This window comes from Salmo salar, chromosome 07 (genome assembly GCF_965601325.2).
Source record: "Salmo salar chromosome 07, fSalSal1, whole genome shotgun sequence".
Classification (NCBI taxonomy): Eukaryota; Metazoa; Chordata; class Actinopteri; order Salmoniformes; family Salmonidae; genus Salmo; species Salmo salar.
The window spans coordinates 26,895,270-27,021,984 of record NC_138297.1 but is presented as its reverse complement, the minus strand read 5'-3'; the positions used below and the strand labels follow the sequence as shown (position 1 = coordinate 27,021,984).

The 126,715-nt window shown below is 41.9% G+C and overlaps 3 protein-coding genes and 11 non-coding genes across 14 annotated transcripts; 5 read left to right on the top strand and 9 right to left on the bottom strand.

Moving 5' to 3' along the window:
- Window positions 1-14,395: 14,395 nt before the first annotated feature.
- vax2 (ventral anterior homeobox 2) lies at window positions 14,396-47,206 on the bottom strand. The gene is made up of 3 exons (XM_014207058.3): window positions 46,102-47,206; window positions 42,197-42,384; window positions 14,396-25,472 (listed from the first exon to the last, which is right to left on the bottom strand). Exons 1-3 carry the CDS (start codon window positions 46,349-46,351, stop codon window positions 24,999-25,001), a joined length of 912 nt encoding a protein of 303 aa, XP_014062533.1. The 5' UTR covers window positions 46,352-47,206; the 3' UTR covers window positions 14,396-24,998.
- A 7,703-nt stretch (window positions 47,207-54,909) lies between these two features.
- On the bottom strand, window positions 54,910-79,253 carry LOC106608870 (adipose-secreted signaling protein). Its single transcript, XM_014207057.3, has 6 exons — window positions 79,047-79,253; window positions 69,480-69,570; window positions 66,369-66,523; window positions 64,570-64,708; window positions 63,742-63,867; window positions 54,910-56,586 (listed from the first exon to the last, which is right to left on the bottom strand). Exons 2-6 carry the CDS (start codon window positions 69,496-69,498, stop codon window positions 56,486-56,488), a joined length of 540 nt encoding a protein of 179 aa, XP_014062532.1. The 5' UTR covers window positions 69,499-69,570; window positions 79,047-79,253; the 3' UTR covers window positions 54,910-56,485.
- A 3,978-nt stretch (window positions 79,254-83,231) lies between these two features.
- LOC106608897 (uncharacterized) lies at window positions 83,232-85,553 on the bottom strand. Its single transcript, XM_014207101.3, has 5 exons — window positions 85,360-85,553; window positions 84,999-85,054; window positions 84,295-84,364; window positions 83,894-84,059; window positions 83,232-83,637 (listed from the first exon to the last, which is right to left on the bottom strand). The coding sequence occupies exons 1-5, from the start codon at window positions 85,390-85,392 to the stop codon at window positions 83,558-83,560; spliced, it is 405 nt and encodes a 134-aa protein (XP_014062576.1). The 5' UTR covers window positions 85,393-85,553; the 3' UTR covers window positions 83,232-83,557.
- Window positions 85,554-96,173: 10,620 nt separating this feature from the next.
- Window positions 96,174-96,246, top strand: trnak-cuu (transfer RNA lysine (anticodon CUU)). Its single transcript has one exon. It is a non-coding gene; the product is annotated as a tRNA-Lys (tRNA).
- Window positions 96,247-96,602: 356 nt separating this feature from the next.
- Window positions 96,603-96,675, bottom strand: trnak-cuu (transfer RNA lysine (anticodon CUU)). Its single transcript has one exon. It is a non-coding gene; the product is annotated as a tRNA-Lys (tRNA).
- Window positions 96,676-98,441: 1,766 nt separating this feature from the next.
- trnak-cuu (transfer RNA lysine (anticodon CUU)) lies at window positions 98,442-98,514 on the bottom strand. Its single transcript has one exon. It is a non-coding gene; the product is annotated as a tRNA-Lys (tRNA).
- An 807-nt stretch (window positions 98,515-99,321) lies between these two features.
- On the bottom strand, window positions 99,322-99,394 carry trnak-cuu (transfer RNA lysine (anticodon CUU)). Its single transcript has one exon. It is a non-coding gene; the product is annotated as a tRNA-Lys (tRNA).
- Window positions 99,395-99,503: 109 nt separating this feature from the next.
- trnan-guu (transfer RNA asparagine (anticodon GUU)) lies at window positions 99,504-99,577 on the top strand. Its single transcript has one exon. It is a non-coding gene; the product is annotated as a tRNA-Asn (tRNA).
- Window positions 99,578-100,584: 1,007 nt separating this feature from the next.
- Window positions 100,585-100,658, bottom strand: trnan-guu (transfer RNA asparagine (anticodon GUU)). Its single transcript has one exon. It is a non-coding gene; the product is annotated as a tRNA-Asn (tRNA).
- Window positions 100,659-101,445: 787 nt separating this feature from the next.
- On the top strand, window positions 101,446-101,517 carry trnad-guc (transfer RNA aspartic acid (anticodon GUC)). Its single transcript has one exon. It is a non-coding gene; the product is annotated as a tRNA-Asp (tRNA).
- Window positions 101,518-104,374: 2,857 nt separating this feature from the next.
- Window positions 104,375-104,446, top strand: trnad-guc (transfer RNA aspartic acid (anticodon GUC)). The gene has a single exon. It is a non-coding gene; the product is annotated as a tRNA-Asp (tRNA).
- Window positions 104,447-114,804: 10,358 nt separating this feature from the next.
- Window positions 114,805-114,876, top strand: trnad-guc (transfer RNA aspartic acid (anticodon GUC)). The gene has a single exon. It is a non-coding gene; the product is annotated as a tRNA-Asp (tRNA).
- A 7,678-nt stretch (window positions 114,877-122,554) lies between these two features.
- Window positions 122,555-122,626, bottom strand: trnad-guc (transfer RNA aspartic acid (anticodon GUC)). Its single transcript has one exon. It is a non-coding gene; the product is annotated as a tRNA-Asp (tRNA).
- A 956-nt stretch (window positions 122,627-123,582) lies between these two features.
- trnav-aac (transfer RNA valine (anticodon AAC)) lies at window positions 123,583-123,655 on the bottom strand. Its single transcript has one exon. It is a non-coding gene; the product is annotated as a tRNA-Val (tRNA).
- Window positions 123,656-126,715: the final 3,060 nt, after the last annotated feature.

The window sequence follows — 126,715 nt, the reverse complement described above, 5'->3', positions numbered from 1 at the left end:
CTATTTTGTAGTGGTGCAACACAACAATTGTTGGCATTCGGCTCTGCCACCAGACCACTCCATCAGGCCCTGTTGACCCCTACACCCCTGAGGTCACAGTGGCCAGCGGGTTGCCCTCATTAGTGCCGGGGGGTACTCACCTCTGCCTGGCTGGCTGTCACCATGCACCCCCTGTACCTCCTGGCCCTATAGTCTCCTGTAGAGAACCACAACCAGAGGAGCAGTGTCTACTTATCCAGCACCACCATGGACCCCAAGAATAGTAGCTGCTGCATGTACTAATGAGGAAAATAATAAACTAAACTAAACTCACATAAACACCCACCTTATAAGTCTACTCTGGTTCTACATCATTAAAGATCATTAATCAATATTCATTTCCAGGTCCACCTTCAATACATCAACACACACACCTCTTTGTCCCACCAGTTCTCTTTTCCTGGTGAAAGAAACTGGGAGATTGGGAGAGGGAGGGAGGGAGGGAGGGAGGGAGGGAGGGAGGGAGGGAGGGAGGGAGGGAGGGAGGGAGGGAGGGAGGGAGGGAGGGAGGGAGGGAGGGAGGGAGGGAGGGAGGGCCCTCATTCCCTTTTGAATAGACGTGTGAACAAAAGCCTGTAGGGGCGGAGAGCCTTGGGTGTTTACTGCTCTTGTATCTATAACCAACAAATCAAGACTTTGGCCCCCTTCTCCGCTTCCCCTCACCCCCGTGCCCTTCCATGGCCTCCTCCATCGCTGTATTGGGAACAGCAAATGAAGGACCGGTCCATCTGGGTGTTATGACCAATTAGGGGGGAAGCTGTCAGCCCAGATTAGAGCCTGATGAGGAAGGAGGGCGTATGAGGGGGTATTCTATTAGAGAGATACCAGGAGAAGGGATAGAAAGGGATGGGGGAGAGAGATGTGATGGGATGGGAGAGAAGGAGAGGGATAGAGAGAGGCTCTCTCTCTGTGTGTGTCTGTGTGTGTGTGTGTGTGTGTGTGTGTGTGTGTGTGTGTGTGTGTGTGTGTGTGTGTGTGTGTGTGTGTGTGTGTGTGTGTGTGTGTGTGTGTGTGTGTGAGAGAGAGAGAGGAGAGAGAGAGAGAGGGTAAAAGAAAGAAGATGGATGGATGGATAGATGGATGGATTGAGAGTTTGGAGAGAAAGAGGGTGAGAGAACAAGAATGAGAGAGAGAGAAAGTGAGAGAAAGAGAGAGAGAGAAAGAGAAAGTGAGAGAGAGAGAGAGAGAGAGAGAGAGGTCTATGGTGGACTATCATTTTTCCTCCTCATAAGAGAGTTTTAATTATGTTACACTGAGACTTTATAAGATCCTATGGATACTTGGGGAATATACATTATCTGGATTTAGACCTGGATATGTTTAGGCTTAAGTGTTCCACAGTGGTGTAGTGGTGCCTGGAGAAGTGTGTATACTCAAATGATTAAAGAAAATATCCAAACGCCCTGCCCGACGAAGGAAAGGTGCCCTGTGTGAAAAAATGCTATGAGAAACAGTGACTTACACTTTCACAGTCAGGCCAACCCAAGCTGTACTGTGCAGTAGGCGAATAGCAGGTTTACCATTGAAACAGATACACGTCGAAAAGTCACAGGTTTACGATTTTTCAATTTTTTTTCACGTTTTCACACTTTTTATCAGAAAAACAACAAAATGTTATGTTCTAATTCCGTAACAATGCTTAAACCACATTATGAAACCACTTTTGAGGTCTGGGAAAAATCGAATCATTTTTATTTGTGAGTGTAGTTACCCTTTAGTTCAAGTGTGCAGTCACCTAGCACTGTTGTTTGTTTAGCAGTGTCTCTGTAGCACATGAGTTGGAGTTTGCAAAATAAATGGCTAGGCTACTGGATTGACGCAACAACAAAAAAAGTCATGATATCATTCTGACAGGTAAGCATAGGCTACGTTGTAGCTACTACATTGATCAATTTACCTCTCGTCATGTTAGTCATTGCATACCTTAGAGAGCTATTTATAACTTGTAAGAAATGTCCAGATCAACTAGCCCTTGTCCGCTAACGTTTTTTGTAGCTCGATTTTTCAGCCCATAGACTGTAGTACTTGACTCACTCAAATATCAGAAGAATACACATTAGACATGGCAAACGTATGGAATTGCAAGACAATTTGCTTTAAAGCCGCTACATTTTCTCTGCGCCCCATGACAAAATGTGTAGAATTGCAGGAAATAAGCTTTAATTATACCTGTGGATGTTCACTAACGCTGGAAGGCGGGCCTGAGTGTACTTAGTGCCCTTCCCTATTGTCTCTGCTCACTGGCATAAGCAATGATTTCCCGTAGCATTTTCTCCGGCCAGCTTTTCTCTCTTTGGGGGACTCTAACAAAGGATCCATCATTAACTTTTTGCTCCATCGGAATGCTGAAAGACCCATCAACCAAAACCCCTCCTTCCTCCCCCTCTTCCTCCCCCTCCTTCCTCCCCCTCTTCCCCCCCTCTCCCCCCCCCCCCCCCATCCCGCCTTTCTCTCGCTGCTTTTTGAGGGCTCCCAATTTGCAAAGGCCAGGTGTGCCTGGACCCAGGGTTAGCCAGCGAGGGGGTTGGTGAGGGAGTGAGGCGGTGAGCGGGTGGTGGGCCCACAAAGGGGGTTCCGCAAGCGTTGCTGAGAGCACTGGTGTGGACTGTTCTCTGGTCCAGGCAGCGATGGTCAGTGGTGGGGTAGCGACTCGCTACTGGCGATGTTACAGGATCAGAAGCTGGGTGGGTGGATGACAAGGGGAGAGGAGAGAGGGGAGAGGGGAGAGCAGGGACAAACTAATTGGCACTAATTGAATTGGATGTGCAGATCAGATAGGGAAGCCGTGGAGGTAATCTGAAGTGTCACAGCAGATAACGCCGGGCCGGCCCAGAGTGTCCACCTCATACGGCCGTCTGTAACATAGCCTGAGAGAGGGCACCGGCCCCCTTTGTCAGCGCCACAATAGGGAGGCAAGCGGGACCTGGCAGTTACAGAGAGGAGCGGTGGGCTCCACAGGGTCGGGAGGAAAGCGGGGGGAGAGGGGGGAGTTTGGACCATAATTTGTCAGATGTTGTAAACTTCAGTTTAACTCAGCTTGGTAAAGTAAACTTGGGTTTAATTTAGCTCTCCTTAAATCATTTTAACTCGTGTGCTCAACATTGTTTATGGGGTAGTGGAGAAGTCTTGGGAGATTTTATGGAAATGAATTTCCACTACGCACTGAGGTGGACATAGAAACATACAAATGGTGTGAGAAAAGAGAGTGAGCGAGAGGTTTAGAAACCACAAGATGAATTGTGTGTGTGATAGCTCAGAGAGAGAGAGAGAGAAAGAGAGAGAGAATGGGAGGGAGGGAAAGAGAAGGAAAGGAGAGAGAGAGAGAGAGAGAGAGAGAGAGAGAGAGAGAGAGAGAGAGAGAGAGAGAGAGAGAGAGAGAGAGAGACACAGCAAAGCCACCAAACCTCACAGAAGTAGGTGGAGACATGGAGCCCACCGCTCCTCTCTGTGAGCCCACCGCTCCTCTCTGTAACCGCCGGGGTGGAGACCATGGAGTCAAGGCCAACTCGAACCCACACCCACTCTCTATAAAAACACTTTTTTAAAGAGAGAGAGAGTAAGTGAGAGAGAGCGACAGCAAGAGAAAGAGAGAGCAAGAGAGAGAGAAATTATTTTAAAGCCCTAGAAAAGAGAGAGGTGGAAGAGAGAGTTAAGGTTTGTTTCGCTGTGTTTTCAATTCTCTTGTTATGTTGCCTACCAATCAATCATCCAGTAGTGTCTGATATTGCCGTCTGCCCCAAACAAAAATAACATATTAATTTGCAAGCAATGAAGAAAAAGAAGATAATGCAAAAAATGTGACTTAATGTCTAACATATATACAGACCTTTACACAACATACAAACCTAAAGAGAATTATCAAGGAATCGTCCTTGGTTTGGAGGAATTAGTCTGGTGAAAACAAGGATCACTAGGTCCAAGGAGACTTTTTATTTTTTTTGTATGGCCATGACATTTTTCCCATTAAAAAGATGAGCTTTCAATGTATTGCATTGATGCCAGCACAAGAAGAAGCTCAATATGTCATTTTAAACTTGTATTCCTTGCTTCACAATCCCTTTTATACGGACCCAGACTCATTTACCTTCTGAAAGGATTATGAGATTGAAAATAGGGGGGGGGGGGGGGGGGGGTCACCGTGGACAAATGTATGTGATGTGTGAGCTTTGATGATTTCTCTGTCGACTTTTCTATTTTTTTTGTGAAGGAGTCACAAAAGTGTTGGAGTGACACACAAGTTACACAAGCATTAAAAACATCACAGTGTGTAGTTTGACCTGATATCATGAACATTTTGTAAAGTTTATATGAGAGATGCAGACCTGCACACTGTCCAAAAAAGTGTACAAATCCACAACTGAGGATAAATGCAACAATAAAGAGGACACAATTAGCTACAAAATACACACAGAATAAAAATATAAACACAACATGAAAAGTGTTGGTGTCATGTTTCGTGAGTTGAAATAAAATTATCCCTGAAATTTTCCATACGCACAAAAAGCGTATTTCTCTACAATGTTGTGCACAAATTTGTTTACATCCGCCTTAGTGAACATATCTCCTTTGCCACGATAATCGATCCACCTGACAGGTGTGGCATATCAAGAAGCTGATTAAACAGCATGATCATTACATAGTTGCACCTTGTTCTGGGGACAATAAAAGGCCATTCTAAAATGTCACAATGCCACAGATGTCTACATTTTGAGGGAGCAGGCAATTGGCATGCTGACTGCAGGAATGTCCACCAGAGCTGTTGCCAGAGAATGTAATGTTAATTTCTATAACATAAGCAACGACGTTTTAGAGAATTTGGTAGCACGTCCAACCAGCCTCACAAGCACAGACCACGTGTAACCACGCCAGCCCAGGACCTCCACATCCGGCTTCTTCACCTGCGGGATCATCTAAGTCCAGCCACGAGGACAGCTGATGAAACCGCGGGTTTGCACAAAATGTCAGAAAGCGTCTCAGGGCAGCTCATCTGCGTGCTCGCCGTCCTCACCAGGGTCTTGACCTGACTGAAGTTCAGCTTCGTAACTGACTTCAGTGGGCAAATGCTCACTTCCGATGGCCACTGGTATGCTGGAGAAGTGTGCTCTTCAAGAATGAACCTCGGTTCCAATTGTACCAGGCAGATGGCAGACAGAGTGTATGGCGTCAGGTGGACGAGGGGTTTGCTGATGTCAGCATTGTGAATAGAGTTCCCCATGGTGGTGGTAGAGTTATGGTATAGGCAGGCATAAGCAACGGACAATGAACACAATAGAGCCCTTTCTGTGTTTGCAAACATTGCCGCATGAGGGCGATGCGTGCAAGTTGGTGGCAGAACAAAGGGGAGTTCTAATAGAACACCAACAAAAAATGTCTCCATTTGCATGTTACTTACGAATACATTTCACACTACTTTTGGATTATAATTCGATTTTAAGGCTTGTATGAATGTCCTCCTTAATATAATGTTTGTGTCATCATTGCAAATCAACTGCCCTATACTTAAAAAACACTCCCAACTTCAATCAGTAAAATGGCTATTTGGCTAGCTTTTGCCACAGCCGATATCAATGTGGGTTAGCATTCTAGCTAACAACTGCTGCATCCAAAATAGTTATTTTGCAAAGATCACAACCAAATGTAATCTTAGCGACTGTTCAAGCAAGAATCAAAACATAATTGTAAGCGTATGAGAAGCCCAAAATGGCCGCAGATGGCGATGACTTTCTTACTGCCGCTAAGAGTCGCGTGACATCAGTGTGTCGTGTACTGGAAAAGGGTCTGTTGCATTTATCAATGGCAATTTGAATGCCCAGAGATACCGTGACGAGATCCTGAGGCCCATTGTTGTTCCATTTACCTGCCTCCATCACCTCAGCACGATAATGCACAGCCCCATGTCGCAAGGATCTGTACACAATTCCTAGAAGATGAAAATGTCATGGCATGCGTTCTCAATGGGTGACACAAAAACAGCCCCAGACCATTATTCCTCCTCCACCAAACTTTACAGTTGGCATTGTGAATTCGGGCAGGTAGTATTCTTCTGGCATCCGCCAAACCCAGATTAGTCCATCATACTGCCAGATGGTGAAGCCTGATTCACCACTCCAGAGAACGTGTTTCCACTGCTCCAGAGTCCAATGGCGGCAAGATTTACACCACTCCAACCGACGCTTGGTATTGCATATGATCTTAGGCTTGTGTGTGCGGCTGCTTGGCCATGGAAACACATTTCATGAAGTTCCCGACAAACAGTTATTGTGCTGAAGTTGCTTCCAAAGACAGTTTGAAACTCGTAATGAGGACAGACAGCACTCGGCGGTCCCGTTCTGTGAGCTTGTGTGGCCTACCATTTCATGGCTGAATCGTTGTTGATCCTAGACATTTCCACTTCACAATAACAGCACTTACAATTGACCGGGACAGTTCTAGCAGGGCAGAAATTTGACAAACTGACTTGTTGGAAAGGTGGCATCCTATGACGATGCCACGTTGAAACTCACTGAGCTCTTCGGTAAGGCCATTCTACTGCCAATGTTTGTCTATGAAGATTGCCTGGCTGTGTGCTTGATTTATACACCTGTCAGCAACGGGTGTGGCTAAAAAACAATAATCCACTAATTTGGGGTGTCCACATACTATTGTATATACTGTGTAGTGTATTTCAGGATGTTGTGTATCCCTGGAAATAATCAGACTTCATGTAACCATATGTCAAGTTCGTCGTAGGAAGGAGACCAAAGCGCAGCGTGGGTATCGTTCCACATCTTTTATTTTAATGTGAAACTTTGCAAAACAAACAATAAACTACAAACAAAACACAAACTGTGACGAAAGAGGTGCAACATGCACTAACTCAAAATAATCTCCCACAAACACAGGTGGGAAAAACAATTACTTAAATATGATCCCCAATTAGAGACAACGATGACCAGCTGCCTCTAATTGGGTATCATACAAAACTCCCAACGTAGAAAAAAGAAACAAGAACACAACATAGAAAAAATAAACTAGATAACCCCCCAGTCACGCCCTGACCTACTCTACCATAGAAATTAAGAGCACTCTATGGTCAGGACGTGACACCATAACAGTTTTGAAAACATAGCTTGCCCAGAAAAAGTTATCTCTTGGTATATCATACCCCGGATATGGGATAAGTTGAGCCGCAGGACAAGGTAAGTTAAGGAGCCTACAAATTTTGGTGCTGAATGAAATATTACCACTACCTTTTTAAAACCATGTCTATCTTTATTCTCCAAATACATTTCGATCGAGTACATGCTTAAGTGAATAACAACAGAGACAACATGGAATTTTGTTAAATAGTTTGGGGTACAGGCCTCCTGAGTAGCGCAGCAGTCTGCATCACATTGCTTGAGGCGTCACTACAGACCCGGGTTCGATCCCAGGCTGTGTCATAACCGGCCGTGACCGGGAGACCCATAGGGCGGCACACATTTGGCCCAGCATCGTCCAGGTTAGGGGAGGGTTTGGCCAGGGGGGGCTCATCGTACTTGGTTCATCGTGCTTTAGCGACCCCCAATTGTTTGAGGTAGGCCTCGTCTCAGAGGAATGCTGCTCTGAGCCAGATGCTGACGACAGGCTGGAAGAGTGGCGATCCAATGACGGGCCTTTAGTTGGTGGGTGGTGGTGGGAAGGTGGAAGGTCATTGAAGACTGTTGCAAAACAGCAAGTGAGAGACACAAGGGGTGAGTTGACATATAAATACTCCCCTAGATTTATGGTTGAAAGAACGGAAAGTGATTATGAAAGTATGGAAGGTAGACAACCAACAATCTTTTCCAACAATTATCACAACCTCTGTCAATGAGGACAATTGTTATGATCTGATGTACAGTATGAAACACATTGACATAAATAAATGCTAAGCAACCATGGAATATGGTTGTTTTTGTTTATCTAAAAAAAAATGTTTTACTCTTTATAAGTGTTTTCGCCTAACCACAACAACAAGTGAATGCAACTTTTCAGAACTGACATAATAAAACCCATTGTCCACTTCCCCAAACAAACATGATGGTGTGGTCTTTTCTCGCCCGTTGACATGCGTCCGTCCCCCTCTTACTTCACTGGGCACTTCCTTGTTTACGCATCATCAAAAGGTGCCAAAGAAAGACAAGGGGCGAAGGCCGTGCACTGCACACCAATGGGGACTAAAAAGATGCCTTCTTCAGCTCTGCGTCTTTCTCTTCGTCTCTTCGAAACCAAAGACAGCCTTTCACACTATTCCTCCCAATCCTTTTGTAGCAGTGCAAGCTTGTATGAAAGAGAAGAATAGAATACAGGGAGGTGTGTGTGTGTGTGTGTGTGTGTGTGTGTGTGTGTGTGTGTGTGTGTGTGTGTGTGTGTGTGTGTGTGTGTGTGTGTGTGTGTGTGTGTGTGTGTGTGTGTGTGTGTGTGTGCGTGCGTGCGTGCGTGCGTGCGTGCGTGCGTGCGTGTGTGTGTGTGAGAGATTCCCTAATGGTCCCCCACTCCCCTCCCGCCCTGCCTGTCTGTTGAGAGCCCTGGTCGGTCGGGCTGGTCTCAGGAATGCAGCCGGGCTCTTTCTTTCGTAGGGCTAAGTCAGTCAGCCTCTTGTGTGAAGCATGTCAAAACAAGCAGCCATAATTTCACCCTGGGCTGAGAAAAGCAGGCAACCTAAGGGAGGAGTGTGGGAGGGGTGAGGAGGGGTGAGGGCTGTCCTGCCCACTAAGGTCACCTGGCAATTAACCCCAAGAGGTGCTCCCTCAACCCCTGTCTCTCTCTCCTTACACACACACACACACACATGTACTTCCTCAAGTCTCTCTCTATAATCCAGAGGACCTTCACAGCTGATCTCCCCCTCCCTTCCCGCACCTCTGACCCCACGCACCTCTTTGAATGTCACATGACCGTGCAGGTGTGGAGAGGTCCCTGGCCTTGGACGACCCCTAATTAGTGACCGTAATTAGTGCAGGGCCCTGATGGGTCTCAGAGCTGCTTTTAGGGAGGGGGGGTGGACGGACGGGGGGTGGACAGGACAGTGATGCGTGGCTAAAGGTCTAGGTTCTACACACACATGCATAGCAGTAAGATTAAGATCACTTAATTTGTCAGTTGAACACAATTATTGACGCTTTAAACCAACCCCTCCAAAATAGACTCATACGGGTTGGAGAGATTGGATTGCCATACTGAGCACCATTGGAGCGATTGTTGTCGTGGGGGGGGGGGGCGGGGGTTAAGTGCCTTGCTCAAGGGCACAGCGGCAGGCAATGGCATCTAGGATTTGATACCAGCAAAACTATGGTAAAGAGCTCACTTCATGCCAGACCTGGGATTCGAACTGGCAAAACCCTCCATTTTCCGGCTCGTCTCTCTAACCACTAGGCTAACTGACACGCACACACCCATGCACACAGCCCTAAACTGACTACATACTGGTTGAATCAATGTTGTTTCAATGTAATTTGGTAATGTATTGCGACGTGGAATCAACCTGGAAAATACATTTGATTTGAAAAAAGTAATCAACCAGTACTGTTTTCATCTCATTTCAACCAACGTTGTGAACACTGAACATTGAAAACAACAGGTTGTTACATCAATCTAATTTCAACATAATCATCAAAACTATGTATACGTTAAAAATACATTGAAAATTCCACAATATATAGTATAATATAGAGTATATTGTGTGGTTGAAATTATGTTGAATTTTAGATTTGATTAGACATATTTTATTTTGTTGATAGTAAAATGGTATTTTTGAATAATTTGTTTCAACGTCATGCAAGCAACTTAAATAAATCTGGGGGGGGGGGTTTTCAATAAAATGTGAAGGAACAGCAACAATTTCTACCTGAACAGTGACTGATAATGCACTTTAGTTCATTTGAGTCTACCATCCAGATGTTCACCTCTACATACCCTTCTTAGTTTAGAAACAAGTTGTGTTCATTTCGGCTTAGCTATCATGGTAACACATTTAGACATTGATCAGATTCCATACTAAGTTGGGTAGACTGCCTAAATAACACTGACTAGTTGAAAGTAACTCCTCTAACTTTTCTTACACAAGTGTGTGAAAGTAAATTTGGAGTGAGGTTGGGTTTATGTAGGCTACATTGACGTCTGATTTGCCCAAATGACACCATCATTTCCATATGTAGATAGGTGTACTATCATATATTTTGCTTGGATCGTATATATACACTGTATATTACCAATACAATATATACTGCTAAAAAAAATAAAGGGAACACTAAAATAACACATCCTAGATCTGAATGAATGAAATAATCTTATTAAATACTTTTTTCTGTACATAGTTGAAAGTGCTGACAACAAAATCACACAAAAATAATCAATGGAAATCCAATTTATCAACCCATGGAGGTCTGGATTTGGAGTCACACTCAAAATTAAAGTGGAAAAACACACTACAGGCTGATCCAACTTTGATGTAATGTCCTTAAAACAAGTCAAAATGAGGCTCAGTAGTGTGTGTGGCCTCCACGTGCCTGTATGACCTCCCTACAATGCCTGGGCATGCTCCTGATGAGGTGGCGGATGGTCTCCTGAGGGATCTCCTCCCAGACCTGGACTAAAGCATCCGCCAACTCCTAGACAGTCTGTGGTGCAACGTGGCGTTGGTGGATGGAGCGAGACATGATGTCCCAGATGTGCTCAATTGGATTCAGGTCTGGGGAACGGGCGGGCCAGTCCATAGCATCAATGCCTTCCTCTTGCAGGAACTGCTGGCACACTCCAGCCACATGAGGTCTAGCATTGTCTTGCATTAGGAGGAACCCAGGGCCAACCGCACCAGCATATGGTCTCACAAGGGGTCTGAGGATCTCATCTCGGTACCTAATGGCAGTCAGGCTACCTCTGGCGAGCACATGGAGGGCTGTGCGGCCCCCCAAAGAAATGCCACCCCACACCATGACTGACCCACCGCCAAACCGGTCATGCTGGAGGATGTTGCAGGCAGCAGAACGTTCTCCACGGCATCTCCAGACTCTGTCACGTCTATTACATGTGCTCAGTGTGAACCTGCTTTCATCTGTGAAGAGCACAGGGTGCCAGTGGCGAATTTGCCAATCTTGGTGTTCTCTGGCAAATGCCAAACGTCCTGCACGGTGTTGGGCTGTAAGCACAACCCCCACCTGTGGACATCGGGCCCTCATACCACCCTCATGGAGTCTGTTTCTGACCGTTTGAGCAGACACATGCACATTTGTGGCCTGCTGGAGGTCATTTTGCAGGGCTCTGGCAGTGCTCCTCCTGCTCCTCCTTGCACAAAGGCGGAGGTAGCGGTCCTGCTGCTGGGTTGTTGCCCTCCTACGGCCTCCTCCACATCTCCTGATGTACTGGCCTGTCTCCTGGTAGCGCCTCCATGCTCTGGACACTACGCTGACAGACACAGCAAACCTTCTTGCCACAGTGCCATCTTGGATGAGCTGCACTACCTGAGCCACTTGTGTGGGTTGTAGACTCCGTCTCATGCTACCACTAGAGTGAAAGCACCGCCAGCATTCAAAAGTGACCAAAACATCAGCCAGGAAGGATAGGAACTGAGAAGTGGTCTGTGGTCCCCACCTACAGAACCACTCCTTTATTGGGGGTGTCTTGCTAATTGCCTATAATTTCCACCTGTTGTCTATTCCATTTGCACAACAGCATGTGAAATGTATTGTCAATCAGTGTTGCTTCCTAAGTGGATAGTTTGATTTCACAGAAGTGTGATTGACTTGGAGTTACATTGTGTTGTTTAAGTGTTCCCTTTTTTTTTTGAGCAGTGTATAAAAGACAATATCCAAAGGTGAAAGTGTATTATTAATATCATTATTATGTCTATGGTCAACACACAACAAGCTGTATATTTGGCGCGCATGCTGCCCAAACTGCGGCCTTCCCGACTGTAAGCATACAGGTAAATGCCCAAATAAAGGGAACACTTGAGTAAACAGTTATAGGAAGTATATGTTATGGTGTGGGGTGCATTTTCCTGGCATGGTTTAGGTCTACTTGTAGAATCTATGCCAAGGCGCATTGAAGCTGTTCTGGGAGCTCGTGTTGGCCAAATACCTTTTTTAGACACTTTATGTTGACGTTTCTTTTATTTTGGCAGATACCTGTATGTGCTTGTGATAAAAACTTAAATCGGTTTTCCTTTTATAAACTATTGATCCTCTGTAGCAAAATTTTGCTCACTGCTGTACTTTGAACATTGAGAGCGGGCTCCTGTGGTTGGATAAAAAACTATAATATGGATATATATATTTTTTTTTTTTGCCCTCTTGGGCCCATGCCCTGACTCACACAATTAACCAGTCACATTTATTTGTTATGCAGTTTATTATTTTGTTTTTATTAATCAGTTACCCAATCATGGCAGGGCCCCCCCCATATAAATCACGTGGGCCTCCTACCTCCTCTCCTCCCCATGTGATGATGAGCAGAGCGGCAGGAGCAGGCTGTCTACACTCATTGAGAGTGGGCTCCTGAGTCCTCCTGTGGTTGGGAGTTGCAATAAAAAAAATACAATATATATACTAAATATATAATATATACTGTATATAAAATATATACTGTATATACAGTATTTCCTTTATTTATTTTGTAAAACGGGCCTGGGCCCTGGAGCTTCAGCCCCGGTATGCCCCTGCGTTAATCCAGCCCTGCCTACAGTACATAAACCCAACCTCACTCCGAATTAACTTTCACATACAGCTTGGTTAAGAAAAGTTATTGGAGTTACTTTCAACTATTCAATGGGATTTATGTAGTCTACGCAAATGAGTTTCGAGGCTGATCCATGTGTTGACAATACGTCTGAGCTGAATCAAACACAGCTCGTTTCCGGATCTGAGTAGGGTACATAGAGGTAGGCATCTCGATGGTAGACTTGTTCTCACTGAAGTGCATTACCCCTCATATACCAGTAGGAGTCAAATGTTCAGTCGGGAACTGTTGGACTGGGGCTTCACATTTCATTTCAATATACCTCTTTATTTAGGTTGATGGCATGTCGTTGAAACAATGACGTTTTCAAACATACCATTTTACTATCAACATTGAAAGATAAAATCAAATATGTCCAATCAAATATGAAGTTCTACATCATTTCAACCACCTGATATATATATATAACAGGAATAAAATGATTTCTAAAATTTCTTTGTGTAATTTTCAACACAATTTTAACGTATACATAGTTCTGATGATTATGTTGAAATCAGATTGATGTAAAAACCTGTTATTCAGGTTAAGTCAATGAATTTAAGTTGAAGTTTTACCCTAATTCAATGTTTACAACGCTGGTTGAAATTAGACGTAAACAGTACTGGTTGATAAATTTTTTCAAATCCAATGTATTTTCCACATTGATTCCACGTCGCAATAGATTGACAAATTACATTGAAACAACGTTGATCAACTGTGTGTGCCCAGTGGGATAGCACTAAACTGACTACACACACACACAAACACACACACACACAGCACTACACCATAGAACGAAGAAAAGTACATACAAGCAAAGATTACATTTGCTAATACTAATATTTTTCTAATCATTCCGATTACGACACTTTACAATAATATCCATGTTCCGGATTTAGCATCACTGTGAAGCGCAGTTGCGATGAGAACTTTAGCCGCATGCAAGCCTGTTGCACTGGCCCGACAATCCATTAGTGTTTATCTTCTCTGCTTCCGTCCACTGCTACAGGGAGGGCTACCCAGCTCCCCACCACCCTCCCTCCATCCATCCCTCCTTCCTTCCCTCCTTCCTTGCGAAACGGGCCACCCATCTGTTCTCCTTTCTCCTGGCCCTCTCTCCTTTTCCCCTCTCAAATAAAGGCTACAATCATTTTAATTGGCATCCTGGAGTCAATTGTCCCTGTGTCACTGGAAAGGAGGAAGCGAGGAGAGGAGAGGACATCAATGATGTATGAATGAAGTTTGTAATTCAGAGAGGGTATAGCTAGTGGCTAACTTATCAACCAGTATAATATGAAATATGTTTCCCCATTGAGCAAATGCTATAGCTTACATACAGGCCTTGATATTTAACAGTGGGTTTTCCATACAAATGAAGTATTTTCTTTATATATTTTTTTATTTAACGAGGAAAGTCAGTTAAGAACACATTTTTATTTACAATGATGGCATACACCGGCCAAACCTGGGCCAATTGTGTGCCGCCCTATGGGACTCCCAATCACGGCTGGATGTGATACAGTATGGATTCGAACCAGAGTGTCTGTAGTGACACTTCCAGCACTGAAATGCAGTGCCTTAGACTGCTGCGCCGCTCAGAAGTCAAGTGTTGTGATGAATACAAAGAAGAGACGGACAGAAAGACAATTACATAGACATATATTTATACGCATATGAATACAAATACATATACATATTATACAATATCTTGGCCTTTCAAGCCATAGAGCATGAAAACAGCTCTTTCAAACCAGAACACACAAAAAAAAAGATCTTTAAATAAGTGCAATTTGTTAGAGACAAAGAATTGTAAAACATATATATATATAAAGTTATTTTTTCCATCATTCTTTTTTGTTTTGAGTAAAGATCACATGGTACTGACATGGAGATAGTTGTGCAAAGACCTATATATTTACATTGAGTTTGTTCTTCACTGTGAGTAATAGAATGTTGCCGGTTAACTCGTCATGGTCAATTACAACTTTTACTTAGCCTGATCCCAGATCACTTTGTGCTTTTATCCAACAGCATGACAAATAATAGTTGGCCTAAGCACATACAGATCTGGAATCAGGTTACAACTTTAATGCCCAAAGGAATTACTGTACTGTATGGCCTATATACCCTTGGATGGCCTATATAACCTTAGTTGTGCGTAAAAACAAAACACTGCCTCTGTATAATTGTTTTTTTTTTTCAAATAAAGAAACATTGCCACACAATCTCATAGGACATAAACCATCAAACTCATGATACAATAGCACCATGTAGATGGAGAGAGAGAGACAGAGTGAGAGTGTGAGAGAGAGAACTGGGCCCGTATTTACAAAGTGTCTCAAAATAGGAGTGCTGATCTAGGATCAGCATTCCTACTCTGAGATACTTTGGGAATATGGGCCCTGGAAGAAAGAAAAGCTTGAAGGAAGAGAGGGAACTACTGTATTCTCCAGGGTTGGGGTCAGTTTCATTTCAATGCTATTCAATTCAGAAACTAAAGAAAATTCCAAATCCAAATTGTAAAGCATTGAAAATAATCGGATTTATAGCGTACTTCCTGAATTGATGGGATTTTAAATGGAATTGAACTCTGGTATTCTTTACCCCCAGTCAATTCTCTCTGGCATGGGTTTCTTTGTATATGATGCTGTATTTTCAGTGCTGCACGGTGTCAGGAGATTGCACATCACAAAATAAACGATTCCATTCAGTCAGTGAGCCCAGAGAAATAGAAAGAGAGAAACGGTTTGATGCTGAACTATTTGCTATGAAAGCATTATCATCTTCGACCCAGTAAGGCCAAGGGCTAGATTTTCTTATGTGGTGCCTTTGAACAATTTTTTTTCTTCATATGAGGCATTGTGTGTTTTTGAACATGAGAATGGCCTCTTATTCAGTGTAACATTCACTATATAGCTTTTTAGTTTTGTGCTGCTTTTCCATGTGGTTACAACACTGCATTTGAACAAGTATAGCGTCTGTTGAACATGCAATACAAACACACGACTGACTGTACACCTGAAGGAACGGGAGTTGTTATTGAAAGATATGGGGGTCACATGACCGTTCCTTCTCTTCTAGGTTAGTTATTATCTGAGGATGTTTTGAGGGGATGTGCTGGGTGAATATCGGAGTTGGATCCAGATACTGAGACCTGAAGAAAAAAATACCATTTGACATTACAAGAGGAAACGCAGTAATTATTTCAAGGAATACCCAAAACGAAACCTAGGCTACTGTGTCTCACTCTCGCTGTATGAAGAGAGAATGCCTTGGGAAAAGCTGCAGGGGAGCAACTGAAAGAGTTTTGGGGGGAAAAGATAGAAAGAAACAAAAAAGGAAGTAAAGTAGAAGTGTGAAGCTAGCCAAGTCAGCCAGGTCACCCGTGATACAAGTCAGTATTCGACATCCATGCATGTCCGAGGACGTTGGGAGATGACGTGGAAATCAGCCACTAGTGCAACAGTGAGCGATGTTATCTTCAAATAGGCATTGGCCTCTGATTTCAAAGGTTGGAAGTTCAAATCTAGCAAAAAAAGGTTTCATTTTAAACCTATCACAAACCTTAACTCTGAATGGTTAAGGTAAGTGTTAACACCTAAACTTAACCCTAACCTTAAAAATCCAGAGTTAATGCCTAAACTTTTAACCTTAAACACTTAGAAATGTGAAGTCTGCAACAACTTCAAAATGTGATGTTTAGAAACATGGATGAATGTCTAATTGTAACGTGAGACTGTGAGAGCCACTTGAGCCAAGTAGTAGGACTGTGAAGCTAGCCAAGTAGTAGTGGTGTGAAGCTAGCCAAGTAGTAGGACTGTGAAGCTAGCCAAGTAGTAATGGTGCGAAGCTAGCCGAGTAGTAGCAGTTTGAAGCTAGCTAAGTTGCTTCCTCCCTGCCTGCCTGCTTCGCTGCCTCTCAGGTCCATCTCTCCCTTCAATATTTGATGGAGGACGGTTTGAATTATGGATGTTGCTTATTGAAAAAAAACTGTGATCAACAACAGCCCCAGTAGAACCACGGCAACAAGACACAAACAGAGACCTTTCCACAACTACAAGACCCAAATCGGTGCTACACTACGGCAACGAAAAAGGGACATTGGCTTAGTGGACACCCCCGCAGCACTCACTCTCCAGGTCATAGAGTGAGTGCATTGTTCAAGATGGATAAACAAAAAGCAAGAACAGGTGGCGCACAAAAAGAGTGCAAAAAAGCTTTATCTGATCAAGCTCATGACAAATTACAGAAGATAACCAGTGCTTGACTTGGACTGAAACAGGCACCGGTACTCAATTTGTATGCCAGTACTGTTTATATCTAGGTGCAGTAGCTCCACAATACCTTTGAGCTAATATTCTATAAGAGGAACAGGAGCTCTAGCAGTAGAAGATTTGAGGTGCTGGTATTCAGCTCTGGTGAGCTCCTGCCCAAGTCAAGCACAGGAGATAGCCATATCAGCAAAGCTACCACCTCATCCTCAACTGATGAAACACCATCACAGGTGGAAGCTAGTAGACCTACTTATGCAGCAGCTAGCTAGGACTAGCAGCCTCCCAGTCCTGACAGAGACCTCACTGCCTGGTAATGACAGTAGCCCTGCTCCTCCTCTTCTTCTTCTTCCTCCCCTCGAGAATTACATTTACATTTTAGTCATTGAGCAGACGCTCTTATCCAGAGCGACTTACAGTAGTGAATGCATACATTTCATACATTTTTTTCCACCCATACTGGCCCCCCGTGGGAATCGAACCCACAACCCTGGCGTTGCAAACACCATGCGCTACCAATTGAGCCACACAGGACCTGTGTGAGAATAGTGACAGTTCCTCTGGTGAGAGCGCCGGCCCTGTTTCTCCTCCTTCTCTCCCCCCAAAAAAACAAGCTGACGACTGCCAGAGACCCAGCGATGCTCAAATCAAAACAAATTCTATGAGAGCAACACACCTTCTGTGAAAAACTGGTAAGCCTACAAGTGATGAGACGGATAGCCCCGTCAGCGTGTAGTCCGAGTTCCAATGTGTAATATAAATAGGTTACCAGCTAAATACTGTATATAGCTATACATACTGGTCTCAGACTGGAAGTAACATAGTAAATGTAAATCCAGAACAGTCAAATGAGTGTGATATGTTACATTTGGTATGGACGGTTGCATAAGATAGAAGGTTACTTAAGGCACAAACGAAGCAGGTGTGGTTGGGTTAGTGTATAATGTGAATGTCAGCAACGCAAAGGTTGTGTGTTCAAATCTCATCACGGACAACTTCAGAATTTTTGCAACTACTTACTACTTTTTGTCTACTTCGCAGCTACTTAGCGTGTTAGCTAACCATTCCGCTAACCCTAAGCCTTTTAGCTAACCCTTCCCCTAACCCTAACCTTAACCATTTTAGCTAACCCTTCTCCTATCCCTAACCCTTTTAGCTAACCCTTCTCCTATCCCTTTTAGCTAACCCTTCTCCTATCCCTAACCCTTTTAGCTAACCCTTCCCCTAACCCTAACTGGGGTGGCAGGTAGCCTAGTGGTTAGAGCATTGGGCCAGTAACTGTAAAGGTTGGTGGATTGAATCCCTGAGCTGACAAGGTCAAAATATGTTGTTCTGCCCCTGAACAAGGCAGTTAACCCACTGTTCCCCTGTAGGCTGTCACTGTAAATAAGAATTTGTTCTTAACTGACTTGCCTAGTTAATTAAATAAAAGGTTAAAAAAATAACCCCTAGTACTAGCTAACATTAGTTACAACAAATTGGAATTTGTAACTTAATGTACAATTTGTAACATATTAAATGGATGATGGACATCCACGAATTAATACATACCAAACATAACATATCCTGCTAAAAGGACTCCTGAGTGGCGCAGCGGCCTAAGGCACTGCGTCTTAGTGCAAGAGGCATCCCTACAGTCCCTGGTTTGAATCCAGGCTGTATCACATCTGGCTGTGTTTGGGAGTCCCATAGGATGGCGCACAATTGGCCCAGCATCGTCAGGGGTAGGCAGTCATTGTAAATAAGAATTTGTTCTTAACTGACTTGCCTAGTTAAAAAAATGGATGTCTTGGTTTTACGTACAAAACAATACGAAATGCTCTGAGACCACATTGAGCTATTAGTAGGCTAGACTGCATTGCCTGCATAATGAAACAATCCCTAGTAAGCTGTTGTTTTGACTGTGGACTGATTGTATTATTGAGCTTTAATAGACTGGTTTTAAGCAGCACAAACGTTTTACCCAAGCTGCGAGAGAGCACAAGGAAGGCTAAGGTAGGCTATAGACCTAACAGGACAGTTGTATATTCAAACAATCATTTATTGGTTACTGATTAGTATGCTGTTGCATCGAAAAATTCATTTTACAATCTTCAATGTTTGAATTTCCCACTTTAATTACTGAACAAGTAAATACATTATTGCCGCCAGACAGCATTCTGAATAGCAGCACTGCGACACTGTAGGCCTATAGCTTCGTGAAACATAAACATTAGGGATGTACGATATATTGGTAAGCATATCGGAATCGGCCGATTTTAGCTAAAAATGCCAACATCGGCATTGGCCCGATGTCTAGTTTAACGTAAAACCGATGTCAAAGCTGACGTGCATACCTATATAACATAGGTAGATGACATAACGACGCCACGAAAAATACAGCGCTACACGTGCAACACAGCATTCCTAACCGAGCCCACAATGTCTGCTGTGTGGATCTATTTTGATGTTTCAAAGGAAGATAACAAAAAGGCCATATGCAATGTTTACGCTGCTATTATTTCCCGAGGAGGGGAGAAAGTGAAATCGTTCAATACCACAAACCTAATTACTCATTTGAAAGTGCATCACCCCCAGACGTTCAGCGAAAAAAGGCGGAAAAAAATAAGCGCACACTTCCAACAATTAAACAAATTCAAGTCAAGCAGTCATTTGAAAGAGTAGGACAATTTCAGCGAGACAGCTCAAAGGCGAAATCCATTGACGCCAAGATAATGGAATTCATTGCCCTTGACAATCAACAGTTCTCTGTCGTGGATGATGTTGGCTTTCCCCGACTGGTCAAGCACCTAAAGCCCCGGTACACACTACCGAGTAGGTGGTATTTTTCAGACATAGCCCTACCGGAGTTACACGGTATCGTTGAAATGCACATCGATTGCTATGGGCGTCACTGCTATTAGCGTCATAACTGACATTTGGACCAGCAATGTCAGCCCCATGAGCATGCTCAGTCTGACGGCACAGTGGGTCGACGAGGATTTCGTACTGAGGAAAGCCGTATTGCATGCTCAAGAATGTGCTGGTTCTCATACCGCTGCTGCCATTTCAATGGCATTTGAGAATATGTTTGAAACTTGGAAACATGAACACACTCCTAGCTCCATTCGAACAACTGACTTGAGAAATAAGCTCATCAACTGCGTCTGCAGCAGATGTGATACTCCCTATCATGTCATGGAAAAGCCTGCTCAACAAAACTGCTGACACAGACCGTGGGGTTAAAACTTGAAAAAGTACTCTACTAGAGGCTGTGAACAAGTGATTTGGTGGCATTCTCTCTGAGCCTCTTTACTGTGTCGCCACCATGCTCGATGCTAGGTACAAGGACCACTACTTCGATGCAGACAAGAAACAGGGCTTACGTGAAATGTTAGACACAGCTGGACAAGATGGAAATGGACACAGTGACAGTGCGCACCGAGGAAGAGGCGCCATGGACAGACTGAGCTGAAACTTCACTGCTTGACATGTATGATGAAATCCTGGTTGAGAATGAAATGACTGAACAAATGAACAACGAAACAGCACAGCAGGTAAGTGAAAGAAATAGGTTTTGATTATGTTTTACTGTTTTACTTTTTTTTTTACACCTTTATTTAACTAGGCAAGTCAGATTAAGAACACATTCTTATTTTCAATGACAGCCTAGGAACGGGGGTTAACTGCCTTGTTCAGGGGGGATTCGGGGATTCGTTTTTGCAGCCTTCCGGTTACTAGTCCAGCGCTCTAACCACCTGCCTTACATTGCACTCCACGAGAAGCCTGCATGGCAGGCTGACTACCTGTTACGCGAGGGCAGCAAGAAGCCAAGTTAAGTTGCTAGCTAGCATTAAACTTATCTTATAAAAAACTATCAATCTTAACATAATCACTAGTTAACTACACATGGTTGATGATATTACTAGTTTATCTAATGTGTCCTGCGTTGTATATAATCGATGCGGTGCCTGTTAATTTCTAATTGAATCACAGCCTACTTCGACAAACGGGTGTTGATTTAACAAGCGCATTTGCGAAAAAAGCACTGTCGTTGCACCAATGTACCTAACCATAAACATCGATGCCTTTCTTTAAAACCAATACACAAGTATATATTTTTAAACCTGCATCTTTAGTTAATATTGCCTGCTAACATGAAATTGTGTCACTTATCTTGCGTTCATTGCACGCAGTCAGGGTATATGCAACAGTTTGGGCCGCCTGGCTTGTTGTGAACTGATTTGACAGAATTTTACGTAATTATGACATAACATTGAAGGTTGTGCAATGTAACAGGAATATTTAGACTTAGGGATGCCACCCATTAGATAAAATATGGAACGGTTCCGTATTTCACTGAAAGAAAAAACTTTTGTTTTCGAGATGATAGTTTCCGGATTCTACCATATTAATGACCTAAGGCTCGTATTTCTGTGTGTTATTATGTTATAATTAAGTCTATGATTTGATATTTGATAGAGCAGTCTGACTGAGCGGTGGTAGGCACCAGCAGGCTCGTAAACATTCATTCAAACAGGACTTTCGTGCGTTTTGCCAGCAGCTCTTCGCTGTGCTTCAAGCTGTTTATGACTTCAAGCCGGGTGGGTATAATTTGTGGAACATTCCAACAGGAATCTATTCCAAAAACTTCATAAATAACAAGGTTGCCAAAAAACAACGCACACAAAGTTGTATAGCGGCAGAATAAGATACCGGGTAGGGAGTGGTCTACTTCATTGCGTTTTTCACTCATCACGTTTATTCCAAAAAATGTCTGTCCTCACTCTGGTTGCCTATGGACAAACATTAAGAATAAGCTACGTGGTGAGTTGATGCCTATTCGGCAGCTAGTTAGCTAGGTTTGTATGCGTTGCTACTTTGTATGCGTTGTTGGTTGGCAACCTTTTACTTTACGTTTTTTTGGAACAGATTCCTGTTGGAACGTTCCACAAATTATACCCACCCCTTCAAGCCTATCAACTCCCAAGATTAGGCTGGTGTAACCGATGTGAAATGGCTAGCTAGTTAGCCGGGTGTGCGCTAATAGCGTTTCCAACGTCACTCGCTCTGAGACTTGGAGTAGTTGTTCCCCTTGCTCTGCATGGGTAACGCTGCTTCGAGGGTGGCTGTTGTCAATGTGTTCCTGGTTCGAGCCCAGGTAGGAGCGAGGAGAGGGACGGAAGCTATACTGTTACACTGGCAATACTAAAGTGCCTATAAGAACATCCAATAGTCAAAGGTATATGAAATACAAATCGTATAGAGAAATAGTCCTATAATTCCTATAATAACTACAACCTAAAACTTCTTACCTGGGAATATTGAAGACTCATGTTAAAAGGAACCACCAGCTTTCATATGTTCCCATGTTCTGAACAAGGCACTTAAACGTTAGCTTTCTTACATGGCACATATTGCACTTTTACTTTGTTCTCCAACACTTTGTTTTGTATTATTTAAACCAAATTGAACATGTTTCATTATTTATTTGAGGCTAAATTGATTTTATTGATGTATTATATTAAGTTAAAATAAGTGTTCATTCAGTATTGTTGTAATTGTCATTATTACAAATACAGTATTTATTTTTTTCTTTTCTTTTTTTCTTTTATTTATTAAATCGGCCGAATTAATCGGTACCGCTGTTTTGGTCCTCCAATAATCGGCATCGGTATCGGCGTTGAAAAATCATAATCGGTTGACCTCAAGTGTGTGTGTGTGTGTGTGTGTGTTTCAACTATTTAACTGTACAAGAATGCTTAAAAGGCCGCTAAAATGTTAAATATCGGTTATCGGTATAGGGTTTTTTGGAAAAGAAAATATTGGATATCGGTATCGGCCAAAAACGTAATATCGGTGTATCCCTAATATACGTTAGGCTTAACATGAGAAAATTACGACCAAACACCGTAGCCTACCTCAGCGTTTATTTGTGAGGATGAGGTCAGCCATGTTTTATTGATGTCATCATGTAGCAACCAGGGACCTCACGAGAAGAAGAGATAGGGGGCTCAAGATGTCTCTATCTACGTGGCCTATTGTGACTCCATGAAGAGAGTCAACTGACAATAAAAGCAATCTGATATTACTTATGGAATTAAAATATGAATGGCCAGAGCATAGGGAAAAAAGTTGTCTGGTCACAGTCAATACGGCTCAGAGCTTCAGGTCTCTTTGGGAAAAATCAAAACATGTGTCCTCCTGCTTCGCTGTATGTTCAACAACTGAATCCAGAACCTGTAACTAACTCTTAAGCTGTCTTTTTAATTTTACCAGACAAGTCAGTTAAGAACAAATTCTTATTTACAATGACGGCCTAGGAACAGTGGGTTAACTCCCTTGTTTAGGGGCAGAACGACAGATTTTTGGCTCGGGAATTTGATCTACCAACCTTTCGGTTACTGGCCCAACACTCCAACCAATAGGCTACCTGCCACCTCAATGGGTAGTCCGAATACATTGCATTTAAAACTGTACCTATGGGAGAGTGACTGTAGGGAGGATTAGTAGTGCACTATATGGGGAAAAGGGTGACATTTGTGATACAACCTGTGAATATCTGATATCTCAAGATCTCAAATAACTTTCATGAGAACATACTTTCAACCAGAAATAAGGGAGAAAAATGTAGAAAAGCTTCTAGGAACATAAAGTGCTTTATATCAAAGGTAAATTATGTGCACAGGAGAGTGTCTGGGAGGGAATAGCCAAATATCATTGTTAAATAATAACAACGAGAAGGGAAAAAGAAGCAACTGGCTTTGAAAGTCCCAATCTGAGAAAAGATTTACATTAAAAACAGTTAAAAAGCGATGACGCATACTGCACCTGTGTGTGTTGACCTATCAGAACATCACATCACGAGAAGTATTGATATGAACCGGTTAGGAATTCTCTGTGTGTGTCTGTGTGTGTGTGTGTGTGTGTATGCATGCATGCGCACCAAACCTAGGTGATCAACATTCAACCACAAGAGAAGGAGTGGTGAATACCAGGTGATGTGGTAGTATACGTACGGGATAGATGGGTAGCATTTTATGTACACTAAAAACAAATACAAATCCCCCACCCCCCATGATGATAAACCCTTTGTGTTTCAAAACATTCTGAGATTATCTGAACGGGGGTCGTCAGGGTTACCTGCTTGCTTTAAACTAGAGAGTAGTCTCTGTAGCCAATGGTAACGCGTACTGCGGGCAGAGTGATACTGCTTCACTGGTGAATTACATATCAAGAGTTCATCTCATGGGAGAAAAGGTCAGTGGGTCAAGCTCATCAAGTTGACCTCGAATTTACTCCAGTTAATTGTACGACAAAACAACGTGAGGGTGTAGCGCAGAGCAGCGATGAAGCTAACAGCGCTATCGCTAACCCGTTACTTTGGCGAGGACATATCCCCAGTACCTTTTCTTTTTATATTTCTTAGCATGGATTTGACCTAAGACTAGCTTTAGTTTACACACCATTTGTCCACATTTTAAAACACACACACACACACAACCAACCAAATAAAGAATTTACAGGAATCAGTGTTGGACACTATACAATACGAACTAATATTAGAAACTGCTAAAGTGTATGATTATTTTACGTAGAACGTTCTGGCAGAAAGCTGCCACACATGATGAGAATCCTAGTCATTTTGCTGGGAAGTATGTAATGTATTGAAAGGGTAACTGGTTGCACTGCTTGCAATGCAATCTATAGACGATATTCATTAGCAAGTAGCTGGAGAACGGGTGGGTACAGGGTGCAACCAATGACACAACACGGCGGCGCAAGGATAGCCTTGCTCCTTCTGGGGTGCACCTCCTCCCAGCAGTCTGTCTGTCCATCCTTGTCAGCCAATCTTGGACAATGATGTTGGTGATCCAACCAATGACGGACAACAGTGTTGGTGTGTGGATAGGTGGTGGTAGACCAGAGGCAGCGATGGAGGGAGAGAGGGGGGAGTCATCCCAACCCCATCCCAAAACCCCAAATAGCCGCCCCTTAGGAAACTGTCTTCTTCCCAGTCAGATCGCCATCCTTGGAGATGCTGTCTAGCCGCATGTAGGGTTCGAACGCAGAGGAACCGCACCCATACCCGGATGCCAGTTCATGATGAGCACCCCCTAGCAACGGCATGGAGAAGCACAGTGAGTGCGACGGCGGTACGCCCAGACGCGACGAGGGCGGAGTCCCACCCAGGGAGGGCAACGACAGCCCGAAAGTCCCGCCCACCCCATGAACGCCATTTCCTGGTGGTGTGCTGCTACCCGGCGAGGAGGAGGAGCCTCCGTTTCCTGGGTGGTGGGTGCCCAATAGGGGGTTGTGGGGCGGAGCGGAGAGGAGGCGCCCCTGCTCAAGGAGGCGCAGGATGTTACAGGTGGCCAGCGACTCGGAGGTGGAGGAGGAGCGCTTGTCAGAGTCCTTGGTTGTGTCTTTCTTCTGCTTGGTACGACGGTTCTGAAACCACACTTTGACCTGGAAGGACAGAAGAAGGGAGAGAAAAGCTAAAGCGTTAAAACATGGTTTTATTAATTAAATGGTTTGGTTCACTAAAACAGCTGACAACAGGATAAATAATAACTCTTACTGATGTACAGTTAAAACCATACAAACACATTATATTTTGTCACTTATCCAGAGCAGTTGGGGTTTAAGGGCCTTGCTCAAGGGAATATTGACAGATTTTTCACCTAGTTGGCTGAGGGATTCGAATCGGCGACCTTTTGGTTACTGACTCAAAGCTCTTAACTGCTAGGCAGCCCCAGATTCATTCTCACCGATCATCTTAGCCATCACTGGATTTCAGTTAATTCTGTTGCATGAAACTTTAATCCAGAAGTCGTCATTGAGATTTAAAATATCACATTTTCAAGGGAGTCTTTGTCAAGAAGGCAGCTCCAAATTGAGAGAGTTACCCAACACATTACTGAAGGCTTTCAGTGGAAGCTAGGGTAAAGCACATGATATGGCCACAATATGCACACGTTGGTGACACCCAATACAAAAGTGCCTCGCCATCCATACACCCACAGACACAAGCATCATACATACAAAAGCAATCCAAAGTACACCTCATTGGATCAACACTGTTGTTTTTCTGACTGGGTTTGACCATGATTGGATGGTTTTACCCTCATCTCTCTCACTAAGGTGCCTGATCGAGACAGGGGGGAGGAGTCTGTGTGCGATTGGAATGGAATGGGGACCTTGTCAGCCAGTGAAAGTTAGAGTTAGTGAATCTGTTTTTTTGTCTATGAGTGCAAAGTTTACAACACATTTCCCAAGTACGACAAAACTATAAGCCCAGCAATAGCTTTTAAGGGTATACGGGGTGCTGGTGTTACCTAAACCTGTTTCGACTGAGTCAAAGCAAGGACAGAGTGAAGTGTTGTGCTGTGGTAGGTAGGCAGGGCTACACAGTAGACTTCTCTACACAGCACACAGCGTGCCATTCGTGAGGGTAGCTCACTGAACATTGACTGTCCTTGTTTCTGGATGTTTCATTGATGCGCGAGTGGTTTAATGTATAGCGTGTGTGGTACTGTAGAGTTGGAGGGGGGGGGGGGGGGGCACGGCATGTGCCACACACACACAATACACAGGGAATGGGGGGGGGGGGGGGGGGTCAGGGGAGATCAGATGCTTTTGCTCACACACACGTCATAGGGTGGACTTGAGCTCGCCCATGAATTGAATTATCACTAATCTTTGCATGCTCTCACAAATGATTGACCTTAATACATTTCCGATTGCCCTTAATTGATTGCATGTGTGTGCTGTGACTTGGAGATGGTCTATGCTAAATTGTATAAACCTTTTTTTTTTTTTAATCACCCTCCTCCTGTGATTGGAGCATCCCCTAACCATGCTCTCTCTTTCGTTGCAGTTTTCGTCCTCTGTCTCCTTGATATCCTGGAGCAGGAGCACGAGACGCAGGCTGTCGGTCCAAACCGCGAAGGTCTGAGCTGCAGCGCTCTGGTCGGAGCCAACTCTTTGAGTCAATTTATGCTTGATCCGAAAATGTGGTCGGAGCCGCCTTATGGATGGTGTGACGCGGGCCAAATTGAGCTCTATACCACGTCTCCGTGCGCCTCTCAAATATTGTAACAATGCGGAGGGCTCCGTATAGCTCCGCATTTACATGATTGGTTGACGGTAGGTGAAGGCGGGAGGTCCTGTATAAACACAAACTCACATTCTTGACAACTTCCTTCACGACAGCGCAAGAAGTATGAATGCCCTGACTTCTGCAGAGGCCACATCGCCGCAAATGCCGCACGGCCAATGCAGACGTTGGATTGACCATGCAGCACCTTTAAGTGGCGTCTGTCCTAAACATAGTTCGCCCTGCGTTCAGAGCTGTCATCTATCATAGTTTTTTGTTGTTGTAGGTCTTGCTCCAAGCGTCACTCCCCATGCTCCCCCGTGCTCGCGGTGATGGTGGCTCCGCCAGGCAGCTGTTGTTATTTATATTTTATGATCAAGTTTTGCCTGGTGAATTGTATTGCTCATGACACCATTCAACGGGTGACCTGTCATGAACCTGTGTGTTTTATAGTGGAACTCAGTGATTTGTTGTATAAGAATTTGCCCCAAACATAACGCTTTGTATTCAGGACAAAAAGATCATGCAAACAGGATTGGAATATTTTTATTCTCTACAGGCCTCCGTTCTTTTCACTCTGTCATTTGGGTTAATATTGTGGAGTAATTACAATGTTGCTGATCCATCCTCAGTTTTCTCATAATCAAAACCATTAAACTCTGTAACTGTTTTAAAATCACCATCATTTCCTTCTTCTCTAGCAACTGAGTTAGGAAGGAGGCCTGTATCATTATAGTGACTGGGTGTATTGATACACCAACCAAATCCTAATGAATAACTTCACCATGCTCAAAGGGATATTCAGCGTCTACGTTTTTATATTTACACATCTACCAATCGGTGCAAATCTTTGCGAGGCATTGAAAAACCTCCCTGGTCTTTGTGGTTGAATCTGTGCTTGAAATTCACAACTCTATTGAGGGATCTTACAGATAATTACGTGTAGGATTTGATAAAAAAATCATGTTAACAATTATTATTGAACATGCAACTCATGCAATGGAGGAGATCTTCGTGGGCTATACTCAGCCTTGTCTCAGGGTAGTAAGTTGGTGGTCTGTTGACATCCCCCCCCCAGTGTCTCCCGACCCCCCCCGTCTCAGCCTCCAGTGTCTATACTATAATAGTCTATGTGCTGGGGGGCTAGGGACAGTCTGTTATATCTGGTGTAATTCTCCTGTCTTATCTAGCGTCCTGTGTAAATTTAAGTGTGCTCCCTCTAATTCTCTCTCTCTCCCTCTCTCACCAGTCTCAACGTCAACAGTGAAGAGGTGACTCCGGGATGCTGGCCTTCTAGGCAGAGTTCCTCTGTCCAGTGTCTGTGTTCTTTTGCCCATCTTAATCTTTTCTTTTTATTGGCCAGTCTGAGATATGGCTTTTTCTTTGCAACTCTGCCTAGAAGGCCAGGATCCCGGAGTCGCCTCTTCACTGTTGACGTTGAGACTGGTGTTTTGCGGGTACTATTTAATGAAGCTCCCAGGTGAGGACTTGTGAGGCGTCTGTTTCTCAAACTAGACACTCTAATGTACTTGTCCTCTTGCTCAGTTGTGCACCGGGGCCTCCCACTCCTCTTTCTATTCTGGTTAGAGCCAGTTTGCCCTGTTCTGTGAAGGGAGTAGTACACAGCGTTGTACGAGATCTTCAGTTTCTTGGCAATGTCTTGCATGGAATAGCCTTCATATCTCAGAACAAGAATAGACTGACGAGTTTCAGAAGAAAGGCCTTTGTTTCTGGACATTTTGAGCCTATAATCAAACCCACAAATGCTGATGCTCCAGATACTCAACTAGTCTAAAGAAGGCCAGTTTTATTGCTTCTTTAATCAGAACAACAGTTTTCAGCTGTGCTAACATAATTGCAAAAGGGTTTTCTAATGATCAATTAGCCTTTTAAAATGATAAACTTGGATTAGCTAACACAACATGCCATTGGAACACAGGAGTGATGGTTGCTGATAATGGGCCTCTGTACGCCTATATAGATATTCCATAAAAAAATCTGCCGTTTCCAGCTACAATAGTCATTTACAACATTAACAATTAATGTACTTATGATTCATTTGGTGTTATTTTAATGGACAAAAAAAATAGCTTTTCTTTTAAAAACAAGGACATTTCTAAGTGACCTCAAACTTTTGAATGGTAGTGTACATATATCTTATTTTTTTTATTTTTTTTTTACATAGAATTAAGCTTAATGATTATGGCTCTAGATTGCAGGGAAAAAAGCTGTTTCAGGTATTTGAAAAATGCTAAATTCTCCAACCCCACAGCCATCCTCACATATTTTCTGCCCCCTCAGATTTTTGGGGTACATGACGCCCCTGCATAGTATTCACATGCTCTGCGACCATCAACGCATCACCTGTTTATTTTGAGAACCCTGCCATCTAATCCAGCTAAAAAGGGGATTGGGCTATTGGTACAGCAGACTGAGCACCAAGCGGCTTCCATTTTTGCAGCTAGACACCATAAAGTGTTCATGTAATATTATTAACGTTTCACAACAATTTGCTGATTTGACAGTCAGGCAGAATAATGTGAGGATGTGGCTTTGAACATGCCATCTCTCAAGTCAGTGCACACGCCGTATAGCCTAGCCGACACACGGAGGGAGGGATATCATGGGTTGCGTTCTAATGGCAACCTATTCCTTATATAGTGCACTAGAGAATAGGGTTCCATTTGGAAAGCATCAATGATGAGTAGGACCTAGCTAACCTATATGATTAGCAGCAGCATGGCAAGTACAGGACACACACAACACAACATGACCAAGAGCTGAGCTGCTGCATTCACATCACACACAGCAGTCACAGAGAGGTCATATGTATATAAAACATGCAACCGATGGCAACCACAGGACAGAAACCTCCCCAGTCGCCACCACAACTCTCTCTTTAACATTTAATCACACACATAATCTCTGGTAACCTTGAAGAGAGAGGGGGAAAATATTCAGACACTCTAGGAGGAGGACAATGGAGGTAGAATCAAGAAAAAGATTCACTCAGTTAAAGAGTCGATCTGATTGGACAGGTGAAAGCAATATGATAGAACTGTTGTTTACAGGGTTGGGGTTAATTCCATTTCAATTCCAATCAATTCAGGAAGTAAACTGAAATTCCAATTCTCTTCAATGCTTTTCAAATCAGGAAAATGTGGAATCTGAATTCAGTTACATTTCTAGTTACATTTTACGTTAATTGAATTGAAATGGAATTGACCCCAACCCTGAATAAAACTGTTGTTTACACCTGGGGTCCTGGTGGTTAGTTAAGTCTCAGGACTTCAGGTCACCATCGTATCAGCGGTTCCATTAGTATGTACATAATGAGATTGGGAAGGGATCTTCCCCCGCTGAGAAGGACACTGATGCCACATCTTAGACTTAGGGTAAAGACCTGGGCCTCAATCCACATAGTCTCGGTCTTGTCTTAACCCTCTTTATGTATATAGTGCATCTGCCTAAGCTAATAACACCACTTCCCACACCAGGGTTTTTCAAACCAAAACCTCAGATGGAGTCTTGTGTCCCTAATGCCTCCCCATTGGGTGAAAACCCACAATCACCTCTCTCCGCCTCCTCGGTGGGGGCGTGGCTTAGCCAGGGACTGAGATGCGGGAATTATGAAAAGAGAAAGAAAACAAATCTCTACCCTCTCGTACATATACACTATTGGAAATAAATCCATCCTAATGAGATCCAGGGTTCAGAGCTAGGGCAGAGATTACAGAGAGAGCTAGGGCAGAGATTACAGAGAGAGAGAGAGAGAGAGAGAGAGAGAGAGACAGAGACAGAGACAGAGAGAGAGAGAGACAGAGACAGAGAGAGAGAGAGAGAGAGAGGGGGAGAGCTGGCCTGGCAATGACCTGAATTTGCCCTGCAGATCTCCCGCTCCCCTCTGCTCTCTGCTCTGCTAGGGCACGGCCGGGGCAGGGCAGAGCAAGGCTGGGCATGGGGTGGTTAGAACAGAGGTAGGAGAGGAGAGGATACAGCAAAAGTAGAACATTCTGGATAGCTGGACTGCTACAGGGTTGTAGGCCTGTGTCCACTACTACACACTCCATCTCACAACACAAGGGTTAGAGTAGAGCAGGTAGGGCAAGACAGAGCGTGCAGGACAGAGCTGGATAATCCTGAGTCCACTAGTACTAAACACTGCCAAACCACAACAACACAAGCAGAAAACAAGCAGGGATGGAGTGGTGTTAGTTTGAGCCACCTGCTAGGGCTAACTAACCCAGGGCAAAGGTCAACTGGGAGTCCATGCGTGAGTCTACCGAACTGAAGCAGCTCAAGTGTTGGATGTCACGCTATTTACAGTCACATCAGCAACGCAACACCGGCTGTACATGCAGACAGATAGCCGGTGTCTAATGAAGACATCAGACCTACACATCAGAATGATTCATTAGAAAATGTAATGCTATAAAAAATAGATATATATAGGATTAGGCTGGCCAAAAAGTGGTAACACTTTTATCACCCTTTGTGTAGGATGACTTTGTTCCTAAGCCTCCATATCGTTCTTATGAAGGCTTTATCAATGCCCTATAAAGCTACTAAAGGCTGTAGGTGTGACCAAATAATGGGGTGTACTAGTGAGAAGCTAGTTAATCTCTCAAAAGAGAGTCTGTGGGGTAGAAAAGCCTGGCTCCATTAAGCGGGATGGACACCTGCTGACAATATTTCGAACACTTTCTGTGACCCTGGAAGAGGCTCAACGTTCCCCCGCGACCCCGCTGATCCTACACATGTGATGAACATCTGACCGCCTGGCCTCGGTCTAGGAGTACAATGACTTCGTTTTCTATATGACTGTATGGCCCTTTTCTATAGGGAAACTCTATGGTAACAATGACTTTCTTTTCTATAAGAGTACTCTACGGTAGCGATTACAAAATGTTCTGTATGGAAACGGTACGGTAACATTGTACATGGATGAATATGACAAATGTTCCTTTTCCTTCACAGCCCTTCTCTCTCTCTCTCTCTCTCTCTCTCCAATCCCACGTTCTGTTCTAACACCTGGGACCTCATCCAAACGCGGCCCCAGTTTCAATTTCTAACTCCTACCCCCTATCTCGTCATCGTTTTCACCTTTTTTCACCTGCTCACCCTCCCGCCCTCGTGCCCTGCTCCTTTGCCCTCATCCCTACCTCCCTCAATCCCTCCTTTGCGTTACTGAAACACATGTCCAGGCAGGTTCAACCAAGGGTCGACCCCATCTTAGCCACTCACTGGTAGATGTAGCTCCCTAATCCTCCTTAGTGCAAAAGCACTTGGGACTATTATTAGGCCCTCTGCTCCCCGCTCTGTCCCCCTCCCCGCTCCGCCCACTGCCCCACCCCGGGGTGGGCCAAGCCCTTCGTCCTAAGGTCCTATGATGTCGAGGTTTAGATAAACCAATTCGGCTTGTTGTTCTTGCTAATCCAATGAGATAATTGCGTTACGCTATTTCCCGGTGAATGAAATGAAGGCCTTGCACGCATGCACACACACACACACATCCTTCAAAGAGATTTGTTGCACAAAAAAATATAAATTACAAAAGCATTTCGGAGACACCAGACAATGGCTGTGTAAACGTTTTTTGTGCAGGTAATATCTCTGTTGTATCACCAAAAAAGATCAGTTGTATCAGAACGTTGTGTCAAATGTGTTGAACGTCAGTTTTACAACCTGAGACTGTACAAGGCCAGAGTAGGACATCAATCACTGTACATAAAATTCCTTCACCTCTTGCTCACACTTTTAAAATAATGAATATTACCCTGCAATGAATAGACAATGCAACAACATTTGTAACTGGTTTAGGCCCACGTCTGTCTGTCTCCCTTCCTTCCTAAAAATGTGTCCTACCCTTTCAGCTTTTATACAATCCCTGCCTCTGTCTCGTCCTCGCTCTCGTTCTCCTACATCTGTAGGACTACGTAATGCCCTGTGCCCTCCGTGCTCCAGACGACTAGCCAGACAATGTCTGGGAGTTACTGAGAACAATGCACAGCGAAGGACATTCAGATACACACACACACACACACACACATACACTACATGGCCAAAAGTATGTGGACGCGCCTTCAAATTAGTGGATTTGTCTATTTCAGCCACCGCCGTTGCTATCAGGTGTATAAAATCGAGCACACTGCCATGCAATCTCCATAGACAAACATTGGCAGTAGAATGGCCCGTACTGAAGAGCTCAGTGATTTCCAACGTGGCACCGTCATAGGCTGTTGTGAAGTGGAACGTCTAGAAGCAACAACGGCTCAGCCACGAAGTGGTAGATAACACAAGCTCAGAGAACGGGACCGCCGAGTGCTGAAGCGCATATCACGTCAAATTCATCTGTCCTTGGTTGCAACACTTACTACCAAGCTCCAAACTGCCTCTGGAAGCAATGTCAGCAAAATTGCTGTTTGTCGGGAGCTTCATGAAATGGGTTTCCATGGCCGAGCAGCCGCATACAAGCCTAAGATCACCATGCGCAATGCTGGATTGGTGTAAAGCTCGCCGCCATTGGACTTTGGAGCAATGGAAAAGCGTTCTCTGGAGTGATGAATCATATTTCACCATCTGGTATTCCGACGGACGAATCTGGGTTTGGCGGATGCCAGGAGAACCCTACCTGTCCCAATGCAAAGTGCCAACTGTAAAGTTTGGTGGAGGAGGAATAATGGTCTGGGACTGTTTTTCATGGTTTGGACTAGGCCCATTATTTTCAGTGAAGGGAAATCTTAACGCTACAGCATACAATAACATTTTAGACGATTCTATGCTTCCAATTTAGTGTCAACAGTTTGGGTAAGGCCTTTTCCTGTTTCAGTATGACAATACCCACGTGGACAAAGTGAGGTCCATACAGAAATGGTTTGTCAAGATTGATGTGGAAGAACTTGACTGGTCTGCACAGAGCCCTGACCTCAACCCCATTGGACACATTTGGGATTAATTGGAACGCAAACTGCGAGCCAGGCCTAATCGCCCAACATCAGCGCCCAACATCACTATTGCCCTTGCGGCTGAATAGAAGCAAGTCGCCACAGCAATGTTCCAACATCTAGTGGAAAGCCTTCCCAGAAGAGTGGCAAATCCATATTGATGCCCAAGATTTTGGAATGAGATGTTCGACGAGCAGGTGTCCACATACTATGTAAATACATACACACCCAGAGAGAGACAGAGTCCGAGAGAGAGAGAAAGAGAGAGAGAGAGAGAGAGAGAGAGAGAGAGAGACACACACACTCACACACTCAGACCCCTGCTTTTTGCATCCTTGGTGATAGCCCAAGACAAACAAATTAATGTCCCGACAGCAAAGCAATAACTGAGTGACAACAGCACAGACTAGTGCATGTGACGAATCGCAGGTTTTTTGTATTTTAACCACTTTCTCCCCAATTTCGTGATATCCAATTGGTAGTTACAGTCTTGTCCCATTGCTGCAACTCCTGTTCGAACTCGGGAGAGGTGAAAGTCAAGAGCCATGCGTTCTCTGAAATATTTCAAAAACTAAAAGCATTGTACTTGGGACAAATCATTCACTAAACCTCAATTAAATCTTGTAATGAATAATGTGGACATTGAGCAAGTTGAGGTTACTAAACTGCTTGGTGTAGCCCTGGATTGTAAACTGTCATGGTCTAAACATATTGATACAATGGTATCTTAGATGGGGAGAAGTCTGTCCGTAAAAAAGTGCTGTTCTGCTTTATCAACAAAACAAGTCCTACAGGCTCTAGTTTTGTCACACCTGGACTACTGTTCAATCCTGTGGTCAGGTGCCACAAAAAGAGACTTAGGAAAATTGCAATTGGCTCAGAACAGGGCAGCACGGCTGGCCCTTGGATGTACACAGAGAGCTAACATTAATAATAAGCATGTCAATCTCTCCTGGCTCAAAGTGGAGGAGAGATTGACTTTATCACTACTTGTATTTGTGAGAGGTATTGACATATTGAATAGACCGAGCTGTCTGTTTGAACTACTGGCACACAGCTCTGACACCCATGCATACCCCACAAGACATGCCACCAAAGGTCTCTTCACAATCCCCAAGTCCAGAACAGACTATGGGAGGCGCACGGTACTACAAAGAGCCATGACTACATGAAACTCTATTCCACATCAAGTAACTCATGCCAGCATTAAAATTAGATTTAAAAAAACGATAAAAATACACCTTATGGAACAGCGGGGACTGTGAAGCAACACAAACATAGACACATGCATACACACACGATAAGAAACGCACTATACACACATGTACACATAGATTTTGTGTTAGAAATATCAGGTAGTAGAGTAGAGGCCTGAGGGCACACACTTATAATATGTTGTGAAATCTGTTATGATGATATTGAATTTTTTATTTACTTTTTATGTATAACTGCTTCAATTTTGCTGGACCCCAGGAAGAGTACCTAATGGGGATCCATAATAAACACAAATACAAATTTGAATTTAAAATCCCAAAATGAAGTCATTAAAACTATATACCCTTATTTAAATTATTTGATTGGAATTTCAGTTTACTTCCTGATTTGACGCCAACTGACCCCAAACCTGCTCTAGAAGCCCAACTGCTGCTGTTAAAAAATAAAAAGAGACTCTGTACTACAGTATATGTGGAAACTCTACATAGGCCCTGGAGTTATCCCTGGTCCGGTTATTCAACGTGGCTAGGGAAAACTCCTGGCCCCTGCATACATATGGCCACTCATGTACCAGTGGTGCACTAAGACGGTTACTGTGGGTCGGGTCTAAAGAGCTGAGCTCCCCAGAAGGAGAAGTGACAGAGGGATGTTTGTCAGCAGAGAAGGTATTAGTAAGGATGTGTGTGTATAGGATTCGGACAAGCTGATGTTTCAAAACAGAGGTGTTATGCATCTTTTTAATACGTCCTCGGATCCTACCTCCTCACAGGGCTTTAGTAAGATTAGGATCAGATCCACTCTCTGAGTCTCTGCTCTCTCTCTCTATCTCTGTCTGTCAGTCCCTCTGTCTGTCTGTCTGTCTGTATCTCTATTGGTATCTCTCTCAAGCGCGAAAATCTAGGGTCAGTACAGCATAGAATAAATTACCCCTTGTTTCTACAGTATGTTTCCAGCATTTCATATCTCTGTCTTGATCTTGCATTCAATTCTGCAGAATACAGGGTTGGAGGTTGGACACAAGTATCGCAGACCTGCATACCACTCTAGACATGATCGACATTACACACACAAGCACTCACTGTACTTCACACACAAGTCTCTAAAACAAACATGGTTGTGGATGTTTTCCATCAGCCCATCTGATTGTGCATGTTAGCAAGCTTTGCTGCCTTGATAGATCAAAATAGATCCAAATGTTTGGTCATGCCAGCTCGCTAAAACCAGCTTTTGTCCAAAACTCCACAGAAACTACTGTGATTCCATACATTTTGTCACTTAGCCGTCTACCATTTGTCCCAGCCCAGGATAAACCAGTTTTAAACAGCCCCTTCCACCATTAAATCCATGGCTTTTCCACAGATGGGCAGCAGAGAACAATAAATTGATACAATGCAATGTAAGTAAAATGGTCCCTGGTGATGGTAAACACTGATAGTGGCCAGACATCATGGTTGGTACCAGTTGGGATGGGAAGAGTGTTGGGTAGGTAAAGAGAGGTTTCTGGGCAGCTATATGCATAACTGTCTCATTTCCCAAAATCCAACCAGTTTTGAACAATAATATAACGTAATAGTCATGTTGAAATAACATGGAAACTATGTTGACACAACTTCTTTATGTCCAAGGGGGTTGAGAGCCCGTCAGGTGACAGATTACGATATCTTGTCATCATTTAGACAAGAGTAAAAAGATAAACCCTCATTCGCTTAAGTATTTTGTAAAACATAATTGTTTCAGTCTAGACCATCATTTCAGTCAGAGGGAAAAGTCATTTCAGAAAAGTCATTTCAGTAAATGGTGCTAAAAATGTTGTCCTACCAGGGCCACCACCCACCAATAAGACATCTCCATTCCTCCCAGGGTCACCACCCACCAATAAGACATCTCCATTCCTCCTAGGGCCACCACCCACCAATAAGACATCTCCATTCCTCCTAGGGCCACCACCCACCAATAAGACATCTCCATTCCTCCTAGGGCCACCACCCACCAATAAGACATCTCCATTCCTCCTAGGGCCACCACCCACCAATAAGACATATCCATTCCTCCTAGGGCCACCACCCACCAATAAGACATCTCCATTCCTCCCAGGGCCACCACCCACCAATAAGACATCTTCATTCCACCTAGGGCCACCACCCACCAATAAGACATCTCCATTCCTCCCAGGGCCACCACCCACCAATAAGACATCTCCATTCCTCCCAGGGCCACCACCCACCAATAAGACATCTTCATTCCTCACATTGTAGAATGTATAGCTTATGTACAGTTCAAATTAAAAGTTAACAGAATGAAAGGCATTAACATTTATCGATGTGAAAGGCAATCATTAGACCCTGTCTACTGTGTGTCTGAAATGGCACCCTATTTCGAATATAGTGCATTCCTTTTCAAACAGAGTCCTATGGGGTAGGGCCCCTTTATATAGGGAGTAAGGCGCTGTTTCGGGCACACTCTTAGACTATGGTGTTTTTCAAGCAAGCTGAAAAAGCCTACTCGGTGGTTTGATAGAGAGAATTGAATCACGTTTCAATATTGGAAGAGAATGCAAGTGGACGGGATGAAAGGGCTCCAAATTGTATGGAGGTATTAACCGAGGGTCAACCCAAAATATACTTGTAAGCTTAAATGTAAAACAAGGGTCTGAGAAAACAATTGTCGAAAAACCAAGCAAGCACAATTTTGACATTCAGAATCAGAACCACCCAGAAATGTAATTTGAGTGTTTTGTCAGCTCAGTAAGTCAGTGCTGCTAAACCGATAAAGAGGAGTCAGTCATAGCAGCTATAGCAAAACCATTACCATGCCTTTATCAATGTATCCCCTGATATAATATGAATTTTCATAATGGAGAGGTCTTTGAAACACAACAGGTGAAGTCAGTGGATGCTTCATGCTTCACTGGTCTCAATCCCCGTGTTTCCCCCCAAAAAATTAGAATACTGATTTGCAAATTATGAGAAACTTTCACCAGAGCTCAAGTAACTCCTCTAACTGCTAAAGTAACAGGTCTCCTCCCCTACAGTGCCTGTGAATCGACAGCGTTTAGCCCGCTAGGAAGGTGCACCTGGCGTAGGCGATACTTAGTGGCCGCACAGGCATCCCCAAGACAACCTCCATAACGTGCCAAAGAGCGCGGGGCTCCCCGCCGCGTTACGCGGGAAGGGGGAGCCACCTGCTGGGCTCTGGGGAGAGGCGAGGTGTTTCCTGATTGAGGGAGGATTTTACTTGAAATGTTATTCATCCCCCTCTCAAATAGTTTGCTTTCATGTAGCTCGTGTCTCTTGGTGAACTCAAAGCTTTTACGCACAACTGGTCTGGAAATTAACTTTGTTTTTACTGCGAAACTGTTTAGGTTGCCCAAAGCACATTGACACCTCATTGAATAAGTTGTCTTACATGAGGCTATATTATAAGGATGGCTTACTCATGTCATACCTAAATAAAACGTTTGATGTTTAGCCTATCACGTGAACGAACAGCAAAATAAGGACATTATCTTATATCTTTCATGACATTTTGGCTAAATGTAAATGTAGACTGTGGCTCGTTGCTTGTGCAATTTTGATAGTGACCAAACGTATTTAAGTCATAAATAAGGGCATCTTCTATAAGGGAATTTCGTATATTTTTTCACTCAACTTTTAACGTAAATCCAATTAAGTGACATTTAGTCGTTGATTTCACGTTGAATTCACGTTAGTTGGCAACTCAACCAAATGTAAATCAAACTAGATGTTGAACTGACGTCTGTGCCCAGTGAGTGCAATATCACAGGTCAACCCCCATTGAGGTCTGCCTTAGATAACTTAATAAACATTATAAAAACGACATGTTTTATTAAGCCCAATGAAGCCTATCGTGACCGAGATTTCGTGCTGGTAACACGGAATATAAAATAGGCCTACCAATGTCTAAATTGAGCAATTTGAGCTATATGTTACAGCACAAAACATGCTTGGCTAAATTAGGCTACATGTTATTACGTTGTTGGATGCACTAAGGTTCAGGCTAAGAGCCTATTACATTTATTCGATTACATGTTGATATTAGGCTATTATTTATTGACAAATTAAGTAGGACCTAGTATAGCATTTGATGAATTCAATAATTTAATAAATCGACGAGAGAATGGGCATTTAAATGTCTCAGTAGGCGCTAAGTGAAGAGCCGTTTGATGTAAACACTCTTTGCAGTTACCAAACCATGCAGAGGCCCACATCTACATAGCTAACAGCAAAAATAGGATTTGTGATACCCTTGGGTTGAAGTTTACTGGAATATTGTGCTAAACTAGATATACTAGATATAACATTGAACGTTTTGTTTAGTTGAATAACTTGGTGTGACTTTACTTAGAAATATATTGTTTGTTTGGATGCCAAAGTGGACATGTTGACATTAGTAACAGGCCTATGAGGCTGCATGGACACTACAGAATCAGAATATTGTGGATACAATGTATTGGATGGTGCTGTAAAATGAACTTGACTTTGACTGGAAATATTTGGAGAGGATGAATACGAATGAGGTTGCCAAAACGCACTCAGAAATCAGAGTAGATTTTTTTCTCCCAAATGTGCATTTCAGTACTCACTCCGTCCTGAAATGGAAGATTAAATCGTGTTTCTGACCATCAAGGTATAATGTTGCCTTAGTTAAGCTGAGTTAGTATTATAAATTATTCATAAAAGCTATTATTACTACGCTCGGTCGTACATTTCACGACCACTCTCTCTCAAAACCCATAAGCAATAACTTCTCAAATGGCGATGCTTTAAAACACACATATATATACGTTGCATAAGTGGACCTGAAAATCAAATCACTGGTTTGACTCTTTATAAAGCCTTGAATACCAGCAACTCATAAAGATGCAGCTAAGAGCCTCTAGGTCTACTCGAACAAAGTGAAAATATAAACTCTGAAATTGAACTTCACTGAAACATAAAAAGTGAAAGCTTTTAGAAAAGACAGAATGATTAATCGCCTAATGTGGTTGTTCTTTGTTTTTTGGGGTATTTTTTTTTATTTTAAATTCGTTGATTAGGGCCTATATGCAAATTTGCTCCTGGGACTGTTCAACGTTGTAAATGATCAAAACAATCAAAGCAAAAATATATTAGCAGACGAAGTGCGCAATTTCAATGGATACAGCTTCAAGAAATTGCTCTAAAATGCTCCAACACCTTCTGGGTATTGTTTTCAATAGCCTCCAAATTTTTATTTGTTTTATTTTTACCTTTATTTAACTAGGCAAGTCAGTTAAGAACGAATTCTTATTTTCAATGACGGCCTAGGAACAGCGGGTTAACTGCCTTGTTCAGGGGCAGAACGACAGATTTGTACCTTGTCAGCTTGGGGATTCGATCTTGCAACCTTTCGGTTACTGAGCTAAATGATGACTGACAATGTTGACTATAGAAATATGTGATTATTACAGTTTTAAACAATCTGAAAGAATGGCTGGGTAAGCTGTATGCCTATAACCGATGTATTGCTGCCACCCAGTAGCCCATATACCCCATACATTTTCTTTCCCCTAAAAAGTGGTAGAAATAGGCCCCTCCCACTGACAGCCACTACTATGCCCTGAAGAACATTGCATGAATGTGGCTGCGTCCCAAAAGTATTAGCTTGCTTTCCTCGTCTCGTCTCCTCTCCCTCATTGCCATTGATCTGTAGGGGTTATCAATTCGCTGGACAATTGTCAATTTTTCAGCTATGTGTAATTGTTCCGTTTTTGCTGTATCTATAGCGTACATAGTGTATGTGGATTATGTGTACATTCTTCGTTTAGATATTCTGCCTGAATATATTCAGTTGTGTGGTTAGCACCATTTCACCAGGTCAAATTCCTGGTACATATAAAATGTACGATGCGAATAAAGGTGATTCTTATCAGTGGTCAGGGAGATGCAGTTTGACTGTAGGCTACTTGGTGTTGGACACAGTCCTTTCGACAATAGGGCCTATAGCGTATTTAACAAGTGTTTTCATTCACACCAACCCTTTCAATCTTTCATTTTCAGGAATGGATTTATGGACCACACATTGCGTTAGGTCTAGCCTACTAAATGTATTGTGGAAATGATGATAACTCGACGTAACTAGTTTAGTTATATAGACATAACTCGTAGAATTGGATCAGAGGCCTAGTAATGCATCAGTTGGCAAATAACAAACGAGGCCCTATTCTTTCACACCATGTTGGGTGTTATTCTCCATCCTTGCTCAATGATTCATGTGGAGGGCACTGGCTAAAGCAGCCTAGCCTATATCCATCTCTCCGTTGTTACTGTTGTCTAGACTAAAGTTTGTTTTATAGGCTACAACCCACGGCTATCTACAACAAAAAGTTGAAATAACACAAATACCTATTATTATTATTATTATTATGAGGCTATTATTATTATTGAATACTTACTGTAAAGCACCGAGGTAGTTTTGTTGTTTGGTTTATTTACATGAGACTTCTGGCGATGGAGCTACTGTGAATTCCCGCTAAGAAAAGTCAGCACTGATAATATGGACTCACGGATAGAACCCAAGAATGGAGCCATTGCGCAAATCCTAGCCTATAACATGATGACCATTGGAGTTTCCAAAAAAAATACATTGGTTATCATGTTAGATGTACATGTCGTGCTTTCTCTTTAATAGATGCAACTCCTTGACAAATGTTGGGTATAAAAACATTTGAGACATTACAGAATGCAACTGTGCACAGCGATGAGATATCATGATAGCCTTCCTTTAAAAAAAACATACCTTTCAATATAATATTTGAATATATAGGCCCACAATGGGGACTCAAGATTACCTACACAAGTTGTCTTTATTGGCACAATAGGATATCAATATATTATCGATAACTCACCACTTCTGAAGAAATAGGCCTACACTGTCAAATGATGTATGTTTCTTACCTGTGTTTCGGACAGGTTCAACTGCCTCGCCAGCTCAGTGCGCTCGCGGCCGACTACGTACTGGCAGCGCTGGAACTCGAGCTCGAGCCGGTAGAGCTGCTCGGCGGTGAATGATGTCCGCGTTCGTTTTGGCCTGTCGAGGTCCAGACCCTTTGGCAACACGATCTCCCGGATGGTTCCCTTGGCATCTGTGGATATACAGCCAGACAGTGTGTGAAATGTCCAATAGTCTTATTACAATTGTATATACTGTAGTAGCCTACCAATGTCATTATTTGTTTGGAGCGACCAGGAAAATATTGTTAAACTTTGTGCTCCTACGCAATATAAGAATAATCTCTTGACGTGATCATTATTTTCAGTATGAGGACATTGACATCTAGTTGTCTTCCTTTGAAATATAGGCTAGTCAAGTTTGTAGTAAAATAAATAAAGAAGGGGCAGGAGTAATAGATGGATAATATATTGTAAGAATCACAATATCCGTAAATAATACAAAAAACTATTTTTGGGGGGGGGAATAGGCTACCTCGGAGTTTCACACATTCACTATAGTAGCTTGCTTTTTTGCCGTGTTTGTGGGAATATTCTCAAAAAGTTATAGCCAGAACAATGAGAACTGAAAGATACGTCCCTATCCCATTATTAAATTATAGGCCTACCGGTACGTAATTGTCTTTCTCAGCGCAAGTAGGCCTACATTTTTGAAGAGCATGTTCTCAGAGTTATATTTCAAATTAAACCTCATTTGCCATGAGTCCTAGAACCCACCCTGGAGAATATATAGTTTAACCGGCTAGTTGACGCATCAGTACACAACGTTTAATATAGTAATTTAAGGGACAACGTGAAATCGTTTTGTTCAAGAAAACATCATGAAATGTGTGTTTTTATATAAAAGTATGGCATATGCCTAAGATGCTATTTATGCAATACCAAAAACCTATTAAGTGCAAAACATATAGGCTAACCAAGCTGGGTCCCACAATAAAATAAATATGTCAGAGGAGCGGTAGCCTAGATCTGTCGAATCATGTTGCGTCTAAATCTATTTCAATTCCTCAGCAAAACTTAATTTGAATCAAAGTTATAGAAGATATAAAAAAATCTGAATTCCTTGAAAGAATGGAACATTATATACTACTATATAATATACTATATATATATAAAATATACTATACTACTGCATCATGCGTAACCACCGTATACTATTTGAAGTTTCCTTCGTATGATGTAGGCCCTACAGCCTATATATTGCACATTTCATGAGGAAATAGCATCTATGGGGCCTATGCAGCACAGTCTCTGCGTAGAGCTTGTCTAACTTCCATGCAAGCATCCATGGTGTTAGCAAGAGCTACAGAGACGCGTTCCAACATTGTGAATATTTCTAACTTCTAACTAAACATCTACTCATTCATAATAACCAAGATTAAAATCCTCAAAATGTACAACTTTGCAGCAGGGCCTTTCAAACGGTTTGCACGCACATTGAGACTTTGCACGTAGACAGACCGCCTGGCCTTTCTCTGACCTCGGCTTCTCAAGCGGTACCTAGCGCATTCAATCATCAGCTTTTAAAAACAAATAGTGACACCGGGTATTGCGAGGTTGGTGTCCGGAGCAACTCTGCCAAAAGCGCTCAGCTCCCCCTCACCACATCTAATCAATCTCGGTCTACTGCTGAGGCCGTTCACTTCTACAATTACCGGGCTTTCTGTTCAGATTCAGCCCCGGGGCACGCGCAATGAATTCAATTATGTAGACCTTTCCTGTAGGTGATGTGTATGATTATCGTTGTTCAAATGAAAGGTTAATTTATACATTTGGTGAAAATCAAATGTACATAAATAGGGGGGAAACTTTTTTTTGTAAGAAGATAAATTAATATATCAGTGCTTCTGTGGGCTAATAGTTTGGTGATTAACTGATATCTGGTGTTACGGTATCCACGACAAATATTCATCTCACATTGGTGTGAAAACTATCCGGGTAAGGGGCATGGATATGCTATTTTAGAAATAAGTGGTTGAATGTTATGAATAGGCCTACAAGTTCAAAAGTTTCAAAATAAACTTAAATCAAATGTTTTTTTGCTCCTCACTATGACTATTTAGTTAGAAATCCATATTCATAATTTTGATATTGTCTCACTAAGGATTAAACAAAGCAAAAAAAATCACCTGTATACTTTAGGGATTGTTGACATTGACATTATAATGCATTTTACACCCCTGACTAAAGAGCAGTGCAAAGAGATGTCATTACGCTCTGAACAAAACTACTGAGTTACATTCAATTCATTTTATTCAAAGTCAGTCAGTCACATAGCCTATAACTACTATAGCCTATTTGACATGCAATAAGTATTTTATGTAATTTTGCACACACCTTTAACAATTTGACATGTTTTACAAACTGTTTCTTCTTTTAAATATAAGTTATTTCTGCAAATGCATACTCCTGGAACTATTTTACTATATTTTAATACGCATTAGGAAGGTAACTAGTAATATACCAAATATGGCATGGTGTTGTTTTGTTATGAGAAGGGAATGCTGTTGAGGGGATGTCCCCCCTCCCTTCCACAATGATTATTGTCATAATTTACTACAAACTATTGAACCATTATTACCATCATGGCCGCATACACTTCCAAGATATTTGGACATGGTGAAATAAACTATGGAGATAACAGTTGTGTGACTCATGCAGAGAGTCGGCCACTAATTACACAAATATACATTTTCAAATTGAAAATACTAACTTATGCTTTGTTTCATTCTCAACGCATTTTTTTTTAAAGAAGTTGTAGATCCTAAGAACCACAATACATATATATTTATTTTGTTAAAATAACTATTAAGTGAGTCTACACATTTTGGAGAATTCCATCCAAAGATGGCAATAGGCCTAGAAAGGTGGGGCTCCATTTCTTTTAATCAAAGAGAGCATGGACAACATATTGCTTAATTTTGAGTAATAATACCTTAACTCAAACAAAGATAACAACATGGCCATGAATAAACACACACAGAAGTGCACATGATGGTTTGTGTGTTTAAAAAAAAAAAAGTAGTTTATTTGCCAATAATTACTTATAATTTGTTGATTCATATAGTACAAAGCAGCTACTGCTATTATTATATGTTATTATTATCTCTAAACTCTACTGTACATTTTAATCTCCGATGTTCATCATTTTCATTAAAATTTCGCTAGAATATTTTTCTTCTATAGCAAATTTGTTCCAAAAAGTTATCAGGAGTCTTTTAAAATAAAGATGCTGTCAGTTTATAGGCTAGCTATATATTCATTTTTTAAGTATATTGGACATATAGTATTATATCTTCACCTGCATATGAAATACCTTATTTGATTTTATTTACCATAAATCACTGCAACTATTTGCTTATTTGTAAGAGTAAAAGTATTATAGTAGTAGTAGCAGTGTAGTAACATTTTACATTTTAGTCATTTAGCAGACGCTCTTATCCAGAGAGACTTACAGTAGTGAATGCATACATTTCATACAATTTCATACATTTTTTTTCTGTGCTGGCCCCCCGTGGGAATCGAACCCACAACCCTGGTGTTGCAAACACCATGCTCTACCAACTGAGCTACAGGGAAGGTTAGGTTACTTGGCCACCATGGCCTAGTAACCTAGTAGTAGTAGTTGTAGAATTAGGCTATTAGTAGTTGTGATTGCAATAGTGGTATATTTGCAAATGCATTAAATATATTAAATTCATTTAATGGAAATTCTCAAATATTAAGAATTATAAACACCTGGTTTTGTTCAGTAACTTATGCAGACAATATGTGCCCTCTTTTTGCAATTTATCCTTCTAGATTTCCATTTTCGAAACAACAACAACAATAAATAATATTTCGTTACTAACCTCGAACTAAAATCCTCCGGCAGTAGTCTGGGTCCACTCCTAAAAGTTTATCATGTCCGTCTTCACTGGAGGAGGTCGGGGTGGAAGCCGATGTACCCGGGGTATCGGTTGTGCTCTGCACCGGCGACCTGCCCCCTAGTTCGGTATGGCATTTGTCTATCCCGTCACGGCACTGAGAGTTGGATCCAAGGCGGGGGTTGTTGCGATCCTCGGCGATCTCATCGCCCATATTCGTGGCTTGATCGAACATCGATTTGAATATTGGTGTATAGATAGATCTTCTGTATTCTTCACCTCGCTATTGGGCAGTTATTGCTACTCTTTGCACTTTTAAGTCATTTGCAATAGTTCTCTTCAGCTGTGGTGAGGCAGACCATGCCCCAGAGTAGATCCAGTTACAAAACAGCACCCGTCACGCCGACCTGGGATGGAACCGAGCTGCACTGCAAGTGTCTCGGCATGTTTCAGCACTATCTTGCGATCCGAAGTACAGGAGAGAGATCGTGGACGGTGGTGAGAATGAGGGGGCCCTTTGGACAAGCCTAGGGTCCCTCCTCAGCTATAGGACCGCGCTAAATCTAACATGCATGTTGTACGTACAGTGTATAGTCTACAAGGGGAGAGCAGATCTATGACCAAAGAAGCTGGGAGGTGCTACACTTGCTCACCCACATATAAATAAAATGAAAGACGAGCGCGTAACCAGCAGAAGAACAGTCTCAGCCCTTTGTACAGCTCAGTCAGTTCACTCTCTGCATCCAAGAAAGGAAACTTTTTTCTCCTATAAACCATGCACCCCAGAGCATGGCCTTGAAATCTGTTAGTTTACCACCGTTTGAGTTGTTGGTTTCGGTGGAGCTGTCTTGGCGTGGTCACGGATGTTGTGTTGTTGGTGGTCTGCTCGGGGTCTTCTTCCTTTGGAGAGCGCAATAATGTATGTGTAGAGCATGTTGAGGAGGGGCGTTCAAACAGGGGAAAGGGTCACATACGGACGGTGAACCAAGTGAGGCTTGACCGAGCCATTTACTGTGTGTAGCCTATAAGTCTTGTATGATTGTTCAGATCATCTTGGTGGCGATAGTTTTGTTTTGTCTTGACGGTGTGACAGTCATATGGACAATAATGTTGTGGCAGGGTGCACTTTAGAGGCTGTCACCAGCAACGTAATATCCGGTTTGCTCGTCTTTGATTGGTAAACAGACAGATCAGTCAGTGTACGTTCTAAGAAGTGTATACCGCCGAAGAACCCTTCACTGTTAAAAAAAAATAACAATTAAAAAACTATTATTATTAAGTAACTGGTTCCACAGCCTTTTTAGTTCACTCAACTCTTCGGTCCAATTGTTAACTGAACCTAAAAAAAAAATATTTGGCCCAACTTTAGAAAATGTAGGCAAAAATTAAATCAACTTAAAATGTGTTTTCTGAAATTTACATTTTAGTCATTTAGCAGACGCTCTTATCCAGAGCGACTTACAGTAGTGAATGCATTCATTTCATTTCATGCTTTTTTTTTCTTTTTTTTTGTACTGGCCCCCCGTGGGAATCGAACCCACAACCCTGGCGTTGCACACACCATGCTGGCGTTGCAAACACCATGCTCTACCAACTGAGCCCCAGGGAAGAAATTGTATCATATGTTCATTCAACTAGAAATTATTATTTGGGCATTTTACCTAAAAAAAGGCTGTGGAACTAGTTACACAAACACAGTGCTTTAACATACAATGTTTTCAATTAACATATTTGACACAAGTTAACAAAGGCTACATGATTACATTATGTATGTTCATTTATACAGTAATGAATATTCAACATGTTCTTACCTGGATTTGAACTCAAAACCTCTTGCTTCACTCCAATCTTCCTGCTATGCCACCATGTCTGTGTTACACAGAACCCCCCCCCCCCCCCCCCAAATCAATCAAATCAATGATGAGAGAATAGTCAGATTAACTGATAATTGACACGGTCATGGTGGCAGCGCAGGGAGATCGGAATGGCATGAACTAAGAGGTTGCGAGTTCAAATCCCAGGAGAAGACGTGTTAAATAATAGTTACTGTACAACGTAATCATACATGTCAAATATGTAAGTTGGAAACATTGTATGTTAAAAGCACTGTGTGTAGTTCCATACATTTGCTTAGTTAAGATGCTCAAATAACAATTTACAGCTCAATGAACATATGAGACAAGTTGAGCAAACACAATTTTAAGTTGACTGAATTTCTGCCTACGTTCTCTCAAATTGAAGATGAATTTGGGCCAACAAATTGTTTTTTTTTCATCTAACACTTGGACTGAAAAGGTGAGTTTAAAAAAAGTCTGTGAAACCAGCTACTGAATAATAATTAGCTGAAACAACTAGATTTGTATTTATTTATTAAGTTTAACAGTGTGCTTTTTATTCAAATAATAAAATAAACAATGGAACACTATAGACATTTTTCCAAACTAGTTTAAACTTATTTTAAAAAAATATAAACGAAACTACTCGAAGCCTAGAAATGTCAAGATGCAATGAGTTCAGTAAACCACGGTAGGCTATTTTGCCATTATTTTGAGAGGAAAATCATGAAATTCCCTTCTACAAATCTGGAATGTATGGAAGCTTGTTCCTGCCAACAAAAAACCCAACGAGCTATGAGATAGTAAGTCAGAATAATGAGTCATACTTATGAGATAGTAAGCTGTTATGAGATGGTAAGTCATTATTATGAGATATGAAAGTCATAATTATGAGATAGAAAGTCGGAATAATGAGACACTATCTCATAATTATGACTTAAGTATCTCATAACACGTAATGAGATTTTCTTTTTTTTGGTGTCAGAAACGGGCTTCCATAGTATGGGCATTCCAAGAAAACAAAAAAAATAGAGAGGATGCTTAGAGTTTAGGGAATGTTTGATAGGCCAATTACAGACCAAGTTGGTGTGTAATGCACATGTCCTACTAATAGGATAATAGCATAGCTACAACGTCAATGATAAAACAGAAGTGACCACTCATGGTAGGCCTATACACACTTAGAAAAATGGGGTGCCAAAGGGTTCTTTGGCTGTCCCCATAGGATAACCCTTTTTGGTCCAGGTAGAACTCTTTTGGGTTCCATGTAGAACCGTCTGTGGAAAGGGTTCTACATGGAACCCAAAAGGGTTCTACCTGGAACCAAAAAGTGTTCTTCAAGGGGTTCTTCTATTGGGACAGTCGTGAAACCCTTTCGGTTCCAGATAGCACATTTATTTTTCGAAGAGTGTAGCCTAGGTTACATTTTGCTGTTCACTATAAAGGATTTGGCCAATAGGTTTACTTGCTTAGATCTATAGTCTACCTACACAGCCTAATTTCTGTAACAAAAATCCATCTATTTGATTACGTCACACATTTTGCACAACTCCCGGACAAGACCGTTGATGGTAATATATACTTTTGTCAACTAAGAGTTCCAACTGAAAGTTGCAAGAGTCTATAAAAAAAAGAGACTTCAATATTGAAAAGTAGAAATACTTTACTGGATGGCTTCATTTAAAGTTCATATTGTTATTTATTTCCCAACCGCAGGCCTATAGGCTTTAACCACAGTTCTACAGAAACACATTAACTTCGCTAAATTATTATTGTTCCATCTGCCCATTAGGCCTAATATAATGCAAAACGTGGACTACCTCGCTCAAATTCACATTGAATAGCCATTGAATTTCCCCTATTGAAAAGGCTTTTTAGTTAATTCGAGTTAATTGAATGCCTAAACCGTTGTTATGACTGCGCAGTAGGCCTAATTGTGACTGTTGCTAATTGTAACTGGGAACAACTGCATGTGATTGTCTGTCTGTTGTAGGCCTACACAATTATAAAGTAAAAAACATCCACATTGTAAGTGATTGGGATGACATAATAACAGTTTTGCCAGGTAGGAAGATGATAATTATTGAAATTGCTCATTATTCGTTTCAGATGTTGTAATCTGTCAATGCGTTGAATGGACCTGACAATCAGATCCTCCACTCAGCAGCAAGACAAGAGACGGCTGATTTCCGCAACAGCTCTGTGTGAGGGAGTATAAACCACACACACATGCACAAAATGTGTTTTGGTTATAATCATATACACCCTTCCACAAGCGCAATCCCTCTTCCCTAGCCATCACACGTGATTAACTATACAACTACTCAAAATGCATCACAAGTTTTCAAAATGTAAAATTGTATCACCACTTACCAATTGCCAATCATAGTTTTTCCCTTTCCATTTTCACTGCAAATACTGTCATAAATTGAACATCCAATATTTTTACCAGTCTGACAAGCATTGTTGACACAACTACGAATGTCTACGGTTTCCCATGGGACCATAATTGTTTCAATCCCAGAATGATATCTGTTGTATACTGTATTTTAAGTGGAGGGTGTTGGGTTGATATGATCTCGTCAACTGACTTTCCTTTCTTACTTTCCCCTGTGGGGATAAAGTTGAATTGAATTGAATGCTTCAGTCTCTTTCCAGTCATCTAAACAGCATTATGAAGTCTGTTCCATTCCCCCCTATAAGGCCCATTTCACACATCTGCTGAATCCTACTTAAAGCTGTGAGAAAGCGTTCATCTTCAATGTTCACACACCACCTGTATAACTATTTCGTACCATTGTATTTCCCATAACTAATTACTGTTTGACCAAGTTCACAATGGTTAGGCTACCAAAAGGTTATAGGCTGCACATACAAAATAGTTACAGGTAACGATACAGACTCTATAATGAATCGTTAGTTAGCCTATATAAACTTAATCTAGCAGACAAATGTTAGTTTATATAGTGTTTGTGAGTCTGATTCAACTCCCAGTGGACATGGATTCTATCAGTCAATCCAGATTACTGCAATCCATCGGGTCGCTTTTAGGGTAGCAAGCCATGCAGTGTTCATATTCAACAGGCTTTACACCACCAAATCTTTAAAATCATTTTTGCATACAAGTCGTGTTGCGTTATAGGCTACGCCAGGGGTTAGCCTCGAGCTATTTGAGTCAGATAGATGTGTATATATAAAATGTATATATAAAATATAGCAATTTCGGTTGCATTCTCCGATACTGGTCCCCTGCCATGCTTGAAGTTTGTAACTGTTTTTAAAACATAACATTGTTAAAATGTTAACGATAATTAATTGCCATCTTGGGATTTACAGGGCTTTCATTATTGTTATTAGTATAGTATCTGTAAAGATGTTTATAAATGACTATCGACATTTGTTCCAGCGTGCATTGTAGGTCATGACATTGGTTTTAGGCTACATTTTTGCCAATTGTATTACAGCTGTATATTCATTTCCATACATCTTAATTGTCTTTACTAAAAAGGAACATATTTTCTTAAAAAAATATATCAAGTTAATAATTGTCATATAGGCTTATTCTTCAATTAAAAACTTTCATGATGCTTGATTGGCATATCATTGATTGTCTCTGCAATTCTTCCAATGTGTTACATGTTTTAAAGTAGAATGGACACAGAGGGGTTCTGAAGAGAGCGAGGGAGGGGGTGCACGGCAATTAGTGAAGACAGGTGTTCATCGTGGGTTTAGGCCTATGCACCAATACCCGCAACTATAGCAACAACACAAGTACATACAATACACGTTTATTTAAATGTGTTAACTCATTAACATAGGCCTATACAAATAAATATATTATTCATATATATATCATGATTTTTGTTGTAGGCTAATCTTTTTTTTGTAGCCAACCTCGGCCTATATTTGCGCTTTGCTCTGTGGTTGATGTCAAACAGATTCAACTCGTCAGAATAGAGATGAGAGAGTTTCGAACACTCTCGGTGGGTCTCGCCTATCATACAAGGCTTTTCTCTCCCGGTAGAGCGAGACAATGCTCTCGGGGCATAATTCTATTCATTTCAGATATTTTAAAGAGAGAGAGAGAAAGACAAAGGGTGATAATTGAACATGAAACGTATAACCCATGCTGTCATGTGTCAAACTATTGGATTGGTGACGATTAGGCTTTAATATCCGATGCAGTAGTACTGTTTCTGGTGCCAGAAGCCTGTAGTCTGGTGTCCCAACTGCATGAACCTCAACAGCGTCTGAATAGTGAAAATAATTGAGCCTACCTTTAACCGACTGTTGAATTGTATAGCCTATGCTTTGAATTAATGATTGCATTTTGCCTCATGGAACGGTAAGACCAACCATTCATCACTTAAATTCTAATCATGGATAAACTGAAATTAGAAACTTTTTCTAAGATAACAGATTGAATAGATGGCATTTACTAAATTTGCTTGCAATGTGTCTATGGTGGTATATGATAAAGACAATACTTTTGTTTTACTGAGAAAATCAAAGTTTATTTGGAAGGTAACATACTGTACCTTTTGTTACAGGTGGTTGGAGGCCGTTTACAGTGTAGGCAACTTCATTTTCAACTCTTAAGCCGACATCTGCATGTCAAAGCATTAAAGTAGAATGGAAAGTTTGGTCTCCACCAAAAACTCTGATATGTAATGAAAGGACAAATGTTTGGAACATTTTTAATTAACTGTATATTTTATTTGGGAAGATGTATAGGCTACATAATACAGGTATATAGATGGTATATTTATTTTGATATCAGGTCACATATCTCTTAATATTTATTTGTAACACAAGTCACATTTATAAGTGATGTATACAAAGTCAATTTCGCATGCATAAAATAGCCATTATAACCGTAGCCAACAGATGATATGTCTTTGATGCCTACACAGGCTAATGGATGATTTCACAAATAACTGTCCACAAAACAAATGAAACGTTTTCGGTTGAGGGACCAAGACCCGTTGTCACTGCTCTGGTGAACGCTGTGATTTCAAGGCTCAGAATTTAGTTCAGGCTGTAATCGAAATGGCGGTAGTCTCGTCTTGCGCGTTAAATGTGTATGCCTATAGATCACGGACAGAGTAACGCTAGCCAAAAAACGATACACAGAAAATGTATCAGTTAAATGTTCAAATAGTCTACATAGGCTCATATATGTAATATTATCTAAAAGAACAGACGTTCAAAGTAGGCTAATGAATATTGGAGGTTGGCAGTCCTTTAAATGTTGAATCCAAACGGTGTTTCATGTACTTGTAGGTTTAGAGTGGATGCATCACACCATGTAGCCTACTATACTGACCTACTCTACAATAAATACATAAAATATGACTCCTAAAATAGTTGAATAGTAATGATAGCCTAATCAGAGGAAAAGTACGCAAACAATGATTGGCTTACTGCTTTGCCTGTACACTTTGAACAATCCAAAGTATAATAGTAAGCTTGTTATTATCCCGACCATTTTGACATGGAAATCTTAATATTTCATTTAAATGACAAACACCCTGCTTCTGAATCCTTCATTTTATTTTCATATAGTTATCATGCAAGGTGTGTAGTTTACTCTGCACCAGAGGGGTGGGAAACGTCGATGCCTAGGAGGCCTATAAGTTAGTTCAGTGAAGTAGACCTACTATTGAAGCAGTGACTGAAATGTATGGAGTTGCGATCATCCTCTCAGTAACATGATAAATATGATATCCCTAGAGAGGAAGGAGAACGGTTTAACAGTCTACACTTTCTTATGCTGTCATTTAAAATAGTCTGTTTAGTGTATCAGTAGCGCATCATTGTCAATCATTTTGGCCAGTTGATCCGTTTTCTAAAAGCTCTTTTTAAATGTTGAGAGCTAATGAAAACTAGTGCACACCATTCTGCAAGGGAGATGCTATGTCCCTATTCTCTACCCTCCTCCCAAAGTAAATGTGCACTTGCACACTCCAAGTCATTGATTTAAGCATTCAACTGGTGTGAGAATTGTTTGGAGGGAGTTACCACAATTGTTAACTTACATCCATGACGGGAAGCGTGCAAGTGCATACTTCGAGAGAAGGGTGGAGATCCAGGACAAAAAGATTCTAGAGAGGTCTTGCCATTTCGTTCCCACCTGGTCACACTGGCCTCATGGTTGCTGGCTGGGGAGAAGGAACAGGAACAGGAACTAGAACAGGAACCGAAATGAGAGAGACAGAGCACAGACAACGGAATTCTCTGTGTCCGTGTCAACTAAGTGGACTGACTGTGAACCGTGTGTGTGTGTGTGTCAACTAGGGTACTACTGGGTCATGTTTACACCCCCCTCATCCAAATGAAGGGATTGTGAAGTTATGCATAAAACACGTTATGCATTTAAAAAAAATAAGCTAAGTCAATTTACACAAGGGGACTGGGTCATCTAAAGGGGACGGAATCGAGTCTTGCATCTTGGGTCTAACGGCTAGTTACGGTCACGATGGAACCAGAACACGAGTGCAGCCATGAAGTACTGGCCAGGCTTTTATAGTCGAGGAACAAAGAGCACACACACGCGCCAACCTAGAGAAGTCTTGACCGTTTGTAAGATCTTAATCTGTGGTTGCAGCGTTAGGGCAAGTTGTGCCATGATCGGGACTGAGACAGGGACACACAAGGATGTGTGAGGTAGAGGGAAATGGAGGTGAAGCTAGAGCGAGACAAAGGGGACTAGGAAAACGGGTGCGTCAGGGTAAGGGGGGGGGGTAAATTTTCTACCTAATCTATGGATCAGTTCCAATATCTAGACTACAGCATACCCATAGCCTATGTGAAACGCTATAAACCTCAGAAGATAGATGTATCCTGTAGTCCCATTACATCCAACAGAACACAGTAAAATGGTACAGTAAGGACCACCCTCCAGCAAAAAATCACAGCGTTATGCAATACTGAAAAAAGCACAGTTATACAAAAGTACTTATTTTTTTTAAATACATGAACTTTATTCTTTCATGGCATAACAAAATAAGAGCGATCACAACAACAAACATCTATAAGGGAACATGTATTGTGTAGTGTATTGACTGACAACATGATACACCCCTCCTAGTACAGTAATCTCTCATTACAGTAACCTAAGAACCAGGGTTGGGGACAATTCTGGAAGTACAATGAAATTCCAATTCTTTTAAAACGCTTTTCAATTGGAAATGTAGAATTTGGTTTTGCTTTCTGAATTGAACCAACCCTGCTAAGAACAGACATGATGCCTATCACAATGTGGGTGGAGAATATTATTTTGATCAGTCTGACTGCATGAACAATAGTGCCCCCCTCTTTTTTTACGCTTAACCTGTCGATGGGACAAGATCGGATGGTGTCCAAACCGAATCCACGACCCGTTTCACAATCGTTTGAATTCATGGCAGGGTTAGGGTCAATTCAGAAAGCAAACCAAATTCCAATTCCGAATGATCCACATTGAAAAGCATGGAAGACAATTGGAATTCCAGTGTACTTCGTGAATTGATTGGAATTTAAATGAAATTGACCTCAACCCGGGAGAGTGGATTTAGTATGGACACCAGATAACAGGGGATAGCTTTAAGACGTTACAGAGCCTGTTATACACAAATATAAAAACAATTAAGGGCGAACACATTTAACACATGTAGATTGTGTGATTTGATAAAGAAAACAGGTTTAATTCCACTAAGCTATGTGAAATACAGAGACTGATTGTACTAGATATTCTTATTTGATGGGAATTTACAGTGACTAACCATTGACAGTAAACAGTGACGAACTATACTTCTTACTACGAGGTTAGGTTGCAACAAGAGTATGTAGTGCTCAGAGAGGATGGTGAGGGGGTTGGGGGAGGGAGGGCAGGTTAGTGAGTGGTAGATGGATTATTTTGTTCCATTTTTATTTGATTTATTTAACCTTTTATTTAACTAGGCAAGGGATAGAAGGCAGTTGTTGATGGTAAAAGCTGTACAGCAACGTAGGCACTTGCAATTGAGTCATAGCGTATAATTATTATTATTATGAACTTAAAATAAGTAATTTTCTATCCCTCCATGTCAGATGGGAGGGATACATTTAGTGGTCTTTGTCGACCCCTATGGGTACTTTTAAAGCCAGGCTGGGTGAAATGGGCTGAATTGTTAGCGTGAGCTTTGCTGCCCCCTATAGGTTTACTCAGAAAACACATTCAACACAACATAGGGGCACGCAGTGGAAAGGCATGGGCAGTTGAAAAACATATATCACCGCAGTACTAATGACAATTAAAAAAAATAGTACCTGTTTCAATGCATTTCAGATACATTAACTAACTAGACTGGAGATATGCTCAACAGAGATCTGATCACATTAGCCTTGCTTTAAAAAACAAACCACTTGTCCATTTCCTAATTTTATCCTCTTTTTGGACCAAAACATCTTGAATGATCAGGGATAGTTTGGAGTGGATGATGAATTCCAATATATGTGGCACTGTCTTTTTGTTTGAATGTGTGTGTGTGTGTGTGTGTGTCACATTGCCTGGTCTAGTCAAATCCTTGCCAGTCACTCTGTTCAGAGTCGTACTCCAGCTCCACTCCCACACAACGCACTCCTTCCAACAACATGGGTGTACCATGGTGACGGTCTGGAAAACAGAGAAAATAAAAAAAGGGGAGAGAAAGAAAGAGAAAATACCATTAGGTTATTTCTCAGAAATGGTTCAGTCTACAACATCAGACCAGTGCCAGTCCTCTATTACAGTGTGTGCTAGTAAAGTAGAGTGAGAGAGAGGGTCAGTAAAAGCCCAAAAGGATTTAAGCTGTGTGATCTGTTTCCCGGCCCCTACACACACACACACACACACACACACACACACACACACACACCATCCCCTTCCCTCCTCTGCCTGCCTACAGACGTTCATGTTCGCCTCCCCACTCTGTACCTACGTCCCAAAATCACACCCTATTCCCTATGTAGTGCACTACTTTTGACCAGGGCCCTATAGGTAGTAGGGTGCCATTTGTGACATCGCATGTGAATACGAACGCTCCCATCTACCCATCTACCCATCTAACAAGCTCCCCATTTATGCGTGATTCACTTAGTTTTACTCAAGTTATCACATTATTGAAGTCATCAGTGACACTTAACCCATGCTGTTCAGTCTCACCAGGAGGTGGCAACAGCACACTACTACATAATTGTTCTCAACCTATTATCCAAAAAACAAATTGATAGTAGCAGTAACTGACTCCAAGGCGCTAGACTGTTACTCAATTCAACAACACTACACCATTGCCTTGCCTTGTTTGGGAAGACAATAACTAGTTGGCTACAGTAAAACTAGCCTGCCACACCCAGAAATAACTGACACATTTTGGTTGAATGCGTTCAGTTGTTCAACTGACTATGTATCCCCTTTCCCTTTCTTATTTAGAAATTATATTATTAGAGAAAGGAGGGAGGTGGTTTTCAGCACTTGTGTACACAGTAAATGATGAGGGTTCACTGTACAGCGTGGTTCTCAAACCTCTCATCAGGGACCGCGGACATTTCCCAATTTAATTGTATCCTTGAACTAGCTTGACTAATTCACCTATTCTAGGGCTTGATGATTAGTTGACAAGTTAAAATCAGTTGTATTAGATCTGGAATAGTTCAAATACATGGAACAGCTGTGTGTCCCAGAGGAGAGGTTTGAGAACCACTACCTCTACAGAGCACATACAGCACGATACAACAAAAGTACTTATTTTTTGTACGGACAGAAGGTTTGTAATCGTTCCAAGATGGCGTAGCATTCGGCCCGTGTGTTGTGTTTGTCTTATCCCGTGTATAAATAGCCGTTTAGAATTTTAATCTCACTTTTTATCTACGAACTAAGTATACTTTCCTGCAACCCACCTCACCCAATTTGGTACAGATCTGCTATTTTTATTCCTTATAACTGGAACCTCCACCAGGAGCTAACCAGCTAACTAGCTACTAGCCTTTGTTAGCCACGGCTAGCGGTCTTCACCTTTTAGCTCGGACACCGCCAGAGCATATCGGACAGTTTCTCCCTACCACGTCACCGGATTCCTGCCACTCTGGATCATTACACCAGATCATCGCAGCTAGCTAGCTGCTACCGAGCGGCTACTGTTAGCTAACGCCTCTGTCCCGAAGCAAGCACCAGTTAGCCTTGAGCTAACCAAGAGCTAGGCCCATATACCAGCTAATTCTAGGGCTACAATACCTCTTTTGCCAATTGGCTTGGACCCTTTTTTTCTGGACCCCTTAGCTTTCTAAGCGCCGTGTCTCCCACTCGCCTAGCATTGACTACTGAACGGCTTCCTGAGTCACCTATTGCTGTTCTTTGGACCCTATGATCACTCGGCTACACAGCTGATGCCCCCTGGATGACACGGTACCTCATTTTGTTTATCTGTCGGCCCCAGCCTCGAACTCAGGTCCTGTATGTACCTAACTGACCCGCTCTGCCCATTCATCGCCACTTACCCGTTGTTGTCTTAGCTCTCATGATCAACACCTGTGACCGCTTTATGCCTCTCTCTAATGTCAATATGCCTTGTCTAGTCCTTATTGTGTAATTTCACTATAGAGCCCTCAGTCCCGCTCACCTTGCCTTAGATAGCTCTTTTGTCCCCCCCCCACACATGCGGAGACCTCACCTGGCTTAACTGGTCCAACCAGAGACGAAACCTCTCTCATTGTCACTCAATGCCTAGGTTTACCTCCACTGTACTCACATTCTACCATACCCTTGTCTGTACATTATGCCCCGAATCTATTCTACCATGCCCAGAAATCTGCTCCCTTTACTCTCTGTTCCCAACGCACTAGACGACCAGTTCTTATGGCCTTTAGCCGTACCCTTATCCTACTCCTCCTCTGTTCCTCTGGTGATGTACAGGTTAACCCAGGCCCTGTAGACTCCAGTACCACACCTATTCCCCATGCGCTATAATTTGTTGACTTCTGTAACCGTAAAAGCCTTGGTTTCATGCATGTTAACATCAGAAGCCTCTTCCCTAAGTTTGTTTTATTCACTGCTTTAGCACACTACGCCAACCCTGAATCTTGGCTTAGGAAGGCCACCAAAAACTCAAATTTCCATCCCCAACTACATTTTCCGCCAAGATAGAATTGCCAAAATGGGCGGGGTCGTAATCTACTGCAGAGATAGTCTGCAGAGTTCTGTCATGCTATCCAGGTCTGTGCCCAAACAGTTTGAGCTTCTACTTCTAAAAAGCCACCTTACCAGAAATAAGTCTCTCACTGTTGCCACTTGTTATAGACCCCCCTCAGCCCCCAGTTGTGCCCTGGACTCCATATGCGAATTGATTGCCCCCCCCCCCCCCCATTTATCTTCAGAGTTCGTACTGTTAGGTGACCTAAACTGGGATATGCTTAACACTCCGGCAGTCCTACAATCTAAACTAGATGCCCTCAATCTCACACAGATTATCAATGAACCTACCAGGTACAACCCCAAATCCGTAAACACAGGTACCCTCATAGATATCATCCTGACCAACCTGCCCTCTAAATACACCTCTGCTGTCTTCAACCAGGATCTTAGCGATCACTGCCTCATTGCCTGCGTCCGTAATGGGTCCGCGGACAAACGACCACCCCTCATCACTGTCAAATGCTCCCTAAAACACTTCAGCGAGCAGGCCTTTCTAATCGACCTGGCCCGGGTATCCTGGAAGGATATTGACCTCATCCCGTCAGTAGAGGATGCCTGGGTATTCTTTAAAAGTGCTTTCCTCACCATCTTAACCTGTTGGGGCTAGGGGGCAGTATTTTCACGGCTGGATAAAAAAACGTACCCGATTTAATCTGGTTACTAATCCTACCCAGTAACTAGAATATGCATATACTTATTATATATGGATAGAAAACACCCTAAAGTTTCTAAAACTGTTTGAATGGTGTCTGTGAGTATAACAGAACTCATTTGGCAGGCAAAACCCTGAGACATTTTCTGACAGGAAGTGGATACCTGATGTGTTGAATTACCTTTAAGCCTATGCCATTGAAACACACAGGGGTTGATTAATGTTTTGGCACTTCCTATTGCTTCCACTAGATGTCACCAGCCTTTACAAAGTGTTTTGAGTCTTTTACTGTGAGATCTGACCGAACAAGAGCCATGGAACGGTGATGGCCGATTAGACTCTGGCGCGCGAGTTCATGTTGGGTACCCTCGTTCCAATACGTTATAAAAGAGAATGCATTCGTCCACCTTGAATATTATTCATGTTCTGGTTAAAAAAGGCACTAATGATTTATGCTATACAACGTTTGACATGTTTGAACGAACGTAAATATATTTTTTCCCCTCGTTCATGACGAGAAGTCCGGCTGGCTTAGATCATGTGCTAACAACACGGAGCTTTTTGGATATAAATGATGAGCTTTTTTGAACAAAACTACATTCGTTATGGACCTGGGATTCCTGGAAGTGACATCTGATGAAGAGAATCAAAGGTAATGGATTATTTACATAGTATTTTCGATTTTAGATCTCTCCAACATGGCCGTTTGTCTGTATAGCAAAGCATATTTTTCTGGGCGCAGTGCTCAGATTATTGCAAAGTGTGATTTCCCAGTAAGGTTATTTTTAAATCTGGCAAGTTGATTGCGTTCAAGAGATGTAAATCTATAATTCTTTAAATGACAATATAATATTTTACCAATGTTTTCTAATTTTAATTATTTAATTTGTGGTGCTGACTTGACTGCCGGTTATTGGAGGGAAACGATTTCCTCAACATCAATGCCATAGTAAAACGCTGTTTTTGCATATAAATATGAACTTGATAGAACTAAAAATGCATGCATTGTCTAACATAATGTCCTAGGAGTGTCATCTGATGGAGATTGTAAAAGGTTAGTGCATCATTTTAGCTGGTTTTATGGTTTTGGTGACGCCTGGCTTTGAATTGACAAAACATTACACACAGCTATTGTCAATGTACTCTCCTAACATAATCTAACTTTATGCTTTCGCCGTAAAACCTTTTTGAAATCGGACAACGTGGTTAGATTAAGGAGATGTTTATCTTTCAAAGGGTGTAAGATAGTTGTATGTTTGAAAAATGTGAATTTTGACATTTATTTGGTTTCAAATTTGCCGCTCTTGAAATGCGCCTGCTGTTGATAGGGTGCACCACGGGTGGCACGCTAGCGTCCCACATAGCCCCAAGAAGTTAAATAAGCATGCCCCATTCAAAAAGCGTAGAACTAAGAACAGATATAGCCCTTGGTTCACTCCAGACCTGACTGCCCTTGACCAGCAAAAAACATCCTGTGGCGTACTGCATTAGCATCGAATAGCCCCCGCGATATGCAATTTAGGAACCAATATACACAGTCAGTCAGGAAAGCAAAGGCTAGGTTTTTCAAACAGAAATTTGCATCCTGTAGCACAAATTCCAAAAAGTTTTGGGACACTAAAGTCCATGGAGAATAAGAGCACCTCCTCCCAGCTGCCCACTGCACTGAGGCTAGGAAACACTGTCACCACCGATAAATCCACGATAATCGAGAAATTTAATAAGCATTTTTCTACGGCTGGCCATGCTTTCCACCTGGCTACCCCTACCCCGGCCAACAGCTCTGCACCCCCCGCAGCAACATGCCCAAGCCCCCCCTCACCAAAATTCAGATAGCTGATGTTCTGAAAGAGCTGCAAAATCTGGACCCCTACAAATCAGCTGGGCTAGACAATCTGGACCCTCTCTTTCTAAAATTATCCGCCGCAATTGTTGCAACACCTATTACTAGCCTGTTCAACCTCTCTTTCGTATCGTCTGAGATCCCTAAAGATTGGAAAGCTGCCGCAGTCATCCCCCTCTTCAAAGGGGGGAGACAATCTATACCCATATTATAGACCTATATCTATCCTGCCCTGCCTGTCTAAAGTTTTCGAAAGCCAAGTTAACAAACAGATCACCGACCACTTCGAATGCCACCATACCTTCTCCGCTGTGCAATCTGGTTTCCGAGCTGGTCACGGGTGCACCTCAGCCACGCTCAAGGTACTAAACGATATCATAACTGCCATCGATAAAAGACAGTACTGTGCAGCCGTCTTCAACGACCTGGCCAAGGCTTTCGACTTTGTCAATCACCGCATTCTTATCGGCAGACTGAACAGCCTTGGTTTCTCAAATGACTGCCTCGCCTGGTTCACCAACTACTTCTGCTGATAGAGTTCAGTGTGTCAAATCAGAGGGCCTGTTGTCCGGACCTCTGGCATTCTCTATGGGGGTGCCACAGGGTTAAATTCTTGGGCTGACTCTTTTCTCTGTATATATCAATGATGACGCTCTTGCTGCTGGTGATTCTCTGATCCACCTCTACACAGACAACACCATTCTTTATACTTCTGGCCCTTATTTGGACACGGTTAACAAACCTCCAGACGAGCCTCAGTGCCATACAACACTCCTTCCGTGGCCTCCAACTGCTCTTAAATGCTAGTAAAACTAAATGCATGCTTTTCAACCGATCGCTGCCCGCACCCTCCCACCCGACTAGCATCACTACTCTGGACGGTTATGACTTATATATGTGGAAAACTACAAATACTTAGGTGTCTGGTTAGACTGTAAACTCTCCTTCCAGACTCACATTAAGCATCTCCAATCCAAAATGAAATCTAGAATCGGCTTCCGACTTCACAACAAAGCCTCCTTCACTTATGCTGCTAAACATTCCCTCGTAAAACTGACTATCCTACCGATCCTTGACTTCGGCGATGTCATTTACAAAATAGCCTCCAACACTCTACTCAGCAAATTAGATGTAGTCTATCACAGTGCCATCCGTTTTGTCACCAAAGCCCCATATACTACCCACCACTGCAACCTGTATGCTCTCGTTGGCTGGCCCTCGCTTCATATTCATCGCCAAACACACTGGCTCCAGGTCATCTATAAGTCTTTGCTTGGTAAAGCCCCGCCTTATCTCAGCTCACTGGTCACCATAGCAACACCCACCCGTAGCACGCACTCCAGCAGGTATATTGCACTGGTCATCCCCAAAGCCAACTACTCTCTTTGGCTGCCTTTCCTTACAGTTCTCTGCTGCCAATGACTGGAATTAATTGCAAAAATCACTGAAGCTGGAGACTTATATCTCCCTCTCTAACTTTAAGCATCAACTGTCAGAGCAGCTTACCACTGCACCTGTACACAGCCCATCTGTAAATAGCCCCCGAACTACCTCATCCCCATATTGTTATTTATTTTTGCTCTTTTGCACCTCAGTATCTCTACTTGCACATCATCATCTGCACATCAATTGCTCCAGTGTTAATGCTAAATTGTAATTATTTCGCCACTATGGCCTATTTAAATAAAGGTGAAATAAAATTTAAAATGTAAAAAAAGTGGTGACTACAAGTTTTAGTTTCATGAAAATTGTGCAGGTGATCAGATCTCACAACGCCTGGAGAAGTGTTTATCATCTCTCAGGAACCACACTGACACGATACAGAAATCTGAGATCTACACGTGCTCACATCTCAAAGTACTGCTATATCATTTTGGTCGCTAAACACTTCTCCAGGCATTGCGAGATCTCCTGCACAGCGTGACTGCAATAAAGACGACTTGGAACAAATTGGTTTGTTATCATGGCTGTAACTGTAGACTTACCTGCTGCGGGGTGAGGTTTCCCCTTGGTACAGATCTAGGATCAGGTTATCCTTCCTCAATCCCAATCTTAACCATGTGTGGGAAAAAAACAGAGTCTAGGGACAACTTCCCCCTACACTTACCCATGACGCGGGCTTGAACTTTGACCCCCACACAGACTTCCTCCTGGCTCTCACTGACCAGCATCACCTCCTCACATAGCACCCCCTCCTGGTGGGCCATGTACTCACACGTCACTCTCAGACCACCTGGGGGGGGAAGAGGGAGAGAGAAAGATACTTGTTATGACTGCAATAATTGTATTTTTTGTTTACTTTTCTCTCTCTTTTTCTGTATTTCTCAGTTCTTACACTCAATGAAGTATTGTTGTTTCTTCTTGAATGGGTAGAGTGGACAGAGATGCCAGACTCACAGGGCCAGGGGAGCGAAATGTCAACCAGAGTGGAAAAACTCTGGGGTCAAGCACATTAACGCAGCTGGCCAACACTACAAATAACGCACACACAAACACACACACACGGAAGTAGAAGGTCATGGTATCCCAGCAGATGGTGGAATGGAATGGCACAACCAACTAAAGTCAACGCTAGAACAAACTACTGTAGTGAGTGAGTGAGTGGTAATACAAACCCTCATTACGAACTCCAGAAACCCCCTGGGGGATGTTAACAATCTTTCAGTGTTTCCTGTACATATTAGATGTCCAGCTACTATAAAGAATGACTGATATGAAGGTCTGGTCAAATGGAGACTGGACAAAGATCAGTGGATTTCAAAAGGGTTTGGATTACGTCTGGGTGTAGGGAAAAGGCTGTATCTGGGGGTTGGGCTGACAGCTACGGTAAAACCGAAGCATTGGCTAGTAGGTCGAGGTAGCTGGGGCTGGAGTTAGATGGACGGGTGGGACTGGGACTAGGGCTGAGGCCGGCTTGACCAAGACTCGGACATACCCTCTGCTACAGGAGTGATATCGGTGATGCAGATGTGCTGGTTGGGTACAGGAGCTGGACACACAGCTTTCCCCAGTGACGGAACCTCAGGGAGGTTGAAGACAATCTCATATTTGTGCTGGGTCTTCAGAAAACCAACCTGAGGGTGAGAGATGAGAGAGATGAGAGAGATGAGAGAGATGAGAGAGATGAGAGTGAGTGAGTGAGTGAGAGAGAGAGAGAGAGAGAGATGAGAGAGATGAGAGAGACGCAGAGAGAGAGGCGCAGAGAGAGAGAGCGCAGAGAGAGAGAGCGCAGAGAGAGACGGACAGGAGACAAAAAAAGAGACTATTAATTCACCATATACACAAATGCCCAGGAAAAGCATTTTCGAGCAATAAAAGATAATTAGAGCTACCCTGCAAAGAAGCTTCCGGTTTTGAACATGCACATCCTTAAGTTTCATCTGATGACAAAAATTGCTACAAAAAGAAACTTGCTTTTCTCTCTCTGATAAACATCCTGTCTGGTTCATGTGATTTCATAAAAATGACAATGCAATTTAACAACAGTGAGAAAGAGAGAGTGAAAACATAATAAATACAAATAAAAATGTTGAGCAAGCAAAAAAAGCTGCAAGAGAAGAGATAAGGAGGGAGAAAAGAGCAAGCCAGAGGAAGAGAGAGGAGCCAAAAGATAACCCTCAGCACTTCCAGTGAGTCTCGAATGCCTCAAACAAGCAAGCCAAGCCTCAAATGCCCCTCTAGCAAGGTCAAATAAAACACAGAACAAGTGAAGAAGATCGAGAGGGAAAAGTGTGACAGAAACAACAAACAAACCCAGTGCTTTGATTATACAGCTAGGCAGCGTATCGTCCATCTCCAACCACCCCACACACTACAGCCCACCACATCTGATCGACACAAGCCCCGGTTGCCAGTCGCGCCTCTGGCTACGGTTGCCCCCCCCCCCCCCCCCCCGCCTGTTTCCATGGCAACCCTGAGGTTCCTAGTGGGCAGATGAGAACTTCAGACACGCGGCACATTCAACCCTGCCGTCTGTCTGGTGGATCCCGCTTCCCACACCAGGGCAGTGGAATAAAAGCTTGGTCAGAACAGCACAGCCATACTGCCCAAGCCTACTGTTACAGTGCAGCAGAGACTACAGAGGTTCTCTGATCCACTTCAATGCCTGGTTCCACATCTCCTTGTGCTGTATAGCCAACTTGGCAATTTGCAGCACAAACAGATCTGTGACGAGGCTAATGGCTCCTCAAACAGTCAAAAAAAAAATGGGGCTAGCTACTAGCGAAGTGGAGATTAGTTTAGTTTACTAGGATCCCACTTAGCTGTTGCTCATGCAGCAGCTACTCTTCCTAGGGTCCACTAACTATGGAGCCCAGGAAGTGTAGCTGATTGAGTTTTTCCTTGGACAGGTCACATGGTCAGGATAAACTCAGGGCCCTAACGTGAACAGTTGATGGTTGGAGGGCTATGGGAGCAGGTAGTAAGGAGAGATCTGTCATAAGTGGAACTGAACCTTAAAAACAGAGACCGGAAATTAGAAGAGATGAGAGAAAAGCTTCTTGGCCAGGTCGCCTCCCCTTAGTTGTCATACAGGGTGAACTTCTCGTAGTTTAAAATGGCAACACTGGCTGTATTGACTTTTACAAGTAAAGAAGGGTGACGGTGGGACTACTAGAGATTAAGGGGTAAGTTTCAGAGTATCCTAGCTCTCTGGGTGTGCCGTTTTTGCCAACTGTTATGGTCATTGTCACGTCAGACATGTTAAATTGCCAATCCCCCCCCCCCCCCCCCCACCTTGACCATGAAGTTCCCATCGGGCTGAGGGATCACCATGACGACAGAGTCGTGGAGCTTCTCGTCAAAGTGGACATGGGAGGGGGTGCCGGCGGCAGCAAGAGCGGTAGCTGGCTCTTCTGAGAAACTGACGCCCCCCGCCTTTGCCGCAGAGCCTGAGGAGAGAACAACCACCTCAGTATACATAAACAACAGCGTTGACACACACCTTCAGTCACACACACACACACACACACACACACAAAAATCACACACAAAATTGCAAGGGCCTCTGGTACAACAGTTCACTATGCAAGCTATTTTCTTATGCCAGTGACACTCAGGAATAAGTCACAAAAATAAAATGGTTCTCTTTACAAGCGAGAAGAACATGGCAACTTGAACGTTTTGATTGTAAACCCACTTATATTCTGCCTGTCTGGGGTGCGTGCCTTCAAATGTCTGGGAAACTCGGATCCCTCTTACACTGAACAAAAATATCAACGCAACATGTAAACCGTTGGTCCCATGTTTCATGAGCTGAGATAAAAGATCCCAGAAATGTTCCATATGCACAAAAAGCTTCTCAAATTTTGTGCACAAATTTGTTTACATCCATGTTAGTGAGCATTTATGCTTTACCAAGATAATCCATCCCCCTGACAGCTGTGGCATATCTAGAAGCTGATTAAACACGATCATTACAAAAGGTGCACTGTGTGCTGGGGACAATAAAAGGCCACTCTAAAATGTGCAGTTTTGTCACAAAACATGGCCACGGATGTCTCAAGGGAACATACAATTGGCATGCTGACTGCAGGAATGTCCACCAGAGCTGTTGTCAGAGAATTTAGTGTTCATTTCTCTACCATAAGCCACCTCCAACGTAATTTTAGAGAATTTGGCAGTACGTCCAGCCTCACAACTGCAGACCACTTGTATGGCATTGTGTGGGCGAGCGGTTTGCTGATGTCAACGTTGTGAACAGAGTGCCCCATGGTAGCGGTAGGGTTACGGTATGGGCAGGCATAAACTATGGACAACGGACACAATGGCATTTTATCGATGGCAATTTGAATACGCAGAGATAACATGACGAGATCCTGAGGCCCATTGTCGTGCCATTCATCCGCCGCCATCACCTCATGTTTCATGATAATGCACAGCCCCATGTCGCAAGGATCTGTACACAATTCCTGAAAGATGGAAATGTCCCAGTTCTTCATTGGCCTGCATACTCACCTGAGCAAAATTATGGTAACTTCCCAAAGTACCCAGGTTTTTCAGAAATCCCGGTTGGAGGATTCCTGGAATTCCTGCTTATACTCCAGTGATTCCAATCTTCCCATTTCTGGAAAACCAGGGAATTTGGGGAAAGTTGCGGTACAGAAGAACAACAGAACTGTTATGGAAGTGTGATGTATAAGATGCGTAACTCTTGCGACGCCCCAATCATCTCTCCTTCCTCCCAAAGTGTACACTTGTTCCCTTCACTGATTTGAAAGGAAATTACTGGTATAAAAATATGGTTGAAACTCCCTCTAACCCATGCCTAGACCAACCCAATGCTATTAAGATTTGTGGGAGGTAGTGAAATGTGTACACATCAGGAGAAATTATTGGAACGCACCCTCTGAGTAGCTCTGTGTCCACTTCAGTATGAAGCCTAGCTACTAGGCTACACTAAATGTGTGGATTCAGACAATGCTAAGAGATCCATAGCCCTTCAAACAAGACCGTTTGGTTAATCCACATTCTCTGGACACCAGCCCAAACAGCACTTTGGAGCATTTAAGTGAGCCTGCCTCGGGACTATTCCATTGCGCCAGTCAATGTCCTTCCAGGACTCTCTCTCCCTCCATTCTACATCCCAGACACATTAAAAATACATTGAGGTGAAACCAAATTAGAAAGTCCCTCATTCAGTCTGTAGCTTAAATTAAATCAAAGTGAGGACAAAGACCCAGGGAGAGCTGAGCTCTTTGTGCGCAGAAACAATCTCCTCGGGGACGGGGGTATTAATGACAGTGACCCGTCTCCCAGCTGGTGTTCTCTTGCTGTGTTTCTATGAGGTTCCCTGAACAATTCCTGCTCATCTGTCATGTGCATCATATTCATTTCACACTGTCGCTCACACACACAGACACACTTCAGGCTTAATTCAGTCAAGTCCACATTGTGGTTTTGCCCACAACTAGAATCCCCTCACATTATACGCGTCCAACGACTAACTGGATAATTGTAGTCCTCAGAATAAAGACGTAGTATGTGTGCATTGTAAACAAAGACATGGCATACGTAAACATCACCATGTAGGGTTTGGATTGAATTCCAGCCACTGTCTCCCAGGTCTTATTCTCTTGTCTCATGTTGCCTGTACCCTTCCTGATTATCACTTCTTTAAATTACACACTTACTAAGTATTTGTATAGTGTTATAACATAGGGGAGGGTGAGAGGGAAAGAGGGAGGCAGAGTGAGAAATAAAGAGGGGGAGAGCCTTTACCATCTCCATGCCAATACCTCCCGTGTTGCTGCCACAAAGCCTCCGAAATCACAAACAAAAAAACTATTACAGGTTTGAGTACTGTGTGCTGTTCGATCAGTGAAAAGCCTGATTTTTGGGGGCTTTATTTTGATAGCAAACTTAAGGGCAGTGATGGAGCCCTTGGAAACTGGGCCCATAGGCCTCTAGTCAGAAGTAGCGCACCATCTCCGGTCCTCAAGTACCCCTAACAGTACATATTTTTGGTGTGGCCCCAGACAAGCGCACCTAAATCATCAAGCCATTGACAAGTTGAATCAAGTGTTTTTGCATGGGGTTACAACAAAAGTGTGCGCTGTTTGGGGTACTCGAAGACCGGCGTTGGGAAACACCGATCTAGGCAATAGGGTACCATTTCGAAAACACACAGTATAAGGCAGACTGATGGGAACCTGACCCAGACATCGACAATGTCTGCCAACCCGAAGAAGAATAAAGAAACGTAGTAAAGGATTTAGGCTAAGGTTCACTCAGCTGCACTATGTTTTGAATTTGAACACACTTTTGAAATACCAATTATTGCAATGAACACCACATAATAGGGAAAACACACAAATCTCAGAGCAACAAAACAAGGACGATACTTACTCTTCCTAGCAGTAGCCATGCCAGGGTCAATCCTACACAGAATCCACCCGTCACAGCCTGGTCATCTCTATGGCCCAGCCTCAAAACAACACTGAGAGAGACAGAAAGAGGATAAAGGACAGGATTCAATGATAAAGTATGAAAGCTGCCTCCCAAGTGGTGCAGTGGTCTAAGGCCACTAGAGATCCTGGTTCGAGTCCAGACTCTGTTGCAGCCAGCCGTGACCGGGAGATCCATGGGGCGGCGCATAATTGGCCCAGTGTCATCCGGGTTAGGGGAGGGTTTGGCCGGCAGGGACGTTCTTGTTCCATCGCGCACTAGCGACTCCTGTGGCCGGCCGGGCGCAATGCATGCTGACACGGTCGTCAGGTGTACGGTGTTCTCTCCGACACATTGGTGTGGCTGGCTTCCGGGTTAAGTGGGCATTGTGTCAAGAAGCAGCGCGGCATGGCTGTGGTTGTGTTTTTCGGAGGACGCGCGGCTCTCGACCTTCGCCTCTCCCGAGTCAGTACGGGAGTTGCAGCGATGGGACAAGACTGTAACTACCAATTGGATAACACGAAATTGGGGAGAAATACATAAAATAAAAAAAAGTAAATAGCTAGAATCCATAGTTGCTACATCCATTTTGGACGTATTAATTAATGATATATACCCATTGATTCTTGAAGAATATAAATTAAAAAATGCCTCATAAGCATAATAAACTGTCGTACCCCATCAGAAGCCAAAATATGTGCTTGTTTTACACCAATGGTGTTCAAACAATGTAAATGTAAAACAAAAAACACTGTATAGCCAGCCGCAAAACGAGGGCCGGGACAATGCCAGTATCGCAGCAAGGAAACAAAACACAAAGCGGATTGAACTTTAGTTAAACATCCATTTACATTTAAGTCATTTAGCAGACGCTCTTAACATCCCTAATTTATTTATTTTCCAAGCTATAGCACACAATATTTTTTACATACATCATGTTATTAAAGGACCAAAGAGTTGTGTCCTTTGTGTGTGAATTTTGGCATCTAAAAAAATATTGCCATAGTACTCAAAACATGGTTAGAACTATAATTTTTATATCGTGGATGGTCACTCCTTGCGTCCATAGCTCAGTCTATCAATTTAAGAGTGGTCACATTTGTCCAGGCCCATACCTCAGCTTTTTACCAAAACAGAGGTGGGGTGACGCTTTGTTATTGGTAAGGACTCTAGCTTTAACACAAGTAGGGAGGGCAAGAAAGAAAGAGCTAAAGGAAGAAAGGAAAAAAGTGACGTAACAGTAATGAAATCAGGAAATAAATGCTTCTGAAAGACAAGCTAATATTTGTCTTTAACAAATCCTAGCCCCAGGTTACTAATTCTGCAGGTCAAAACAACAGCACCCAGCTGTGTGTGCCAGGCTCCATCCCCAAGGGACTGGGACTTGAATGAAAGAAAAAACAACAAAACATTGAAAGAGGATTACATGTAAACCCGAGGAGATTCAGATGGTTTATTATTACATTTTCAGGGAAACTTCTCTCGCAGGTCTCTGTAAAAGAAAGCACAAAATAATACCCTAACAAAAAACCAAGGGAGGCAGGCATCTTAAAAGGTTGTCGAAGGACGCAGCACTCTTAGTGATTGAAGTTACGTCAAGTGAGGGCCATAGGGGGGTGCTGACATACTATGAAGATTAACAAGTTGCTCTGACTAACTGTATAACCACCGGCCTGAAAATAACTCCGGTAGGTTGAGGTGACCAATGACTAGTTTGTTTCACCATATTGCTTTTGCCTATTCAGTTGTTTCAGATCAGTCAGTAGCTACGGCAAGAGGTTGTTGTATTGTCCGAGCTGGCTAGCAATGTTGCTGCTAATTTAGTGATGCTAAACAGCAAGCTGACAATATTGAAATGTCCATGCTAGGCATGCTTAGTCTAAGAGATACAACAACACACAATTTAACCACCCCGCTAATTGTGTATTGTCGTGTATTTTGTTGTAGGTGGTACAGAATCTGATTCTACAAACATGCGCTTCCAACCCCTTGTGCCGCACAAGGTGGAGGTATATTGGCCAAAATATTTACAAGCTGACGGTTAAGATGACACAATTTACAGTAAGCACGGAATAAACATGAATTGGGTAGTGTTTGTATTGTTGTGTTATGGGGTTACAGGTGGATAGAGGTAGCCTGAGGACCACAGAGTACCCAAGCATGAGGGAGCGGACATACCTTGCGGTTATGGAGCACATCAAGATTGTGGGACAGAAACTAGCAAGGGACACGGAAAGGTAGACAATCAAGACTACAACAGTCATGAAACAATCACCTCATTATTCTCTCTGCAGATTCTCAAAACGCAATACAAAGACATGTGTACAAAAATCCCCTGTAAAGGCCTGCTATTGACAAGAATGATCTGTCAAAGTCAATGGGCTGAGGGAGGTTTACAGAATACTTTGAGATGAGGAAGGGGATTTTGGTTGTGCTTAGACAGTAAATGTACTGGTGTTTTTCCTCAATCTCCCATACACAACCATTCATACTGTGTAAGAACTGCCTTCCTAAGACTTTTCACACCTTCTTTAGCCCCCCCAGCCCATGCACTTTGTTGACTACTCTTTATTTTCAAAAGCAGCTCCCAATGTCCCCTCATTGTCCCTAAACCAGCCTTTCTTAAAGTATGGGTCGCGGACCAAAGTGGGTCACGGACCTGTTAATGGTCTCAGACTACATGTATAATTATTTGATTAATTACTGGAATTGATTTGGCCAAGTACAACTGCACTCTCTGTTTAGCAGCGGTGTCCCTGCTCAGTTTGGCAGCTGTGCAAGTGGGCAGGAGATGCCCGTGTGCTTCGCGGTTTACCGGATATTTTTTCTGCCGTTTTCTTGAAGATCACTCCACGACCCACACACTGCAGCAGCGCGATCGTCAGCTAGCAAGGAAGACATCGTTGTCATTTTATAACAGGTGAGGATAAGCAGAAATAAGGGAGTACTGTCTCTCATAGTTGTCGATGCAAGTTTCTCTTTCAAACAATCCCCTTGTACACAGCTAATAGCTAGCTAGCTAGCTAGCCGAAGCAAGCTAGTTAACTACTAATAGTTCAACCATAAGTAACAATACAAATTAATATGAAAAATGATCAGGCCTACTGTACATCTTACTGTAGAAATGATTGTTGAAAACAAGTCTAGGTTGAAACTGTTGTTGTTAAAATACAAGTAATCCTTTTTATTCTGACCTGGAATAAACTGATTGAAGCAAGATGCTTTTTGAGGCAAAACACACACAGTTCTGGGCTGCTCATCTACAGCAGGAAGAGATCTCCTGCCAGACTGAGAAAGCAGTAGATGTTATGATCCATTTTGGCACTACATACAGTACCAGTCAAAACTTTGGACACACCTACTCATTCAAGGCTTTTTCTTTATTTGTCCTATTTTCTACATTCTATAATAATAGTGAAGACATCAAAACTATGACATAACACATGGAATCATGTAGTAACCAAAAAAAGTTCAATCTAAATATATGTTATATTTCAAAGTAGCCACCCTTTGCCTTGATGACAGCTTTGCACACTCTTGGCATTCTCTCAACCAGCTTCATGAGGAACGCTTTTCCAACAGTCTTGAAGGAGTTCCCACATATGCTGAACACTTGTTGGCTGCTTTTCCTTCACTCTGCAGTCAAACTCATCCCAAACTATCTCAATTGGGTTGAGGTCGGGTGATTGTGGAGACCAGATCATCTGATGCAGTGTGCCATCACTCTCCTTCTTGGTCAAATAGCCCTTATACAGCCTGGAGAAGTGTTTTGGGTCATTGTCCTGTTTAAAAACAAATGATAGTGGGACTAAGCGCAAACCACATGGGATGGTGTATCGCTGCAGAATGCTGTGGTAGCTATGCTGGTTAAGTGTGCCTTGAATTCTAAATTAATCACCGACAGTGTCACCAGCAAAGCATCCCCCCACCATCACACCTCCACCTCCATGCTTCACGGTGGGAACCACACATGCAGCGATCATTCGTTCACCTACTCTGCATCTCACAAAGACACGGCGGTTGGAACCAATAATCTCAAATTTGGACTCATCACACCAACAGACAGATTTCCACCGGTCTAATGTCAATTTCTCGTGTTTCTTGGCCCAAGCAAGTCTCTTCTTCTTATTGGTGTCATTTAGTAGTGGTTTCTTTTGAGCAATTTGACCATGAAGGCCTGATTCACACAGTTTCCTCTGAACAGTTGATGTTGAGATGTGTCTGATACTTGAACACTGTGAAGCATTTATTTGGGCTGCAATTTCTGAGGCTGGTAACTCTAATGAATTTGTCCTCTGCAGCAGAGGTAACTCTGGGTCTTCCTTTCCTGTGGCGGTCCTCATGAGAGCCAGTTTCATCATAGCGATTGACGGTTTTTGCGACTGCACTTTAAGAAACTTTCAAAGTTCATAAAATTTTCCGGATTGACAGACCTCCATGTCTTAAAGTAATGATGGACTGTCAGAAGGAAAGAAATTCCACAAATTGACTTTTAACAAGGCACACCTATTAATTGAAATGCATTCCAGGTGACTACCTTATGAAGCTGGTTGAGAGAATGCCAAGAGTGTGTAAAGCTGTCAAGGCAAAGGGTGGCTATTTGAAGAATCTCAAATATAAACTATATTTTGATTTGTTTAAGATTTTTTGGTTATTACATGATTCCATATTTTTGATGTCTTCACTATTATTCTACAATGTAGAAAATAGTAAAAATAAAGAAAAACCCTGGAAAGAGTAGGTGTGTCCAAACTTTTGACTGGTACTGTACCTATGCGAGTCAGGCATCTCAACTCTGGCATACTTAAACCTCTGGGGTAGGTGGCACCTGGCCAACATCCGGTGAAATTGCAGAGCGCCAAATTCAAAATACAGAAATAGTCATAATACACATTCATATAAAATACAAGTGTTATACATCGGCTTAAAGATTAACTTCTTGTTAATCCAGCCACTTTGTCAGATTTCAAAATGGCTTTATGGCGAAAGCATACCTTGCTTGGGTCATGCCAAATCTTTTCATGGGTCATGCCAAATCTTTTCAGTCTCCTGAGGGGGAATAGGTGTTGTCGTGCCCTCTTCATGACTGTCTTGGTGTGTTTGGAACATGATAGTTTGTTGGTGATGTGGACATCAAGGAACTTAGAGCTCTCAACCTGCTCCACTACAGCCCATTCGATGAGAATGGGGTTGTGCTCCTCGATCCTCCTTTTCCTGTAGTCCACGATCATCTCCCTTGTCTTGATCACGTTGATGGAGAGGGTGTCGTCCAGGCACCACACTGCCATGTCCCTGACCTCCTCCCTATAGGCTGTCTCATTGTTGTCGGTGTTCAGGCCTATCACTGTTGTGTCGTCAGTAAACTTAATGATGCTGTTGGAGTCGTGCTTGGCCACGCAGTCGTGTTTATTATGTGTTTATTATGAGCAAACTGTCAACTCCTCTTGAGTTATCTGCTTGAAATCCAACATAAAGTCTAATCCCTCGAGAGGGACACAGTTCACAGGACATAGTTCTGCTACAATGACACGCAGGGAAAGGAATTATATTTCTGTATCTACAATCCACTCCAAGAAGATCAGGCACCACACAGTATTGTCTGTATACTCTATTGTACAGTTTGAACAACAGTTGAACCGTGCCAGCATAACATCAACATTAGGATAGTTGAACATGCGTGCACAGGCAGAGATATCTAGCCCAATAGAAAGAAATATGGCATAACTCAACCTTTGCACAGCAACCAGGCGATACAAATTAGTCTAGGTATGTAAGCAGACAGTGGATGCCTACAGCCATGTCTATCAGGCATGCTTAGGCAAATATTTTCTATAGTACAACCAGCTTCAGTTTTAGAGATTTACAAAAGTTAATTGTATTATTGTTTCTCCTCACTGTTTGCTAGTCAACTTAGCTTGCTGGATATGCAATACTTGTTACTCTGTTTGGAATCCTATCTTGCGTCATGCCTATCATTTTGTGCGATTGAAATGCTTCCAAGGTCATAATCACAACCAATGTCAACCTTCATCAATGACGTTAAATAGATAGCTGGTAAAATTATTTACAGTTGCTGATGTTACATGTTTGCTAACAAGTTACAAAATGAGAGGCGTGGCTAACTAGCTAGCCAACTCCAGTCACGTGCTAACTTTTGCTGGTAAACCTAGCTTTAGGTGGCTGGTTGTAACATTGTAGGGTTGCAGTTTAGTAGCTAGCCATATCTATGACTGAAAAGAAGAGGTTTCACAATGGAGATACAATCGGCGATCTTTTGAAAAACCTCTATTTTTAGTAATAGATATGGCTACTGGTAGTTGTGTACCTAGCTAGCTAAATTAGCAAACAGAAAAATACATAGATTTCCCCCCACTGGATCACAGTATTATGTTAGCCAGCAATACACAATATCGGTTTGAGTAGATAAACTAAAGTTAGCTTGGTGGCTTGCAGGAAAAATAACTTAGCTAGGCAATGCATTTGTCATCTGCCCTCTTGGTGCTGGTATCGGTAGTAACGTTAGCTGAGCTTCTAACTTTAGATAAATCCAAATCTTTGTTTATAATCCTCTTTGCTATATTCCGGTTGAAACGTGTGGTTGAATGTCACCATGTAGCTAACGGATGCTCCATGGTCAAATTTGTGTTGATGAGAGGAATCACTTGAAGCCATTGTGTTTGGCCAGTTCTTTCCGTTTTGCCCAAAGGATTGTTGTTAGTGTCTGCCTCCTTTTCAAAAAAGCATGGCTTGGGGGAGGGACAGGTGCCAGGGCATGAAGCACCGCCCAACACAAGTTGTAGTCTTTCAAAGACAGGGAAACATGTGTATGCTTGAATACTTAGCAATGAATCCATCGATAGGAACAACAAAAGTCGTCTAATGGCTCTATCGAACAATGAAAACCATATCTACACCAAACCTATAGTGTGATCAGTATAACATAGAGCCTTTGCGAAATGCCACAAAGCAGGACAACATTAATTTAATCAATACACCGGAAGCCATCATAGGGTGTATCATTCAGCGCGCAAAACGTTGACCTCCCTTCCCCTAGGTAATTATGTGTGAAACACATCTCACAGTCCTAGAAATGCCTCAGACATGATGAAAACAAGCTCAGATTCCCACAGGGTGAAATTCCCCTTTAATTCTCTGTACTGGCCAACGATTATAAAGGCGATTCTGATCCAACCATAAATTCATACATTGTGCCCCTGGCCTGAGAGGGTGGAAGTTCAATATGTAGCTAGATGTAGAAGGCTAACGTTAACTAGCTGATGTTGCCCATGAAAGGAAGTTAGGCTAACGAGCAAGCGTCTTAGCCAAGTAGCCTAGGACAACAACAAAAATAAATGCGTGTACTGTATGACAGAGTCATAAACCGTTTCAACAACATGAAAGAGAGGAGGATGATGGCATTGGCATTTCTCTTCAAGTAGGGTGAGTCAAAATGTTTTTTTTTTACTCACACACACACCATATTTAGCTTATGTTGATTGGACAAAAATGTTTTGGTATCTTTTAGTTGTCACTGTATTAGACTAAGCAGAGGTAATTTGATTATGTTGAAAATTTTGAAGTTGAAATGTTGCTGGAATAGTGACGGCAGCTCCTATTTAATTTGTTCTCCAGTTTTGTGATGAAACACGGGTGTGGTTTAAGTCATTCAGCCACCATCTTCTTATTGGCTCGGGCCTTAGTTCACAGGCCTTGCAACAGCAATATATAGGCCTAACAGTCAGTGGTGTAAAGTACTTAAGTAAAAATGCTTTAAAGTACTACTTAAGTCGTTTTGGGGGGGTATCTGTACTTTACTATTTACAGTGCATTCGGAAAGTATTCAGACCCCTTGACTTTCTCCATTTTGTTACATTACAGCCTTATTCAAAAATGTATTATTGTTGTTTTCCGCTCATCAACCTACCCCATAATGACAAAGAGAAAACAGGGTTTTAGACATTTTTGCAAATGTATTCAAAATAAAAAAACACCTTAATTACATAATTATTCAGACCCTTTGCTATGACTCGAAATTGAGCTCAGGTGCATCCTGTTTCCATTGATCAACCTTGATGTAGAACTTGATTTGAGTCCACCTGTGGTAAATTAAATCGATTGGACATGATTTGGAAAGGCATACACCTGTCTATATAAAGGTCACACAGTTGAAAGTGCATGTCAGAGTAAAAACTAAGCCATGAGGTTAAAGGAATTGTCTGTAGAGACAGGATTTGTGTCGAAGCACAGATCTGGGGAATGGTACCAAAACAATTCTGCATCATTGAAGGTGCTCAAGAACACAGCCTCCATTCTTAAAGGGAAGAGGTGAACCACCAAGACTCTTCCTAGAGCTGGCCGTCCGGCCAAACTGAGCACCCGATGGTCACTGACAAAACTCATCCCTACTGCATCTGATCTGGTAGACTCACTGAACACAAATGCATAGTTTGTAAATGATGTCTGAGTGTTGGAGTGTGCCCCTGGCTATCTGTCTGTCAAGAAAATTGTTCTGTCTGGTTTGCTTAATATAAGGAACTTGAAATGATTTATACTTTTGATACTTGAGTACATTTTAGGAATTCCATTTACTTTTTTTAATTAACTAGGCAAGTCAGTTAAGAACAACATTCTTATTTACAATGACTTTTCACCTTTACAACTTTCTATTTGGTATCTATACTTTTACTGAAGTATGACAATTAGGTACTTTTTCCACCACTGATCAGATTATAGCACAAACAATTATCACAACACTTAAATTGTAATATGCTGGGAGTTTTTTTTTGGGGGGGGGGGGGCTTGGATTGTGATTTTACCCCCACACACCACTACTGCTTATAGCTGACTAATACAGTATTCCAAACCAATTTCATAATGAGATAGATGTAGGGCCCGAGTTTGGGAAACCCTGGCCTAGAGCAGATACTATTTTGCGCAATGAGGCTGTCAGTGTGTATGTCGCACCATCTGGATATGTATGCAACAACAGTTCAATATTCACCTTCTATCATTTCTACCAAGCCGTTTACGCACACAGTTTGACGCATACGTTGGATCACATCGAACGCAATGCTGCAAGGCAAACGCAGCGTTTCATTGGAAATGAATGTAATTCTGGTGTATCAAAATCCAAAAACACTGTCGGTGTGTTCGAAGCGTTTAACAAATCACTTACGCTACCAGTGACTATTATGGGTTCTAAAAAGTCTCTCAATTGAAATAAGTTTAGTCTACTAGTTAACTGAACCTTTTGGTAGATTTACGTAAGTTAATGTACATTTAGTCAACTGCAACAGTAAAAAAAATATTGTATTTCTGTACAAAAGATTAGTTTATAGTCTGATATTTCGATAATATGCGGATACGTCCTGAAACGAGTTTGCGCCTGCTGTCTTGACACGTGCTGTCTCTTCGGACTGGAAGCGCTTTGGCAAGTGGCAACCACAGAATTACTCATTTAATATATGATCTCTATGGTAGCAAAGTTTGGAAATAATTATCACCGTATTTTGGTCTCCAAGAACTCACCTTGTAAATTCTGCAACTGAGGTTAAATGTGCAGTTAGTGTCCAAGTCACTGAGAGACAAAATAATATGGGACCTCAAATAATGCATCCACTCCACTGAGCTACGAATCAACACCCCTTTCGCTGGATTTCGACCCGCGCCAACTTCCGCATTTGTCACGTGGTTTGCTATCCAATTTAGGAGATGGTAGTAGCTATGGTCTACAGTAAATTACAGCGTGTGCCTATGTTTATGTATGTATACGATCAGACGTTTAATTCACACAAATAAAGTCTACATTAAGAACTATCGAAGGTGCATCGGTCGATAGTCTTTCCAACCACCTACATTAATTGTATTATGTCGCCCCTTTGTGGCCGCTTCTTGTAGCTGACGTGAGGATGAGATTCGGCAATTTGGAGGACAGTGGAAATGGATAAAAACAAACGCGTCTCTAATCTCATCGGGGTTTTATATAGTGATGGGTTGTTCGCGAATATGTAAACACAGCCTGTAGCTGCACTTACCTGACAATCACCATACAATCACCCTGCGTGAAAGTGCATTTAATTTCAAGTAATATAGGCTTCATTCTTGTCGAAAAAGGACAACCGTAATTGCTAAGTGTTATAGGTTAAATAGCAGTTACGTTAGATACATTACAAAATAATATTTACATACATTACAAAATAATATTTTTGTGTCTGTAAAACTAACTATGCGAGAAATATGGGTGGAAATGATTTTATGTGCAAATATTGATATAATATCCATCATATCTAAAACTTGGAGTCACGCGATGACGTGAGTGATCCTCCCACTACCACTAGTCGGGAATGCGTGCAGTTTATTATGCTACAAATTAAATAAATTAGGATCACTGCATTGTTGGGATTAGAGTTTGCAAGAAAGGCATTACACTTTCACTTTCTCTCACTTGAAATAACTCATAAATTATGATGAATGACCTTGATGCTCTTTTCCAATACATATCGAGGGTCCTTTTGTGGTGACATGATCATTGATGCTTGGCTGCCATTTGTCAAATAAAATAATCTCGCTCTTTTGTCCGTAATAATCTCATTATGTAGGCTATATGTGCGCACATGCCAATACCACTGGGCACAATTACTATATAGCACAACATGTTCAAGGAAACCATCAGTAGAGTTGAAAATGTGATGGAAACACATTTAACTTGTATTTTTTATTCGGTACAAATTGTTTTATTTTTAACCATCACTCCTGTGTTCCAATGGCACGTTGTGTTAGCTAATCCAAGTGTATCATTTAAAAGCCTAATTAATCATTAGAAAACCCTTTTGCAATTAATGTTAGCACAGCTGAAAACTGTTGTTCTGATTAAAGAAGCAATGAAACTGGCCTTCCTTAGACTAGTTGAGTATCTGGAGCATCAGCATTTGTGGGTTCGATTACAGACTCAAAATGATCAGAAACAAATAACTTGCATGCCACACGTTGGTGTGGCTGGCTTCCGGTTTAAGTGGCAGGTATGGGAGTTGGAGCGATGAGACAAGACTGTAACTACCAATTGGATAGCATGAAATTGGGGGGTAAAAGTAAAAAAAAAAAAAAGGAGATTCTTCAAAGTAGCCACCCTTGGTCTTGATGACATGGCATTCTCTCAACCAGCTTCACCTGGAATGTTTTTCCAACAGTCTTGAAGGAGTTCCCACATATGCTGAGCACTTGTTGGCTGCTTTTCCTTCACTCTGCGGTCAAACTCATCCCAAACCATCTCAATTGGGTTGAGGTCGGGTGATTGTGGAGGCCAGGTCATCTGAGTCAGCACTCCCACTCTCCTTCTTGGTCAAATAGCCCTTACATAGCCTGGAGGTGTGTTGAGTCATTGAACTGTTGAAAAACAAATTATAGTCCACTTAGTGCAAACCAGATGGGATGGTGTATCACTGCAGAATGCTGCGGTAGCCATGCTGGTCAAGTGTGCCTTGAATTCAAAATAAATCACAGACTGTGTCACTAGTAAAGCACCCAACACCATCACATATCCTCCTCCATGCATCGTGGTGGGAACCACACATGCAGAGATCATCCGTTCACTTAATCTGCGTCTCACAAAGACACGGCAATTGGAACCAAAATTCTCAAATTTGGACACATCAGACCAAAGGACAGATTACCACCAGTCTAATGTCCATTGCTCGTGTTTCCCAAGCAAGTCTCTTCTTCATAGTGGTGTCCTTTATTAGTTCTTTGTAGAAATTAGAACATGGCCTGATCTATGCAGTCTCCTCTGAACAGTTGATGTTGAGATGTGTCTGTTACTTGAACTCTGTGAAACATTTATTTGGGCTGCAATTTCTGAGGCTGGTAACTCTAATGAACTTATCCTCTGCAGCCGAGGTAACTCTGGGTCTTCCTTTCCTGTGGCGGTCCTCATGAGAGCCAGTTTCATCATATCTCTTGATGGTTTTTGCGACTGCACTTGAAGAAACTTTCAAAGTTCTTGAAATTTTCCGGATTGACTGACCTTCATGTCTTAAAGTAAGGATGGACTGTCGTTTCTCTTTGCTTATTTGAGCTGTTCTTGCCATAATATGGACTTGGTCATTTACCAAATAAGGCTATCTTCTGTATACCACCCATTCCTTGTCACAACACAACTGAATGGCACAAACGCATTAGGAAGGAAAGAAATTCCACAAATTAACTTTTAACAAAGGCACACCTGTTAATTGAAATGCATTCCAGGTGACTACCTCATGAAGCTGGTTGAGATATTGCCAAGAGTGTGCAAAGCTGTCATCAAGGCAAAGGGTGGATACTTTGAAGAATCCAAATATAAAATATATTTTGATTAATTTAACACTTTTTTGGTTACTACATGATTCCATATGTGTTATTTCATAGTTTTAGTAGCCTATAGCATAGACTGAGTCATTAGGCCGTATTGTAATATTTTTTAATTGTTGGAATTGCCCTCTTATAAACTATCATATAAGGAAAGGTAGAAAAAAAGGCTATTTGGAATCCTTTGGACCTCCATACCCCAAATCTAACCTTAACCAATACCCCAACCATAACCCATACCTAACCCTAACCTTATCATTTCAATTTTAAATGTCATTTTAAATTTCAACTTCAATAGGGTCGGGACGTCCCAATGATCCAGAATAGCAAGGACCAGAAAAAAGTGTATTGGTCGACATTACCCGGTTGCAAGAATCTTTATTGAGTATGGAGGTAGCGATAATTGATCACTCGTGGTACAGTAACGGCAGGAGTATGTGTGTAAACGGTGATGCGTCCACCACGAATCAGAATTTCTGTGATTAACTTGGTAAAATTAAGTCACCGTTGCGTTAATTAATGAAAGCTTAATTTGCCTTTATTTGTGCATAGTAATTAGGCTACTTATGAAAAACAACTTTTTCGGTTTTTGGATTAAACCCACCACAATGCGCATTGGGAGAAGAGCGCCATTCTGGAGTAGATCCACGTAGCCAACCAGGTAAAGAAAGTTGACAAATATAACAAAAGTGAAAAATATTCCACATTTTGAACAATTAACATAATTCCATTCGGGTTTTAACGTGTTTTGGTCAAATAAAACGTTGTAGTTATTGATGCACAAACAATGTATGAGCTAGGCCTAGGGCCTACAGGCTAGTTCAAGTGGTAGCCTAAACTGCCAGGTGAGGTAAGCTTGTAAGCAGTTAGAAAATAAGTCAATATAGACTCATTTTGAACTAGAAACAAACAATTCTATAGCACAATTGCATTAGTGTGTAATGTATTTTGGTAAAATAAAATTAAGTTTATGACGCACTATAAATGACCTATAGGACCCACATTTTTTTTCGCTTGCCATTTTATGTCTCAGTAAACACGTGAGTTCATGAACCACGATGATGTTCACGCAACTTGTAAGAAATAATATAATTTGGCCTTCTAGGTCTTGGATGTAAATTGGCTTATTATGAAGTAGGCTAAATTTCACCGTTTCGCTGCACATGTGTTGGCGGTCATTTGAAGCCTGGTCTAGGACTACACCTTTTTGTCAGGGAACCATGTAGGCATATTAACGTTAGCTCAATATTTTATTATAATCTAGTTTGCTGTTGTATCCTGATGATTTCTTGCATTAGTTTTAGCTTCTTAACATTATACGAATTGAATATTCATTGTGATCTTGTAGAATAAGTAGCCTACAATTATCACAAGTCTGGATAAATATCAGTTTTATTGTTAAAAGCAAATAGACAGGACAAAATTGCAGGTAGGTCTAATGGTAAAATGTAATGCTAGGGCCTCAATGGGTTTTTACAATGTAATGCTAGGGCCTCAATAGGTTTTTACAATGTAATGCAAGGGCACCAGCACTCAAAGATTAGCTTATAAAATCGTAGGTGATGATACTATGTAATACAATTTATGTGTAGTGCATCTCATAGCCTTACTCAGTTTTGAGACACAGATACCAATTGATATTATATTCTGCTTTATGCAGCTATGATGACACATACAGTAAGAATAAGTAACACATTGACTTAGGCATGAATGAGGTTGACTGAGTTTCCTCTTCGTAGTTTATAGTGTTTCACTGTTTTGCTCTCGTCCAGCATTTCCCCTGCAAACAGAAGTCATCAAACCAATCTTTTAGAAGCTGTTTTTTTTTATTATTAAAGAAAGACAATTTCCATTCATACCTTAGCATACAATACTTTTACAGCTAAGTGTTTAACTGCGAATTACCTGGCCTATGTAAGACTCTCATTACCTTGTTCTACATCAGTCAACAACAAAACAACAACAATAAATATGAAATAAACAACTGGCATACTGCTTTAACTCATAAGGATGCATCATGTGGATAGATAGCCTACCGTTGTAAACAAGCTTCATTGTGCTGCGTTTCTTTCCTGCCTGTTGACATACATTTTCCAACAGAACTGCTATTCTCTCCAGAGGGAACACGTCTATGTCCAAGGTCTTTCCCGCACACCTCACAAGGACATTGAACTTGTCCACATCCTCAATGTTGTCATTGGCCTTAATAAAAAGAGCACACATATATTTAATAATCAGAGAAAACCAGGGGTTATAAACAAGTCAGAATATATCATTTTAATTGTGGTGATAATATAAAAACAATAAACCCTTAACTATTTCCCCTAAATGTTAACCCAACCAGCTGCTTTGATTAAGGGGGAAACCCCACACTCATAAACATAATTTCCTTGAGTTGGTCTTTGTTTCAGTCAAATACAGAGTTAAGCCTACTTACACCTAAGGCACTTGGTGATTCCCCCAGGAAATTCCCGGTGTTATTCTTATCACCTTGTTGCTCTCGTGACCTGGGTGGACAGAAACCGATGTTCACTTTTCAAAGCAATAGTAAAAGAGATAAGGCTTAAACCAGGGTATTTACACACACACACACGTTATGGAAAATTTAATTTCCATTCAGTATCCTATTTTCCCTCACCCCTAACCCTAAACCGAACACTTACCCTAACATTAACCATAATTCTAACCCGTAAACTTATAATAGCCCTTGTCCTCATTGGGACGTGGGAAATGTCCCCATGAGGGAGACTTTTCCTTGTTTTACTATACTTGTAGGGACTTTGGGGAATTTTAGGTCCTCACAAGGATAGAAGAAGAACACCCCCCCCCACACACACACACACACAGAGGTAAACAACTTTTAGACTGTCTCCCCTCCCTGTCTGAGCTTTCTAATTGAGGGCCAACATGGCTCTTCCCTGAAGGCTGGGAATCCCCTGTGTTTGTCTTATCACCTTGCTGCTCTGGTGACCTGGGTGGGGATAGGGGAAGTTTACTTATAGTGAAAGATAGACAGGGGTGTTTACACTTTCGGGTTTAGGCCAGGTTACTGTAAAGCACTTTGTGATATCTGCTAAAGGGTTTGTAAATTCATTTGATTGACTTGACCAAGGAGAGAGAGACTCTAGGTTCTAGGCTCACCTGTCTGTGTCCTGATAGGTCTCTGTCTGAGCGACAACTGTGATTTCCCCTGAAGACTGGGGCAAAACAGACTTAAGTTAGTTCACTCTAATGAGTGTGAAGTAATCATACAGGATTTCCCACTCCCCTTATATTTCCTGATCATGTATCTCTTTTGAAAAGCAACAAATAATGCATTTAAATGTAAGTCTTGCATTTTATGGTTTGGAGAATGCATACGTTCATGCTTGCGGCACCTTGAAATTGTGGATGTTCTCTCAGAATATTGCAAAATAGATTTCAGATTACAGACTAGTTGCCAACAGAAAGGATCTTAGTGAAGAAAAAACATAGTAAGAATAGTCAAATGTAGGTTACTTACCTCTGGGTAGAAATAACTGTAGATTCCGCCCATTTTGTAAATGTAAGAATCTGTCTGATATAGCTTATTCTTCTACTTAGTCTTCTTTGAAGTTGAATGGTGGTACGCTGCCTCTACACATTTATATGGCTGAGTGAGCCCTTTATCTCTTTCAGTTGAGTATAGTTCAACTTTCACTTTCTTTTGGGAAAGCCTGGTCTCATAGGCTAGACGTAACATATTAAATGTAAATCCTGAACAGTAGTATATGTGATGTTTGGTATGGGTACATAAGACCGATGGTTACTTAAGGCAAAAATGAAAGTAGTTTGGCTGGTCGGGTGTATAACGCGAATGTCTAGCAACCCAAAGGTTGTGAGTTCAAATCTCGTCAAGGACAACTTCAGCTAATGAGCAACTTTTCAACGTCTTACTATTTTTTTGCTATGTTAGCTAACCCTTCCCCTAAACCTAACCCATAGCCTAGTTAACGTTAGCCAGCTAGCTAACGTTGGCCACCTAGCTAGAATTCATAAAATATACGTTTTGCTAATTCGGAACGTATTGTATGTTTTGCAAATATAAATTAATTGTAATTTGTAACCTATCATACGAAATGAGTGATAGACACCGACAAATGAATACATACCATACGAAGCATAACATATCATAATAAATGGTGTGTCTCGGATTTACGTACAGAATAATATGAAATGCTCTGGGACCAGGTTGATTTGGAGATTCCCCTGATATTCCCTGTGACTTCTTAAGACATATAAATTAAGATGTCTTGAGGCATATAGAGACCTGTCTTAGAAAATGAAGACGTCTTTAAGACAGCCCATAGAAATACCAATGTCTTGAGACATCCGTCTTAAGACGTTTCTAGACATTTTAGAATTTGTTGTTTTCATCTTTTATTAGTTATAAATACTAATCACTCACTTTATAACTCTTATGCACCTCCATAGCTCAAATTGTACAAATCAAAGTAATCAAGATGATTTATTGACCAAAATATAAATTTCATATGCTATAAAATAACTTTGGGTAAAGGCGGTATAGAGCTCCAAATAAGGCCTATCTTCAAGTCTTTACAGCCAGATAGTCATCTCTTGTTTGGGGATCTCAGAGCTGTTCTTCCTTAATCTACAGGAAAATAAATTGTCGTTAGTTATCATATCATAAATACAGCAACATCAATAACAATACCACCTCTACCCTGCTATTTTATTGGACCTTTAATTATGAATAGCTCACCTGAAGCAGAAAGCCCTAATATTCATGAGGGCTTAATGTTTGACACCAGGTAGGACCCCAGCTTTATTCCAGTCTGAAAATAGGATTAACCTCTCTAGGGTCGGCGGGACGAAATCGTCACACCTACGTAACAGCCAGTGGAATCCTGTGGCGCGTTATTCAAATACCTTAGAAATGCTATTACTTCAATTTCTCAAACATATGACTATTTTACACCATTTTAAAGACAAGACTCTCGGTAATCTAACCACACTGTCCGATTTCAAAAAGGCTTTACAACGAAAGCAAAACATTAGATTATGTCAGCAGAGTACCCAGCCAGAAATAATCAGACACCCATTTTTCAAGCTAGCATATAATGTCACATAAACCCAAACCACAGCTAAATGCAGCACTAACCTTTGATGATCTTCATCAGATGACAACCCTAGGACATTATGTTATACAATACATGCATGCTCTGTTCAATCAAGTTCATATTTATATCAAAAACCAGCTTTTTACATTAGCATGTGACTAGCATTCCCACCGAACACTGCTGGTGAATTTACTAAATTACTCACGATAAACGTTCACAAAAAACATAACAATTATTTTAAGAATTATAGATACAGAACTCCTCTATGCACTCGATATGTCCGATTTTAAAATAGCTTTTCGGTGAAAGCACATTTTGCAATATTCTCAGTAGATAGCCCGGCATCACAGGGCTAGCTATTTAGACACCCAGCAAGTTTAGCACTCACCAAAGTCCGATTTACTATAAGAAAAATGTTATTACCTTTGGTGTTCTTCGTCAGAATGCACTCCCAGGACTTCTACTTCAATAACAAATGTTGGTTTGGTTCAAAATAATCCATAGTTATATCCAAATAGCGGCATTTTGTTCGTGCGTTCAAGACACTATCCGAATGGTAAAGAAGGGTCACGAGCACGACGCATTTCGTGACAAAAAAATTCTAAATATTCCATTACCGTACTTCGAAGCATGTCAACCGCTGTTTAAAATCAATTTTTATGCCATTTTTCTCGTAAAAAAGCCATAATATTCCGACCGGGAATCTGCGTTTAGGTAAAAAGACGAAAGAAAATAAAGCATGGGGTCGACTCGTGCACGCGCCTAAGCCCATTGTCCTCTGATCGGCCACTTGCCAAAAGCGCAAATGTGTTTCAGCCTGGGGCTGCCTCGATATCATTCAGCTTTTTCCCGGGCTCTGAGAGCCTATGGGAGCCGTAGGAAGTGTCACGTTACAGCAAAGATCCTCAGTCTTCAATAAACAGAGACAAGAAGCTCAAGGAATGGTCAGAGAGGGCACTTCCTGTAAGGAATCTTCTCAGGTTTTTGCCTGCCATATGAGTTCTGTTATACTCACAGACACCATTCAAACAGTTTTAGAAACTTTAGGGTGTTTTCTATCCAAAGCCAATAATTATATGCATATTCTAGTTTCTGGGCAGTAGTAATAACCAGATTAAATCGGGTACGTTTTTTATCCGGCCGTGTAAATACTGCCCCCTACCCCCAACAGGTTAATCAGTTAAGCACTCTGTCTGTTCTCATGGGAAGAAATTAACATTGCATGTGTCATGTGCCTTTTTTGCTATGCAGTGTATTTGTATTTGCTGGGTGACAGCTGGCCTTGATTGGGTTGAGTTGCTGACATGTCTTCCATCCTTGTATCCCGATAAAAGAGAAATAGGCCTTGTTCTTTACACAATAACTATCAAAGCACATGTGAAAAAAAACCCGATACCAACCTCCAGTCATAACATACCTCATCAGCCTATCATGCATAGAGGTCAGCACTCAGATAAGTCCAGTTTACTCACACTGCAACACGTGAGGTTGGCATACCTGACCAATAAAACCAAAAAATAAATAAACGCACCAGCCATTTATCTTTACTTTATTTTAGGGATATATTTGATGTAACATTTAGATGCAGGCTTCTACACTAACTTTTCCCGCTGGTGGCCCTGGTGCTAACCAACGTTTTCGGTTGGTGCACCAGCACATGATTTGGTTGCAACAATTTCTTTTATACAGAAATGTATAATGACCTGACCTGTGTCCCATAATGTGCCTGTATTCCATACAGAACCAGGCTAATAATGACAAGCCATCTTTTAAATTAGCATTCCCTTGTGTTCTTACATTGATTTGGATAGCAAAGAAAAGAGACTGAAAATAAAGTGCAAAGTTTATTTATTGCAGATTGCAAAGTGCCATGTGTTATTTTCTGCTAAATCCTCTAGAGGGCAGATTTTGAAAAAAACATTCTTGATACCAAAACGATGACACTGCAAAATAAAATTCTAACGGGGGAGAAGCACTGTGATTTCCCCCAGTTTTCAGGTTTTCCCTCTCAAACTCACTTAAAAAAATAATAATTGAAAAACAACCAAAATTGGATATTCCAAGATGGCGTTTTCTAAACAAATGGCCACTGGATTAATGCAAATAATCATGATTCTGCCAGGTAGGCATAGGCTACTTTGTAGGGATCTTTTAATTGCCTTTCCAAGTACCCAAAAACAGTAAGGCCATCATTAACATCGGTAACAGCTACACAAAGTGTAGACGTACAGGCTCTACACACACCACACACAGCAGGGCTCGATATTCAGGTACATTTTCAAGTGGCTGGACCAGTGCCAACTGAAAGCTACTGGCCCGAATGGAGAAAACAAATACTGGCATGGGTCAAGATCTTGACAGGAAAGCGACTATTGCGTGCATAATTTCAATAGCAGGTGATTTTATCTTTCATTTGCGGGCTGAGCAAGTAGCCTATTCAGGGTTCATACAGACATTAGGAAATCAAATTCAATGACTTTCAAGGACTTTTTCAAATACTTAATTGTAATTTTCTAGCACCTATATTTAATTGTTGTATTAGCCTATAGAAGAAAAAAAACTCCCCCTAAAATGTATGCAGAAAAAGTATGCATTACCAATTTGCATTACCACTACCTTTTTCACAGGTACCAACAAACCAGTGTGATCATTCTACAGTGGTCCCTGGAGCGTACACTCCAACCGGTGTGATCATTCTACAGTGGTCCCTGGAGCGTAAGCTCCAACCGGTGTGATTTTAATGCTTATTTAGAACGTCCAGTTTCAATTGACACAAGAATCAGCATTTGAACTGGCCACACTGTTTTTTCACAGAAACATTTTGCACAAACACAGTCCTTAAAAAGTTATGTCCAAAATGTGACCAGTTTATTTTTGGATGCAATGTTCAGACATTCACAGAAGTAGCTACAGCATAACACAATCATCTAAACTGGAAAATGTAGGCTATATTTGTCCTAGTGCTAACTGAGGAAAGATTGACGTAACACAAGCCGTCATATTTTTATAACTCTCGGTAGACAGAAATATACAATATGAATTAGCTAATAGCAATTACTATTTATAATTAATGACATCACGGGTGAGTTCAAAATTGATCGAAATAATTGAGTAAAACACTTTCTAGAAATCGAAAGAAATCTGTTCATGGGTAGTTTGTGTGCACCGCCATGTTTGTTTTTTCCATCAACCAAAGATAATAAGAGGAGACAAGATGAGTTTGGTCTGTTTATAGTATGCATGTTGAAGGGTGTGTGTCGTCTACGATCATTCACTTCCAGAAGTTTACCCGAAAGATGAGTGACCCATTCCTCATTATAACATCTTTGGTCTGACAGACATTTACGTGACACCCGGAATGCATTGTATAATGTCAACAAACATGGCGCCACACATAGCTGGCAAATAGCTTAGCATTAGCTCATTATAATCAGTACAACCTTCAAAAAAGTATTTTACCCACACCATAGGTGTCCATTACAATCTATGCAATAATCGGAATGCATTATTTGTCACCAATACTTGAAACCGTGAATAAAACTGTAAATACATTATGCTCCGTACATACACACATACTGTATGCGCCTACAGTAGAAACGACAACACGATATACGGAAAATAAGGAACTTACTTTGATAGGAACGTACACATGTCCAAAGTTGTTATTTGTAAGGAAAACAAAAAAGAAGGCAATGCGAGCGCCAGCCAGAAAATGTTCCAATTCGTGCAAGACTGCGCAAATGTCTGCATATTTGATCTGCGCAAACATTGGTGAAGTGCTTGGGCTCTCCTTGAAGAGAGGAGTTTGTCCGGCTCAGTAAAGCCTCAAACATATAAATTGTCCGCAATGCTGAAATGGGCTCCTTCTATGTGAATTAATGAGGAGGCGGAACACACTTCAATTCAAACTGTTAGAAAATACAAATCAAATCAGATCAGATTGTATTTGTCACATGCGCCGAATACAACAGGTGTAGACCTTACAGTGAAATGCTTACTTACAAGCCCTTAACTAACAATGCTTTAAGAAGTATTTTTTTTATAATACACGTGTTAAGTAAATAATAGATAAGTAAAAAAAATAAAAAAAATAATAATACTTAAACAGCAGCAGTAAAATAACAAGCGAGGCTATATACAGGGTGTACCAGTACAGAGTCAATGTGCGGGGGCACTGGTTAGTTGAGGTAATATGTACATGTAGGTAGAGTTAAAGTGACTATGCATAGGTTATAAACAGAGCGTAGCAGCAGCATAAAAGAGGGGTCTGGGTACCCCTTTGATTAGCTGTTCAGGAGTCTTTTGGCTTCGGGGTAGAAGCTGTTAAGAAGCCTTTTGGACCTTGACTTGGCGCTCTGGTACTGCTTGCCGTGCGGTAGCAGAGCGAACAGTCTATGACTAGGGTGGCTGGAGTCTTGGACCATTTTTAGGGCGTTCCTCCGACACCGCCTGATATAGAGGTCCTAGATGGCAGGAAGCTTGGCCCCAGTGATGTACTGGACCGTATGCTCTACCCTCTGTAGTGCCTTGCGGTCAGAGGCCGAGCAGTTGCCATACCAGGCAGTGATGCAACCAGTCAGGATGCTCTCGATGGTGCAGCTGTAGAACCATTTGAGGATCTGAGGACCCATGCCAAATCTTTTCAGTCTCCTGAGGGGGAATAGGCTTTGTCGTGTCCTCTTCAAGACTATCTTAGTGTGTATGGACCTTGTTAGTTTGTTGGTGATGTGGACGCCAACAAACTTGGAAGCTCTCAACCTGTTCCACTACAGCCCCGTCAATGAGAAATGTTGGCGTGCTCGGTCCTCCTTACAATCATCTCCTTTGTCTTGATCACGTTGAGGGTGAGGTTGTTGTCCTTGCACCACACGACCAGGTCTCTGACCTCCTCCCTGTAGGCTGTCTCATCGTTGTCGGTGGTCGGGCCTACCACTGTTGTGTCATCGGCAAACTTGATGATGATGTTGGAGTCGTGCCTGGCCATGCAATCATGAGTGAACAGGGAGTACAGGAGGGAACTGAGCACGCACCCCTGAGGGGCCCCCGTGTTGTTAGAACTTGTTCGAAAATAATTTGAAATTGACAAGTTGAAACAGCCTGTAGATAATTAGCAGGCAGCGGGTGTTAACAGTCCTGTTGCGTAATAATCACATTTTGGAACAGTGAGTGCATTCTGACATCACGTGCATATAAAAACTCACGCTGGGGCGGCGATCGTTAGAGATGTTTGGAACTCACGTATAAAAAGGTTCAGAATAATTTTTAAAAATGAATAGGCCTACCCAGTGGCATTATGCATTGCCATTCACATTATTTTTTACGGCATTGCCTGATTAAATAGACAACATGCCCCTGACAAACACACTAATAAAGTCTGTCCATGTGGTAGCTAGTCAGTCTCGCCATTTGAGATGTTGAAGAGTTATTGAGGGGTTTACTGTATCATGTTTTTAAAAAGAGAAAGCGACCAAAAACCTGGTTCCCTTTGCAATGGAACGCTTTGATTGGAAGACCAATTTAAAACCAACATTCAATGTTGTCTTGCTCATAATAATCGCACATGGTTTTACCACACCAAGCTCAACAGACTAGCGCAATAGAAGCGTTAGGAAACAAACCAAAGCGCTTACGTCTCTCATAAAAACGTATCACTTACATCGCTCATAAAAACTGAACAGAAATGAAATCACAGATAATTATATTGGAGCAGTATAACTTATAAATTACCTGCCGTAACTTCAATGACTTTTCAAGAACCAAAGAGCCCAAAGGAAATGTCAGATTTTCAAAGTAGGCTGTATCATGATGACTGAATTGCGCATCACAAATATTCAACCAAGACTTTGAACTTTTTTAATAGCTTGTTTGAATACCCATTTTTTTGCCTTAGCATTTACTGGTAGATATCATCATTTGGAACATCTTACTGCTTTCCTACCCCTGTCGGTCTTCACTCATGCAACAACTAGTTGTTTGAGAGCGCTCTCAGTCCGACAGATTATCTATAGATTATCTGTGTGCAGCGCGCGTGTGATAAATAATCAACATAGCGACAGCTTCAAGAATGCATCTGTGTTTTTTTTTAATCAATTATATAGCCTCGATAAATAATTGCAATATTTTTTACCCCTGGCCTAAGCGGGCTACTGCCGGGGATGATCGACTGCCCCAGAGAGTTTCCAAAAATTACCCTTTATGTCGAGCCCTGACACACACAAACAAGGGCATTCCCTTTGCCTCTTCAGAAAGTTGGTATTTTTGGGTTAATTGCGCATTACTCTATGAGTAAATCATTATGATAAAAAAAGCGAATTGTGAACCAAAAACTAACGTGACCAGGTAAAAAAAAAAATCACTGGCACTATTGCAACCAGTAAAAAAAAATGTGTGTCGCACTGCCAAGTCAATCGGTCGCATATGCGACTGTTTTGGTCGCAGAATTGAACCCAGTAGATGTATTCTCTATTTAATAAAAGTGCACAGAAAAGACCAGAATTGCAGTCACCTGTTTTTTATTTTTTATTGCTTTGGTACTATTTTCAAAAGTATGTGGTGACTTTTCAACTCCAAATGGGTAATACTTGTAACGCAGCCAGTCTTACATTCAAAACCTATAATTGTGCATACATCTTTCACCACACAACCATTGATCCAAAATATAAGTTCACTATGAAATATAATGTGTACTTTGATTTAATCACGACATCATGTCTTCTCAATTTAGTTATTTTAACAACCAGTTAGTCCAATAGCAAAAAATGTAAGATACACGTTTAAAAATTGACCTTTGAATGTAGTATGCTTCAGTACTGTAAATTAGAGTACATTATATTGTTTTTATGTTAGGCAATACACTTGCACTACCCATTAAAGTTGACTGAACATCAAATTTCCATAATTTGTGATCAAAACATCTTTCACAAATAAAATAAATTGTTATTTGTAGGGTTGCACATTTTGGGGAATACTCAGAGGTGGGAATTAACAGTAAAATATGGGAATTAATGGAAATGTATGCAAATTAATATTAATACCATTTAAATGTAGATGTTTTTTGCATCGGATATATTTACCATATCATATGGAGACATAAACCTTTTACCTTATCATAAGTAGACATAATTGCAAATGATTAAATCCTTCCAATAGAAACAAATTTAAAATAAATTAGTTACAAATTGAACTTTAATTAAATGAGTTGACTCTTCACATGGGATGATTTCACTGAACAACAAAAGAAAGAGGATATTGAATGTTCCATTGCATCTCCCAAAAACGTTTTCAACATAAAATGATAGTCTAGAAACTAATGCTTTGGTTTTCTTCCTCTCAGGCTTCCATGTCTTCTCCCTGGACCTCCTCAATGTCCCCCTCTTGAACATCAGACTCTGAGGCCACATCTTCACTGTCACACCTTGTTGAGGATGGCTCGTCAAGCTCAAAAAGACAAAACTTTGCCCGGATGGCCACCAATTTTTCAACCCTTGTATTTGTGTGTGTGTGTGTGTGTGTGTGTGTGTGTGTGTGTGTGTGTGTGTGTGTGTGTGTGTGTGTGTGTGTGTGTGTGTGTGTGTGTGTGTGTGTGTGTGTGTGTGTGTGTGTGTGTACCCAAACAAGGACCAGTTGCGCTTTGAGGCGGCGGCTGTTGGTGGGATTTGGAGGATGATGGAGGCAACGGGAAAGAGCCTCAGATCCACAAAGTCCCTTCCACCAAGTGGCTGATGAGATATATATTGGCACGACTGCCACATTGCATCTCCATCCCAAAGCCCTTGCTTGGAAGTGTACTTCGCCAGACTGCCAAGAACCTTGCCCTCATCCAGGTCAATGTGGCGAGACACTGTAGTGATGACACCATAGGCCTGGTTGATCTCTGCACCAGACAGGATGCTCTTCCCAGCATACTTGGTGTCCAACATGTGCGCTGCGGCGTGTATGGGCTTCAGGCAAAAGTCTTCACGCTTTTTTGATGTATTTAATAACTGCAGTTTCCTCTGATTGGAGCAACGGTGAAGTGGGCAGGGCAGTACGGATTTCTTCTCTTACATATGCAAGCAGAGTCTGAAGATCAGACAGGATGGCATTGTCTCCCTCAATCCGTGCAATAGCTACTGCTATAGGTTTCAGGAGTTTCAGGCTGCTTACCACTTTCTCCCAAAATAGATCATCCAGGAGGATCCTCTTGATGGGGCTGTCCATATCGGCAGACTGTGATATGGCCATTTCTTGGAGAGACTCCTTCCCCTCCAGGAGACTGTCAAGCATGATGACAACACCACCCATACGGGTGTTACTGGGTAGCTTCAATGTGGTGCTCTTATTCTTCTCACTTTGCTTGGTGAGGTAGATTGCTGCTATAACTTGATGACCATACCTACTGTAACCATTTCCTTGGCTTTCTTGTAGAGTGTATCCATTGTTTTCATTGTTTTAAATCTGGTATCGGTATTGAAGTCAAAATTCTGGTATCCTGACAACACTACTACTGGTAGTGGCTTGCCCATGCGCTTTTCTACTCCTGGTTGGCTACAATACATCTGCCTGACGAACGTTAGCCAGCTAGCTCATTAGCTAAACAACAGAGAACAAGCCACCAACAGCAAAGAGGACAAAGATTTTTATAACTAACCTTATCTGTGGAGAGGAGATGTAGCTAGCTATGGTTGTTAGCTACTAGCTTTCTAGCCAGCTAGCTAGTAAGCTTCTGCAACAAATGGAACTCCCCAGACAAACACTAGCCAGCTAGCTAACGTTAGTTAACTAACTAGCAACTAGCGGTGGGCCGAGTACTCTGACAAAACGAGTATTGTAACAGAGAATTTTCCGAATACAAGTATAACAAGTTTTTATTTTTTATTTGTATTTTCCGTGATCTGAAATATGTACTTGTAGCTGCCAGCATGCACATCTCTTTCACTCAAACAGGGAAGTGCTGCGTTCTCTAAACAACTGTTGCCTAGTTCTTCTGTCTGAAAAGAAATGAGCAGGGTATTGGTTGAGCCTGCTGCAGCGATTGTATTAGAACAAGCTGCTCTCCCTCTGCTCTCATTTCCCCAGATAGACACTCACTCACTCACTCACTCGTCTCAGGGCACAAGCACATTCCAGGTCAGCCCTAGTCTCAAGATACACACACAGTACATCCATCATTGCAGAGAGATGAGGGGGTGTGTCCTTGTTATGTTCTTACTGGGCTCCTTCCTTTATTCTGTCAGTTGCCCGGCTAGCTCAGTCGGTAGAGCATGAGACTCTTAATCTCAGGGTCGTGGGTTCGAGCCCCACGTTGGGCGCATGTTGTTTTTGCACCTGTTGTTTTTGCGCATGTTGTTTTTGTACTACTTACTCATCTGTGTTCACATATATTTTTTTAAATACAACATTTTAATATTTTATTTTTATAGTTGGTTTAATTTTACTGAATTATTTTAGTAGTTTTTGAAGTTGGAGAAATACTACTAATAAAACATAAATACTATAATAATATTTGTTAGTATTTTTAATAGTGTTATAATATTTACTTTAAGAAATTCACCTTATTAAAGATTGATTGTATACTGAAGAATATAATGGGGATTAAATTCCGTTGCTTAAGGTTTTCCGATTACTGCCAGCAAGGTTGTGAAATCACTTCCTATTCAAAAGGAAGCGCCCAACGTGGGGCTCGAACCCACGACCCTGAGATTAAGAGTCTCATGCTCTACCGACTGAGCTAGCCGGGCTGTGGGTACAGGGCCAGCCCCTCCCTTTGTATACCTTCAACCCCTCCCCAAACCCCTCTGATTATAGCGCTCACAAGTGTTCAGTATTTTATTTATTTAACTTTAAACAAAACATTAAATACATTTTCTTATTTTAGTTGGTTTAATTGTACTCCATTATTTTAGACGTTTTGAAGTTAGAGGCTACTAACTTGAAACTAATTAAATGTTATAGTATTTGAAATTGAGCCCCACAGTGGACACCTCATAATACCCATAAAACCTAGCGGTCAAACACAGAAATGGCTCCAATGGTTTTTCAACCATTCATTTTATCCATTGTGGATTTTAGAAACACTTCAAATAAGGGCTGTGTTTTGCGTAGGCTTACCCTATCGTGACGTTTTGATAACCATGTAAATCTCAGACAAGGTGACTTATCAATATAATCGGTTTTATTTACTCTCAGATTTGAAAATGCAAGTGTTGCACACCAACAGATGGAAAAAACCTACACCTGTCAGGCAATTCATTTCAACAATAATCTTCATTTTAATTTGACTTTACAAACAACAAGAGGGCTTAATTGAGGTCTATTTCTTCGAAGACTATACCTATATAAAATAACAACTGGCTGAGGTAGGCTTAGAAATGTCCTTGTTTTTGAAAGAAAAGCAAAAAAAAATGTCCATTAAAATAACATCAAATTGATCAGAAATACAGGGTAGACATGTTGTAAATGACTATTGTAGCTGGAAACAGCAGATTGTTTACATAGGTGTACAGAGGTCCATTATCAGCAACCATCACTCCTGTGTTCCAATGGCACGTTGTGTTAGCTAATGCAAGTTCATCATTTTAAAAGGCTAATTGATCATTAGAAAACCCTTTTGCAATTATGTTAGCACAGCTGAAAACTGTTGTTCTGATTAAAGAAGCAATAAAACTGGCCTTCTTTAGACTAGTTGAGTATCTGGAGCATCAGCATTTGTGGGTTTGATTACAGGCTCAAAATGGCTAGAAACAAAGAACTAGCCGCCAGTCGAACTGAAGCATGCTGATTGATGCCTTAAGCCTACATAAAACACAGCCTTTATTTGAAGTGTTTCTAAAATCCACAATGGATAAAAGTAAAGGTGGAAAAACGATTGGAACCATTTGATCACTTTGTTTTATGGGTATTATGACTCATACTGTGTAGTATTATAACATTTATAAAAGTATATTTTTTTATTATTTAGTGAAAAATGTTATCGGGATTAAGTTCCATTGCTACAAGGTTATCAGATTACTGCTGGGAAGGTTTGGTATGAATATATTCTTTATATAAAAAAAAATTGCACTGACACTTGCACTGGTCTCTATCCACACACTCAAACACACACGTGTGTATATACACACACACGCACACTACATACGCTCACACACACACAAAACCTACACACACACTCACACATAGACTTTCACACTTTTTCACACACGCTGTTGCTACTGTTTATTATCTGTTTATCATCAATCCTGAGTGCCTAGTCACTTTTACTCCTATCTACATGTACATATCACCTCAACTACCTCGTACCTCAGCACACTGACACGGTATCGGTACTCCTTGTATATAGCCTTGTTATTGTTATTTTATTGTGTTGCTATTTCCTTTAAAAAAATTACTGTGCATTGTTGGGAAAGGGCTCGAAGGTAAGCATTTCACAGTGAAGTCTACTGCGCCTTTATTTGAGCAGCTTAACAAATAAAAGTTGATATAAAAACACCTAATATTCAAAAAGGAGCGCCCAACGTGGGGCTCGAACCCACGACCCTGAGATTAAGAGTCTCATGCTCTACCGACTGAGCTAGCCGGGCTGTGTGTATGAGGTTTAGCCCCTCCCTTTCTAAACCTGCAATCTCCCTACTAGAGATATTATAGAAAGGAGATAGCAATACTATTGGAAATGAGTGGAGAAACTTGTAACCCGTCAGACTATTGACAAATCAGGTTCATGTTGTAATGCTGCGTCACGCAATCCCTTCTCAAAGGGTATGAGTCGATAAACCGGCCTATTTTCCTCCAAAGTACGTAATGTTACGATATCAAAGCTATACGATATTACAAAGAACAAGTTCATTATCTCACGTCTAGGAAAAGATTTGTAATGTTGTACTTCTTGTTGACGAAATTCATGCAAATTTTGTGTTTTTGTGCTAGCGCCCAATTTACTCCCATTGACTCCTTGAAGGAGAGCACTCCTTGTCCCAAAATCACCCAGAATGCACGGCACGGCCCGGCCCATTGACGACGTGTGGGCAATTTACACAATGGGCCTTAATATTATTCCAATGGAGTTTCCCATCTCCTCAAAGGTATCTCTGCCCCAACTACCCCTCACCAAACCATTCCTGATTGTAGCACTCATCTCAGTGTTCAGGATTTGATTTATTTAATTTTGAATAAAACATCAAATTAAAATAGTTTTGTTGATTTCATTTAAATTATTTTGGACGTTTTGAAGTTAGAGAAACTCTACTAATAAAATGTAAATTATATATAAATATAATAGTATATGTAATAGTATTACCAAATGTATCAGTTTCTTCAAGTGTGAAGATTCTAAGGTTTTCCGATTACTGCCACGAGGGAGGTTGTGAAATCACTGGCTTATCAAAAGAGAGCGCCCAACGTGGGGCTCGAACCCACGACCCTGAGATTAAGAGTCTCATGCTCTACCGACTGAGCTAGCCGGGCTGTTTCTTCTAAATTGAGTAGTACAAACAAACCTGAAACCCCCTACTCGTGACACACATGTGCTACCTCAGAAACAAAATGCTGTAGCTCGGATAAGCTTAACAACCTTGTCTCTGTGGCGCAATCGGCTAGCGCGTTAGACTGTTAATCTAAAGGTTGGTGGTTCGAGCCCACCCAGGGACGGTACTTTTATTTTAGCAGAGGATTCACATAACAGTTGTTTTGAAATGTGTTTGTACTGAGTATCAGAGGGCTGTATGTAGCCTGTTGCACATGGAGAAACTCTTAGCAATCCTCCCCTCCCCCAGTAAATGCAACTTTCCTCTGGCTTTCTTGAATGTTGTATTTTGTCTCGTTGTGTTGTGCCTGTGCCATTAAACCCCTACAACTCATCCAGAACGCCGCAGCCCGTCTGGTGTTCAACCTTCCCAAGTTCTCTCACGTCACCCCGCTCCTCCGCACACTCCACTGGCTTCCAGTTGAAGCTCGCATCTGCTACAAGACCATGGTGCTTGCCTACGGAGCTGTGAGGGGAACGGCACCTCCGTACCTTCAGGCTCTGATCAGGCCCTACTCCCAAACAAGGGCACTGCGTTCATCCACCTCTGGCCTGCTGGGCCCCCTACCTCTGCGGAAGCACAGTCCCCGCTCAGCCCAGTCAAAACTGTTCGCTGCTCTGGCACCCCAATGGTGGAACAAGCTCCCTCACGACGCCAGGACAGCGGAGCCAATCACCACCTTCCGTAGACACCTGAAACCCCACCTCTTTAAGGAATACCTGGGATAGGATATAGTAATCCTTCTACCCCCCCCCCCCCCCAAAAAAAAGATAGATGTACTATTGTGAAGTGGTTGTTCCACTGGATATCATAAGGTGAATGCACCAATTTGTAAGTCGCTCTGGATAAGAGCGTCTGCTAAATGACGTAAATGTAAAATGTGCCCCTCTTGCCTGTCTCTCACATTGTAAATCTGTGCAGTGTGAGTTTAAAATATTGTTTTGGAAGGGGGAAAAAACATGGTATAATGGTTTACTAACACACTAACTAGGTACCACTTAAATAGTAGTGTACACATTGAAAAATATGAGCATAATTTCTTGACTTCAAAACAACGGTTATGAATCCCTAATGCTAAAATGATATGAGTCGCCAATGCTTTATTTAGCATTTGCTAAAACGAAAAAATTCCGTCCCTGGGTGGGCTCGAACCACCAACCTTTAGATTAACAGTCTAACGCGCTAGCCGATTGCGCCACAGAGACGATGTTGTAGGGAAAGGGAGGAAGGTTTATATTCTGTAAAAAACAAGCCATCGATCGGTCATATTGTTGTAGTGGGGACAGTAACGTCAGAACTTTCAAACAATTATACCTTTAAGGAAAGTTTTTATATTTTTTTGAATGACTTTTTTTTGCTCACATAATATCATTTCAAAGTATGCATTAAAGTGTCTGTAATAGACTGAACGTGACAAAAAAAATCGAGACTTTAATACATGCGTTTCCATCGCATCTAAAATATGTTTTATTATGGTGGGGGAGTGCCAAGATGGAGGTACGGCGGCTTCAAAACAGCCCCCCATTTAGTTAGCTTGTGTGTGTATATAAATTATTGGTAAAAACCTAGTCCGTCGGCTACATGGCTACAAGGTGTAATGATCCAACGGTATGTTTATTCTATGTTGCGGAAAATGTGACCACAAAGCATACTCATACCCAAACGTATGCTTTGGGAATGAGTTAACAGAATATCATTTTTTTTTAAAGTGAGATTGTCACTGGACAGTAACTGTAACTCATGCCCAAAATCACAATTGGCTCCAGGAAGAAGGGATACCCTCTTTAAGGAATACCTGGGATAGGATAAAGTAATCCTTCTAACCCCCCCTTAAAAGATTTAGATGCACTATTGTAAAGTGGTTGTTCCACTGGATATTATAAGGTGAATGCACCAATTTGTAAGTCGCTCTGGATAAGAGCATCTGCTAAATGACTTAAATGTAAATGTCATATTTTTTTTTTAAAAGGTAAAACTTTACAATACAATCAGTCCTCGTTAGTATAGTGGTCAGTATCCCCGCCTGTCACGCGGGAGACCGGGGTTCAATTCCCCGACGGGGAGGATATGATTTTTTTTTCTTATACTTCTGGCTGTAAGATTAGCCTCATTGTATACGGGTATTGCCCGACGTGGAGGATGCATTTTTTTCTTATACTTCTGACTGTGAGATAAACCTCATTGTATACGGGTGTTCCAATCAAATTAATTTTTTATATAGCCCTTCGTACATCAGCTGATATTCTCAAAGTGCTGTACAGAAACCCAGCCTAAAACCCCAAACAGCAAGCAAAGCATGTGAAAGAAGCACGGTGGCTAGGAAAAACTCCCTAGGAAAAACTCCCTAGAAAGGCCAAAAACCTAGGAAGAAACCTAGAGAGGAACCAGGCTATGAGGGGTGGCCAGTCCTCTTCTGGCTGTGCAGGGTGGATATTATAACAGAACATGGTCAAAATGTTAAAATGTTAAAATGTTCATAAATGACCAGCATGGTCAAATAATAATAATCATAGTAGTTGTCGAGGGTGCAACAAGCACGTCCGGTGAACAGGTCAGGGTTCCATAGCCGCAGGCAGAACAGTTGAAACTGGAGCAGCAGCACGGCCAGGTGGACTGGGGACAGCAAGGAGTCATCATGCCAGGTAGTCCTGAGGCATGGTCCTAGGGCTCAGGTCCTCAGAGAGAAAGACAGAAAGAGAGAAAGAGAGAATTAGAGAGAGCATATTTAAATACACACAGGACACCGGATAAGACAAGAGAAATACTCCAGATGTAACAGACTGACCCTAGCCCCCCGACACATAAACTACTGCAGCATAAATACTGGAGGCTGAGACAGGAGGGATCAGAAGACACTGTGGCCCCATCCGATGATACCCCCGGACAGGGCCAAACAGGCAGGATATAACCCCACCCACTTTGCCAAAGCACAGCCCCCACACCACTAGAGGGATGTCTCCAACCACCAACTTACCGTCCTAAGACAAGGCCGAGTATAGCCCACAACGATCTCCGCCATGGCACAACCCAAGGGGGGGGGGCGCCAACCCAGACAGGAAGACCACGTCAGTGACTCAACCCACTCAAGTGACGCACCCCTCCCATGGACGGCATGGAAGAACACCAGTAGGCCAGTGACTCAGCCCCTGTAAAAGGGTTAGAGGCAGAGAATCCCAGTGGAAAGAGGGGAACCGGCAAGGCAATCTGGCCTTTACCCCTCTATATTTTGTCATACTATGACAACATCCTGAATATGGTGTAGAATATCCCGATGTAAAATTACATTTATTGTAGAATGAGATCACAGATGTCAAGGATCAGCAATTTAGTTTCTGTGGCCCAATCGGCTAGCACGTTAGACTGTTAATCTAAAGCATGGATGTGCAAGAGTGTACAAAACATTAGGCATAGCTGCTGTTTCCATGGCATAGCCTGACCAGGTGAAAGCTATTATCCTTATTAATGTCACCTGTCCTCTTCAATCAGTGTAGATGAAGAGGAGGAGATAGGTTAAATAAGGACTTTTAAGCCCCGAGAGGGTGAATGGGCAAGACAAAATATTTAAGTCCTGTAGCCACTGAATTCTGGTAGTTTTTACTTGAAAGAATAAAACCATCAATCATGAAATTTGCTGCTGGCACAATACAGCCAAAGCAGTGCTGCCTCTTGCCCGGCTTGTTGCCTCAGTGAACAGGCATCAGGCACTCCCACACATCTAGCAAGCTAGCACTAGAAATGGGGGTGGCAAAATGTGAATTTTGACATGCCTGACAACCCATACATCAAAACGTAGCTACGAAGCTCTACTTTGTAACATGCTGTTTTTTTCATGTCTCTGAAAATTAAAAAGTTATACCTTACATTTCAGTCAAAGATGTCCGATGACTGTGAAACACCCTCAGGACTTTCCCATACTTCTTGGCAATACAATGTCACATCGCTCTTACTCTGATAGGTTGAGGAATGCCCATCGCAAAGAGCACATTTTATTTATTTATTTATTTTGTTTAATATTTAACTCTGCAAGTCCGTTAAGAACAAATTCTTATTTACAATGAGAAAAGGCAAAAGGCAAAAGGCTTCATACGGGGACGGTGGCGGGAATTAAAAATACAAATAAATTAAATAGAATTATAGGACAAAACACATATCACGACAAGAGAGACAACACAACACTACATAAAGAGAGACCTAAGACAACAACATAGCATGGCAGCAACACATGACAACACAGCATGGTAGCAACACAACATGACAACAACATGGTAACAACTCGTCAGCAGCACAAAACAGGGTACAAACATCATTGGGCACATTTTGCAGGTTTTACAAAAAGGTCTGTCCTACAGATTTGAACCTTCTTAGCACGGCACTTGCTTTACATTTGGCCTCATAACGTCAATATAGTACCGTACAGTATTGGGAGTTTTAGACATGGGTAACAACTGCCACATTAATGTTTTCAAATAATTTGTTATGTGTTACGACCAAATTATTGACATTTAGTGAAAACAGATTTGTTTAGTGCATTTGTTTGTAGAATTCTCGCATAGCGTCCATTGTTTGTCGCCTCACTTAACATCCAACATTAATACATATTTATTTGTCTCAAAGGACGTCTATTCAGAACCTATAATCCACTCCTTTGTTAGATATTTTTCACACGTACAGCAACAACTGCATATAGCCTTGTGTAACTTTGAGAAACATTTTTTTTGGTCATGGTATATTTTGTGTCGTTATACATAGTCTCATTGTCAATGTCAGTTGTGTGTGTGTGTGTGTTTCTTGTTTTGTGTTTGTTTATATGTGCGCTAATAGGGACAACCAGTAGAACAGGATGTCATTGTGTAGTTGATTCATGGAAAACAGATTAGGTCATTTGTTTTTAAGAATAAGTAGAACTTCAATCTCCATTCAGTCCTCGTTAGTATAGTGGTCAGTATCCCCGCCTGTCACGCGGGAGACCGGGGTTCAATTCCCCGACGGGGAGATACACCTTTTTAATTGTAATTAGTTTGCCCTAAAACTTCAGTTAATAGCCTGGCCGTTTATTTGCTTCAATCACTGAACACAACCAGCACTTAGAGGCATGATCCTATTTGAGCCTTAACTTTCTACTAACTTAACTTTAGAAAAGCCTGGCCTCGATACACCCCTACCTAAGCGAATTATACATTTTCTTGACGTCAACATTCGAACAGTCTAATAAATAAATCTCATGTATACTATCACAAAAACAATCATTTGGTTGTGTTTATGAAGGTCTTAGGTAACATTAGGACCTAAGGACCCTGAGACTAAACACCGCGCTCTGCAACTGGATCCTGGACTTCCTGACGGGCCGCCCCCAGGTGGTAAGGGTAGGTAACAACACATCCGCCACACACATCCTCAACATGGGGGCCCCTCAGGGGTGCGTGCTCAGTCCCATCCTGTAGTCCCTGTTCACTCATGACTGCACGGCCATCACTGCACGGCCAACACCATCAATCATTTTGCCAATGATAACAGTGGTAGGCCTGATCACTGACAACGACGGGACAACCTATAGGGAGGAGGTCAGAGACCTGACCGTGTGGTGCAAGGACAACAACCTCTCCCTCAACGTGATCAAGACAAAGGAAAGGATTGTGGACTACAGGAAAAGGAGGACCGAGCACACGCCCATTCTCATCGACAGGGCTGTAGTGGAGCAGGTTGAGAGCTTCAAGTTCCTTGGCGTCCACAGCACCAACAAACTAACATGGTCCAAACACACCAAGCCAGTCGTGAAGAGGGCACGACAAAACCTATTCCCCCTGAGGAGACTGAAAAGATTTGGCATGGGTCCTCAGATCCTCAAAAGGTTTTACAGCTGCACCATCGAGAGCATCCTGACGGGTTGCATCACTGCCTGGTATGGCAACTGCTCAGCCTCTGACCGCAAGGCACTACAGAGGTACATCAATAACTCTACCTACATGTACATATTACCTCAATTACCTCAACTAACCGGTGCCCCCACACATTGACTCTGTACCGGTACCCCCTGTATATAGCCTTGCTATTGTTATTTTACTGCTGCTCTTTAATTATTTGTTACTTTTCTTTCTTTTTTTGTTGCTATTTTTCTTAAAACTGCATTGTTGGTTAAGGGCTTGTAAGTAAACATTTTACTGTAAGGTATACATACACCTGTTGTATTCGGCGCATGTGACAAATAAAACATTATTTGATTTGAATACGAAACAAAATGTATTTCAACAAACACAATAGCATTTTCATTAGTTTATGTAACTGTAGGGTATAGCCAATGTACAAACGAAAAAGTTTAAAGGGATACTTCGGGATTTTTGAATTGAAGCCTTCTATCTACTTCCCCAGAGTCAGATGGACTCGTGGATACTATTTTTGTGTTTCTGCATGCAGCTTGAAGGAAGTTGCTAACTAGCGTTAGCGCAATTGCTAACTAGCGTTAGGGCAATGACTGGAAGTCAATGGGAACAGTCATTGCCCTAACGCTAGTTAGCATTGGCATGTGAAACTACCTCTAACTTCCTTCATACCGGACGCAGAGATGGTATCCACAAGTTCATCTGACTCTGGGGAAGTAGATAAAGAGCTTCATTGACAAAATCTATTTATCCCTTTAAATATACAACTGCTCACGTGGGAAGTGCATGCAATTGCGGTATTTCTGCCAAAAAGTTATATTTTGAAATAGAGCTCAAGGGGTAATCACCTCTGTTTCCCTGCCTCTGTGTCAATTCCAAGCTGCGCTGTTCCTCAGATTCTTAATATACAATTTAAAAATGTATAATATTGTCACCCAACAGACTATTGTCAATGTAATCTTGTCTTTAGGCTAACTCTATTATATGTGTGAAATTAGTTTCGATATAGTTTCGGTGTAGTTTCGATGGGCCATTATCAGCTGGGCAGGCTGACTGGCGGTAAATGCGGCGGTGAATGACATTAAGACTCTAACAACGACAGTGTGTTATATAGACTTATTTAGGAAAAGTCAACTACGGGGGATATGACTTGAACTGTAAATTAATTCAATATATAACGCTCTCAGCTTTTGCTCAATAAAATGTTGAAAAGACTACAACACTGTTTTTGATTATAATAACAAATCCATCGCAGAACAGAACCAATTCTCACTTGTTGCACCTCTTAAATTCACTGTAGTTGAGCCGACCATGTCAAACCACACTGCCGTCTCATCTTTGGCAATGATGTTGCTATCCTTTATCTTATTTTGCGCAATCTTTACAGTAGTCACTGAAGTTCACGCAAACAATTCATTTAGATCCCCGTTTATTGGAAACCGGTGTTTATTTGCAGAAATGTGTGCCGATGCCCAGCTATTAAAGATGAACTGAAACACTAGTAAGTGATTTTGATAGCCAAATGTGATAAAGAAGCACGTTGCTACCCTTAAAACTGCTGATAAACAAATTCATGTTAAAACGTTTGAAAATTGTCTCATCTGACTACTGCATGCCACCATCTTGATAACTGTCATCAATGACATCACTAGAATTGTTAATCTGACAGGCAGCCAAGATTACAATGCATGTTATCAGCCTCATGGAGAATTTTTTCATTTTGACAACAATAGGAAAAATATGGAAATAAGTGCCTTTTTAGAAGGCTATCCTGTTAGAAAGTAACATGGCATTAACAAAAATGTACAAAATATTCTTGAAAGTTGCATATTTCCAAATTGGGTAGTGCTTCAGAATTTGTATTATTGTCCTGTTAGTCAATACAGACCTTAAATAGCTATTTATAACTTGTCAGAAATGTCCAGATCAACTAGCCCAGCTAAACCATTTTTATTTTGGATTTTTAGCCCATTGATTTTGTTGTAATGTTTGAGTCACTCAGATATCACATGAACACACATAAAACATGGCCAAATGTGTAGAATTGCAGGAAATGAGCTTTAAAACTGCAAAATCTTCTCCACCCCATGGCAAAATGTATAGAATTGCAGGAAATACAATTAAAATCTGCAAAATGTTCTATCCCTCAACAAGAGGGGTGTGAACAGTTTGTGTCATGGGGGATTGTCTTACAACTAGCTACAATTGATATAATAGGAGTGGACACTGTTCATTTGATAGAATTAAACATGCCTTATTAATAATTAAATAATACAGAATCATAATGTGTACCAGTAAGTAATATGCTACTCATTTATCTGAATGTTGATAATATGAGCTGTGTGCTCTATTGATTTCTGAACTGAGTTTGGTTATACATAGGAATTCCTATAGGGAACTTTTTAGGCGTCCCTAAAAAATGCAAAATTTTTTTTATACAGTGCCTTCACAAAGTATTTACACCCTCAACTTTTTCCACATGTTGTTGAGTTACAGCCTTAATTTAATTAAAATTGTCGTGTCTTTGGGCACCATTAAACTGAAGACATGTTTATCAAATAACTCTCTGTAATTATTATTACGCGATTAACTGATTAATCGTGTAACTTTAATTAACTAGGAGGTCGGGGCACCAAGGAAAATATTCAGATTACAAAGTTATAATTTTCCTAATATAACTTTCCAGATATCATAATATCTGACCGATTATCTTCTGATTTAAATGGTGTATTTTACCTCGCGTCCAGTCTCATTCCAAACGTCGTAAATTGTTGTTATCTGCACGAACCCAGTCTTCACTAAGTCATCCATACATCAATTGTCTTAAAATCATTTATTTACTAAACTAAGTAATTCACAGAAAGCATACAAAACAGTAGGTATCGTCACAAAGAAATGGTAGCGGAATGTGCCCTAGTGGTCTAAACCGGCATGGCGGCTTGTTAAACAAAAGAGTAGTGGGGGGGTCAGCTGAGAAGACCCTACAGAGTTGATAAATATTAACAATTGATATGCTAATCCTTTGCACATGAACGCACACTCATTTGGAAACAATTGCAATAAATATATATATACTGCTCAAAAAAATAAAGGGAACACTTAAACAACACATCCTAGATCTGAATGAAAGAAATAATCTTATTAAATACTTTTTTCTTTACATAGTTGAATGTGCTGACAACAAAATCACACAAAAATAATCAATGGAAATCCAATTTATCAACCCATGGAGGTCTGGATTTGGAGTCACACTCAAAATGAAAGTGGAAAACCACACTACAGGCTGATCCAACTTTGATGTAATGTCCTTAAAACAAGTCAAAATGAGGCTCTGTAATGTGTGTGGCCTCCACGTGCCTGTATGACCTCCCTTCAACGCCTGGGCATGCTCCTGATGAGGTGGCGGATGGTCTCCTGAGGGATCTCCTCCCAGACCTGGACTAAAGCATCTGCCAACTCCTGGACAGTCTGTGGTGCAATGTGGCGTTGGTGGATGGAGCGAGACATGATGTCCCAGATGTGCTCAATTGGATTCAGGTCTGGGGAACGGGTGGGCCAGTCCATAGCATCAATGCCTTCCTCTTGCAGGAACTGCTGACACACTCCAGCCACATGAGGTCTAGCATTGTCTTGCATTAGGAGGAACCCAGGGCCAACCGCACCAGCATATGGTCTCACAAGGGGTCTGAGGATCTCATCTCGGTACCTAATGGCAGTCAGGCTACCTCTGGCGAGCACATGGAGGGCTGTGCGGCCTCCCAAAGAAATGCCACCCCACACCCTGACTGACCTACAGCCAAACCGGTCATGCTGGAGGATGTTGCAGGCAGCAGAACGTTCTCCACGGCGTCTCCAGACTCTGTCACGTCTGTCACATGTGCTCAGTGTGAACCTGCTTTCATCTGTGAAGAGCACAGGGCGCCAGTGGCGAATTTGCCAATCTTGGTGTTCTCTGGCAAATGCCAAACGTCCTGCACGGTGTTGGGCTGTAAGCACAACCCCCACCTGTGGACGTCGGGCCCTCATACCACCCTCATGGAGTCTGTTTCTGACCGTTTGAGCAGACACATGCACATTTGTGGCCTGCTGGAGGTCATTTTGCAGGGCTCTGGCAGTGCTTCTCCTGCTCTTCCTTGCACAAAGGCGGAGGTAGCAGTCCTGCGGAGGTAGCAGTCCTGCTGCTGGGTTGTTGGCCTCCTCCACGTCTCCTGATGTACTGGCCTGTCTCCTGGTAGCGCCTCCATGCTCTGGACACTACGCTGACAGACACAGCAAACCTTCTTGCCACAGCTCGCATTGATGTGCCATCCTGGATGAGCTGCACTACCTAAGCCACTTGTGTGGGTTGTAGACTCCGTCTCATGCTACCACTAGAGTGAAAGCACCGCCAGCATTCAAAAGTGACCAAAACATCAGCCAGGAAGCATAGGAACTGAGAAGTGGTCTGTGGTCCCCACCTGCAGAACCACTAGTTTATTGGGGGTGTCTTGCTAATTGCCAATAATTTCCACCTGTTGTCTATTCCATTTGCACAACAGCATGTGAAATTTATTGTCAATCAGTGTTGCTTCCTAAGTGGACAGTTTGATTTCACAGAAGTGTGATTGACTTGGAGTTACATTGGGATGTTTAAGTGTTCCCTTTATTTTTTTGAGCAGTGTATTTACGCTCAGTGTGTCGTCGTGATCTTTGTTGGAAAGGTCGTCCTGTTGGAGAGTTCCCTCTCTCTCTCTCTCTCTCTCTCTCTCTCTCTCTCTCTCTCTTTCTCTCTCTCTCTCTCTCTCTTGGTTAGAATGGATCTTTCAAAGCGACATTCATTAATGTCGTTATAGAATGGATGTTTCGTCGGTCTTCGCGTTCAATGATACCGAATTTCTAGCTGCAGACTAGTAATTAATATCAAAGACTTGATATTATTCTGTCGGTATCGATAGTCTAAAAGTTTAACCACGTGGTATGGTTAAAGTTCAGTCGAGGAATGCATGGTCAAACCTTGGCTCTCTCTTCTGAGGTAATCTGGTCTCAAGAAAGAAATTCTGGGTGGGGGTTTTATACTGAACATAGAAAAGCTGTCACATGACGCCTTGTCCTGTCTGTGTCCCTGGGGGCGTGCCGATGACTGAGTTAAGCTTTGTACAGAAATACAATTCTCTCACATTAACATCAGTACATAGCATCTCAACATATTCCAAATAGCTTTAATCTTATTAAATCATTTTATACAACCATTAGATGTAAGTCTCATCGCTGAGGCTAGTATATAAACCTTAGTATGGTAATATGGCCATATTGTCTCTAATGAGCCTCACAAAATTGTACCAAGCGGACCAGTTCGTAGCTGGATTCTTCACCGATCTTTTATACCTTCTCCAGAACATAAATCTCGTTTGGTTCTCCAATTCTGTGAGGTGGAAGAATCCTTTGTTCTCTCCATGAAAACACTCTGTCTCCTTATACTGGGGCCATGAGGCAGGACATTCTCCTTTGGAATTTTATGACCGGCTTCACACAGCCTTGTGTCAGAAGTATAGAGGTCGGGGGATGGTGCATGGAAAACCCAGAGGGCAACGTCATGACATACCCCCCCCCCCCCCGGTGGTTTGGAACTTGTTTATCCTGCAAGTTACAAATCAACATAAAATCATGACCACGTGATGTCCCGTTTGTAGATCATCGCTGCAGTCCCCTCTGGTGGTTGAACTTGGTATGCTCTCTGAAAGCGGAGCAGTCCACCACAAGGATTGGCAGTGATGTCCGATTGGTGGTCGCTGTTGCAGTCCCCTCTAGTGGTGTACCTTGGTAGGTTCCCTGGAAGCTGCAAAGTACCCCAGGAAGGGCCAGGGAATGTCCTGGTCGGTGATCGCCGTTGCGGTCCCCCACTCTGGTGGTTTACCTTGGTAGGCTCTCTGACAGTGGGCATGCCGCCATAAGGATAGGCCGTGGGTGTCCGGATTGGGGTCGCCGTTCTGGACCCGTCGTCCAGACTGGAAGATCTGGGCAGTAACTTAGGCAGATGTTAACAACGCACACACACTCATGAAATATATATAATTACATTCATTCCCCAATGAGCGGCGTTGTGGCACTAAGTGATGGTTGTATGGGGACTTTGTTTATGGCTCTATCACTTCCTAAGTGTCAAAGGAACTGAATCGAAAAGGAATGAAAGCATAAACAAAAGACATACAAAATATAGTTCTCACACAAAAATCATCTAATTGGACTGTGTTCTATATACGTCCAATGTTCTGGCAAAATTATTATCATGGCATTGTCTCTAATGACATATCTAGGGTTTTCCTACTTGGTGTGTTGCTTAGGCACTATCCTAAGTTGATAACTATATGATAAGTCTACAGCTGTAATGCACTAGTTTTGGGCAGTCTACAGGGATGACCTATGGACTTCTGGGAAGAAAACTGGTGAATGCTGTAGAGTCAAAGGCCTAGAAGTAAATGTTCAACTTTACTAAGGCTGGTATATGTCTCAGCCTCCAGTATTTATGCTGCAGTAGTTTATGTGTCGTGGGGCTAGGGTCAGTCTGTTACATCTGGAGTATTTCTCTTGTCTTATCCGGTGTCCTGTGTGAATTTAAATATGCTCTCTCTAATTCTCTCTTTCTCTCTTTCTGTCTTTCTCTCGGAGGACCTGAGCCCTAGGACCATGCCTCAGGACTACCTGGCATGATGACTCCTTCCTGTCCCCAGTCCACCTGGCCGTGCTGCTGCTCCAGTTTCAACTGTTCTGCCTGCGGCTATGGAACCCTGACCTGTTCACCGGACGTGCTTGTTGCACCCTCGACAACTACTATGACTATTATTATTTGACCATGCTGGTCATTTATGAACATTTTAACATCTTGACCATGTTCTGTTATAATATCCACCCTGCACAGCCAGAAGAGGACTGGCCACCCCTCATAGCCTGGTTCTTCTCTAGGTTTCTTCCTAGGTTTTTGCCTTTCTAGGAAGTTTTTCCTAGGGAGTTTTTCCTAGCCACCGTGCTTCTTTCACCTGCATTGCTTGCTGTTTGGGGTTTTAGGCTGGGTTTCTGTACAGCACTTTGAGATATCAGCTGATGTACGAAGGGCTATATAAATAAATTTGATTTGATTTTATATATTGCTTGGGCCCTTAAGTGGTCCTAGCATAAATCCTAATTGGATGATCCGTTGTGCATGTGTGTTTATGCTTACACAATTGCGCATGTCAAGGGAAGAAAACCAAGTATCCTGGCAGATTACAACTTGTTCAGAATGAGTCTGACGTAGTCAGGTAATTTTCAGGTCAATGCCTGGAAGTCAGTCAGAATTGGTGTCAAGGGAGTCTGTAGTAGTTTTTCTACAAGTCACTGTGTCTTCCACTATTGTAGTGGCGATAGGTATGAAGTCTATTTCATAGCTATGTTATCCACGGAGGAGCTAACCTCATGACGGAAGTACTCTTTAAGTATTGGACCAGTCGTACGTGGTGTGATCATGGTTCATGACTTCTTATAATTTTCCTCCTGAATGGAGGGTCCTATTTATTAGTGACATGTGTGTTAACCATTGGAAGAGTGCACTGGAGATTCCCCTCTATGTGTTGCACTCTGAGTGACTCCTATGTCGCTGTTGTCAATGGTAATTTGATTGGTTAGGTCTCTAACCTTCTTACTGATTGTAGCTGGACTGACTGTTGCTAGTATTGCTACTGGTACTCAAGGGGACCAGTTATCCTACCTATTTATTCTGAAATATTATCTACCGGAACACATGATTGGAGCATTTTACTAGTTGTATTGTGGTTGACCTTCACATGGCAAGGAATGATTATTGTAGCCATTTGTTTTGGAGGTGGACAAGTCCACTGGACTTCCTTTACGACCAGTGTGGTACACCTCAGTACTATCTTAGATGTCTTCTAAGATAATCCCCGTCTAGGGGCCTGTCTGCTCCTCACTGTTCTCATAGGGGAGTTTACAACTAGATTTGATTTATGCTCTGGCGGCCTCGTACGGTGTTGTCCGTAGTCTCGACCCCCCCACCGGCCTCGATGAGGCTCATCATGGGTCTAGGCTACTATTCCCCCCCTTTGTGTCTCGGGACCCCCCCACCAGCGGGTGGTGTTGGTGTCCGATGCGCAAACGAAAAGATTGGACCCTATGTACGAGTTGTCAGCGGCCGCGTTTTTATGAGAATGGCCGTCAACCAAAATCTCCTGGTGTTTGTGTTTCAAAACGCTCAGTGGCTGTCGAGGCATGTCAGTCACCACCGCGTCCGCGTGTGGCAACCTCTTCAGTACCTGCGAACTGAGACGAGGATATCGGTCTGTGATATCGCAAAGTGTTTCACCAGTGGGAGTCATCGGGTCAGTTGCTGGACTGACGCCAATAGTGTCATTGTAAGGGGTGACAGTCCCCAACAAAGCGGAAGGTGTATCATCGGAAGCAGAGTATACTCTGCGCATCAATGTTTTTCTTGCTGAGACGGCCGCAGTGCTTGCGGAAGTGTCCAAAGGGCAAGAGAAGTTCATCTCAACTATCGTATTGCACGAAATAAGTGGTCAACAAGCTTTTGTAGTCTGGCTTTTCCTGGGACTCCACAAGATTTAAGAGGAATAGCCGTGGAAATGGAGAGGCCAGGTGCGTAATTGCGAAACAGAACAATGACAGACAGGATCGAGATGTAGCCTATAGCTTAAATTAGAAGCATATTCATATTAGCCCATAATTCATAAACTCAATGTTAGCACAGTGATATAAAAATAAATCGAAATCATAGGTAGCCTGAACACTATGTGCGCTTGCGCTGAGTGCGCTTCCTCCCAGTCCCCTGATACCAGCTCTAAATGCCTAAAAGCTACCCTATTGTTTCAGTTTTTTAGGGACAAGAACTGTATCATACCTAGGCTACAACAACACAATGTAATGAAGAATGTTATTATTGTTTTCAGTTGAGTAGCCTACAAAACTCGAATCTAGGCTGTCAACTTCAGTAAATAGCCTATCTCAAAAGCCTGGCGTATTGAATGCATATTAATTTAGAAATAACTGCATCTAGCCTGCCTGATTGGGCAACCATTTAGTAGGCAGTTTAGCCTACAAGGTCCAGGCACGTTAGCTGGCCAGTAATATGTTGTATTTTCTCAGGATGTGTAGGCATAAATATGCTAATGCATGGATTTCTGGTGGCGCGCATATGAATTATGATAATGCAAAAGCATGGAGAAAGTTAATTATTCCCATCAGGCCCACTCCTTGAATGCCCTACTCTTTGAAGTTTGCAGTTGTCTAAATAAGCACTATTTTGCTCAACATATATATATTTTTTACCATTTTAGTGTGTGTATGTACTCTACTCTATTTATACTTTTCAACAGTAAAAGTTTCTAAAAATATGCTGGAGAACGTCATGCTCAACATCACTTTTAGCTCTAGAGAAAGGAAACAAACTAACTTCTTGTGAAAACTAGGTAGATTGTCTTAACGTACGCAGTCCTCGTTAGTATAGTGGTCAGTATCCCCGCCTGTCACGCGGGAGACCGGGGTTCAATTCCCCGACGGGGAGGAAAGTATTTTTTGAATTCTGTTATGAGAGATAACCCCATAGTAGAAGGCAATTCATATCTTGACTTTGACCCCGTTCTATTTTGAGATTCTATCATAATGACATTCTGAATATGGCTGCCCCCCGCATTTAGAATAACACTCCACGTAGAATGAAATCACAGACAGCCAAACATCAATGGTCAGTGTTCACGAGGACTGCTCGTTGTATGGGTCAGTATCACAGATCTGGGTCAGTATCCCAGATTTGATTTATGTTGTTTGAACATACATACAGCACGAGGACAGTGGCGTTTAACCCACTGGTAAAATGGGTGGCGGTGGTCTGATAGTATATAAAGCAAAGGTCTGTCGTTGTAATTAGGGGTGTGAATGTTTAAACGTTCAAATGAAATTGGGATTCCAAACCGATAAACAGTCTGGATTAATGATTACACCCCAGCTCTCTCTTCTCTAATGATGTGAGTGTGTGTTCAGTCTTCGGTTCGTGTCGTGTAGAATATCCTAGCCTATTCATTGATGATAGGCCCTGCTTTACTGAAGTTGCAAGACATTGAAAGCCAATAAATTGCGAGATACAGCATTCATTTGTGAGATACAGCTTTTGATTGCCGATAGATAGGCCTAGTGCACGTTCTGACTTTGTCTGCCTGGTGGCCAACCTGTCTACACTGTACCCCTTCCCTCTCTCTATCCGTCTCTCGCCACCTCATTATGGAAGATGTGAGTATTTGTGTTCTCGGAAGTTCGGCATTCGACTCTTAGGAGTCGATTCCTATTGGAATCTAATCTTAACAATCAGAAATGGGGTCGACACAGAGAGTCGAGGAATCAATTATTTTGGAGTCGACTCTCTACCACTACGTCATCGTCGTTAACGGTTGTAAAAATGGCTGAGAAAGGCAAGCGACAGCAGCGAGGCATTACTTTGAGGTAAAGGAGTAGGAAATGCAATCTTTGCGAGGTGGAATTGAGGTTCAGTAATGGTAGTACAGGTGCAATGCTTAACCATCTGAAATGAAGCACCGTGACACCCAAACCGTTGCTGGCAGCAGCACAGATGCATTGTGAATTCACATGGAATTGTATGCATTTTTCTTATCGTTTAAACGTTAAGAAAAAAAAATATTTTTCACATCCCTAGTTTTAATGCTGTAAATCTTTAAAAAATATAATTGTCTCGAAAGACCATATAATTTGTCCATATTAATCCAACTAGGACCATACAATTTATAAATATGAAGCCAACTAGGACCATATAAATTAAATATGAATCTGGTTCAAAGGACCATGAAATGTATACATATTAATCTGTCTCGAGGGAACATATAATGTTAGTGTTTATAGATATGAATCCGCCTCGAAGGACCATACCATTAATATACTGAACAAAAATGTCAACGCAACATGCAAAAATGTCAAAGATTTTGCCAAGTTACAGTTAATAAATGAAATCAGGCAATTTAAATAAATTCATTAGGCCCTAATCTATGGATTTCTGGGCAGGGCGCAGCCATGGGTGGGCCTGGGAAGACAAGGCCCACGCACTTGAGAGCCAGGTCCGCCCACTTGGGGAGCCAGGCCCAGCCAATCGGAATGAGTTTTTCCCAACAAAAGGGCTTTATTACAGACAGAAATACTCCTCAGTTTCATCAGCTGTACAGGTGGCTGGTATCAACCGATCCCGAATGTGTGAAGAAGGTGGATGTGGAGGTCCTGGGGTGGTGTTGTTACACATGGTCAGCGGGTGTGAGGCCAGTTGGTTGTAATAGCAAATTCTCTAAAATGACATTGGAAGCAGTTTAGAGAAATTATTTGGCAACAGCTCTGTTGGACATTCCAGCAGTCAGCATGCCAATTGCACTCTCCCTCAAAACTTGATACATCTATGGCATTGTGTTGTGTGACAAAACTGCACATTTTAGAGTGGCCTTTTATTGTCCCCAGCACATGTTGCACCTGTGTAATGATCATGTTGTTTAATCAAGTGGATGGATTATCTTGGCAAAAGGGACGTAAACAAATTTGTGAACAAAATTAAGAGAAATAAGCTTTTTCTTTCTGGGATCTTTTATTTCAGCTCATGAAACATGGGAACAACACATTACATGTTGTGTTTATATTTGGAAAGACCTTCCTGGACTTACAGTAAGCTCGCTTTTGACCTGCTTTGTTTCCTGTTGTCACATGTGATTGGTGTGTTGTTGAACATGAAAGATGACAAGTTACTATACCTACTGGTAAAATCACTGTCAATGGTCTGTGATCTTCTGTTACTCAATACCTTGATCATTCTGTGGTCTCTAAGGAACATATCATTTATTCATATTAATCCGGCTAGTATGACAATGTAAATTATGTCAATCTGGCATGAAAAACCTTAGCATTTATATTTATCTCGCTTGAAGGACAATGTTGGTGTGTGTGTGTGTGTGTGTGTGTGTGTGTGTGTGTGTGTGTGTGTGTGTGTGTGTGTGTGTGTGTGTGTGTGTGTGTGTGTGTGTGTGTGTGTGTGTGTGTGTGTATATATATGTGTGCCTATATGCCATGAAAGTGACTCGGCATTACATCATTCTTCCGGGTCAGTCCCCTAATTATTTTGAATGGGCTTGGCGATCATATATTACATTCTTGAAAATGCAGTTGTTTAAGATATATATTTATCAAATGATATTCGTGATTGTGGCTGAATTTACTCCTGCCAGATGCCTTTTAATAAACTTATTTTGGGTATGTGGGACGCTACCGTCCCACCTGGCCAACATCCGGTGAAATTGCAGAGTGCCAAATTCAAAAACAGAAATACTCATAATAAAAATTCATAAAACATACAAGTGTTATACATCGGTTTAAAGATTAACTTCTTGTTAATCCAACCGCTGTTAGGGTTGAACTGGCTATTTGTATGCATAACCTTTATAATATACCGGGGAAGCTATGCTACAATATTAAGTATATAAACTACGGATAAATCAACTGCTGAAGACAGGAAGACCGACACCCGGCGACAGGAAGTGCGTCACTAGGCTGGGACCTGCCTGCACGCCGACGTTAGGAGGAGCAAGTTTAAACCACGCTCCTCCTCCCTCTGACAGGCCAGCATTGAGCGGGAACTATCTCTGTCAGAGTATAAAAGAGAGAACAATAGAATGTGACGCTCTCTTCTTCTGTCTGCCCTGCGAGGTGTCACAGAGAGACCGTATACGAACGACATATTTACCATACACGTGTTTGCATTAATTAAAGTACAGCTAAATCAGAAGTTACTATGTGCTGACTATTTTGTTCTGATACCAGAAACGAATAAGACGCAACTTTAACACCGCGGTGTCAGATTTCAAAAAGTCTTTAGGGCAAAAGCATACCATGCGATTATCTGAGGACAGCGCCCAGCACACAAAACATTACAAACAGTTACCAGCCAAGTATTAGAGTTACAAAAGTCAGAAATAGCGATAAAATGAATCACTTAGCTTTGATGATCTTCATATGGTTGCAACTCACAAGACTCCAAGTTTCACAATAAATGTTTGTTTTGTTCGAGAAAGTCCCTCTTTATATGCAAAAACCTCCGTTTTGTTGGCGCGTTTTGTTCAGTAATCCAATGGCTCAAAGGCAGTCACAACTGGCAAACGAAAAATCCAAATAGTATCCGTAAAGTTCGTAGAATCATGTCAAAAGATGTTTATAATCAATCCTCAGGTTGTTTTTAGCCTAAATAATCGATAATATTTCAACCGGACAATAGCCTCATCAATATAAAAGAAAAACAAGAAAGGCGCGCTCTCGGTCAGGCGCAGGAAACAGCTCTGGCGACTTCCCAGGGTCCACTCACTCAAAGTGGTCTTACTCCCTCAATTTTCAGAATACAAGCCTGAAACAATTTCTAAAGACTGTTGACATCTAGTGGAAGCAATAGGAAGTGCAATTTCAGTCCTAAGTCATGGGATACTGTATAGGCATTCAATATAAAACTACAAACATTAAAAAATCCCACTTCCTGGATGGATTTTTCTCAGGTTTTCGCCTGCCATATCAGTTCTGTTATACTCACAGACATTATTTTAACTTTAAAGTGTTTTCTATCCAAATCTACCAATTATATGCATATCCTTGCTTCTGGGCCTGAGTAGCAGGCACTTTACTTTGGACACGCTTTTCATCCAGAGGTGAAAATAGTGCCCCCTACCCTAGTGAGGTTAATAAAATGTTGCGCTGACGAAGATTGCTCGACATTTTTGCCCTTTTAAGGCCATTGAAAAAGCTAACAAACGTTAGAAAACTACAGGGCTACTTCCTTGAAAATGTTGCAGCACTTTAGTTGCATGTTGACACAACCATTGGAAAAAAGTGTTGTTGTGTCGTAAACTCCATGTACAGTTGGATGAGATCACGGATGGCCAGAGGTCAACTGTCAAGGTCAAATACACCACAAGTCTCTGTTGTGCAATTGGTTAGTGCGTTAGACTCTTAAGCTATAGGTTGGTGGTTGGAGCCCACCCAGGGATGAGATTTTTCAATTTGTAGTGCTCCATGAAGTGACATCCTGGACTTGTAATGAGATTCCCTGTGACTTTGGCCTGCTGAGGGTCAATTCCACCAGAAGCTTCTCTAGCACAATCTGTTACCGTTTTAGACTTTCAATCTAAAGGTTGGTGCTTTGACCCCACCCAGGGATGACATTTTTCAGATTGTAGCGATGTGAACAGACCCTTCCTGACTTGTAGTGATCTTCCATGTGACTTTGGCCTGCTGAGGGTCAATGTAACCACATGTCTCTGTGGCACAATTCCTTGAAAATGTTGCGGCAGTTTCGTTACACGTTGACAGAATAATTGGAACAAAGTGTTGTTTTGTCATAAACTCCATGTACAGTTGGATGAGATCACAGATGGCCAAAGGTCAAGTGTCAGGGTCAAACACACCACAAGTCTCTGTGAAGCAATTGGTCAGCGCGTTAGACTGTCAATCTAAAGGTTGGTGCTTCGACCCCACCCAGGGATGACATTTTTCAGATTGTAGCAATGTGAACAGACCCTTCCTGACTTGTAGTGATCTTCCATGTGACTTTGGCCTGCTGAGGGTTAATGTACGCGCAAGTCTCTGTGGTGCAATTGGTTAGTGCGTTAGACTGTTAATCTAAAGGTTGGTGGTTTGAGCCCACCCAGGGACAGTGTCTTTACATTTCTGCTGATGTGGAAAGACCTTCCTGGACTTACACTAGGCTTGCTTTTGACTTGCTGTGTTTCCCGTTATCATATGTGATTGGTGTGTTGTTCAATGTGAAAGATGAGGATTTACTATACCTATTGGTAAAATGGTTGTCAATGTTCTGTGATCTTCTGTTACTCAATAGCTTGATCATTCTGTGGTCTCCAAGGAACATAGCATTTATTCATATTAATCCAGCTAGAATGGCAATGTAAATTATGTCAATCTGGCATGAAAAACTTTAGCATTTCAATTTATCTCGCTTGAAGGACAATGTTGGTCCAGTGTGTGTGTGTGTGTGGTGTGTGTGTGTGTATATGTGTGCCTATATGCCATGAAAGTGACTCGCCATTATGATGGTGATGGTGGTCTTGGGGGCCTGGCCAGTAGGTATGGTGGTGGTGGTGGTGGTCTTGGGGGCCTGGCCAGTAGGTATGGTGGTGGTGGTGGTGGTCTTGGGGGCCTGGCCAGTAGGTATGGTGGTGGTGGTGGTCTTGGGGGCCTGGCCAGTAGGTATGGTGGTGGTGGTGGTCTTGGGGGCCTGGCCAGTAGGTATGGTGGTGGTGGTGGTCTTGGGGGCCTGGCCAGTAGGTATGGTGGTGGTGGTGGTGGTCTTGGGGGCCTGGCCAGTAGGTATGGTGGTGGTGGTGGTCTTGGGGGCCTGGCCAGTAGGTATGGTGGTGGTGGTGGTCTTGGGGGCCTGGCCAGTAGGTATGGTGGTGGTGATGGTCCGGGGGCCTGGTCCCATGGTGGTGAGGTGTACAGGGCCAGCTGCATGCCCCAGTTGCTGAGAGGCCTCATGTAGGCCAGGGAGCGGTCAATACCCTTCTCACAGTAGGCCTTGGAGGTCCGGAAGACCATTACCAGACGCTCCCACACTGTCCGGTAGCAGCCCTCTGCACTACCGTAGACCCTCCTCCAGCATAACCTGACACAGAGCGAGAGTGGGCTGAGATATTGGGATTGATTTATTATTTGGTCAATTGTCTGGATATTTTGGTTTGAAATGTGGAAGATGAGAGAGTCATATAACAGTCAAACATTTCTACCGTTTGTTGAATTTACTCAAATGACCATACAAAATGTGTCACTCGTTGGATCATAGTAGTGGCCAGTCCGTACACCACCCTGGTGTACGGACACTTGAGCGGTCAGGCACCCCCATTGGCCTCATACCGTTGACCGCACCCATCTGACCCCTAGCAAAACTCACCACATTCAGGTGAAACATAGACTTCAGTGCACTGCAAATCTTTTATTTAGGAAAGGCCTGGGGAAGGGGTTTGAACAGTAGTGCTTTGTTTTGTTAGATTCAAAGTGTGATCAGAATGTGTTGTTGAGTCTGGAAGTCATTCATAATAATTACAATATAAAATTGTATTTTATGCGCTTTTTAAGAAAACCAAATTGACTTTACGTAGTCACAGAGATTATCAGCAATATTTGAAAAAAGCAACAAGCAATAATATAAGCATTACTATAAGCATTTCTAGACCAGCGGGGGTTAAAATAGCAGTCTGATCAGGGGCAAGATATTCCTCTGTTTGTCCAGTGTGTGGCGCTGTTTAGTCAATACTTTTCTATTAGTGTTTTAATAGTCAACAATAGTATTGCTCTTTATGTCTTGGCTTGTCTGACCTGAAACTCGCCATCTCACAGTCCAGATACCCGTAGGAATCACTGGCCGGTGTTATGCCTAAATTCTCCCCCCCCCCCCCTTCGCCTTCTTCATTGCTGCGACTTGCTTGCTAGTTGAGATTTCTGCTCTTCACTCCGTTGTCAGTTTAGCCTACATTTCACTGATCTTCGTATAAGAAAGCATTTTTGTCTGCAGTTTTCAGTTTGGCTATTTGTTTCAAGAGTATGTGGCGGTTCTGGCTTGTATGGCGCCCTGGGCGAACCCCCCCTTCAGTGCACGCCTCTGCCCGCATCAGGAAGCTCGGGCCCTCGGCATGCCCATGTCGCCCGTACCTAAACCCACTTCCGATTTTTGTATTAGTCTATAAATACATCTCTTTGCAAAAATTCATCATCTATCCCATGTCTTATTCGACTAATATTTTTGAAAGTGTAAGGATAATAATTCAGCCATAGTTGTTCTGAAATGTTGATTGCTTGCCAACATTTTACTCCCTCCTCTATGTTTAATATAACAATCATACATTAATTATTAATTTCGGTTGCCTATCCTGTCGTGAAGTTTGTTCTATAGAAAGTATTTGACTCTGGTGTGTCACAGAAAGTATTTCACTTTAGCCACAAAATTAAGGAAATTAGAAGGGGTGAGAATTCTGGCAGGGGGGAGATTTTCGGCACATCACATGCACACTAGTCTGACATCCACTGCTGTCGTAATTGTAGTACTGGCCTGAAGAGACCGAGAGACCGTAAAGTCAAGATCTGAATGGCATCTTACTGTGAAGTTTATCTCACAGACAGAAATATAAAAAAAACTATAAAACAAATTCCTCCCCGTCGGGGAATTGAACCCCGGTCTCCCGCGTGACAGGCGGGGATACTGACCACTATACTAACGAGGACTGAAAGTTCGGTTTAAATTCAATTGTTATGTATTTAGCACACTGTATGTGGAATTGGCATATAACGGCCATAAACATTTTATGCTTTGGCATTGGTATTCCATACTACTGAGCGATTAATGCTTTTTGTGGTCGGTTCGGTTTCGGTTAGATTCTGAAAAAATAATCACGGTTTCTGATATTCAATGCGCTAGGCATTATATGGGTTGAATGCTGTAACAACACAGAATAAAACAACTAATAAAAGTCCTTCAATGGTATTGACTGCTTATCACTTATTAACCATCAGTTATTCACATTACTTTAATAAAATATTAGTTTTATTTGATGACTTTATTATTTAATTTCAAGTCATCTCATCTCTATAGAGCTGCTGTCTGCCAAAATCACTATTTTTGTAGCTCTTCAATGTAAATAATTCATACTTTAATGAACTTACAATCACTTAAATCATGTATTTTCAGGCTCGCAAAGTAACTGCTTTCTATTTCTATCACACACACACATAGGCCAGCCACAAAGCCACACAGTACGCACTGAGACAGAGGCGGAGAGAGAGCAGATTATCATTCCTATAATCTAAAACTAATATGGTGTGAGAGCAATCTTGAAATTACAAAAACGAACAAACTTAATCTCCGACTCCATTACAACCTGAAGGGGATAAAATTACATTTGAAATAAATGTATCAAATAATTAAATACTTAAAAAAAAAAATCTCAATTATTTTTATTAAATACATTTGCCAAAATTATATATTTAGTCATGTCTGTATAGAAATAAATAATATAATTCAAAATCCTACTCCTGAGAGCATAATTTAGCCACCCAAAAATATATACCTGTGGATAAAGTGTTCCATTTCATAATTGCATGCCATAACTTGCTCTCCTGTTAAACTTGAACGCTTAAATACTGTGTATGAAAACAGCTATTATTGCCCGCCAAAAAAGTATGTTTCCGCCCGGTCTCGAACCGGGGACCTTTCGCGTGTTAGGCGAACGTGATAACCACTACACTACGGAAACTAGATGCTAGCTGATGCTGACTGTATAGTTTTATCCTTGTAACTAATCCTACAGAAGCACCCCAACTCTGAAATTCTGTTTTACCTGGCAGATGGACTACATGTCCTGCATGTACTGTATGTACTGTATGTCGGCTGAGTCCGAGCGGTGGAATCCCTACGCTACTATATATTATAGTTGTATTACATTATTATCAGTGGTACCTGGCGGACGGGTGACATGTCTTGGAGGTACTGTGTGTCCTGGATCAGGTGATAGTCCTGCAGGTCTACAGAGACTAACTTCAGGTTCAGGTCCTTCCAGTCGGCGGTGTCGTGGATCAGGTAGGCGATAACGTGCTGCCGCTGTCGTCATTTAGAGGTCACAACAGACTCACTCATTGGGTGACATTTTCAAAGTGCAACATTTTCGTGCCTCTTGACTTCAACGTATATCGCGAACAACCAAGTTACATGCACATATCTTAAATCAGTACCAGTATTTAAAATTGAGAACTTTATATATGAAATTGTCTCAATGGTCCATATAATTTATTTTAATATGAATCCAGCTCGAGGGCCATATTGTTTCTTTGAATATGAATCCAGCTCGAAGGACCATATCATTTATGAATTGTAGCTAAATGTTGGTGCAGTGTGTGTGAATAGTTGTCTTATACCTGGTTCCCGAGGTCATGAGGGACTAAGTTCTCAACCTTTACGGGAGAATATCTGCCACTCGTCAGATGGCGTCTTTTCGTTCGCTACACCCGCAATAACATCTGCTAAATATGTGTACGTGAACAATAACATTTTATTTTAGTTGTTGGTTCACACAAAACCCACATACAGCGTAGAAGTGCACATCATATGTGTTGTACATCCTGTACTCCTGACCTATGGGGAGAAGAAAAGAGAGCATTCAACATGATCGAACTCCCACACACAGGCTCAGTGGGGGGGGAGTTTATCCTACCCGTCTGGGAATTCAACCCCGGCCTCTGGCACTGTGTGCCCTACATATTGTTAGGGTTGAACTGGCTAATTGTATGCATAAGGGCCTTATATAATATACTGGGGAAGCTATGCTAAGTACATAAACTACGGATAAACCAACTGCTGAAGACAAGAAGAACTACAACCGGCAACAGGAAGTGCGTCACGAGGCTGGGATCAGCCTACACGCCGACGACAGGAGCAAGTTTAAACCACGCTCCTCCTCCCTCGGACAGGCCAGCATTGAGCAGGAACTATCTCTGTTAGAGTATAAAAGAGAGAACAATAGGATGTGTCGTTCTCTTCTCTGTTTTGCCCTGCGAGGTAAAACAGCGAGACCGTATATATACGAACCACACATATACCACACACGTGTTTGCATTAATTAAAGTACAGCTAAATCAGAAGTTACTATGTGATGACTATTTTGTTCTATTACCAGAAACGAACTGTCGCAACATTAACAATATGTTTAAAAGACCCGCTCCAACTCACCTCATCTATCAGGTGATTTGCTTAACAAAAGGTACATTTTAATAGCGGTGCTGGTATCCACAAGTGTGTGTGTGTGATGTGTGTAATCACACGAAATCACACGTAAAGACGCACAAGGGAAATTTGCGTACGAAAAAGAAAGGGTCAATTGACATACAATGTGTAGCATATGCCTACGTAATTGTCATGAAAATTCATAATAAACAGTTGTATTTATTCGCTATGCAGCCTCTGGGAGTTTTTGTTGGGAGTTCCTTTTGATTCGCCATAGATGTTCTACAGGGTCCACTGTACCTGAGCTCATGAGGATGTTGTAGCTAATAAACCCAATCTGTTTGTAAATAACTACAGTTGAAGTCAGAAGTTTACATACACCTTAGCCAAAAACATTTAAACTCAGTTTTTCACAATTCCTGGCATTTAATCCCAGTAAGAATTCCCAGTTTTAGGTCAGTTAGGATCACCACTTTATTTTAAGAATGTGAAATGTCAGAATAATAGTAGAGAGAATTATTTATTTCAGCTTTTATTTATTTCATCACATTCCCAGTGGGTCAGAAGTTTACATACACTCAATTAGTATTTGGTAGCATTGCTTTTAAATTGTTTACTTGAGTCAAATGTTTCAGGTAGCCTTCCACAAGCTTCCCACAATAAGTTGGGTGAATTTTTGCCCATTCCTCCTGACAGAGCGAGTGTAACTGAGTCAGGTTTGTAGGCCTCGTTGCTCGCACACACTTTTTCAGTTCTGCTCACAAATTTTCTATAGGATTGAGGTCAGGGCTTTGTGATGGCCACTCCAACTTTGTTGTCCTTAAGCCATTTTGCCACAACTTTGGAAGTATGCTTGGGGTTATTGTCCATTTGGAAGACCCATTTGCGACCAAGATTTAACTTCCTGACAGATGTCTTGAGATGTTGCTTCAATATATCCACATCATTTTCCTTTTTCATGATGCCATCTATTTTGTGAAGTGCACCAGTCCCTCCTGCAGCAAAGCACCCCCACAACATGATGCTGCCACCGCCGTGCTTCATGGTTGGGATGGTGTTCTTCGGTGTTACGTTCCCCAGTTTCTGTGTTGTGGTTTGTGTATTTTCATGTATGTATTTCAGGAAATGGATTCCTGAAATTCTCTACAAGCAGCTGATTGGTCAGCCCCATTGATGATTGGAGAGCTGACCCCGCCCCCTCGTCAGGACGCAGCTGTTTCCAATTACCAGCTCCTTCTGAAGCTTTATAAGCCAGTGTTCAGTTGCTCAGGAAAGAGATGATTGCTGAGAGAGGAGGCTGATGGCTATTATATTGGTTGTTGCTAACAGACATAAATGTGTCCTGTGTTGATTGTTGCTGGGGAGCTGATTGGTAAATTCTGTGTTGTTCAAAGTTTTGTTAAGTATTGTGTAGTAGCTGATTGGTTAAGCCTGTTGTATGTCAATAGGATGCAGTGTTTTGATTATTGAAATTGTTTGAGTTATTCTGTTTCATTTGTTCCCAGGGGGGAAGGGGAAGGCACCCAGGGAGTGCTTAGGCAAGAGGCCCGCGGGCGTACATAACCCGTAGTAGTTTACTGTCTATGCACACTAGGAA

Bases quoted from the DNA above. Each gene is read 5' to 3' on its own strand.
- LOC106608897 (XM_014207101.3), bottom strand. From the start codon at position 85,392: ATGGGCGGAATCTACAGTTATTTCTACCCAGAG. The intron at 84,060-84,294 runs GTAAGTAGGCTT...CTTTTTATTAAG, and splicing joins AATCACCAAGTGCCTTAGGT to GCCAATGACAACATTGAGGA. The intron at 83,638-83,893 runs GTAGGCTATCTA...TTCTGTTTGCAG, and splicing joins AATGAAGCTTGTTTACAACG to GGGAAATGCTGGACGAGAGC.
- LOC106608870 (XM_014207057.3), bottom strand. The intron at 64,709-66,368 runs GTGGGGGGGGGG...TCTCACCCTCAG, and splicing joins ATGGGAACTTCATGGTCAAG to GTTGGTTTTCTGAAGACCCA. The intron at 56,587-63,741 runs GTAAGTGTAGGG...TCTGTTTTCCAG, and splicing joins AGTTCAAGCCCGCGTCATGG to ACCGTCACCATGGTACACCC.
- vax2 (XM_014207058.3), bottom strand. From the start codon at position 46,351: ATGTTCGATCAAGCCACGAATATGGGCGATGAGATCGCCGAGGATCGC. The intron at 42,385-46,101 runs GTTAGTAACGAA...GTATATCCACAG, and splicing joins CCGGAGGATTTTAGTTCGAG to ATGCCAAGGGAACCATCCGG. The intron at 25,473-42,196 runs GTAAGAAACATA...CTGTCCTTCCAG, and splicing joins TGAACCTGTCCGAAACACAG to GTCAAAGTGTGGTTTCAGAA.